Here is a 127039-nt window from a genome sequence, read left to right as displayed (position 1 = left end):
TTAACTGTAGTGCAGGGGATGCATAAGTGGGTGTTCTAACACTGAACCCTGCTCCTAGCCCAACAAAGTCTTAGCACAGTGGTCTATCCCACAGCACTCATCAGCTGCTCCTTCTTTACTCCCATTTCAGAGGCCAGTGTTTCCTATGGAACTTTGACTCTCTGCGTTCCTACGACAAGCATGTCACCCAGAAACTGACCAACACTATTTCTTTCTGCTGAGGAACATCTGCAGTGCAGTTCCTGGGCAGCCAGTCAGGCCACCCCCACCCACAGTTTAGGATGCCTCGGTTCATGTCCCATGGTCAAAATGTGAGCCTTCAATCTCAGCGCTACAGGCATTCAAGACCAGAATATCTGGGTTGCAGGGAGCTGCCCTATGTGCGGTGGGATCCTGAATGATGTCCTTAGCTCTGTCTGTCATGAGCTCACTACATGGAGCAAACTGCTCTTGAACTCACTCATTGGGTCTTAATTTGCATTTCTCATGATCAAAGATTTTGATCATGCTTTCTGGTGCTTTCTCATCCATCTATCTTCTTTTCAGCCTGACCCGTGATGCATTTAAAATATTGAATTGTCTTATAATTGGCTTAGAGAGCTGTTTATATATTCTAGAAGCACATCCTTTGTCATCATATATGTGATTGCTGGCTCACCTTTTTATACTCTTGACAGTGTTTTCCAGAGAATATACTTGTTACTTTTGGAACAATTGAACTATCTTTTTTCTTTTATGAATCATATTTTGTCGTTAAATCTTTAAAATCCATTTTTTTCTTCTGTAAATTTTATAGACTTTACTTTTCCATTTGGGTATACCATCCTGTTTTACTTAAAAAGTTTGAACTGAAGTTCTATTGCTTAGCATGTACAGTGCCCTGAAATAGCACAAGTTCTAGTTGGTCTTAATAATAAAAATTCAGAGTCTGATATGGGGGTAAATGCTGGAGATCAGAGAAGCAAAGTGGCCAGTCACTAGAGAATTCTTCTATGTCTACCAATGCTCAGACCGAAGTGGTGATCCTGTCCTCAGATTGCATCTCCAGACTCCGTCTGTCTCCACCAAACCTCAGACTGTCGCTTGATGTTGGATTTCCCTCTATATGCTATGATTATGTTTTATTACCATTGGTTAATAAGGAAACAGCTTTGGCCTATGGCAGGGAGAAAGAAGGCAGAGTCAAGCAGATGCCATACAGCCACCCAGGAAGAAAGATGTGAGGTTCAAAACCACAAGTCTCGTGGTAAAATATAAAATAATAGAAATGGGTTAATTTAAGATGTAAGAGCTAGCGAGGAATACACCTGAGCCATTGGCTAAACACTGCTGTAGTTAATAGAGTTTTTGTGTGATTAGTTGGGTCTGGGTGGCTGGGAAATGGAAGTGCAGTCTCCTTTACAGCCACTGTCTCCAACAAACCTCAGACTGCACCGAACTCTTGTCTCCTTCTGCTTTATATTCCTCTCCCCACCCAGTCATAGCACTCTTGTCTCCATTGCTGAACACACAGCTTGCCATTTTGTCTTGTCTGGCTAGTCAGCTTGGTCTGGGAATGCTGTCTTTGTATCCTGCACGTTGGGATTACAGGTAGATCACCATACTCACCCAGCTAGACATCTCCCAACTAGAAGTCCTGATCTCAGGTCTCCATCTTTGGAGGGCCCGGCCCTATACCCGCCAAACCTTGGCCCCTTCCCGGAGGAGCGATGTCAAGGCAGCACCAAAACCTTGAGCACTCCCCCAGTCTATTTAAACTCCCTCCCCCAGAAAGTGTCGTGTTGTTAAAACCTGGATAGCCTTTAATTTGGCTTGTTGTGATTTGGCTTGATTGGGACTTTTGCGTTGGCAGAGAGCTTGTGTTAGGAATATTCCTAACACCAACTTTCCTATGTTACTTAACTTAGTTACTTTTCTATTGCCATATAAGACACCATGACCAAGACAACTTATCAAAGGAAACATTTAATTTGAGAATTCATGTTTCAAATGGGTAGTCTATGATCACCATGATTGGGAGCATGGCAGCAGGCAGGAAGACATGGGGCTGGAGCAGTAGGTGAGAGCTTTTATCTTGAGATAACAACAGAGAAGGGGGCGACAAGCAGAGTTAACTGGGAATGGAATGGGCTTTTGAAATCTCAAAGCCCATCCCCAGTGCCACTTCCTCCAACAAGGCCATATCTCCTAATCTTCCCCAAACCATTCCATCAACTGGAGACCAAGCATTCAAACATATGAGCCTATTCACATGCCTATTTCTGAAATATCCTTGAGAAATTTAACAGCAAGTATTTATGTGCAAAGGCTACTAAAATATGGGGAACCATTTCCCAGTTGACATACGGGGATAATTTGGAATACATGAAGGAATATGTTAATATTACTACCTATTTTAGATAGGGTTTCACTATGTAGCCCGATCTGGCCTAGGACTTACTATATAGATCAGGGTTGCCTTGAACTTAGAGTTTTGTCTGCTTCTGCCTCCTGAATGCTGAGGTTAAAGATGTATGCCATCGCATCTGTCCATGAGACGGTTATAGAACACTGGGGTATGGTATTAATAATCATGAACTTCTAAATTAAGCAATTGAACTTGCCTGGTATAAGTGACTCATGTCTGTCATTCCAGCATTCAAGAGGTAGAAGTAGGAGAATCAGAAGTTCAAAGTTCAAGTTTGTCCTCAGCTACAAAGTAAGTTCAAGGTCAGCCTTGATTACTAAAGACTCTTTGTCAACACCTTGCCTCAATTAAGAAAAAAATAATGATTCTTTCTGTGTTTTTTTTTCTTTAAATACAGGGTCTGCTAAGTATATTCATTGGAACCTACAGAGAGACTGCTTTAAAATGCAAGAAGGGGATACTTTCCCCTCTTTAGTATTTGTTTTCTTTAAACATCAACCAACAGTCCATGATCTAATAATGCAGGTCAACATTGTTGCAAAATATTTGTTTACACTGTGTGGGTCTTTGTGGTGGTACCTTCTGATTGGTTCAATAAAGAGTTGACTGGCCAATATCTAGACAGGAAGAGGTGAGGTAGGACTCTAGAGACAGAGAAGACTCTGCCAGGCACAGAGAGGAAATGGGAGGTGTAAGATGGAAGAGCGGAAACTATGGCAGAATATAGATTTAAAAATATGGGTTAATAAGTTATAAGAGCTAGTTGAGACAAGCCTAAGCTATAGGCCAAGCTTCTATAATTAATAAGTCTCCATGTCATTATTTGGAGCTGACTGGAGGGACAGAGAAAGACTTGTTACACAACCTGCCTGACACTGAGGTTTTCATGAATTTGGTATTATGCTAGCCCCAGATAGCCTCTCCAAAAGACGCCCCCCCCCATGTCTTTTTGATAGAGGAGGGCACTGAGTTGATCGTAGGGTGTTCTGTGCTGTGTGGGTCAGTTGAAGAAAGATGTCACTCCAAGATGCACTTTTAGGACAGTGTGGCAGCAGAGAGGTGCAGCCTCTGGTAGACTGACTCTAGACTGAATAAACAGCCGTACAAAGGCATATTTATTGATTGTTACACAACGTTGTCTTTTGGGCAAACAAGTTCCTCATGCCAAAGCCCCTGATCTAATCTGTATGTTTTTCTGAAGGAGAGTATCTCGTCCCTGCTACCTTAGTCCTCACAGTACCCAGTGATTCAAGAGCTTCGTTCAAGTGTGCCAGAAGCATCTGGTGACCAAAGCCATGCAAAGGCTGCAAAGCCAGAAAAACAAGTACTGTTTCCACCACGATTCCTTCAAGGTTAAAGTACTTCTGGAAAACAACTCTTCTGTTGTGTTTACCCTGGACAGAGTGACTTGCTAGATCCCCACAGCCGTTTCCAGACGTGAGGAGGGCTGGAAACGGCAGAGGCATTCACATACAAGATTGGAAACGGCAGAGGCATTCACACCTAGGTTTAAGAGACCACTATCATGTTCTATCTCCTTTGCCCTCACTGCCACACAGGTTATATTGGACTCTGTAATCTTGGGAGCATTGATAGGTTTGCCTGTGTAAAAATCCAGTCTAGGTTTCCAGAAGAGAAACGGTTTGTCATCTATATTGAGGTTAAATACTCTCTAGAAAGTCATTTAGACAAGGTAGGTTTATCAGAGACTGACACGGTTTTGGACATGAAAAGCCCAATAGCTCAGTTCAAAGGTTCCCAGAGGCTCTATAACTCGTTACCACGTTCATTTCCTAAAGCCCAAGAATGGTCTATTGCCACTACCAACATACACAGAGATAAAAAAAAAACCACTTACTACCTCCTAGTCACATAAAGTATGTTCGTATGTTGTCTTATTAAATATGCAGGCCTGTTGCCACGACTATCTGCCAGTATAGACAGGGCTGAGCTAGGGAAAGTAGTAACTGTGAAGATATTTGTAGCTTAGCACAAAAATGTTTATTCCTTGCTCACACACAATTTCTCGTGGGTGGATATGACTCCAAGGGCTGAGTCCTCCCCTGCGGTGACTCACAGACACCGACTGCCCCTGGGTTTAGGCAGCTCCATTCAACACAAGACTCCTGACCCCAATCGCTGTGACAGAACAGAAGAGAGACTCGATAATCACAAATCACACTTGACCGCCTCAGCCTACGGATGCCTCGTCATTTCTGCTAACATTTCATTAGTCACCACAGTCACAGGGCCCTGCTTACTTGAAAGGGCAGCTGAGAGATACTGCTTTCTGTGTGCCTAGAAGAAGAGAAGGAGACGCTGTCAACATCAGTAACATCTGCATAACAAAGCATGGCCTACATCTTTCATATAGGCACAAGAGAAGCCACTGAGAAATACAGAACTGCTGTCCCAGGATGGGGCATCAGGAGCCATAGGGATTCTCTTCTCTGCAGGCTTTCTCTTCTCTCTTCCTTCAGGAAAAGCCACATAAGTGCATGGGGATGCGATGTGAGGGGCAGGAGGAAGGCAAGGAAAACACAGGGACTCCATCTTACCCACCACTTTGCTCGTATCTGAAAATCTTATTCCGTCTTTTTTTTTCCTTCCTACACAGGACCCTTCCTGCTTTTTAACAAATGGCCAAGAGTATTCAAATCTTTTTTTTTTTTCCGAGACAGGGTTTCTCTGTGGTTTTGGAGCCTGTCCCGGGACTAGCTCTAGTAGACCAGGCTGGTCTCGAACTCACAGAGATCCACCTGCCTCTGCCTCCCGAGTGCTGGGATTAAAGGCGTGCGCCACCACCGCCCGGCGAGTATTCAAATCTTGAGAATTCTTCTGCATACAGGTGAAGAGATAAAAGGAAATAAGTTTTAGTGCTGTTTTAGACCTCCCAGTTGAGAACTATCAGGAACAAAATGTGCTGTGTCTAAGCTGCTCAGTATAGGGCCTTCTGTCACAGCAGCCCCAGCGAACCAGGACAGCTCCTCTCAGGAACTCTGTGCTCTTTGACCTGTTTGGGCCCAATTCCAGACAAATCGCTGAACTTTTGAAAAAACTTTCAACAGGAAACTATTATGACATAACATTTTTATTTGATGACTCTAATATCCTGCCTATCCCACACGCTCTTCTTACCAGTGACTGAGGGCTGCCTGTTAAAATGTAGTGTGCTTTTGTGGCTGCGTCCACAAATCTGCTCCAGTGGACGCGGATGCCACGTAGATTCTGAGATAGGTTACAAAAACGAATGCAGCCTTTGCCGTGTCCTCTCGCTATTACTCTCTTGGGATGCTCGCTTGAAGAACTGAGCTGCCTGTGAGGGAGGTGAGCAGCCACACGAGGAGAATTCAGGGGACAGTTGCAGCTGAGTTCTAAGTGACAGCCCACATATCTCCTGCCAGCTCCCAAGGGCCTCCATATTCCAGACTCGGCGGCTGACTGAGCTACTGGCGAGATACATTGTTTAAGCCACTCAATCTGTGAATTTGCAGTGCGGTACTCGGAGAGTATAAGGCAGCGTATTTAAGTAATATCCAAGCTCCTCTACCACATATAAATCTCACCCTTGACTCGTCACTGTAGTCAGTGGGAAATTCACCTAAGACGTAACTGTAAAGTTGATACCGCCTTGTCCTTGGTTCAATATTTTCATAAGGCAAGCAATCCTCAAATTTGGAAATCAAGGTGACCTCAGCTGATTGTGTGTGTGTGTGTGAAAGGTCTCACATAATTTACAATACAGCAAATTCCTGATCCCCCTGCCTCCACCTGCAATGCTCTGGGATTACAGGCATGCACTACCATTGCCCGACTCATTTTTCCATTTTTTTCCTCCCTCGATCCCTCCAGCATATCTTTCCTTTCCCCCCCACTTCACTCTTCCTACTTTACTCTTTGTTCTTGTTTGCCTCCTTTATCCCAACTCCCCAGCGCTTTTGCATCAGTCTGCAGGAAGCCGCCTGCAACTCTTCATTGTTGGATCCATTAGCAGTGCCCATTGCAGAGGCGAAGCTCAAGAACAGGGCCGAGGGAACCATCAGTGGGTTCCCCTATTCCACCTTTCTTCCCAGGTTTCGGCTTGACTGAGGGCCCAGAGGCTGGGCTCCAAGCCCAGGTGGCAGTGGCAAGTGACTAAGAAGAGCCGGGCAGGCATCTCCTCTGATGCCGCTGGGGGCAGTAACCACAGCCGTGAACGCAGTGCAGCTGGGAGCGCGTTCTCCAGAAGCCAGACACTGAAACTGCGCGCCTCCCACGCTCCCCACGACGAAGTCACGCTCCACCGGGGCAAAATGGCGCCGTCCCTTTAGCAGCGTGAGGGGGCGGGTCGCGAGTCACGTGACCTCGCTTGCCCACGGCGCGGCCCCGACTGCCCCGGGCACGCGCCGGGAGTCTAGCGGCCGAGCGAGCGAGCAAGCGGCATCCGCTACCCCGCGTCCTCGCTGGTCTCGGCTAGGTCACGACAATCTGTCCCACCCACGAACCGACCCGGGGCGTGAGGCCAAGGGTGGGGGCGGCGTGCGGAGGCAAAGGGGCTGCAGAGCTGGTTCTCGGGGTCCAGGTTGCCTTGGGGAGGCGGGGAGATCGCAGCCCCGCAACCCAGGCTGACCGTCCCGGTGTCCTGGCGCCCGGCCGAGAGTGCGGGGCCCCGCTGTGGACCCTCAGGGCCTCCAACCCAAGTCTTGACTGCCCACGGGGTCTAGCCCTCACCCTCCCAGCTACGGTCACTAGGCTGGGGGCATTTCTTGGGGTTCTCACCGCCCTAGCCTCGAAGCCAGTAGCCTTGAGGTATAGCATCAGCCAGGTGCTCCCATCTCTGTAGGGAGAGGGGACCAGAGCGTGCGTGGGTCCTCCGCAGCCACCGATGTCTCTGCAGGGTGGGCTTGGCCGCGGTCCCCTCCCACCCTCGGGAGGAGGGCCCAGCGATGCGCTGTGACCGTGCCGCCTCCATGTGGCTGCTGACGGGCCCGGGGGGGGGGGGGGAGCAGGCATGGGGCGCGGCCGCGCCTCCCTCCCACCCCTCCTCGCGGACGGACTGCTGGCTAGGCTATGAGCAGACGTGAGGGGCCAGCCGCCCGCCCGGCTCTGCAGGACGCTGCTTGGCTCCCGCGCGTCGGTTCCACAGCGCCCAGAGCAGGAGCGGCTGTGCGCGGGGCTCCGAGGCCGGGCGGGCGAGCGCAAGCCCCTAGCTTCGCTATGGGGCACAACAACAGCTGGGTGTCGCTTAACACCAGCCACCCGCGCAACACGTCGGGCGTTGAGGCTGGCGCCAACCGCAGCGCCCTCGGGGAGCTGAGCGAAGCGCATCTGTACCGCCAGTTCACAATCACCGTGCAGGTCATCATCTTCATCGGTTCGCTGCTCGGTAAGCCACCCCGTGGGGACACCAGCCAGGCCGGTCTTCCCCGAGGGCACAAGAGCCGCCGTGGGATACGGGGTGCTTGGCCTTGTGTGGGGCGTTGAAGGAGGTTGAAGAATGCCCCGGTGACTGCCCTGAAGTTAGTGAGGACGGTCGCCTCCAGCACGGAGACTGGGAGCAGAAGAGTTGGGACAGGGCTTCTCTTGGCTGGAGGATGGTAGGGGATTCTGGCAGAAGACCTGTCCACATAGCTAGCCTTAGTCCAATGCTTCGGGCTCCGCGCATCACTACCTACCTCCTGGTGCCCCAGCATCGCTGCCTCTAGCCCTTGTTTACAAATAGGAGCTAAGATTCCGTGGGAATTTGTTGCTGATGAAGGAATGTTACTCTCTCAATGAAAGATGATGTGTTTTTGCGTTACCATCTGTTTCCTATGTATGATAATTATTTTTGAAAGAGTTCTATTTTGCGTGTCAGTTTTGGCTTTATTCTTAGGATCACAGACCGGGTAAAAGAGCCGGTGAAGTTAAACTTTATATTGCATTCAGGTAATTCCCGAGAACGATATCCATTCTACTTCTCTACCTGTGTTTTAAGTGCAGGAGAGAGAGAGAGAGAGAGAGAGAGAGAGAGAGAGAGAGAGAGAGAGAGAGAGAGAGAGAGAGAGAGAGAGAGAGAGAGAGAGAGAGAGAGAGATCTCAAACCACACGCAATAGTTTTTTCTCCCTTATTCAGAGGGGATTAAAAATTGAACAAAATGCCCCCCCCAATTACAGAGCACTGAATCAGTTTTCAAAAAGAGCTGGAGGACCTAAGAAGGACATTACTGTCTGTGTGATTTCTTTGTAAAATGTGTGAGGGTTAGCGTGAGAATCACCTGTTCTTCGATCCCCTCTTAAATGGTACTTGTTCTTTAGGGTTACTCTTTAAACAATCAACAGTACAGTCAACACAGCTTTCCACTGAGGTTTGGCAAACTTAGTTGATACTAGCAAGCGTGTATAAATTCTCTGTTGTGGCATTTATAAGAACGTGAAAAGATTACAATTTATGTGTGGATGCTGTGAAGATGAGAAGTCAAAGTTTCAAAGTCAGAATAGATTTTATTTCCTAGACACTTGAAAATTTCCATGGAAACCAAGATAGCTGAGATATTAAAAGACCATATTTGGAAAAAAACTAATTTTTGGAATTTCCCTTCATGCTTTCTCAAATTGTCATCGTTCTAGTCTACTCTGTTGTAATAGTAACCATCCACTCTATGTCGTGAGGGCATTTTCAGGTCTAGACGTCTGTGTGACTTTGTCTAGATGTGTGTTTTCAAGTGTTAAATACTCATTTAGAAAATAAAACCCTATGCTACAAATATTTCCGAGATTCATTTAACAATCACTCTCTAAGCATTTACTATGCAAGATACTGTACAAAGGGTTAAATTCCGATATCACTTCACTTAAAATGTATGTTTAAAAAAGGCAGGAAAACGTACTGGCTTTGTGGGAGCCTAGGCAGTTTGGATGCTCACCTTACTAGACCTGGATGGAGGTGGGTGGTCCTTGGACTTCCCACAGGGCAGGGAACCCTGATTGTTCTTCCGGCTGACGAGGGAGGGAGATTTGATTGGGGGAGGGAAATGGGAGGCGGTGGCGGGGAGGAGGCAGAAATCTTTAATAAATAAATAAATTTAAAAAAATAAATAAATAAATTAAAAAGGCAGGAGAAATGACTGGGTTTTCCAAATGTATTCTCCCTCCTAATCTACAGAGGAACATATGAATGTGTTTCCCCCATGCGACTTTGGTGTTGAGAGAAATAGTATTGAGAGAAATATTTTTCACGGACTGAATCTAAAAAGTTAAGTACTAATGGAATAGAAGATAGCAGTCTCTGAAAGTCACAAACAGTGGGCATTTAAATGTTATTTCTGCTATTTGTGTTTTTCTCATTTCTGTCTTTGCTTTGGATTCAGGAATTCCTAGGTAACCTGCTTTTATTTCCGTTATTTTCCCCATAGTACTTGTGAGCAAAATGCAAGACTGCCTTCATGGATAGCTCTTAAGAAAGAGATTCATTTTCCCCAGATCTTTGGTTATGCCTGACTGGACCTACTGATAATTCCATTTGCTCTATTCTATTTTCAGAAAAATATAAATATAGTTAACATTTTGTGTTTCCTTGAAAACATAGCTGAACCATAATACTGTCCTGTGAGCTTATTCCTTATGGGTGTTCTTGATTCATTGCTCTAGAAGGTTCTGATCCATTCAAACATATTAGTGTATGTGCAGGTTTTTCTGGAAATGAAATTTGAGGCTTAACACTTAAGCTCCAAAGCTATGTCCAGTTATATGCAAGGCAAGTCCACTTGGGAATATAGTTCCAAAGTTCACAAATAGAGGAGAGTCATAGTAGGGAAGTAGGAGGAAGGTGAAATCGTGGGAGGATGGTGTATGTCTAATGAAAGATTAACCGTGATTTACTGCACTTTCTTCCTATCCCTAAACACAGGCAAATGAGTTGTTCTTCACTCTTTCTCTTTAAACAAATACAAACACTCCTTCTTCACCCTCCAAATCGATGTCTCTTTCCTAGGCTTTCAGAGACCCAGTAGTATGTGGGAATACATTCCTGGCACTGCTATCCTGCAGAACTTTAAACACTTTTTCAGTGCTCTGTAACTGGAAAAATGTCCCAACACCTCGGAATAACTATAGTATTTTACTCATAGGGAACATTATTTATTGTGCTGAGAATAGCTCAAGAATTATATATATATATTGTTAAATAAATATGCCTCTTGGGGATCTGAGTAAATGAGTCTTTCTCAGCCTTCATTATGCAACAGCTTTGGACACCTCCAGTTACGTAGGTGTCCTGGAAGAGAGTCAGATAATTATGTCCTTTAATAGGTGACTCACACCCCTGCTAGAAGTCAACAATGGGAAGTCAAAGACTTGGATCTGGAGTCACCATTTCCAATAAGGCTGAACTCTGCCGGTTCCGGCATGGTCGCTCATGCCTTTAATCCCAGCACTCAGAAGACAGAGGCAGGCAGGTCTGTAGGTTTGAGGCTAGCCTGGTCTACAGAGGGAGTTCCAGGACGGCCAGGACTACTCAGAGAAACCCTGCCTTGAAAAACAAACAAACAATCAAACAAACAACTAAACTCCACAGGACTGATCTTTCTTTTTCCTAATCTCCTTGGATTCACAATGAAAATACCCGCAGAGCTACTTTTCTGTTTGTTGCTTTGACTTAGAAAGGTGAGTAGCTGTGACCGACTTTTACCTCTAAGCCCCTCCTACACTTACCACCTGTACCTGTCATCCTTGGAGGCACGGAAGACATTTTTATAAATGAACTTCCCATTAAAGAAAGTCACCAATGTGAACATTAGCCAACATGTAAGTATTCTACACTAAAATTTATCTTAAAATATTTTAAAACATGGAGATCAGCCTCTTCCTCTTGCCAAGCCAATACGTATAAAGCATTCTAATTTTTTACGTTGACCTCCTTTTCCAGCTGTTATGCACTGAATATTGCTGGATGCAGCCTCCTGCTTTCCTGTGTTGCAGATCTAACCCCGTGTGATGGTCTTTAGGAAGTGGACCTTTTGGAGGAAGTGTAGATGAGGTCAAGGTTAGCGCCAAGGAGCTCACAGACTGTCTCTCCATCTTGTGAAGATGCAGCAGGAAGGTAGTTGTCTGCAAGTTAGAAAGAGGCCCTTCCTCAGAACCTGCCCACACTGGCATCTCATCTGGGACTTCCTAGCTTCCAGAGCTGTAGAAATAAATGTTGTTCAAGCCACCCAGTATGTGGGTTTTTTGTTTGTTTGTTTGTTTGTTTTGAGACATGGTTTCTTTATGTAGCCCTGACTGTCCCCAAACTCACTATGTAGACCAGCCTGCCTCAAATCTAGAGATCTTCCTCCTGTCTCTGCCTCCCAAGTGCTGGGACTAAAGGTGTGTACTACCATGCTTGACTGTGTGTTCGTTTTTTTGATAACAGCCTTTATAGGCCACTATACTTACAGTGGTATATAGTGAGTCACTGTGAAACTGATGACCACCAGGAAAAGGTTCTCCATCACTTTTTGTCTTATTCTTTCAAAGCAGGTTTCTCACTGAACCTGCAGCTAGGCTATTGGCTGGGAAACCCTAGCTATCTTCCCATCACTGCCCCCCACCCCCGCGCCGCATCACTAGGATTACACCTTGGCCTTTTGCACAAGTACTGGGATCTGAACTCAGGTCCTCATGCTTGCAGAGTAAACACTCATACCCACTGAGCCATCTCTATAACCCTAAAATATGGAGAGAAGGCAGATGCTGCTCAGTTAGCTAGCATGCTTACTTAGCATGTAAGAGACCATTGACTTGCTTCGAAGAAATGGGGATGGGACAAGGGGTGGAAGGGAAGAAGGGAATGGGCTTGTTAACAGATAGATGAAATCTATATATAAATATATAAACACCATTTTGCCTCAAAAAATCACATGGCATACCAACAATGTTCATGATACTTTAAAGAGACATGTATTTGTGCCTTTGATACTAGCTAGATAATTATTAAGAGTTTCCTAGCTAAATGTTGACAGGTGATATATTACGCTAGCTTGTGTTCATAATTTGTAATTATACAGAATAATTTTTAGTTAACCATAATTATAGACATTAGTAATATAATACCAGCTACCGTACATCTATATGCTGTTTTTGTTTTGGCATGTCTAGAAACCTGGAGAGATGACATAAAAAGATAAGGTATCATAGTCAGCTGTGGTGTTACACACTTGTAATCCCAGCATTTGGGTGGTAGAAGCAGGAAGATCAGGAGTTCAAGGTCAGCCTTAGCTAAGGTAGTGAGTTCAAGGCCAGACTGAGCTATACAAGATCCTGTCTTAACACATACAACACACACACACACACACACACACACACACACACACACACACACACACACAGAGAGAGAGAGAGAGAGAGAGACAGAGACAGAGACAGAGACAGAGAGAGACAGAGAGAGACAGAGAATAAGGTTTATCCTAAGCTGCCCTAAAGGGTCAGGCCATAGCAGGGTCAATAATTAGCCTGGGTAGATAAACTCAATGTACTGAATCTAGTTGCCCCATCTTTGATTTTCATAGGAGAGAAGCATACTCCACCCTTTCTCCCCCCTCCATTTTATGCTTGCATGTGTATATACAGGTGTGGGTGCCTGTGAAGGCCAGAGGACAACCTTGGTGGTCACCTTCAGGTATTTCCACTACCTCCTTTTGAGACAGGATCTGTCACTGGCCTGTCGCTCACTAATTGGTCTATACTGGCCTCTGAGCCCCAGCGATCTCCTTGTCTCTGCATCGTGAGCTCTGGAGTTACAAGTATCCACCACCATGCCTGACATGTTTTTATGCGGATACTGAGAATTGAACTCTGGTCCTAGTGTTTGTAAGCATTTTTCTGACAGAGATATTCCCGCTCTCTCAACCCTCATTTTTTCTTTCTTTAATTTTCTAGAGTTAGAATACCAAGCAGTTGGTTCTGTTATAGCATGTCAGACACGGGGAATTGACCTGACCTCCATCTGAATGAAATGCCGGAACCCCTTGCTGCTCTATTTTTGACTTACTTATGTATAATACATCTTTCCATTTTCCAATTTTTCTTAGGAACTCAATTTTCTGTTGAAAACCATAAAAGACCCAGTATTTAAGGTAAAATTTGTATGCCACAGAATTCATCCACAGAGCATAACTCAGTGGTTTTTAGTATATCCCAGAGTTCGGGAATCATCATTATTTAATTTGGGAACATTTTTAACATTCTACAAAGAAAATATGTGCCCATTAGCAATTAATCCAATTTCCCTCAATGCCCTGAGTTGTAAGTAATCATCAATCTGTTTATGTCTTTGTGTATTGTCTGTTGTAGACATTTCACGTGTCTGAAATCAAATGCATTATATTTTAGGATGACTGGCTTCTTTCATTTGTAATATTTTATTGTATATTTAGATTTCATTCATATTGTAGGGTGCATCAGAACTTCATTCCCTTTGTTTACTCTACCCTTGTGGTGTTGGGAATTGAACCTAGGGCCTTCTGAATGCTAGGCAAACACTCTACCACCGAGCTCTATTTCTTCTCAACTCTCAATTGTATGAAAAAGCTGATGAATTGGGGTCAACAAGATAGGTCAGCAGGACACTTGCCACCAAGCCTGAGGATGACCTGGGTGGCAGAAAGAAAGAACATGTTGTTGCAAGTTTTCCTTTAACTTCTACACATGTGCCGTGGCATGCCCATACCTGCATTTACAGATACATACTCATGCAATAAAACATAAGTAAATGTAAAAATTGGTAAATAACGCCTCATTGTGTGGACTCAATGCATTTTGGGTATCTATTCATCTTTTGGTAGACAGTTAATTTTGTCTCCCTTTGACTACTATGAATAATGCTGCTAGTTATAAATATTCGTGTGTAAGTTTTTGTGTGGACATGTTTTCAGTTCTTTGGACACATATCTTAGAGAATCTTAGAATGGGTCATAGGAGAACTCTGTGGTTATCCTTTTAGGAATTGCCAAATTGTTTTCCTATGTGTCTGCATAGTTTTTCATTCTCACTGGAGTTGTATTTGAGGGTTCTATCTTCTTTACATTGTCAATATGTGTTCTTGTCATATTTTAGTGGGTAGGAAGTGGTAGCTCATTATGACTCTGGTGCACATTTCTCTAGTGACTAATGACATTGACATCCTTTTGTGTACTCATTACCCACTTGGGCATCTTCTTTTTAGTAGCATCTATTCACATCGTTTGTCTTTTTTGTTGAGTTGTGAGTTTTGTAAGTAGCCGGGACACAAAACCCTTACATAATTTGCAAATATTTCTCCCATTTTGTGTGCTGTCTGTGCTTCACTTTCTTTTTGCCAGAGTCAGAAGTTGAAGAATGAGTAAAGCACATTAAAAGCAAAAAGTGGAATGATTGTTGTACTTGATGCGAAGCACCTTTAACCATACTTAAATGGCTGGAAAGTGGCTTGGTGAGATTTCTTTAGAATAAAAATGCTTTGTGAGATTATGGGAAATTGGCAGTGGAATGGGGGAAAAGCACAATAGTGGGAAATCTAACCTGAAAAAATTATATTTAATTTTAATGATATGAATGCATATATATATTTATATATATTATATAATTATATATTATTTGTTTATTTTTGTGTATATGCATTTGCCCACATTATGTGTGTTCCTGGTGTCTATGGAGGCCAGAAGAGGGTACAAGATCTCCAGAACAGGAGTTACTGGCAGTTGTGAGCTGTCAGGTGGGAACTGAACCTGGTCAGTGCCCTTAACTGCAGAGCCATCTCTCCATCCCTTTATATTTCCAACACTCTATCATGTTTGACATTTAAGCACTGTAATTTTACATGTGTACTAATTACTTTTGTGTTTCTGTGATCATAATCCATGGCAGAAACAAGTCAAGGTGGGTGTGGGAGGAGAAGCTTTAAGTTGGCTCGTGGTTTGGAGGGTTCCAGTCTATCACATCAGGGAAAGCACCGTGGCAGGAGCGTGCAGTGCAGACTTTTCATAGCATGGCAGACTAGGAGAGAGCATGACAAGAACCAGAGGTTGTCCCTTTCTGCCAGCTAGACTCTGCCTCCCAAAGTTTTGAAAACCTTGTAGAAGAGTTCTACCAGCTAGGAAACAATCGCTCCAAATACAAGTCTATGTGTCACATTTCAGATTTAAATGGAGGCAGTCCATGCCTGGCCTCCAGAGGCTCAGGGTCATCTCACAATGAGAAATGCATCTAGTCTGACTTCCAGAGTCCCCAACGTCTTCATAGTTTCAGTACTACGAAGACACACATGTCTAAAGTCTCTACTGAAATTCAAGACATCTCTTAGAGTGAACCCCTACAACATTAAAAAGAGAGTCATATCTTTCCAACAAACAGTGATACAGAATAGGCATTACTATTCCAAAAGAGAGGAATGAAGGCATAGATGAGACCAAAGAAAGATACAGACATCAGGGCAGAAGTTAATTCCTCTACTCCATGTCAGATGTCAAGAGCATATGGTGTCAGGCTTGGGTGGCACCTCCTCTATAGCCACGCCACTTGCAGCCCACATGGCTTCTTGAGTCACCTCCACTCGCTGTACACAACTTGCCTTGGCAGATGCCCCATGTCTTGGCATATCTGACATCCTGAAGTCTCCATTCCAACTCCGGCTTTGTCTTCACAGCTTCATGCGTGGTTCTCAGGAGAATTTGATCTTGCTACTTATTGCCTGACCTTACTGGTTTTCCTCTGGAATGTTTGTGGAAGCTTTCATGGCTCTGTAGCTCTTGTATTATGCCCACAAAACCAGCAACACATGGGAGATATCAGCTTCCGTTGCCACTTTTAGCTGTAGCCTGGTCCTCTTGGGCCATCGCGGCAGTGCCCTTTGAGTACTAGTGACTAAACTGCGGAAGACGCTTCCCTAGTGTGCGGCTGATTTTGTGTCAACCCGACACAGGCTATAGTGATCTGAGAGGAAGGAACCTCTACTGAGAAGATGTCTCCACAAAATCTGGCTGTAGACAAGCATATGTAACACTTTCTTAATTAGTGATTGACGGGGGAGGGCCCAGCCTATGGTGGATGGTGACATACCTGAGCTGGTGGTCCTGAGTTCTATAAGAAAGCAGGCTGATCAAGCCATGAGGATCAATTCAGTGAGCAGCGCCCCTCCATGGCCTCTGCATCAGCTCCTGCCTCCAGTTTCCTGTCTGTTTGAGTTCCTGCCCTGACTTCCTTCAGTGATGAACAATGCTGTGGAAGTATAAGTACAACCAAATACACCCTTTCTGCTCAAAATTATTTCTGGTTATGGTATGGCACCATGGAAATAGTAAATCTAACTAGGACACCTAGTGAGCTTGCTGTAACAGTACAGCCCCCTTGAGAGCTCTATTTTTTTATTGTGTTATGTTTAAGCTTGTGTTTATTTTTATTTATGTGTATAGTGAGTGCCCACTTGTCTGTATGCACACCATGTGTACAGGAGCCTGTGGATACCAGGTGACGGTGTTGGAACCCTGAGAACTGGGGTTTCAGTTGTGAGCCACCCCGAATGGGTCCTGGGAACTGACACCGAAACCCACGTCCTTTGCAAGAACAGCAAGTACTTTTAACTGCTGAGCCATCTCTTCAGTTCCTGCACTTCCCTTGAGAAAGAAACTCTTTCAAATGAGTGCAGTTTTATACCTGGAACCTCTGACAAATAGGGTCTGGCCCATTCCTGAAATGCCCACAGGACATCTTTCCTGTGGTATAGCTCAGTGCTTTGGCTTCTTGTAGCTCTTGGGTCAGATGGAGAGCCCACAACCTGAGTGAGGCCAACTGACTTCTCAAGGGAGGAATGTAGCAAGCCTGAGATCGGGGTGGGAGATTTTCAGCCAAAAACCTTAAAACCCCAGTTTTAGCCTTTGCACTTGGATTAGTGACAGTTATATAGCTGACTGTTTCCAGGACTCCCTCCCGTTTGAACTTAGATCCATCAGTAATTGTTGGACTTAATTGTACAATTATGATTTGTGTAAGTTTGGTTCTCTAAACATTCCAGTATATTACTAGAGTATTACTAAGGACTAAAAGGAAAATAATTATGAATAAAGCTTTCTCAATGCACTCTAAGGTGTGGTTAAAATCAAGTGGGAGTCCGAGGCCCTCCCCTTTATTACTGGATCAGTTAAAATTACAGAACAGTAACTCCTCCCCCAGCACACACAAACTTCCTGATAGCCTTACACTGTAAACTAGAGTGATTGTCTTCAGGAAATTTGTTCTCTGTCTCTGATGGTTTAGGCTAGTGGTGCTCAACCTGGGGGTTGCAGACCCCTTTAGGGGGCGAATGACTCTTTCACAGGAGTTGCATATCAGATACCCTGCATCTTAGATATTTACATTACGATTCATAACAGTAACAAAATTACAGTTGGCAACAAAAATAATCTTATGGTTGGGGGTCGCCACAACATGAGGAACTGTATTAAAGGGCCACAGCCTTGGGAAGGTTGAGAACCATTAGTTTAGGCATTTTTGACTTATCTACCAACATGGTAACTATCAAGCAAGAAAACTATAATGCCTCACTTCCACACAGGACGTTTTAGTTCGTAACACAACCCATGTTGCTTCATTCAGGCATCATAGTAGCTGTGGGAAATGATGAAAGGGATAGTTGCTTTTTAATATTCAGACTAAGTATTTTCTCTCTAATAGTACAGACCCCAAGGTTTGGATAGCAGGTAGCTGGAGCATGCCCACTGGAGACAGCAGAGTTGGGTTAGCTTTTTCCACTGTCACAGAATGCCTGAGATCGTCAGTCTCATTTCGGGGAAAGGTTGGTTTTGGCTCTCCGTTTCAGTTCACAGCTGTTTGGTTCCGTGGCTTTGGGCCTGTGGTCAGGCTGATCAGCACGGCACAGTGTGCGGTGAGGCAAAGCTGCTCTTCTCCCAGCGTCCAGGAGCCAAGAGAAGGAGAGGTCCCAGTAGCTCCTTCTAGGTATACCCCGAGGGCCTACCTTCTGTTCTCTAGATTCTGTTCCCTCCTGACTGTGCTGTAGGATGGGTATTAAACCTTCAGTTCCCGGGCCTCCAGAGCACATTCTAGATCCAAACAGCATCAAGATCTTGTTGTCCAGAGAAGAGTCATACAGTAGAGACAGATGCTCCCTTGAGAAGATGAATTGTGAGAACACTCAGGCTCTCCAGAAGGGAGCTCAGCCTTGGCAGCAGGCAGAAAACAGCCTCAGGATTGCGGCTCTCTATACGCTGCCTTCTGTGATAGCCCCTTAGCAGTGTTCTCGTGTAGCCAGCGGGAAGCTGTCTACTTAGGTAATAGGCTAGAGGGAGAAACAGATGTAAGGATGGGAAGTGGGGAGAGAAAGACCTGGGTGCAAAAAGCAGCAAGGGAAAGAAGCAGAATGAATGAGTTCTCATACTATTTGATTCCCTAGAGTTCCGGAGCCTAATTCTTCTATGTATTTCCAGTTACACAAACCCACAAGCCCCAAATCTCCTTTAAAAAAAATTTGACTCGTAATAAAAACAAAGGAGTCTCATTATGCCTATTCCATATTTGGGCAAAAAAATTCAGAGGGTCTAGTGACTTGTTCAATAGCACATTTTAATAGCAAGAAAGACCCTGTGCAGTGCAAACTGGGTGCCCCACAAGAGCTGTGTTTGAAACCCAGAGCTGTGAGAACCCAGAGAGCCGGAGGGCAGGAGCCAGAGAGGCCCCGGCTGCTGGAGACGCGCTCCCAGGCTCTGAGGGTTGTAAGGTCCAGCGAAAGGCAAGGTCAGGGGTGGGAGGCCATGCTCAGATTCTGAGGGTCACCAAGCCAGGACTGTGGTAATGCTGGTGACGCTGGAAGCTGTGGAACTGGCAGGAGGTTCATGGCTGTGTAGGAGCAGAAGCCCAGAAGTGATTCATTGGATCAGGAAATGTTTCAGCTGCTGTCTGGAATCAGCACACAATCTCGATGTTTTTAATCTTCATTTAAGCACCTACTTTTGCTCAGCAGCTTCTTACACATAAATTACATTGGTGGTTAATATAAAAACCCAATAACAAGGAGGGAAAGCCTAGCAGCATTAGAAAAGGGAAATTGCCATCATTAGATGCGAGCCTCAGAAGGCAGTAGGCTCAAATGCCTCTAGATGGGCTGGAAGCTGGCTTCTGCTGTCCTTAGTGTTTCCAGGCTCTGGTCAGGGGCAAGGCTGAAGGTGAGGCCTGCGACTCGTCACTCTCACCGTAGTCATTCTGGACTGTCCAGGAAGTTCTGGACAGCTGGCAGGTGTGTGGTTGGGGAACATCTGCCCTGTCTGTAGCAGGCTGTGAGGCTGAAACGAGTCTTGTCAGGCCTTGGCGTAGAGGGTGAGAGCTTCGCTAACAGGAAAGCAGGCATTGAAGCACAGAGAGGAAAGTGGGCCGGACTCTCCACAGCATTATCAGGTTCAGCAGACAGCACAAAGGCAGTGGGCACAGAGCAAGAGCCGCAGGAGAGGGGCCAAGGCAGAGATGGCACACACAGCCTGCGTCAGCTCTTGTCTTCTCTGACACATCAAGTTCATCCTGTGAAAGGCTGTGTGCCCTTCGTGACTGGTCTCTGCCATGGAACAGTCTTCTCTTATCTTCTATAGCTTGTCTTTCCGTCTCGTTTCTTCCCTTCCTCCCTCCTCTCAATACATAGCACAGGCTGGTCTTGAGTTCACGATTTACCTGCTTTGCCTCACCTACCATCATGAGCATGTATTGACCATGTATCTTTTTTAAAATGGCAACTCAAACGTCAAGGGACCTTTCCTGCGCACTTATCTTAAGAACTCCCCCTACGTCTATCCTATCACCATTTGTAGAAGTTGTAACCCCCAGAACGGATTGTGCTTGTGTAATGTTTTAGCATGTTCTGTGTGAGGATAGCGACTTTGTTGCAAGCACTGCTGTGTCTCTGATGTCTAGAATCATGGCTAGCACATATTTGCTATTCAATAAAGAGCAATTTTAAATGCTTGAGGACAAACTGTTAATTGACCACTTTCCTGGTCGACAGGAGACACAGAAACCTGTGGGAATGATAATGAAGTTTGCACAATCAAGATTCAGACAGATGTAGCCATGTCCAGTGGGTTGGAGCAATGCCTTCTAAAGCTGGGTATCAGAAAGGATGGCAGCTCTCTTGATAGAAAGCTGCAAGGGGTTGGGCGGTGGTGGCACACGCCTTTAATCCCAGCACTTGGGAGGCAGAGGCAGGCAGATCTCTGTGAGTTCTAGGCCAGCCTGGTCCACAAGAGCTAGTTCCAGGACAGGCTCCAAAGCTACAGAGAAACCTTTCTCGAAAAAAAAAAGCCTCACAGAAAGAATGTATGGCTTTGTTTAAGCTAGAGTGAATCTCTTGAATAACGCAGTATGTGGAGACATCACTATAGATTCCGAAGCCGCTGGGGTCTTAGGCAAGTCTGGAAGTATTGCTAGAAGTAGTCTGAGGTTTTTGACTTTTCCTAGGGGAGAGGGACTGAGAAGAAGATGGCGGCAGGAATCGCCTGGCATTTGGCTGCCTCTGCTGGCACCCTTGTCTCCTGGGAACAGAGCGGGTCCTTTGTGCTTCTGTCAAGTGTTAGGAAACACCCTCCACCTGCTTCCCAAGGAAGCTTAGAAGTGGGGAGGGGAGTCAAATAAAGGACTGAAATAGTAGAACATCTTGATTCTAGTCAAGGTAGCCAGTCAATAGTAGAGCTAAAGCCGGACTTTCCCCCAAATGAATACAGTCGATTTTATAAGTGAGTTGGGTGAAACATCGCCTGTTGGCTGGATGTGCGTCTGATGAGGACTGTTTGTCGTTTGTTTCATCCACTAGCTCATACATAGTGCTTAGCCTGTTTTAAAAAAATAAACTGTTTTTACTTGGCTATAATTATAGATTCATATGCAGCGGTAAGAAATAATGTAGACAGTTGGACATGGTGATGCAGCCTTGTAGCCACAGGAGTACTGAGATTTGAATCCAGCATGGGCTACATAATAAGACATTGTCCCCCCTAAATCTCAGACCAAACCAAGCCCCCACAAATAACAACAATAAGATAATGTGTAGGGGGGATGTACCCTTTATCCAGTGTCCTAATGACAACATCTTGCAGTGCACAATACATGCATGTGGGGGTTTGTGTGTGAGGTTGGGTCCAGTTTCAGCACCATTTCTGCCACTGCAAGGGTTGTTCTTTTTGCGTGGTTATAGCCACACCCACTTCTCTCCTGCCCCACCACCATCCTTGTTATTGACCACCAGTTTGTTCTCCATTTAGGTAATTTTGCCATTTCAATAACATTATATAAATGAATGACACCTTATATAATTTTTTTGAAATTGACTTTTTTTACTCAGTCTAGTTTTAGAAAACTATTCAAATTAGGGCATGTATCAATAATTTATTCCCCCTTTTTTGATTCCACGTATATACCCTCTTTTTGCATGAAAGTATGGCCAACCCTCCATACTTTCTGGTCATTCCTAAGACACACACTTTCTTTGGTGCACACTGTCTGCTGCCAGATGAAAGAATCAAAGCACCAACTACCATTGAAAATGCAAAGCTCTCCCCTTCGTGAAATCCCTAGTCCAGGCCTGATGCCCAGGAGAAGGCTGAGGCTGGACAAAGAAATTTTGTCTGCTTCCTTCCTCACCTTAAACCTGTGGCCAGGTTTTCTTGGCTCTCCAATCTGGATGGACGGGGGTTTGTGACAAGGGCACTTGTGTCTGTGGGAGGGAAACTTCTGTCACTGGTACGGTGTAAGTAGTCCCTGTCCTTGGTCACAATGCTTCCACTATGCTCCCAGCCTGTGGGTGCCATTGACTCTGTTTCTCCCTACTGGGGTCTATTGGCCCTAAGTGCTGATAGGACATCACACCTTGGCTCAGACCACAGGAACAGGAACACGGAGACCTCTTTGCCGGTGATGAATTCTGGGGATTGTAGGCTGCCCACTACAGCCTCTTTTTTGTCAGCTATGAACCCCAGCCTCAACTGCAGGGGGCACAAATCAAGCTGCCAGGATGGCCTGGTTGAAAGCTCCTTGCTAAGGCAGAAAGGAGATGGGCACCTCTTCCTTCTTGCCTGGAAAGGCCTCAGGGTGCATCCATAGTTCTCTAGGCTAAGGAAGGTTCTGGTCTCAACACATTTACTGTAATTTAGAGAAACCCGTGTCGTGTATGTGCGTGTGTTATGCATGTACATGTAGAGGTCAGAGGTCAGACATCTGGGCTCCTCCCCTATCCTGATTTTATTCCCTTGAGCCAGGGTCTCATTAAACCCAGAGCTCACTGTTTTTTGTCTAGACTGTCTGGCCGTAGCCTCGGATCCTCCTAACCCCACCAGTCTTCCCCATCTCCACTGTGGTCAGAGATGTGCATGGTGTTTCACATGGGTCTGGGGATCTGAGTGCAGCCCTTGATGTTTCTGCAGCAAGTGTTCTTAACCACTGTGTCACCTCTTCAGCCTGAAATCTGCAGATTTCTCCAAAGGTTTATGTATTATCAAATAATTATTGTTAATTGTGTGAACGCATGTGCGCCTCTGTGTGTGGGTATGTGCAGGTGTGTGAGTGTCTGGGTGCCTGCAAAAGCCAGAAAAGGGCATCAGATCTGGAGCTGGAGTTAGAGCCGGTTGTGAGCTACCTAACATGGGTTCTGGGTACTGAACACTGGTCCTCTATAGGAGTAGCACTATTAAGCGCTAAGCCACCTCTCCAGCACAAACTCTGACATCTTCCTTTACAATGCCCTATAGCATCTGCTGCCTTGGTCAAATTTTCTCTTTCCAGTCACAAAGCGCTATGTTAATGTAGAAAAAGGCCATATGCCTACTTAAAACATTTGAAGCAGTTTTGTTGAAGCCTCTGTATTCTTGTTTGATATCAGCATCTGGTTTTATTGGGAGAATTCTGAGGAATTCATAGCCCATATCCCATAGAAGCTGCTAGGACTTATTGCCATTGCTTCAAGTTCTGGAGATGAGACACTAACCGCCGAGTGTTTTACTGCAACCCGGGGTCAACTAATCTGCTCCCTTTGCACCTTCCCCCCCCAGTCTCCCCATTCACACACTCCATGATACAACCAGACACACTTTTCAGAGCGCCTTCCAGAGTTTGCAGTCTCTAACTTACATCTTCAGGAATGATGGATGGCGGTGTTGCCCTTTTTCCTCATCCTCCTAGATGACCTCTAGTGGACCTAATAGATCATCAACACATATTTCCAGATCGTCGCGCCTTCGCCAAAGTTCAGATAATTCATCACTTGTTCCAAATAAAGCGATTGGAGAGCGCCTTGTTTCAAGAATGACTTTGGATTTTGTAAGCCAGGATGTTTGAGGACACCTCTGCCTTGTGTGCCTTAAAGGCTAAGTGCTATTGACTCCCTGGTTTTCCCGGCATCCCTGTGCGTACTCATTTGCACCTTTAATTACAGCTACTTTTTGTTGGGACCTACTGTGCAGTGTCTTAGGGCAAGAAACACTTTTCGAGGCTGCTAAGTGGAAAGGAAAGAATAACTCTCCAAAGTCTACGTGTGAATTTAATTTCCAGGAACATGGAGTTCAATAGAGACTCATGCAGAGACAAAATAATCAGATTTCAGCTCCTAACCCCTCTCATCGATCGACAAGAATAGCATCTTTTATGTCTGTCCTCTTGTTTCTGTCACTTGCTCCCAGACTGCAGATCGTTAGCAGCAATGAGTCTACCCATGATCAGAGTCCAGAAATGAAGCCTCTGCCCCTGCTGTATGATAGGGGGCTGAGGGCCTGGAGGGCTAACTGCTGGTTTCTCCATGGGATGCTGCCCTTGTTAAGATCGGATGGGACTTTGCTCTTATGAGCACCCCATCATTTTCCTTGTTAGTAACAAATCGATGGGCTCTAGCTGGGGAGGAGCACGCTAGGTGAGAGAAGGCTGAAGTCTGGCCTGGCCCTGTTACTGAGCCAGATGGAGGCCTGGTAAAGCTGTCTCTTTGTGGTTGCGACCACAAGGCTGAGAGTCTTGGTCCTGGGAAGCCCTGGGTTCTATCCCTAGCCCCAAATAAAGTGTACCTATAATACCAGAAATTAGGAGGTGGAGGCTGAAGGGTCGGAAGTTCAAAGTCATCCTGTATACACTGAGAGTCTGAGGCCAGTCTGGGATTATGAGACAGTGTCTCGAAAAAGAAAATAAAAACCAGTCAGTTAATTGTTTGTTAAAAATGCAGGTTTCTGTTCTAATAGGAATTCCATTTTCCTGAGTTATTTTGACCTACTAGCGTCTGTTATATTGCTGGACATACTAGGTGATTTTTATATGGGTGCTTCACATTGACTGGGGGACGCCTGACCAATTTCTGAGAGTCTTTTGAGATGGCAGGTAGGTATCAGGCTCACACCACTAGATGTAGCCCTGGGAGTCAAACCATGAGGACAAATGTCCAGAAACTAGAAGAGAGGAAGTTGATTATTTAATGTAAGTACTGAGGTTATTAGTAGGCCTTTGTCTTCTTCAGGGAGTGGCGTTGTCTGTGGCCAGCTTTTCCTGGCAAAGGGAAGATTGAGAAGGGGAGGAATGAGAATATGCAGTTTGGAGTAATTGGTACCAGTTTTACTGTTGCTTTATTTTTATTGTTTGTGTGCATGCGCACAGAGGTCAATCTTGGTGGTATTCCTCAGAGACCATCTACCTGATAGTCGTTCACTGGTACCTGGGTTAGGCTGGTTGGCCAAGGAACTTCTGCGTTCTGCATGTCTCTATTTCCCCAGTGCTGGAACAACTTCACTGACGGTCTCCATTTCCTCTACCCATAATGAACGACAGTACTTAAATGCTGAGGATGATAAAAGAAAAGCAGAGAGAGAGTCTCATATGACTGGGTAGGATCCCTTCAAAGCCTTATGAATGAGATCACTGAATTTCTAAGCCCTGTTCCTGCCAAGTGTCTCGGTGATAATCCACATCTTGTAAATAGTCATTAAATTACTTATTCAAAAGGCAGGAGGGGAGACCTGACTTGCGCTTTCACGGTGAATCATTTTATAACCGTTGTGTCGGTGATGTGACTATCTTTCTATTACTTTGGGTACCCGTGAAGCCTCGAGTCTCAGCATGGATGACCAGCTGGGCTATTGTGTTGTCGGAACATGGCGGGAGCTATCTGAGGCAGCTCTACTAATTCTAACACACATACAAGGAACCCTGAGTCCTTCTTTACTTTCTCTTGGTAGAGTTTTTTAAGTGTTCATTGATGCAGAAATCCCAACTTCAGACCACGTCCACCACCTCATGGGGTTTGGTCATGTGTGTTCTGTATTCTTCTCCCTTTAAACCATTCCAATCAAATTTATTTCTACCTTCTGGGACTGTGGTCAAAGATATTTTCAGCTGGGCCTTAGAAAGGGTGTGTGGGTGATCGGAAAGCGCAATTAAGGGCTATTTGGCTTTGGGGAGACTTGTGACATATTTAGCCTCCAAATCTGTTGTTGGAACACAGGCCACCAGGGAGCAGGTGGGCAGTTTTGAAAGGACATTTCTCTGGGGCTTTCCTTGTTCATTAGGCCTCTTTATTATTGGTATCAGGCGTCTTTGATTTCATCTCTAGGACCTTTGTGTATCACCTCAGGACCAGGAGTGTGAAGGCGCTTACTGCACTCCTGATGAGATGCTAATGCTAACTTGTTGACTGTTTAGTGAGTCTTTATTTTCTGTGCTGTTGCTCTGCTTCTCTTTCCCTGGCCTTGTCTTTATCAAGCTTAGGAGGTCAGATTAGCACGTTAATAATTTTTTAATCTAAATTTAATTCCAAACTTTTATTTTAACAACTTCTTAGTTTTAGCCGGAAGGGGGATCTGATTATGCCATATAACAGTATCGCTCTCAGCAAGCCTTCCTGTGTCTTTTTTTTAAAAATATTTATTTATTTATTATATATACAATATTCTGTCTGTATGTATGTCTGCAGGCCAGAAGAGGACACCAGACCTCATTACAGATGGGTGTGAGCCACCATGTGGTTGCTGGGAATTGAACTCAGGACCTTTGGAAGAGCAGGCAATACTCTTAACCGCTGAGCCATCTCTCCAGCCCCTTCCTGTGTCTTTTATGTGTTCACTTAAACGACTGGTTAAAGAGTTTCGTGGTCAGGGAGCAAGGTTGCCTCTCCAGGTTGGTTTTAATTCATCAGTCACAATCTTTTTGAAACAATCGTGAAGCTAATTATGAATACACAGAGTAGAACTATCATCCAAACCCACGCTGGTTTATCTTGTTTACAAAAGTGTTCTGTCGTATGTTGTGAGAGATGTCGTTGAATTCTAGCTACGCTGTGTCTGATAGATGTCTTAGAATTGCTGGTGTAAGAAGGTGAGATGGGTGTGATATAGCTTAGCCTGGGTGTAGCCACACTCATTCCTAATGATCATGCGTGCCTTTCTGCCAAACAACTGATAGGAATGTCGGGCTGCCCAGTAGGAATTTTGTTCTATTTTGCTTCTTCTTTTCTCTGTCTTTAGCCTTTTGGTTCCATTTATGCGTCCCATAATTCCTTGAAGTTCTCCAGAGTTGGTGTGCAATAGTTCTCCCATTTCAATGTGTAAAGGAATCTCTTAAGTGAAGATTGTAATTCAGGAGGCCTGGGGTGCTGCACTTCCAGCCAAGTTTTAGGTGATGTTGACAGGGATGGTGCGCAGACTCTGGCCTCGGAGACTTCAGAAGCTAGAGGACTTGGTGTTTCAGAGTCTAACTTCGGGTGTCTCTCTAGAACGTCTCTCTCTCTCTCTCTGTCTCTCTCTCTGTCTCTCTCTCTGTCTCTCTCTCTCTCTCTCTCTCTCTCTCTGTCTCTCTCTCTCTCTCTGTCTCTCTCTCTTTGTCTCTCTCTGTCTCTGTCTCTCTGTCTCTCTCCGTCTCTGTCTCTCTCTCTGTCTCTCTCTCTGTGTGTGTATGTGTTTGCATGTGTTCAGGTGCACCTGGAGGTCAGAGGTTGATAACAGATGTCTCCTTCAACCACTCCCCACTTTATTTAAGTGGGGTCTCTTGCTGACTCTGGAGCTCACGCATTTGACTAGTCTAGCTAAGCCAGCTTGCACTGGGGATCCCGTCTCCACCTCCACCCACCATGCCTGCCCAGCTTTGTGTGGTTGCTGAGGATCTGAAGACTGGTCCTCACCTGTGTGCGATGAATGCTCTATCCAGGGATCAGTCTCCCCAGCTCCAGTGCTCTTCAGTGTCTGTAAATGAAGCAGCATCCTTGGCTTTTACCTGGTACCTCCCTCATTCACTCATGGGCTGGAGGTTGCTTGCTCCCCTGGTTGCTCTGCCCCTGGCCCCTGCCTCCCCAATGCCTCTCTTCTTTGTCCCATTCACACTCTCTTGGCAGAGCCGCCCTGCTGTTCAAGCTCGCTTCCTCGTTTTACCCCTTTCTGGTTCCTCTTCAGTGCCCGAGTCCGATCCTGTCTCTCTTCTCTTTCAAAGCCTCTTTGGCTCCCCACCCTCCCTAGCTCTTTATAATGACATTCCTAAGGGCTCCCGCTTCCCTCTCTAGCCTGCTCCTACACTGCAGGAGTTTTCCCCTCTCTTTATTCTTGGAGCACACCAATCTGGTCACTTTCCTTGCCAGCGTGCCTTAGTATCTCTTGTTCCCTGTCCGTAATAACCCCCCTTTTTCTGCCGTAATCACTGGACTAACTCCTCTCAATCTTTTTATATTCCTGTCTCCTTTCATTCCTACAGCTGAGAGTTTGCCTCTAGTCTCAAAAGAGACTTTGAACAGTAAGTAGGCTTTGGAAGAGTTTTAGGACTGTTAGGACTATGGGAGACTGATAAAGTTGGAATAAATGCTTTTTTTTTGCATTGTGAGATGCCCATGAGCCCTTGAGGGTGGGGTAGACTATTACAGTTCAGATCTGAAGTGTTCCCCACAGGCTCTCATCTGAAACACTTGGTCCCTGCCTTGTAGTACTAGCAATGCAAGTTTCTATCTCTGCATGTAATTATTACTTGTATAGTTCAAGAACAATTGAAAGGGGTTCTTGTGAGTTCCCTTTCTGGGTTGCAGCGGTAACAGTAGGGTTATGATGGAAGAGGTGTTGTCTTAGTTAGGATTTTTGTTGCTGTGAAGAGTCGCCATGGCGTGGCAACTCTTATAAAGGAAAACATTTAATTGTAGTGGCTCACTTAGGGTTCGGAGGTTCAGTCTATTATCATCATAGTGGGACATGGTGGCATGCAGGCAGACATCGTGCTGGAGAAGTAGCTGAGAGCCCTACATCCTGTAGGCAGCAGGAAGTCTACTGACTCACTGGGAGATAATCTTCAGTATAAGAAATCTCGAGACCCGCCCCCACAGTGACACACTTCCTTCAACAAGGCCACACCTCCTAATTGTGTCACTCCCTATGAGTTTATGGGGCTCAGCTATATTCAAACCAACACAGGTGTTTTCTCAGCTTCTTACTGAAGGGCTAAGGGTACTGAGTTCCTCTGCAAAATTATCATGCATCTTACTTTAAATAAAGCAGGGCTTAGTCATCGCTCTGTAAATGCAGAGCAAGAGGAACAGTTTAAAACTGGTGTATCATCGTATGGATTACTCTAGCTTAACGACACAGTATTCATTACATTCATGGGAATGGATTAATAAGATTTCATCAGATGTGAATATACTCATTAGGTTTGTAGAAATAGTGATTAGTGGTAGGCTTGGAACCTTGGTATCATATAGCGCTGGCTGCTCCTAATAGCCTTGTTGACTTTCAGAATGGTCACAGGCTTCAGCAAATTAATTTGGTTTTCTCAATAGAATTGGAGATTAGAGGCAGAGCGCTGCCTGAAAGGGTGCAGATGTTCAGACTGGGTGAGTGATTAGATGGCCGTTCATGTTGCAGCATAGAGGCATAGGAACCTGAGATAAATGAAGACTCCAAGAAACTAGGCTGTGGTCAAAGGAATTTTTTTCTTTTTTTTTATAAAATTTGAAAATATTTTCCATAGCTGTGGTCATGATTCCCGAGGCAACAAACGCCATTTGCTGTCAGATGGGTTGCCATGGTACTTGCTGATCAGAGGAGGGGCAGTGAGAGGAGAGCCTGACGGGCTAGCAGACTTCAGACTTGATGTGCAGAGTGGCCTTTTCTGTAAGCTCTACCCATAGGTCTTAGTCCCCGGAACACAATAAACATTTACTAAGTTTATGTAGAATGAGATATTTACAATTACATGAAGGAAACACTATGTCTTATAACGAGGTTTTGGGCCTCTACGTCTCATAGTGACCCAGGTGCCTGTGACGCTGAGACAGCCCTGTAGAACACAATTGCCAGCTTCATTAGGATGCCACAGGTATTGATATAAGATCCTTCCTCCCAGGGACCTGGAGCTGAATTATGTTCTGAAATGCCTGAAGTGGGACCTCAGGCCTCTTTTCTCGTGACAGATTCCCTGGCCAGCCTGTTTCTGGTCTGTGCTGCCCCTCAGCGTAAGGCCTTTGTTTAAACAGAACACAGCCTCGGGTTAGTCGCATCAGAAAGCCAAAGAAGCACAGCCAGGGCTGGGGGCGATGTTTAAGCTGGGAAAGTTCCTAGTCACAGTGGTTTGTTTTGTGGAAGAACACTCGCCACGGCAGAGCAATTCTTCTTTGGAGAATAATGGGATAAAAATAGGACTTTTGCGTAAGACCGTTGTGGGTAGTGGCTGAAGGGCCCTGGAGGCTGAAAGCATTAGGGCCAAGTTCTGGCTCTGCCACGTGATGATGGTTTTATCCTTGGGTCAGCTTTTATTCTTTTTAAAATACGGTTTTTCATTGTAGTAAGTCAAGGGTTGGTAGATTGCTTAGTGTGCAAGACTGCTTGCCATGCAAGTAAAAGGACCTGAATTTGACTCTTCATCACCCACGTAAAAGCCATGCATGGCCTGTGTGCCTGTCCCTCAGTGTTTGGGGACAGAGATGGGTGGCTACCAGAAGCGTGTTGGCTAGTCAGCTATTCTGACCGAAACAGTGAACTTTGGGATCAGTGAGGGACCCTGTCACCAAGAGTAAGGTGGGGGAGCCGAACATGGTGGTGCATGCTCAGGAGGCGAGCCTCCTGTTCAAGGCCAGCCTGGTCTACATAGTGAGTTCAGGCCAGCCAGGAATACATGGTGAGACCATGTCTCAATAAATAAACAGATAAATAAAGTAGGCATTGATAGACAACTGACCATCCTCCTTTTGTCCCTGCATGCACCATGTGCATATCACACACGCACATTTAATAGGTAATACTTAATAAATAAGAAAATAATGAAATTTCTCACCATACTTTTCCCATTTCCAACATTCTACTGTGTGTAGCAGGACCACATTCATTTTCTAGAATCATAGGTACCAAATTGTCCCAAGCCAAATGGTCTAAAACATCAGAAATTTGTTCTCTCCGGCTTGGGCACTAGAGCTCTAAAGTCAGGGTGTGAGCAGGGCTGGCTCCTTCTGGGAGCCCTGAGGGAGTCTACCTGCCTTGTAGCTTTGTCATGGCTTATGATGGCTCCTGTCACCCTCAGCCCTCCTGGACTTACAGCTGCGTTGTTCCATTCGCTATGTCTGTGGTCACATGACCTTCCTGAGGGCTTTCCTGCCAGTGTTCGTTCCTTCTTATAAGAACACCACACATGTACATTCACCACACACACACACACACACACACACACACACACACACACCGAACCATATTTATTTAATAAATAAATTAGGAAATAATAGGAACAGCCCCTACCCCATTCTACTGTGACCTCACCTTAATTTAATGACATATCTCTAACGACTTTACTTTTAAATAAGATTATGTTTAGAGCTGAGGTGGTAGGGATGGGTAGAGAAGAGTTAGGGCTTAAACATAAACTTTTTGAGGGATACAGAGGAACTCTGCAATGGCAAACTCACTAAATTCACATAGAAACTCATGGTCTCATCCTCTCCCCTTCCTTCCCCTCCCTTCCTCTCCTCTCCCTCTCTTTCTGGGATGGGGGGATGTCGCATGTACTCCAAGATGACCCAAAGCTTGCATTGTTGTGGAGGATGACCTTGAACTCCTGATCCTCCTGCCTCCACTCCCCAAGGCTGGCATCACAGGTGTGTACGCCTGGCTTCTTCTATTGTCTTTAACTGCCAATTATCAAGTCATTGACTTAATCTTGGAATCCCATTGCCTACTGTATTTAGTGTAACTTTTTCTGCTTTGCATTACCCGTAGGTGAATTTTTAAATGCATTATATCTATTGAGCACTGAAATCTGTACATATTTGTAGGATGCCATTTGATGTTTTGATATTCATATATACAATGTTCAAATCAGGAAAGGACTTCTTGTCGTCAGAAACTCTTCCCTGACCTTGGCTCCTTTCTGTCTGTGTGCACTCACCTCACCTCTGTGTGGTAGTCTTCTCTCTTACCAAAGCTAACCTTCCTTTTCCTAAGGATGGGGATTCTCCTATAGTGCCTGCCCCATTGCTAATCATTTAGGTACTCAATAAATATTCTTATTAATTTTCTGGTAAAGAAGAAACATACAAATTACAGATTAGAACAAACTAAATTATAGTTTATTTTCTTGATTTTTCTAATTTAATTTGCTTGGGAAGTGATCTATGCTGACAGATTTAGTTATTCAATAGACCATTGTTTCTGCATTTCTCCTATCCAAATACTAACCAGGCCTGACCCTGCTTAACATCCAAGATCAGACAAGATTGGACACTTTCAGGATGGTACCATGTAGACTTGCTTTATATTTTTATCAAGAGTATCAGCACTGTATTTTAGTCTCATTTGGATGCTGCTAGCCTAGATTGGTTCTTTTTCTTTTTCTTTCTTTCCTTGGTTTTTCTGTGTATCCCTGACTGTTCTGCTACTCAAGCTGGCCTTGAATGTAGAGATTTGCCCACTTCTGCTTTCTAAATGCTGGGTTTAAAGGGGTGTGCCTTCATGCCTGGTTCTATGTTTGTTCTTCAATATGGCATATCAGTTACTAACTTAAGTGTATGAAAAATAATTTGATATAACATCTAAAAGCATAAATGCAACCAACCTGGAAGTTAGAAAAATGTTCAAGTTTTCTTTGTTCCCTTTTGTTGTTGTTGTTGGGAGTTGGGGAGGATTGGTGATTATCCTCTGAGCTTTGTGCACACTGAACAGGTGTTTTTTGTGGAATATTCCTTTACACCGTGAGAAGCTGTGTCATTGTGCTTAGCTTAATAAACAGTTAAATGTCCAATAGCTAGGCAGGAGGTATAGGTGGGACTTCTGAACAGAAAGAGCTCTGGGAAGAGAAAAGGAGGGGCCCCCAGCCGAGCACAGAGAAAGCAGGGTGGGCAGTGCATAGTAACCGAGTCACGTAAAAGAGTGAAGACTAAAAGATATGGGTTAAGCTAGGAACAAGCCTAACCCGAGGCTGAGCTTTTATAATTAATCATAAGTCCCCATGTCTTTATTTGTGAGTTGGCGGCCCAAAGAAAATCTGCCTATAGGTGCTGTTGTCCCGAACGACACTCCCTGGAGTATTTTCCTAATCTAGTCTTCTATCTCTTCAAAGAGGGCAAGGCCAAAGGCAGTGGTGGCTGCTGAAACTTGACAAGACACACACCAGTGCCAAGCCGGGCCTGTGTCCCTTTGGATGTCTGGTGGAGCCCAGCTCCAGTTCATCTTTCCTCCAGACCTAGAGTGAAGAAGTGGGTGGGGGTAAATGCATCCACACTTCTGGGATTGCGGCATGAGGGTAGGTAGGGATTGCCACGTTATACTGAACGGTTCTGTCAGTGTTTGTAAGGAGTGAGTATTTGATAAGCAAAACATCCAATGCCATGCACATAGTAAATGGTATAAGTATGATTGAAAATAAATGCAAAGAATAAATAATTATATTATGTATTCTATAAGCACATTTTATTTATATTAGTATAAATAAAATGCAATTAATATAATACATAAAAATAAACTATCTATAAATATATGAATTATAGTAAATTGCCAGAGCAGATGAGTGCGTACTGTTCAGGTTACACAGACCACTTAGCTTCTCCACAGGCTCCCAGAAGGCTGAACACAAGGCTGGCCTGCTTGGTCTTCATTTCCTGCTGTGCTCAGGACTCTGTCTTTGGTGACTTGATGGAATTAGCTGTAGCGTCAGTGAAAACTCTACAGAGAGCTGCAGAATACCAAGATCAGAAAATTGTGTGATTGTTTCTCTGTGGTTTTGGAGCCTGTCCTGGAACTAGCTCTTGTAGACCAGGCTGGTCTCGAACTCACAGAGATCTGCCTGCCTCTGCCTCCCAAGTGCTGGGATTAAAGGTGTGCACCACCACCGCCCGGCTACACAATCACCGTTTATGGGTAGCGTTAGCACAGTAGCAATTCAGCTTCAGCATGAATTTTGAAGGAGACATTCAAGCCTTCAACATGGGCGATACTCCAAGAAATCAGTCAGTCTCAAAAAGGTAGCTTTAGTGTTCTTCCTTCTAGAACATCTTTAACAAAGAACAATATAGTTCTAGAGAGATTAAAAGACTGAGAGTCTTTCAGCCTACAGAATGGGAAAAGATCTTCACCAACCCCACATTGGACAGAGGGTTGATCTCCAAAATATACAAAGAACTCAAGAAATTGGTCATCAAAAGAACAAATAATCCAATAAAAAATGGGGTACAGACCTAAGCAGAGAACTCTCAAAAGATAAATATAAAATGGCTGAAAGACACTTAAGGAAATGCTCAACATCCTTAGCCATCAGAGTAATGCAAATCCAAACAGCTCTGAGATTCCATCTTACACCTGTAAGAATGGCCAAGATCAAAAATACTGATGACAACTTATGCTGGAGAGGATGTGGGGTAAAGGGAACACTCCTGCATTGTTGGTGGGAGTGCAAACTGGTACAACCCCTTAGGATATCAGTTTGGCAATTTCTCAGAAAATTAGGAAACAATCTACCTAAAGACCCAGCAATACCACTTATGGGTATATACCCAAAGGATGCTCAATCATACCACAAGGACATGTGCTCAACTATGTTCATAGCAGCATTGTTTGTCATAGCCAGAACCTGGAAACAATCTAAATGCCCCTCGACTGAAGAATGGATAAGGAAAATGTGGCCCATTTACACAATGGAGTACTACACAGAAGAAAAAAAACCCACATCTTGAAATTTGGGGGCAAATGTATGGATCTAGAAAATATCATATTGAGTGGTTATCCAGATCCAGGAAGACAAATATCATATGTACTTACTCATAAGTGGCTTTTAGACACAAAGCAAAGAAAACCAACCTACAATTCACAATCCCAGAGAACCTAGACAACAATGAGGGCCCTAAGAAAGACATACATGGATCTAATCTACATTAGAAGTAGAAAAAGACATGATCTCCTGAGTAAATTGGGAGCATGGGGACCATGGGAGAGGGTAGAAGGGGAGGGGAAAATAAGAGAGAGGAGCAGAGAAAAATATATAGCTCAATAAAAACACTAAAAAAAAAAAAAGAAGAAGAGAGCCTTGGATTTTTAGGGACACTAAAGTTTGGGAAGGCAGATCTAGTCCTGTGTACTTAACATTGAGTTATAATCTGAAAAGTGTTAAAAGTTTTTGTGATTGAGTGAACACCACCCAGATGATAGAACCTACTTACTGCACACCTAGATGCAAAATAAAGTTATAGCCTGTTGCACATACTCATACAGCATATTATTGCACTGAATACAACAGGCAGTTATAGTACAATACGTGTTGATACAATTAAATGTATCTAGAAGTAGGGAGGATACAGAGATATTAATAGGTGTGTTGGCTACTTTTCAATGAGGCATAGCACTAATAGGAGGTGTGGCCTTCTTTGAGTAGGTGTGGTCTTCTTGGAGGAAATGTGTCACTGTGGAGGCAGGCTTTGAGGTTTCATATATGCTCAAGATACTGCCCAGTGCCTCAGACCACTTCCTGTTGCCTGCAAGTCAAGATGTAGGGCTCTCAGCTCCTTCTCCAGCACCATGTCTGCCTGCACACCACCGTGTCCCACAATGATGATAATGAACTAGACCTCTGGAAATGTAAGCCACCCCAATGAAATGTTTTTCATGTATATAAGAGTTGCTATGGTCATGGTGTCTCTTCACAGCAGTAGAAACCCTAACAAAGATACATGTATACTAAAAATAAAATACAGGCATATCCACTCCCATTTCCCCTCCAGCTCCCCTATATCCTCCCTAATAAGTCCTCCCTAACTTAACGTCTTCTTTTTGTATGAGAACACATTTAGTCCAATTACTGTTATCTATGAGCATGGTTGTGGGGCCACCCTCTGGAGCATGAGGAACTTACCAATGGCCACACCTCAAGGAAGACTGTTCTCCAAGCAACTATTAACTGCCAGTAGCTCCTCAGTAAAGAATGAAGCCTGGAGAGCAACTCCTCATCTATGGCAGAATGTTGGCTGGCTTGGTTGTATGCAGGTGAGCACAGCTGCTGTGGATTTCTGAGTGCGACAGAGAAGCCGTGTCCAGAAGACAGCTTTCACAGCACTCCTTCCCATCCTCTGGCCTCTTCCTCTGAGATCTTCTCTAAGCCTTGTGGGTGGGAGTTAGTTATTTTTTTCTATTGCTATGGCAAACTCTTGAGAAAACTAACAGTGAGGAATTATTGATTTTGGCTCATGGTTTCTGTAGCAAGCTCTCTTGGTGGACTATCTTTGGATCATCAGCCAGCCAGTAATGACCTGGAGACTTATTATTAATTATAAAAGTGTGGCCTTGGCTTAGGCTTTTCCCCAAGTAGCTCTTATAACTTAATTAACCCATATTTTTAATCTACATTCTGACACACATCTCTTCTTAGTGCAGCACTTCCGACTTGCTCCGAGTCTACTGGGGAAATCACACACCTAGATTCCTCCTCCCAGTCTCTCTCTCTCTCTGCTCAGAAGTCCCACTTATTCTAGCTATTGGCTATTCAGCTCTTTATTAAACCAATCATAGTGATACATTTTCACACAGTGTAAACAAATTCGACAACAGGTTTTAGTGGTTTTTCAACCCATAGTTCTTGGCTCCATTGCTTTTGGGCTCCTGGTGAGGCAGAATGTCATGGCATTGGGGGTATGTGACAGAGACCATTCACCTTGTGGTGGGCAGAAGGCAGAACCAAATAGACCCCCAGGACAATATGTGGCGAACTTCTCGGCCTGCGAGAAAGAACAACCACCACATCAGGATTCTACTCAGAACATGCTTTACTGGAGTGTCCTTGATTGATGGGGAGCAGGAAGCGAGAGGGGCAGGAAGGGAAGGGCAGGGAGCAAAGGGGAGAGAGAGCATGAAGCGAAGGGGCGAAGGGCACTGAGGCAGCTGCTTAAATAGGGAATTGGTACACGGGTCACTCTGTGATTGGCTGCCACCAACAGCTGACACCAGACCACATCGGGATAGGCTCAAGGATCCTCATCCACCGTGCATGCGGGAAGCGGGGGACACGCAGCTCTCAAAGGCATAGCCAAATATGGAGTTGTTTATTTCCAACAAGACAGGATGTCAGCGCCATCTTGTAATGGCAATCCTGTCCGGCTCACTACAACAATATACAGACCCCAGGGTCATGTCCCCAGTGTCCTCCTTCATCTATACCCAACCTCTTAAAGTTCCCAGAATTCCCTAAAATAGGACTACTAGTTGAAGACCAAACCTTTAATGCATGTGTATTTCTGAGGGACACTTCATATTTAAGCCATTACACTAGCTAATAGGACTTTTTCAGCTCTGTTTTATCTCATGGGACCATTGTTCTCTGTGTGACCCACCAGAGAATGATGCTATTTGATACATGGCTGCATTTGGGAAATGCACTGAACATAAAAGCTGGGGAGTAAAGTTTGTTATGTGAATTCCTTTGGTGCCCTTTCCAGTCTGAACAGGGTCTAAAGTCACCCACGGCAGTCAAATCAACCTCTGGATGGGAAGGAAACCATTGTTATACAGATTTAAATCCTTATTTCAGGCAGATGAAGAGAGGAGAGCTTTTTTTGCATCATTTCTTCTACTGTCTTCAGGTTGAAATAATTGTTATGTAGCAGTAGCCTGTTTTGGGGTGCACATTCTTTGAACATACTCCCTTGTTGTAATATGATTGAAGATGACTGTGCCAAGTTTACTAACAGCTGGTGTGATTTGAGGTGAGGAAGGTGTGTTTTCCGGAAATTCAAGAGCTGTAGATAAGCAAGTGCAGGAAGGAAGGGGCATAGTGTTTTAGGGGCTGGTGAGGTGGCTCAGCAGGCAAAGGTGCTTGCTGCCAAGCTTGACAGCCGGAGTTCAGTCTCTCGAAGCCATGTGGTGGGAGGTGAGAGCCGATTCCGCAGGTCGTCCTCTGGCCTTCGCATGTGTGACGTGGCATGCTCCCACACCCACACATAATAAAATAAACAAACATAGAAGAACAAACAAGGAGAAATCAGCTGCCGGGTGCTTCGTGGGCTTGGTCTGGGTTGCAGGACTTGTTGGAGCCATTACCTGGGCTGGTTTTCTCTCAAATGAGTCGTCCATCTGCTCACAATATCTAATGCTGCTGTGGCCTCAGGGCCATTGTCTCACACAGCTGGCCCATGGAGCAGCTACCTCCCTGTGTGTGAGACCCACTGATCCTTCATGGCTAGGCCACCTTGATCTTTGCTAGGAGAACAGACCCATCTACCCAGAAGACTGGTTTGGAATTTAAATTGTAGCTGTTCTGTGCTTAAACAAATGAAAAAGATGAAGCCCCTTTCTGGTACAAAGACCCTTTCTAGTTACTCAGAAGTGACCTGTGCGTCCCTCTGCTTATTTAGTATGGATGACTTGTATCCATGGTTACCTAGGAAGCTATTGGAATCTCCAAGCTTCTGGAGTGGAGTTTAAAAATATGCATCTCTACCAAGTGTCACAGATGATCCTGGTTTGTGAGACAGGGTTTCTCGGTGTAGCCCTGACTATCCTGGTACTCACTCTGTAGACCAGGCTGGCCTTGAACTCAAAGAGATCCTCCTGCTTCTGATCCCTGAGTTCTGGGATCAAAGGTGTGTGCCACTACCGCCCGGCTTGGTTTAGACTCTTTAGAGTTCCCCAGCAAGGAGAATTACTGTAGCCCAACTTTTCTACCGAAATGAGCATGCCCGTGCAATCGTGGGGCAGCGAGGATAAAACCCTTCCCCAAACATCTCTGTGATGTGACGCTTAGCAGACGGCAGCCTTGGTCTGTTAGTCATTATGTATGAAAGTAAGAGATAATCATTTTGTCTGTACTGTTAAAGTGTAATTCTCCTAGTATTATTCAAGAGACTCAGGCGTTTGCATAAGAATTGACAAGAATAATCAGGATAGGCAAACATTTTCTGTACCTGTGAACTCTCTTGTGTGCCAAATGTGGTTCTTCCGTCCGTGCTCGGTGCACCCGTGAGGAGAAACAGCACAGATACCCTGATTCGGGTGCAGTATTGTCATTTTGCAGATGTGAAAATCACGATGGGGGTAGGAGAAGGCATGTCAGGCTGGAGGAAGTTCCCTGCTCCCTCTTCTAAGTGAGAAACTGCCCTTCCAATAGAAGGGCAAAATCCACATTCTCTGCTAAGCCCCGCAGGTCTTGGCATTCCCCTTTCTACAGACATGCATAGGTTGTGTTCTTCTGGGGACGCAGGGGAGTTGCAAAGAACTGTCACGCAAAATGTCTTTCTGTCTTTCTCTTGTTCTACAACAGTGAACCATCTCGTATTAAAAGAGAGGGCCCCTGTGTGGCTGAACTAATCTAAGCCGGGGGACTGCCCTCAGCGCCTGTGAGGGCAGGTGTGCTATAATTATCAAGTCCTGTGATAAATGTGCCACAGTTAATTAATTGGAAGATCTGTCTCTAATTTTTTTTTGGAGGCACACAAATGATTCAATTAATTAATGTGTGGAAGTATCTGCCCAGGCACGTGGAGGTGGGGGTGGGTTTGTATACATTTTAAATTCCAATTCTGTCCCCCTTATTCGCTTTTTACCTGACATGCTTTGGAAACCATCATGGCTTTTGAAATAGAGAACAGACACAAAACTTCCTGTGGAATTAGCAGAAGAAGCATAGTTCTTGGGTGCCAGAGAGGATGCTGTTGGGAATCTCAGTGACTTCTGCTGAAGTGGCATTTTCAGATTGGTTAATCCAGGTAGGGGAACAGAGGTGATTTGAGTCATTGGTAAAGAATAGGTTGATAGCGGTGATAGTTAATGTTGTTGACAGGATCTGGAATCACCTTAAATATAAGCCTCTGGGCATGCCTGGAAGGGGTTGTGTAGATTAGATTAATGAGGTGGGAAGATCCACCTTACCATGGGCTGCAACCCATGAGTTTGGGTCCTGGACTTTTTATAAAGCAGAAACCAAGCTGAGCATAAGCACGGATCACTCCTTCCCCCTCCCTGTGGCCGGCGGCGACTCCTTTTGCCATGGATGGATTCTACCCTTGAACTCTGAGCCAAAGCAAACACTTTCTCAAGCTGCCCTTGTCAGGGGCTTTCATCATAGCAACAGGAAAGAGTGGTAAAGGACGGGGGAGCGTGCAGCAATTTTCCAGAAGAAAAACAATCACTGACGTGAGCAGACAGTCTGAGGTTTGGATCAGTGGTGTTTTGGTTCGTGGAACTTAAGGAATTTTTGGTTACTATGAGGTGTCCATCTTCTTATTTCCTCCTTAAGAGGTCCTGCGTCTGTTTTCATCCTGGGCTCCTCTGAAGATGGGGGTGGCCGTATCCCCTGTGCTTTGAGCAGTGCACCATAAATGCAGGTGACACCGAGTAAAATTCTGAATACTGTAAGGTGAAAGGGGGCAGACTAAGCTGAGGTTGGCCCTTTCTCTTTGACTTTCCTGCCTGGTAATGGGTCCTAAGGTTGGACAGTCTGTCTTGCAGTCACGAGGAGAGCAGTCTTATGTCATGAAGTTATAAGTCTGGGCCCTTCCTTGATGATGTCTCTGGGAAACTTTCTCCGTCTCTTCTGGAGTTTGGTTTATATGGACAGAATAACTTTCATTACTTGGATCCATTGGATTTCTGATAGAAGTCAAATGTACCCTTTACACCCTAGTAGGTGGACTATTCCATATATGTGCACACACACACATGTGTTACTAGGCTGTGTGATTATAGTGAATGACAGTGGAGAGTCAGCTGATGGAGTCAGACTGTCTTGAAACGCAGAGCTTCCCTGCATCCGCTGGGCTTACTTTATTGGAAGTCCAGGACGCTGACATAAGCACGTGCCAGTGTGGCTGCTCCAGGCGTGTTTAGCCAGCCAGGCCATCATCTGTGCTGTTTACTGCTCTCCGTGAGGGAAGATCACACCCCGAGTGGTCAAGGCAGGAGCCAACAAGTTGGTGGGACTCCTTTGTCTGAAGGGTGTGGGCTCAGAGGGATTTGTGTACAGCTAGCAGGAGGCTCTGTGGGCGTGACCTGGTGACTGCCTCTTGTTTTTCTCTTCTCGGCCAGAGACGTTGGCCTGGGATCATGTCCAGCTATAGATCTGTTGTCTTATTGGAGTCAGTTCCATTGAAAAGGTTTTCCCAAAAGAGAAAAAAAAGAAGGAAAAAAAAAAAAGAAAAGATTTTCTTTAACTAGATCCAGTAAGCAGCAAAAAAAAAAAAAAAAATCACAATTTGAGCAAAGGCTTATTATAGGAGTTTTATAGGCATCACCTACTCCCTTTCCTTTGACCACTTTTTAATATGTCTTCAGATCTTGCTGTTACAGATAACTATAGATTTATTAGTTTCCTCTTCTTGTGACAAGAAAGGAAAAGTATTTAATAGGGAATGTTTTAGAACTTTGTGCTCAGAAGACACAAATCTCCCAAAGATCATATAGAATTTTCTAGATTGTCTATTTCTATGCCTTGATGCTTCTCAGATGTTTTGCAACCATACACCATAATTGAGGTAAACTTTAAAATATAATGGCTATTTAGAAATTTTTAATTATAATTTTGTTTATCATGTTTTTCCGTATTTTGTGTGTGTGTGTGTGTGTGTGTGTGTGTGTGTGTGTGTGTGTGTATGTGTTGGTTTGTCTGTGTACTGGTATCACAATGGGCATGTGAAGATCAGAAGGCAACTTGTGGACGTTGGTTCTTTCCTTCACTTTTGGGTCCTGGGGATAGGACTCAGCTCATCAGGATCTGTGGCAAAAGCCTTTGCCTGCTGAGCCATCTTGCTGGCTGGAGCTAAACTTGTAAAAGTGAAAAATTTTAGAGATAAAAAGCATGCTTGATAGATCTTAATGGAGAGATGCTTGTTTGGTCTTGGTCTCCATCTCCAGCAACACACACACACACACACACACACACACACACACACACACACGACCCCCACAAAACCTCAGAGAAGCATGGATGGTAAGAGATGGAAGGAAACTGAGAAAAAACTTTTTCTTTTAAAAATGAAGTGTGCTTGAAATACTAATAGTAGATAACTGAGAGCTATTAATTGTAAATTCTTTGTTTTTTTTGGGTTTTTTTTTTTTTTTTGGTTTTTCGAGACAGGGTTTCTCTGTAGCTTTGGAGCCTGTCCTGGAACTCCCTTGGTAGACCAGGCTGGCCTCGAACTCACAGAGATCCGCCTGTCTCTGCCTCCCAAGTGCTGGGATTACAGGAGTGCGCCACCTCCGCCCGGCTAATTGTAAATTCTAAATAGAACATTTACCTCCACATCCACTGAGTTTTTCTTTCTTATTTTTATCAACATAGAAAAATACCACTGGGTGATAATGGCACATACCTTTAATCCCAGCACTTGGGAGGCAGAGACAGGCAGATCTCTGTGAGTTCAAGGCCAGCCTGGTCTATAAGAGCGCATTCCAGGACAGGCTTCCAAGGCTACAGAGAAACCTTGTCTCAGGAAAAAAGAAGAAGAGGAAGAAGAAGAAGAAGAAGAAGAAGAAGAAGAAGAGGAAGAGGAAGAGGAAGAGGAAGAGGAAGAGGAAGAGGAAGAAAGAAAGAAAAAAAGAAAGAAATTAAGAAAGAACAAAAATACCTATTCCTAGTAGGTATTACTAGGATAAATATGTGGTAACTCCAACAATGTGAGAAGTTTGGATAATTCATATTGAACTTGTGTTAGGAATATGGGAAGAGTTCCACCTGTGTGAAGTCTACGCATCCACAGCATATCTCCCTAAGCTTACTGATTGATCTTTGCAAAGATTTTTGTGCTTGCTCTTAATATTTAATATAAGCATGCCTTAGGCCTGGAAGAGGTTGAGGAGGTTCAGGAATATCAAAATGCTGACTAGACTCCAACATTTTGTCCTGGAAACGCTGCCTCTGCCCCTTCCTGACATGATCCAAAGGGAACAGCAACCCTTTGGTCTCAACTCCTCATTAAGGTTTTTTTTTTAAGACAAGATTTCTCAGTAGCTTTGGAGCCTGTCCTGGAACTATCTCTTGTATACCAGGCTGGTCTCGAACTCACAGAGATCCGCCTGCCTCTGTCTCTCGAGTGCTAGGATTAAAGGTGTGCGCCACTGCTGCCCAGCCTCATTTAGAACTTTTGTGACTATGGGGTGCATGACTAAGGGGAAAATACTCTATGTAGCAGTTGCTAAGTCATGCCATGTCTGATCCCTGACCAGGCCTGTGGAGCAGGAGGAACAAGGAGCCTGGACGATTGTACAAACATCCTTGACAGTCATCTGGGGACACAGTCACTCTAATGCCCTCTGTCTCTTTGTAGTCCATGCAGAGAAGATACAGTGGCTATGGTTTTCTCATTTACCCCTAAAACTCTTTCCTACAACTCCGCATTAAAAAAAGTAGAAGCCATATTATTGTGTTTTGTGTATTTCAGTGAATAAAGCATCGTATGTTTCAGGACCAAGGCAAAACTTCCTCCAGTTGTCTACACATCCTCACGGTTGACTGCCAGCGTAGCTGGTTATTCTGTCGACACTGATAAACACTCCATTTCCAGTTCTTACTATTGCTTGCAAAAGGATGCTAAATAAATGGAAGTTTTCTTCTACAACTTAGCTTGTTGGTGTTAGAGCCAAGAGTCCTTGAGCACTTCTCTCTCAAACATGTTCTATTTTAATGTTGATTGATACGCACACTCTACAGGCCTTGGCTTTCACCCACATGAAAAGCGGAATACATGTGCCTGTAAGTACGAGGTTTCCCATGTTGTGTGCCATTTACACGTGTTACCCACAGGGCCAGCGGGTATGTTGCCAGTACGGGCACTCTCCCACAGGCGGGTCTTCCTCGGAGGACAGTGTCCTTCACTACATTGCTAGCTCCATTAATTTCCTGGAAGTAATTTTTGTTTGCCTTGTGTGAGGAATGTGGCCTTGAGTAGGGCTTGTGTAGCTTTTTGTGTTTCTCTTTTTCTTTTTCTTTACCTTTTGATGCAAAATGAGTCAACTCCATCCTGAAAGGTCTTATTTTATACTTGTTTTTAAAAAATTCAGAAAGTTAATAGGGATAATTTTTGTGTGTTGTACCATCTTTGGAATACAATTTAAAACTGATGTGAAGCTTTTGACTGCTTCAAGCTGTTTTGTTGATAAGGGCTTCTAACATAAGCCTTGCCACATGCAATAATTGTCTAATATAATCTTGTCCCTTGTGCTCCTTGGCCACTGACTGGGCTTGAGGTCACTGGTGTGAAATCATTTTATTCCCATTTTCTTCCTGTGCTAGGCTGAGACATTGCTGCTTAATATAGTTCTGCGAGGTCTGATATCTTTATTACTGTTTTTTAATCAGCATTCTTGCATCAAAATGAGGAATTTATACCATCTGTTCATTTGTGTGAACTAGAAACAAGATGCATGAGCAACAGTAAGAAATGCGTAGTTTTACTAGCAAACAGTAGCACATAAAGATTGCTAAAATACATTAACAGAGACTAGCTGTCCCAAGTATGCCTTTAAGAGCATGGTAAATATGGAGATTGCTAAAAACATTAGCAGGATTGCTATACAAATCCTAATCAATTTTGTTTTTTAAAACTAGTATGTCTAGAATAAAAATACTTGTCCCCACCTGCCTAATCACCTCTAGGTCATTTGACTGAGTGGTAGCCGGAGAATTTCTCCCTCTTAGAGCCTTTAAAAATGCTGTAGTAGGGCTGGAGAGATGGCTCAGGCTTCAGAGCACTGGTTGCTCTTGCAGGGGACCTGGGTTCAATCCCCAGCATCTGCTGTTGTACATCTTTGTTGCTCACAACTGTTACTCCAGTTCCAGGGGATCTGATATTCTCTTTGGGCACTGCACACATGTGGTACACAGACCTTTGTACAGGTAAAACACCCAGGCCCATAAAATAAAAATAAGTACATGTAAAAAAAAAGGTGACATAGTAGGGTAGAAAACCATGCTTTTTAGAAGGAAGTTTCTGAGTTTGTTAATTACTATTAATTGAGTGTTATGTATGTGCTCTACAAATAAGATACCCATACGTGTCTTATCTTATGTTTTACTGGAGCAGACAGAAATACAGATCAATAGCTAAGTCAACACAGGAGACACTCATGAGAGCACAGTGGGGTCCATGCAAATTATTAGCAGTTCCGAGAGGGTGGCGCATAATGACAAGGTTGAGAGTGACAAAGGGTGAGGCTGGAGCTGTGGCCAGAAGCCAGTGCCCCCAGGGCTCAGCATGGCTGCTTAGGAAGAGGAGTGTATCATCTGGGCTCAGGGATACCTGGGGTGGTTTAAACCGGGCAGGGGCAGGGCAGCTTTCTGGCACTGTAAGATCATTCTCTTTGGGGCTGTGTGAAGGGTCGATTGGATGAAGTAAAGCTTAGACACAGGTAGACCTTGTAGGAGGCCACTATCAAAATTCCAAGCTAGTTGTAATGAGACAGACAAAAGTACAGTCATGGGAACACAGAGTAGTGACAAATTCACGAAGTATAGAAGATGAAACCGTGAGGATTTGCTGAGTGATGCAGTATGGGGGTGAGAGCCAGGTTCTCTAGGATCGAGTTCTTGCGGTGGTGCCATCAGTATGGAGACAGATGGTGTCTGAGAGAGACAGGTGGATAAATCGGGGTATAAGGAAATCGATTATTGAATTTAGGGTACTTTTGGAATGCTGAGTTTGACCCAATCATCTGAAACTTGGTATAAATCTGAAAATCATCAGAACAAGCGTCAGCACAGCTCACATCCAAACATCACATTGCAGTCTTTAAATACACAGTCTGAAGATGTGGATCAGCAGGGCAGCAAATGCCGGTGCTGGAGAGGCTGGCTGTCCCGTTGTTCCCATTCATATCAGGGCATTTATGGCTGCATTTATGACAGAAAGAGCATGGGGTTGGAGGCCAGGAGGCCTAGGCTTGCTGCACCCAGCAAAAGGTAGGAGAAAGGGTGGGAAAATACTGAGAGGAGTCCATGCTTACACTCAGGGAAGCACAGTTGTTTGCTTACACTTGAGTTGGGGTAGGTAGACTGGCTGCATGCATCTAGGGATGTTCACTCGGACATAACTGTGGGGGAGGGGAGGTTAAATCTCTATGCGCTTAGCTGCTGTTCTCCATCTTGTTTTTATGTTTCCTGGCAACAGTAATTGTAATAAAAGAGAGCTTTCTAAGCAGAATAGGACATTAAACTGAAGAATGAAAGAAGGGGGAAAAATAAACGGCAGTCGGGACCAACATGAATTTCCACCAGGTCTTCTCAGGGTGGCTAGACTCCATAACTGGGCTTTGCCATGGGACTTCTAATTGTATTATTAACAAAAATAGAATGAGATAATGAAGCCTACCTGGGCAGCTGAGGAAGATGTCTCTGTAAGTGGAAGAAGTAACCTGCCCTACCTACTGATTCCTGCGGTTACCTCCAAGGGGCAGAAGAGATGCTGATTCCCAGTCTTACCTGGCCCCTGCTAAAATTTCCCACTAGAATATGAATCAAGAAGGCTGGTTCTCACTTAGCCCTGGGATGGTTGCAAGTCTCATTTAGTCACTTTCAGATGGGCTGTTCCTCCTCAGTTAAACCAGTCTGTGAACATCCCCATAGAACAGTGTGTTCTAAATCTTGACAAGCTGACAAGATTAACCATGCAACTAGTAGTTTTCCTATTTCACTTAGCAACTGTGACAACCAGCCTAGTGTTCAAGATGAAAGAGGTGTGTGCAAATACCATTTTATTGAGCCTGAATTCCTATTGCACAAGAAGGTAACACACCAGTGGGGTTTGTCTTTCTCTACCCCCTCCCTCCCTCCCTCCCTCCCTCCCTCCCTCCCTCCCTCCCCCCTCCCTTTCCCTCTTTATCTTCCCTCTTCCTTCTTTGGGACTGAAAGGAATTTATGAAATTCCTTTTAATGGTATTTGGCATCTGCTATTTGTTTTCCATGGTTGATGTTAATTTTAAATGGATGTCCGTAGGATCATGAAGAGGGTCGTTGCTATGAAGGCAAAGGAAGTTATTTTTATCCCACTGTCTAGTTGTCTTCTGCATTAAAACAAACCACACAGTGTCTTTTTAAGATGTCAGATGGCCTGGTGGTTTACACTTGCAGGTCCTGGTACTCAAAAGGCTTATGTAGGAGGATCCTCAACCCATGAGTGGAGCCCAACTTGAGTAGCACTGCAACCCTTGTTCCCTGCTTCAAGAAAAAGGAAAAGAGAAGTGCCAGACTGGAAGAGTTTAGAATAGACTCAAATATCTGAAAAAAATTTAATTGGTGATGGTTGATGGTAATTATGTTTGTAAGAAACTTCTTTGATTTAATCAAAATAATAGGACCTTTTAATTTCTGTCATAGTTAATAATTTCTAAACATTTTCATGGTATCTTGGTTTTTTTTAAAGAACCATAAAATACAGAGTGTTGCATTGTGATTCTGTTTTATAGATGACTAAAATGAGCGAGCAAGCCAATTCTGATTGCTACCAACAGGTGGCGGTATTGGTTATCTACTAGCTTCTATTTTCTGTTACTCTGTGACAGACTCCTTTGTTGGGCTTGGTCTTAGTCTCTCTTCTCTTTTTCTTTCCCGCTCTCTCTCTTTCTCTTAATTTAACTTAAATTTTGAGACAAGATCTCATAAAGTATCTGAGGTTGTATAGGTAGCCAAAGCTGGCTTTGAACTTTTGATTCTCCTGTGTCCATTGCTGGAGGTCTTAGAATATAGGTGTGTGTCACTGGCTTCATCGGGTGATATCTATGAAAGTAATAATAAGAAGAAACATTCAATTATTCCTTACTGGCCTTTAAGAATACGGATGCGAGGGCTGGTGAGATGGCTCAGTGGTTAAGAGCACTGACTGCTCCTCCAGAGGACCTGGGTTCAATTCCCAGCACCCACATGGCAGTTCGCAGCTGTCTGTAACTCCAGTTCCAGAGAATCTGACATCATTCTACCAATGCACATGAAATAAAGTTAAAAAAAGAATATTCTAAAAAAAAAAAGAATACAGATGCGACAAAGGGGGAGAACCATCATACGTTCTGCATGTGTGTAAGGGATGAGTCACTTGACACCAGGATTCTCCCGAAGGAAAAGCGTAAATCACGTGACACATATGAATTGCTGTCCTATTGTGGTAATAAGGCACAGCAAGCAAGGAGGGAAGTCAGGGCCCGCCTGTCGTGTTGTCCCACACTTAGAAGGTGGAGGCAGAAGCTTTAGCAGTTCAAGGTCATCTTCAGCTGTGTAGTGAGCTCGAGGGAGCATGGCATACAGAAAAGCCCCGTTTCAAACAGAAAATCAGACAAGAAAGAGAAAAATGATTGAAAAAAAGTGGACAAATGTTGGATATTGTTACTTCAGAAAACCCAGTCCATATAACAAGCAGATGCCAACTCACCCAATAGCAGTTCAAATATCTAAATATTCATTACCATGTGTGCATGTGACAAGAATATGCATGCATGTATACATAGTGCATGTGTGATTGTGGGTGTGAGTATGGACATTCGTGTGCCGTGGCATTCATGTGGAGCTCAGAGGACAGAGTTCTGCAGTTGGTTCTCTCCTACCGCCATGGGATGTCAGATGACCAGGCCTACATAGCAAGTGCTTTTCCCTTCTGGGCATTTTACAGCGATTTAAGCGGGGCAAGGAGTCCTGGTCTGGTGACTGGGTGGCTCAGGAGCGTTAGAACCATTCTCATCAACAGATCTTTCACAGGAGGACTCACCAGCGAAGGCCTTACATGACTTCTGAGGGCTGGGTGACAGTGGGGGCTTCATTGAGGACAGGACTGGTTACTTAGCAACACACATTCTGGAAAAGGATGCCCAGTAAGTAAGATGCGTGGAAAGAAGAGGAAGATGATTGGCACCGGAGTTTTGAAGTGTCACCTGTGTACTGGAAGCCTAGACACTCCCATTTGGGACACAGAAGCAGTCCCCTTGAGGCCGCGTCTTTCTATAGTAAACATCTTGCCCTTCATGCTGGGGGATTTTAGGAAATGCATGGCTCGTTGATTTCACAGATTTTATTTTACTCAGTAATTTGACCATCTGCCCTGGGAAAACTTTAATCAAAATCATCTAGCTTTGTGTTTTTCCTCTTGGTGATAAAAGTGTGGTTGTTGATTTGCTCGAAACGAGGACCAAGAGGGGAATAGGATGAAAAGTAAAGGATGCGGGCGGCACCCAGGACGGAAGGCTGGTGGGGGCGGTGTCGGAGCACAGTGTCAGGGTGCCACCACAGTGGGCCTTCTAGGTGACTATCTCGCCTCCCATTGAAGATCCATTAGGAGGACTTTAGTCCCTGACTTGTTGGCAGCTCCGGGAATGAAGAGCTAACAGCCACCAGACTCACACACTCAGCAGTAGCCTGGCATTTCCTGTGGCCAGTGGGGGTATCCTCAGTCCTCCGTCATCTCAGATTATGACATCCTCACTTAGAGATACCTGGCCGGGAAAACTTTCTGACAGCTTTGATATTTTTCTCTTCTGCACCTCCAAATCAAATCTGTCCCCAACACAGTCTTTACTAAAATCATTTGTCAACAATTCTATCCATGAAATGGCTTTCCAACTCTACTATTGCTGCTGTGCTGTGGTCCCTCTCTGGTGTCCCCAAGCCTGGGGCTCAGAAGCAGGAGCTGAGTCGTAGAGCTGGTGGTGTTACCCACACGCCTTGTCACCGTGAGCTAGATGCTCCCCCCCGAAGGCCGGCTTTTCTCAGGCAGAAAATGACGTTAGCCATAACACCTATTTTTGTAAGGTCTCGAATACGAAGCGAGATAATGCAGAGGTTACCGTGTAGTGGCCAATAACCTGCGCCGTCAGCACCTGCGCTACTCTAATGGGGTCCTAACTGCTCATTTCTCCAGGCTTTCGCTCCCACAGCCATTTTCCTGTGCCTGTCATACTGCTTTCAGAAAGCGCTGTTTGAATTCTGTTGGTTTCAGGATGGAGCCCAGACAGCAGTAGCAGCCTCCGCCTCCGCTGCCCTTCCTTGGCGCCTCAGTTCCTGTAGGGATAGCTTTCGTCTATTATGACCTTTTACAGTTGGGTCCCTTCAGATGTCTACTCAGAAAGAGCCCAGTTGTCAGCACCCCCCTATCTTCCTGCACACGTCGGGAACATTGAACAGTCCACCTTTGCCCTTCATTCTCCTTCAGTCTGGAAGGAGGGCCCCACCTTCCCTCAGCTACTCACTTCTCAGGGCCCCCCAGATCACATCTTATTTTTCCCACCATGCCTTGAGCATTTACTAGTTGTTCTCATGCTTCTGCCACCATCCCGTGCTAACCTTGGGAATCTTTGTTCTCCACGGTGCCCAACTCAGTGGGGTGCAGATTTGCAAGTGCTCGGGAAATAAACGCTGAACTGGATGAACTAATTATAGCTTCATTAGCCTTTGCCATTTAACAGCGGCCTCGTTTGCTAATTCAGGGCTTGTTCCTAAATGTCTTTCCATTTTAGCTTTTGGGTCACTCAGCAGGGATCAGCATGGAGCAGGTTTTGGCATGAGATGAATTCCAGTGTTTTGAATTTAGTGTCTGATTGGTTAGATCCTTAGGCAGGTGGATTTTTTTGGTTGCTAGGAGATCATGTCAGAAAGATCAAGCATTGGTCATCTGAACGGGTGGAAAAGAGCCCGTTGCTCCTGAGATGAGGGAGGTCAACTTGGAACTCCCATGATACCTGGGAAAGGGTTCTAAGGCATTTTTAAACTGACTGGTGAAGAACTGCTGTAGACTGTTGGGGAGGCATGAGATCCAGGCGAAGGCTGAGGAGACAGGCACTGCCAGCTGTATATGAGCATTCCAGGCATGAGACCCGCTCTAAGGGCGGGAGTCTGTATTCTGGTTCTCTCTCAAAATTGCTTTGCAATGAAACATACGCCGTCCAGCGTGTTCTATGTAAGATGCAAGGATACCTACAGCAAACGGTTTCCGAGTCTCACTTTATGTTTATAGAGTTTCTGTACCCTTTCATATCATGCCAGATGGGGACCTCAAAAGAATCTTCTCAAGAGCTTAATTCCTAATGGCTTCATTAGACTCCTGATTTAGCGTTCCTCACTTGGTGTAGGCTGTTAGCTGTTGAGTAACTGATGTGAGCTCACTCCTTAACTAGATGTGTATGTTTATGGGAGCTCTAAAATTTTCATGTAGTTTCATGTCCGTCACTGACTTTCCGAAGATGATTCACTCAAATCTTTGCTCTTGTTCTATCTATGTCGAGTACAATAGTTTCCTCCCTGTTTAAGCGATGACTGGAAACATAACGGTGCAAACAAGACAAGGGTATAGTCTTAGTTTCTAGGACTATGGGCCAGCTCAGGGTCTTATCCAGCCTAAATCACGGTGTGAGTTAGAGCTGTGATTCCATCTGGAGTCCTCTTCTGTGCTCAGTGGGGTCGTGGGCAGAGTCAGCTTCCTTGCAGGTCTAGAAACGAGGGTCTCATTTTCTCACTCACTGTTGCCTCTCCACTCGTAGGGATGCACCCCTAGGTCCTAGTGACGTAGCTGAATAATGGTCCCCAGATATCCTGGTCCTGATTCTTAGATAGAACCTTACATGGCGAAAAGGGCTTTGTGAGATTAAGATTTTTGAGATGGGGAGATTTTCCTGGATCCACTGAGATCCGGGAAATAACAAATGTAAGAGCGAGAGAGGACTCTGACTGCAGAAGGAGGAAGGGATGAGCCAAAGAATTCAGGAACCTCGAGAAGCTGGGAAGACAAGGAAATGGGTTTTCCCTGGGAGCTTTTGAAGGAACTAATTCTGATGGCCCAATGGCCTCTGGCCCCCAAAACTGTAAGAGAGCAAATTTGGGGCATGTCAAGGCACTGGTATGTTATAGACGCCCCCAAAGGGAAATGGACTTCTAGAAATAGCTATGTGCAGAGTGTAAGTCTGCTACACACAGCACTGACACCAGCCAGCTGGGACTAATCATCCCCATAGCTGTGGCTACTGTTTTTTTAAAAACAATATTCTCAAATGATTTGGGGCTAAAATGAGAAGTAGAAGTAGGTTGGAGTAGAGGAGTCACAGGGGGACTTTGAACAGTAGGGAAAAAATCACAGATGCTAAGAGCGGGATTCCAATGGGGGATAACAAGAATAGAGAACTCTAGACGCAGCACGAAAGAGCGGGAAGACGGGACCTGAGCAGTATGGTTCCACTGTGCAAATGTGCTCTGTAAACAGCACGTGACTAGTGGCTTAGGCTGGACCTCTGGGAGCCAAGAAACCTGCGAGAGGTCAGCGTCGTGACAGAACTGCTGGCCCCCACAGCCCTGAAGGGAGGTCACGTGAGCAGCTTGCCATAGCTTCTCTGAGCTCTGTCTTCTGGGACTCCAGATCTGAGAATCTCCACTTTTTCCTTAAAACCATTCTCATGGGAGAAAGATAGAATATACTTTTATTTTCTCAGCCTTAAGTACTTTCCAAAGTAGTTGGGGTACAGTCCTTTCTAACATAAAACAGTAGACCTTCAAACTGAAAAACGTTAAACTTACCAAGATGCCCTGTTTTAAAGCAACAAAACCAAACATGTATGTCTAACAAAGGGCAGGATTGCTGCTTGAACCAGAGCGGGGTGTGCGCTTTGTTTATGGAAGCTTGGCTGCCAGGAGCATCCTATAGGGCTAATACGTTCCTTTGGGGCTCCTTTGGGGACACTTCAGAGGCAAAGTCAGTCTCTATTTTTGGTGACCTCAGACCTTTTTGTGAAGCTGAAACTATTACTTTCAGGGACAGAACCTGTCCTGCTTTTGCTCCTTTCCGTGGTTACGAACATGACTCAGGCAACTTGAGGACTAGCCAGCTCATGGAACACTGAAATGTTGGTTAATCTCCATATTTAATTATCACTACTAGGTTAATAGGCTAATGTTAATACTAATTAAAAATGTCTTAAAGCCATTTTCATATAAGTTTATAAAAGTCTAATTAAAACAATTAGAACAGGCCTTTTGGAGAAGTGGGTTTTTAAAAAAAATGCCTATACATAAAGCCTCAGCTATCTCGAGTGGCCTCCTTAACTGCCCTAGATAGGATGCTCAGCAGTGTACCAGTTCTGGTGACAGCGTGATGGTTGTTTTTCCTGCTTTGCATCTCTGTGTGTCTTACTGAAATCTCCTGACCACCTGGTCCATACTGTTTTATCTGGAAGCTTCCCATGCCCACAGTTGGTCTCCGGGGTCTTCTTGTTCCTGAGCTGGGTTAGGGTCTTTATTTAATGATCACCCTGCTGTGGGACAATGGTCTGTACCCTGTCACTTGTATTTTAAATAAACACTGATTGGCCAGTAGCCAGGCAGGAAGTATAGGCGAGGCAACCAGGCAGGAAGTAGAGGTGGGGCAATGAGAATTCTGGGAAGAGGGAAGTTTCAGTCTGCAGTCATCACCTAGACAGAGAGGAACCCAGATACAGAGCAAATAGGATGTGACTGCCTCACCGAAAAAGATACCAAGCCATGTGGCTAACACAGACAAAAATTATGGGATAATATAAGTTATAAGAATTAATTAATAATAAGCCTGAGCTACTAGGCCAATCAGTTTATAATTAATGTAGACCTCTGTGTGATTTCTTTGGGACTGAATGACTGCGGGAACCAGGAGGGATAGAAACCTCTGTCAACAGCACCCCCCCCCCCCGCCGCCATACACACACAGTGACAGAGACTTGGAGAATAGGAAAAACCAGTTAGTGAGTGACTGTTTATGATCCAAGACTTTACGTTCTGGTTTCTTCTCGTCTTGCCTTCTTGAGCCTGTATAAACTCTGTGTGTTAGCTTCCAGTGTCCTCCTCACACATGCTATTACGTCAATGGAGGTTCTCACCCCCCAGCTCATTTCTCTAGGGAGGTGTCCTTTCACAACAGAGAGGGTGGCCTCACAACCTACATTTTGGTTGGGTAATAGAGTACAGTTAATAATGAAGCTGGAGAAAATTGTGAAGCTACACACCATCTTCCCCTGCCCCCTGGAACACAGACTGCCTCCTATTCCAGAGATACTCCAGCAAAGACACCATAGCTCATGGCAGGTGGTCCTCTGGGTGAAGCCTAGATGTTGGTGGAGGCATTGCAGGTTCCCCCTCTGCTCCGGGCTGGCTTTCGGTCCTCTCAAGACTCTTCCCGCCTCAGTTCAGCCTAATGCTGCGCGGCTAGGATCTTTCTCTCTCCACTGCTTATTCTTGCCTCGTGGAGCGATGCTAATGAGGTTTCTGTCTCTCTAGTTTCTTTCCCCTGCAGTCACGTGAAAAATCCATAGCTATGATTTCATATAGCTTCTTAAAGTCCCTAGTGGGGCTAGAGAAATGGAACAGTGGTTAAGAACACTTGCTGTTCTTCTAGAGGACCTGGGTTCGGTTCCCAGCACCCACATGGTGGCTCACAACTCCCTGTAACTCCAGTTTCAGGGGATCTAATGCCCTCTTCTGACCTCATTAAGTTTCTGCATGCATGTGATAGACATACATACACATATATACATATTAAGTAAGTAGGTAAATGGACTACAAAAATGTCTCCAGCTGCCTTGAGTAGCCTCCATGGTCAAGTTCAGACCCATGGCCTGTGAGATTTCTCATAGCTGGTCCTGTGTTTGCCTCCCCTCTGACCAGCCATGACTGGGGGCAGTTTTCTGAGCAGCCATGCATGTCTGTGCATGTGTTACGGAGCTTGCAATCTGATCCTTCTCTGTATAATTCACTCTCAAATTTGGAACCTGAACCCAGTAGCCCTTGGCTGCAGCTCCAATGTGCCCGAATTTTAGCAGAACCCTTAAGCCACACACAGCATGCTGGTGGGGCCTTGGCCTCCAAATAGATGTCTAACATGTGTTATGGGACTGGATTGGGGTCAGCCGGGATTACACATGCAAATTAGATCTGGGCTTTGTATCGTCACCTCACTGAAATGTCTTATCTATTTTCGTGGTTTATGGATCTATTGCTGGACAGTTTGTTCTTCGGGTCCCCTCTTGGTGTGCATTCACTTTGAAATCCTTCATATGTCACACTGCCATGGGTAACTTCTTGCACGGTTTCCTGGGTGAAAGGTTGCTTCCTGGATGGACTCACAGAAGTAGGAATCCTACGTCAGGGGAGGGATGCTTGTGCCACTTTGGTCAATGCTGCCTGGTCCATTTGTGAATCCCTTAGAGCCGCGGTTCTTACCCTTCCAAATGCCGTACTGACCTCCAACCATAACATTATTTTTATTGCTGGTTCATAACTGTAATTTCGTTACTGCTATTAATTGTAATACAAATATCTGATATGCAGGATATCTGATATATGACCCCTGTGAAAGGGTGGTTCGACCCCCCCAAAAGGGGTCGTGACCCACAGGTTGAGAAACACTGCCTTCCAGGGGTGTAAAGAAAGCACTTTGATTCTCACCAGCAATGTGTAGAGTTGTTGCGGCTCCATAGCCTCGCCAACATGACAAGTTGTCAATATGATAGATGAAAACTCACATCTGATTGCAGTTTGAATTCCCTATTCTGAAATCTGACATTTCTTCTCATCTTTTTAAAGGGTTTACCTTTTCCTTTGAACTGCCTCCCTGCTATTTTTGGATGCATTTTTGTTATTGAGTGGCCTTTTCTTTCCCAGTTTTTAAGAGCTTTTTATATATTAGGAAGATTAGTCATCTGTGAATAAATTGCAGGTATTTGCCTCTCAATATGTGATTTGAATTTTGACTTTCCTGATAGCTCTTCTTTTTACTTTAGAGATATTTAATACTTCTCCCCCCTTGCCTTCCCATCCCCCGACCACCACCTCCTTCTCTCCCATTCCTGACCAAATCTAGGCTCTCGTGAATTCTGAGCTTGCATTCCACTACCAAGTTACATCCTAGCCCCAGAGTTTTCAATACTTCTCTTTAATTCCTTCTAGACATTTAGCCATAATTAGAAAAGTATTTCTAAAGAACCCACCATCTTTTCTTTTTAATACCTGCCTCCTCCCCAACCCTTAACTCTCTGGTCTGTTTAGAATTGAAGAAGTTTCTTTGTGTGCACTGGAGGCTTTCTCAGCCTTTGGTAAGCTTAACTCACGGAACTAGAGTGCCCGATAACCAGTGGTCCCTTAAGCCTTTGTGTGCTTTCTTTCTCCGCACAGTCACAGAGGAGATCATGTGTTACTCCTCTGGAAAGGGAAGTGGCCACACATTGTGGTCGTCTTCGTCCACTCCCTCTCCCAACTGGTTTTGTAGCTGTTGTCCCCGTTACTCCACTTTCCTGGTCTCAGGCAGTGTGACTAGTTTACAGTCTGTTGGGGTGGGGGTGGAGGGGTGGGGGTGGAGGGGTGGGAGTGGGGTCGGTCTTGTCCTTACTGCCTGTAGAGAGCTAACTCCTGTCTCGGAACTATGTGTGAACCAGGGAACCGAGATAATCTTTTCTGGATGTTATCTAATGTTATTAAGAACTTCTAGACCAGGCCAGACCAGGCCGGATGGCTCAGTGGGTAGAAGCGCTTGCTGTGCTAATCTGCTAGTCCTTAGACCCCCATGTCGATAGGAGAGAACTGACCGACAGTTGCCCTCTGACCTCCGTGTGCTTCTTATGACTGTGCGCCCCCCTCACCCCCCCATCACACAATAACATAAAAGAATTTCAATAACAACAAAATCTGAGGGGCCACTAGAGAGGGAGGAAAGGGTTTGTTTGTTGAGGCAGGGTTCACCGTGTAACCCAGGCTGGCCTCGAACTTAGAGATCTGCCTGCCTCTGCCTCCCAGGTGCTGGGACTACAGGTGCATGCCACCACAGAGGAGGACATCTTAAGGAAGGAAGCTGAGGTCGCACTGGGAAGAGACAGTGATGGAATACAGGTGACATGAAGACAGGAGAAGCAGGCCACTGTTTGGGAGGAGGAAGGGACCAGCAAGCAGGGCCAGGGCATGGGGGAGGGGTGTGAATTAGAACAAAGCATACTGACACACATGTTTGAGAATGCCATAATGAAACCCATTCCTTTGTAGGCTAAGTTGAAAAATTAATTTTCGGAAGCCTCCTTTTCCTGAATAGTTAGTCGAGGTGATGTTTTCAGTCCATCCTTGCTCCTTAGTTATGCTTGGTCTACGTTTTCGGCTTTCCGGTCTGCTTCATTGCTTCATTCATACATTATGTTCAGAACCACTGCTTTGGTAAAGAAAATTTATGGGGTACCGAGTCACCCTCACCCCCTTAGCCCCATCTCCCATGATGCTCTAGTTTTTCAAGATTTTCCTAGTTATCCTCAGTGGTTCACGTTTTCATATGAAATTTAAAATTGGGGAGTAAAATAACTTGTTGGTTTGTTATCAGATTCAGCATATGTATATGCATAATGTATGATATTTCACTGCGCAACCATGTAGTCCGGTCTGGCTCCAGTTTGCAGTGATCCCTTGGCCTCTGTCTCTGTTGCCATGCAACAGTGGCCTATAACAAGACCAAGGTAGGGATTTCTTATTCCTAGTTTTCTCTGTTGCCTGCACTCTGTTGAGCACAGGGCCTCCTGAATTCCAGGTGAGCACTCTACCTCTGAACTATATCCTGAGCAACTAAAATCCTGCGTTGATTTGGGCGCCGTGCTGTCTGTATGATGTTGAATTGTCTTTGTTAAGAGTGATCCGTGACTCTTCCTTTGCTCGAGTGTTTCCTCCCCCTCAAAATCTCAAAGACCTTTGAAAATTTAAAGAAATGATTTTAACATTTTTCAACTGCGTACAAATAGATTTTGGCAGTTGAGATTGTTGGTGTTTGTGGCCGCTGAAGAGTAGATGGAAATGGCAGAAGCCCAGGCTGGAAAGATGGCTCACCAGGTAGAACCCTGTCGCACATGTGGAAGACCAGAATTTGATTCCCAGCACCCACAGCAGGGCGCTCATGACCGCTTGTAATTCCAGCTTCAGGGCCATCTGCACTCACCTGTACATAGCCATATGTAGGCACGCACAGAGATATAAACACACACACAATAAAAATAATAAAGCTTAAAAAATGAATACCATAAATCTTATAAAAATATGGGAAAATTGTCATTTCTCTGATGTATGTTTACAAAATGATTCCAGTGCTTCAATTTGTAGTGGATAAATATGACCAGATGCCCTTTTTACTTCACAGTGCCTACCTCTACTGTGGAAATGGCCGGGGTATCTATGGAATTGCTCTGAATTGGGACTGTGTGTCACTATAGTGGCCCACTGGCTGCTGGAAAGGATTCTTGGGTCCTTGTGATTTCCACCATGAGATTTTGTTTTTCCATCACAGCTCACATGCAGTCAGGTCATCCCCAGTGCTCCCGCTTTTCCTCAAGGGGAGAGCTTGCTATACACTTCCCTAGTAAGGGTGTCGTGTTTCAGAGTCCTTACCTTGTGTACGCACAGGAAAAGCTTTTCATGTGTTCTACAAAATAATTGCTAAAACATGATATTTGGCCGATTTCTGCCATTTTTTAGCTGTGTTTTTAGATGGTGTCAGTAAAAATGTAAGTTTAGTTTAAGGTATTGTTCTCCTCCATCTCTGCCCTCCTACCTCTCCCTGCCCCCTTTCTTGTGTGTTTAGATGGGAGGCCAGCTGCTCTGTTTCTGAGGTCCAGGTGGGGTTACCCAATGAGCTGGGAGCAGTATAGGTCTCACAAAAAAAAAAGACAAGGACAATCCAATGCCATGAATAGAACCAGAGAATAAATTACCACTCCAGTTCAGAGAACAGATTATGAACAGTTACATAGAATAAAAGAAGGAAAGGTCTGACAAATATTTAAGTATGTCTGTTAAAGGAACAGGGTTTATTTTTCCAGAGAAAGTGGATATTTATTTAGTGAGTTTTGGAGGGGAAAGGGAAAGTGGGAAGGGGAGAAGGGGGAAGAGCAGAGAGAAAGAAGGAGAGATGGAAAGGCAAGGAGCAGGGTTTGTACTGATGGTTCCAGCCTTAGTTCTCATGCTCCGGTGTCATCTCGTTAAGGCCCGATATGCAAATTCAGCTTCTTTCGTAAAACACATCTTTAACATGTTTTAAGTGAGATATTTTCCGAATTGAAATGTTGGCAATGCTGGCCCAGAGCCTACTGATAATCACTGGTGCTAGATTTACATCTAGCTCATTCATAAAGGGTGCAGAATATTAAATAAGAATTTCTTTGCAAAGCTTTGGTTTTTGGCCATACTAGAACAGAGTTTCAAACTAAATGATTTCAGCCATTCTCCACCTCCTAGCTCCTGATAGTTCAACCTGTTTTCCTTCATAGTTGACGAACTGTTTACGGGGACGTTGGACTTCTTAGGACATTTAAGTTAGTTGGGCCAGGGTGAACAGATGGTCATAGTCAGACCTGTCTCAACACCCTCATAAAGAGTCTGTCCCCATCAGGGTTATAGGAGCGCCATTCTACCCCATATTTATTTTCCAAATGGTGCCTGGTGCTGGGTACTCCAAGGCGTCCAGCCCCAGCACAGTTATCTGGAACTTTTGTTTCTCAGGCCTGGCATCAGCACTGGGAAAGTTGTAAAACAGTAGAATGCAGACCAACGCAGTCATTCAAAGGCTTCATGACTCCATCCTCTATCCGCAAGCTAAGCCAGCTTCTCCTACCTACAGCTGGAGCCTGCGTCATGAGCTCTCAGGTCTCTTTTTATGCTGTATTGGGGATCAAACCCAGGACCTTGACCATGATAGTAGATGAGTGCCCTACCTCTGAGCTGCTCTACCACTGAGCTAACCCCCAAACCAGTAGCTAACTATTGTCAATGTCTGGAAGATGACCACAAACCAGGCGTCTTCTCAACACGTAATCTAAAATGAAGGCTGATAGAGGGTGCAGGATCTGGAAGGCATAGCACAAAACTGGGAGCATTTTCCTTCACCTGGAGTTTGACACAGCAGGAGGCTTTGCTCCTGGTATCTCCATTTCCTCCCCAGGACCTGGAATCAGTTGCTCTTGTTTTTGCCTTCTTTTTCTGCCTTCTGGAGAGTGCAGAGAGGAAAGGCTCTTCAAGTAACAGATTGTAACTTTCATATCCACATGTTCAACTAAAAGGCTCCCAGCAGGCAGGGTCTGCAGGGGCTTTGTGCCTCCTACGTTGTATCTGCCGTTCTTTGATGAGTTCTAAGCACATCTTATCCTGGACCATAGTGACCGAGGTCTTACACTGGCAGTTGTAACACGATTAATAAAAACCTGAAGACAGAAATTGGGGTTCAATCTGAAGGTAGGAAAAGCAAAACAGCTAGTCACTGGCTCTTAACTTCTACCTCAGTCCGAAATGGCGATCCTGCCTCCAGGAATCTCAGAATGAGATAGCCTGAGAGCTGTCTCCTCCCATCTTCTATTCCTCTGTAGGGCTGGGATTAAAGGCGTGCACTGCTACTGCCTGGTTTCTAGGCAAACTAGTGTGGCTACTGGGATTAAAGGTGTGTGTCACCACTGCCTGGTCTGTAAGGCTGACCAGTACAGCTGTTTTACTCTCTGAACTTCAGGCCAGCTTCATTTATTAAACTACAAATGAAACATCACTACAACATCATCAGTTATGAGCAACACTGCAATAAACACAGGCATGGTGACTTCCTCAGTTCTTTTGGATACGTCCTCAGAAGTGGGTTTGCTATATCACATACAAACTCTATTTTTAGTTGTTCTAGAAACTTCCACACTGTTTTCTGTAGCAGCCTGTTTCATCTTACATTCTTATCCGTACTGAGCAAGAGACCCAACTTCTCTATGTCTTCTTGAAAATGTGAGTTTTTTCCAGTTTTTAATTGGCATATAATATATATGTTTGTGTATGGAGCACACTATACAGCTTGATACTATATAATATGTAGAAATTAAGCAAGACGATTAACATTCAGTTTCCTCAAAAACATATTATTTCTATTCATTGGGAACCCATGTTCTGCTTTTTAAAAAAAATCATGCTATGTTATGGATTCAGAAGAACAGGTACTTTTGAAAGCCTGCTGTCTAGTGGGTATTGTTAGAAACGCTGTAGATATAGTGGTAAAGGAAGGCCCTTATTCCAATATATGTCGCCTGTTGCCTTTCAAGTGTTCATGACTGTTTTGAGCTGACACTTATCTACATTTTTCAAAGTATACACATTTTAAAAAATTGATCCTTAAAGAACCCTGTCACAGTATATAATGAGCTTACCCCCAAACTGGAGAAATAACTTGATCCTTGAGAGAGGTCACCTAGGGTTAGGGCAGATCTTCCTAGCCCTAGAAGCAATCCAGACTGATGGAGAGGTCAAAGGAACTCTACATGGGGTGACAGAGAATAAAGTACGCCATGGGGAGTAGCATGGTGTGCAGCTGGGAGAGCATCTGAATCTTTGTGTCTGGCATCTTCCACTGAGGGTAAAAGATGTATTCTGTCCAGAGTGAACTGAGCCTCAGATACAACACAACGCTTGGCTTTGTTTTGGGGCCACCAGCATACACATGTGTACTGGTGGGAACTGCTGCAAGAAAGAAAATTACATGCTGGAGCTGGGTGGTCTTGGAAGCAGGGTTTATGTGCAACATCATTTGTGGGAACTTGGTCATTTTTTCAGTCCTGTCAGCTCATGGAGTCTTGTAGCCATGTGTGACCCGAGTCAGGCTATGTTCTGTAGACATAGATAATGACTTATCTGATTTTACAGTTGTGGGTTTACCAGCCCTGCCATTTGGGGCCATGAAGAAGCAATTTGACCATATTTTATTGATGTTGGTTTCATCTTTTGGTTTTGTGGTGAAGCTGTTGGGGATTGGTTGTTATTTAACAAAGGACCAACAAGCCCTGAGCTGTTTTGCTTTAAGCCAGGCAGTGGGGGCAGTGGCAGGCAGTGACAGGCAGTGGGGGCAGTGACAGGCAGTGACAGGCAGTGACAGGCAGTGACAGGCAGTGGGGCAGTGACAGGCAGTGACAGGCAGTGACAGGCAGTGACAGGCAGTGACAGGCAGTGACAGGCAGTGGGGCAGTGACAGGCAGTGACAGGCAGTGACAGGCAGTGACAGGCAGTGGGGGCAGTGACAGGCAGTGACAGGCAGTGACAGGCAGTGGGGGCAGTGACAGGCAGTGACAGGCAGTGGGGCAGTGACAGGCAGTGGGGGCAGTGACAGGCAGTGACAGGCAGTGGGGCAGTGACAGGCAGTGACAGGCAGTGGGGCAGTGACAGGCAGTGACAGGCAGTGACAGGCAGTGACAGGCAGTGGGGGCAGTGACAGGCAGTGACAGGCAGTGACAGGCAGTGACAGGCAGTGGGGCAGTGACAGGCAGTGACAGGCAGTGGAGGCAGTGACAGGCAGTGGGGGCAGTGACAGGCAGTGGCGCAGTGGAGGCAGTGGGGCAGTGACAGGCAGTGACAGGCAGTGGGGGCAGTGGCAGACACTTTGAGGATTTCTTGCTAAAGGGTCAACATTTGAAGTTTCAGGTTTCTCAGTTGGAAGTCTGCCTCCTCTCCAGACTCCCCGACTCCTTGCCTACCCCAACAGTAGCTGTACTGTGGCTGTTGGAGTGGGTGGCAGGGAAGAAGCTAACGGCTTCTTTCATGATGTTGACGGTGTAAGCATTGTGGTTTTGTTTTGTTGTTTTGTTTTGAGACACGGTTTCTCAATAGCTTCAGGCTCTCCTGACTCACTCTGTAGACCAGGCTGGCCTTGAACTCATAGAGATCCACCTGTCTCTGTCTTGTGAGTGCTGGGATTAAAGGCGTGTGCTACCAATGCCTGGCAAATGTCGTGTTTTAACTGCCCGAGTTGATAGATGTGGACCCACTCACTCTGTAATCTTGCTTCCACAAGTTACTTCTGATAATGGCATTTTATCACAATGACAGAAAAGTGACACGGGTGAGAGTAGACATGTTTACATGCTTCTCAGTCACTACAGGTGACAGTAGACATGTTTACATGCTCTCTCTGTGACTACACAGGGTGACAATAGATATGTTTTGCTTTCTAATGGCTCTCTCAGGCCATTTGGAAATTTTTTGAACAAGAACAATTCTGACTTCTCATACTGCAGTCGTTGGGTGACCATCTTCAAAATACAACTTTCACCTTAATGGGATGAGAAATAATTTATTCTGGAGTCAGATATGAATGAGCATGGTTCAGGTTACTTCAAATTCGATGTTCCAATGTGGTAACACTTTCGTGGATTTTTTTTTTTATGGTAACAGGACAAAGAAAGCCTTAAATCAAGATACATTTCAGATAGATTGATGGGTGTATCTGGCGGCTTAAAATATAGCAAAGACATCTCTACAGGAGCCTTGGATGCTCTGTGGCAACATTCTTAGTTCCTGGGTTGATGGGAGCTGGAGTTGTTCTTACCTTTTACAGAGACTCACCTAATAGTCACAAGAGCATTAGGCCATATACAGAGATGGACAATAAGCAACTATTCAGAGAGGGCCAAGCCAGCCTGAGATAACGTGTAATCAGGCTCTGAGCCTGCGACATTCCAACCTCTCCACGACCACTGAAATTCTAATCAGCCAATCAGCCTTGCAGGTGGGTCCTTTCAGGTAATTAATTCCCATGAGCAATTCATCTTCCATAGTCCCTCCCTCCCTCCCTCCCTCCCTCCCTCCCTCCCTCCCTCCCTCCCTCTTTGCCAGTGGGAAGCCCTACATCACCAGCGTGACCACAGCACAATGATAAAAGATGCTGTCCTTCCTTTCTTGATCTATCTGATGGGCTGGGTCTGCCACAATATCAAAAGGAGAGTCTTCAGGAGCAGAGAGCAGCCAAGGGAGCAATTACAATCAAAAGTTGAATTCAGAGACAAAAGCTGGGAGCCTTTTTTTGTCCCAGCCTTCAGTTAGCCGAAACAGAATCTGAGACAAAGGCGGTGATTCGAAATGACAGCAGATCCATCGTTTGCTAAAATACACACTTCAGAAAAGTGCCGGTCCCAGTTTGTGTTCTGAGGAAAAGCATGTTGGTGTGTGAAATTGCAGTTGCTATGACAACCAGAGGCTGTGGCCTACTGACTCAACATTCATAAGGAAAACAAGAACTGATGTTAACAGGTAAAAAGCCACCGTTGGCTTCAGAATGAGCCTGTGCTGGGATGTATTCATCTGAGTTCCAGGCCGTGTCTTAGATGAAATAATTCCCTTCTCCATTGCCCCCACTTCACCTGCCTTTTGGTGGGCAGCATTCAGTTATCATTAAATGGACAAGGCATCTTCGTTGTTACCTGGAAGAAAACTCAGCGAGAATGGCAGATTGAGTGGGAAATACATTTTAAATGGAGTATTTCTTTACAAACTCAGATTGGAAACCTTGTTTTTATAAACGAGAAAAATGGAATAAAGGTTACTGATTCAGCAGTTTGGGTTTTTTAAAACCCATTTTCGTTACTGATTTGTCTCAAAACTCCATGGCCTGGTCGAGCCTTGGAAGTTCTTCATGTGCAGGGGAAGTTTCAGGTGCTTCAGAAGAGGGTGAGCTAGTCCAACAATGGTCTCCCATCTCCAGTTTCTCTGGAACAGAATTGTTGCTTGATTGATTCCACTGTTTGTCTAGTTGTTTAAATGAGGCCCCGAGCCACAGCCATCTATAGACACTCTTGATTCTGCCTCAACTGTGTATACCCACTTGTCTCTGTTTCTGTTCCCACCATGTCAACCCAAACAGCCTTCTCTTCCCTGAATGATTTCACATTCTAGTGGCTTCTCTTTTCTTCATTACTGTTTTTCCATTCATTTTCCTGCACCATTGATGTCTTATCATTCTTCTTCAGTGAGATAAGTGCCTAAGAATACATCCCATGTACTTCTGCTTTCTCGGGTGATGGTATCTTGCATGACTATAGCACAGAGCTACAGATAGGAGATGAATCCGGATCCATCCAGATGTGGAGTATTGTCATGGCCTCAGGAATCCCTTGGGTGCCCTCCTCCCATGTGAGTCTCTGGCAGCTAAGCTGCTCCTCTGTTCTCTAGCTCTGTGGTTCTTTTCCAGGATGTGTGGATGGCATCATGCCACACGTCTGTCTAGGATTCTAACACCGATTTGAAAGGGAGTGGCAATGATGGCTGTATTAGTGGGCTCCTCAGGGAAACAGAGATTCAGCGAAATTTACAGTAACAGTAACACTCTTTCCGATGCTTTCTTCTGATAACTTCTTTCTATAGACAGTAGTGGACAGAGAGCGGACTTTAGTGATAAGCGACAGATTAGTGGCTTCATAGAAATTTAACCCCACCTTCGTAGCCTCCACTATGAAAGGAGGAAAAATTTAGCGAAGAAAGCCAAAGTCACACAGACAGAGGCTGCACTTGCTGCCCTGTGTTCTGAAGCTGGACTGAATTCCCAGGAGATTTCAAAGACATTTTTTTGTTGAGATCAGCTTCTATTCCACGTTAGCTGTGCCAGCTGCAACCAACCCAACAATTCAAAAGTAATATTTATTCTTGAGCATTATTGTTGCTTTGTAAATCCCAGTGACACTTTAGCTGGGAGTTTGACTTTCCTCTTGAGGAACTGTGCTTATGTAAGAATCTTTTACATTAGCAGACAGTGTTATCGATCTGTCAATCAATGGGTATGTTCAAACTCCAGCTGTGAGAATAACTTGCAAATTGTGAATCCTGGAGCTCATGGAGACACTGTAGCTGGGGCTGTTGGGTCAGTTTCCTGCTGCTATAACGAACTACCCAAGAAACGATCAGTCTATAAACAGGAAGGGTTATTTTGGCTCACAGTTTTGAGGGCTCCAGTTCATGTTTGGCAAGTCCTATTGCTTTGAACCTGTGACCACACAGCAGATATTGCTAGAAGTGTGTAGGAAAGCAAAACTCCTCCCCTTAACATGAGCCAGGGGCAAAAGAGAAGAAGGAAGGGACACGAGCCCGCAGTCTACTCTAGTGATATGCCCTCCAGTGTCCCAAGACCCTCTCACGAGGCTGGACCCTGTAAAGGCTCCATTACTCCTTTTTATAATGGGAGGACATGAATACAGTCCCCTACTGCCACAAATTGTGCAGTCAAGTTCCCTGTGTTTGGGGAAATTGCAAGAGGAGTCCTTTACTCCTCACTGCCACCCTAGGGACCACACCTTTTACACACAATCCTTTGGAGAACACTAAAGGTCTAAGCTGTATCAGGGACTGATCTGGGCTCTTTTGAAGACCCTGTTTCATTCGGCAGTGACTTTCCCAGGTTGAGTACTAACAGGCTTAAAGGTAGGTTTGTTTATTAATAGTTGACATTATATAGTATCCTTAGATTAGTCTAACAAGAGCCCAAACTGTGGGCATTAAAAAACATCTAAGGTTGGGCTGTAACTCGGTGGGGGAACTGTTGTCTAGAATGCATAAGGCTCTGAGATTGGCCCACAGCACAGGGGAAGAGAAAGCTCACAAGTTCACTCCTTTTTTTTTTTTAAAAGTCTTTTTTGTTATTTTGTATACTAATCCCAATTCCTGCTCTCTCCCCTCCTCCTGCAGAAGTTCACTTCTTAATTATAAATTATTTTTGAAATACATCTCCTTAAGCCCATCTTTTTAAATTTATTTATTTATTAAAGATTTCTGTCTCTTCCCCGCCACTGCCTCCCATTTCCCTCCCCCTCCCCCAAGCCCATTTTTTTTAATGTTGACTTTTGTGAAGTACTTGTAGGACACCTGATGTCTCTCCCTCTCTGTCTCTGTCTCTGTTCCATCTTCTATCCCTGGAGGTTTCCTGGTAGCCTGGTCCTCTAGGCTAGCTGGGTCTGCCCATACCAGCTGGGATTCAGTGAGGGCAGCAGGAGCTCACGGGATGGGACTCCCAGTCACGTGTGGACAGTCTCAGGTGTGTAGTAGGCTGAGGCACTTATGGGAAGGAAGGGATTTTTTAGTTTTTACTCATTTGCTTGTTGGCTCTTTTCTGTAGTTTTATTTGTGAGTCACTGGTCCTGCACTTATCTGTAGAGACCCAGAATAATCTTGAGTACGAGACTGAACACTAAAGCTTACTGGAAGTGCAGAGAGGGAGAGGTATTTAGATGTCTCTGGGTATATGAAGTTTGAGAAAGCTATTTTCCTGAAAATTTCACAGCTATTGTAAAAGAAGGGAGTTCCTGGAGAGTCTGCCCTGAGCAGAGGAGATGACAGCAGAAATGACGGTGCTCCTCAGCATCCTTCCCACCTCTGTCCAGACAATGGAAACCCTGAGTTTTCAAGGGGCGCCTTACTACCCAACTTAATAAAGATAGGTTCCTTATTAACTCGTGTAGTCATGTGACTGATGCATGTGACTATTACATGGTGGTTCCTGGACTTTTCTTTAAGGGTAGTTAATGCAAGCTGTGCCCTTTCCAGCTTCTTCATCCCTTCTTCCACCTGTACCTGCCATACTGATATGTTTATAGGAGCTCAGATTCTGCCTTGGGCTTACAGGGTGGGCCAGGTATCCAAGGGTAACGTGGAGCTGTGGGTTTACAGCGTAGGTCATATGTACATGGATAACAGTGAGATGTGAGCTTACAGGGTAAGTCATATGTACACAGATAACAGTGATCGGTGGCTTACAGCATAGGTCATATGTACACAGATAATGGAGTTGTGGGCTTCCAGAGTAGGTCAGGTGTGCACAGATAACAGTGATCTAGAAAGGTGCTAAATATTTTCTTAGGAACAAAGCCTCTTTTATAGTGGTTTGAATGACAATGGCCTCCATAGGCTCATGCTTTGGAATGCTTGGTGCCCAGTTGGTGAACTGTTTGGAAAGGATTAGGAAATGTGGCATTGTTGGAGGAGCCACTGGGGGTGGGCTTTGAGGTTTCAAATCTCATGCCATTCCCAGTTAGCTCTCTCTCTGCCTCATGCTTATGGATTAGACGTAAGATCTCAGCTACTGCCCTAGTGCCATGCCTGCCTGTTTGCTGCCATGCTCCCTGCTCTGAAACTGTAAGCCTCCAATGAACTCTTGCTTCTATAAGGTGCCTTGCTTGTGGCTTTTATTCACAGCAATAGAAAAGCAATTAAGACACCCTGTTGCCAACTCTGGGTTGTCTGTGTCCTACATTTGATATAAGATCAAAAACACATATTTGTTTTACATAAGATAGTGTTTTGTGGGCTGGAGAGATGGCCCAGAGGTTAAGAGCACTGACTGTTCTTCTTGAGGTCCTAAGTTCAATTCCCAGCGACCACATGGTGGCTCACAACCATCTGTAATGAGATCTGGTTCCCTCTTCTGGCCTGCAGGCACACAGGCAGGCAGAACAGTGTACATAATAAATAATAATAATAAAATAGTATTTGTATTTAGCTAGTTGTGGTAAGTCACATCCTTTAGGAAGGGAATTTAAACTTTTATTTTATTTGCATATGCTTGTGCCTGAGAATTTGCATATGTCCACAGAAGTCAGAAGAGCTGAAGTTACAGGTGTTGTGAGCCACCATGTGGGTGCTGGGTACAGAGCCCGGGTCCTCTGGAAGAGCAATAAGTGTTCTTAACCACTGAGCCATCTCTCCAGCCCCCAGGAAGGAGGATCTTATAACTTTCCTTAGAAGCTTATTGCAGGGTTTATTCATCCTTAAGGATTTTTAATTTTTTAAAAAGTATCTTTGAGGTATAATATAAACTGAGAAAATTATATATATGTATATATACACACATTATATATATAATTTGTGTATGTGTGTGTGTGCACATAACAACAATTAAAGAAAAATAGGTCATGAATTTGAGAGAGAGAGATCAAGTGGAAGGGGTTTGAGGGAGGAAGGTGAAAAGGAAAATGATGTAATTTTAAAATTATTATTAAAAGGTATCTTTGGGCCTGGGGAGATGCTCTATAGGTAAGAACACTTGCATTGCACACATGAGGACTTGAATTTGAATCCCCAGCATCCATATAGAAATCCAGGCATGGCTGTAGATATGCCTACAATCTGAGTATTGGGAGCCAAGACAGATAGGTTCCAAGAGCTCTCTGTTTGGCCAGATGTGAACTTTGGCTTTTGTGAGCGACTCTGCCTCAAGACAGTTAAGATGGAGTGATACAGGAAGACACCTTGTGCCCTGCTCTGGCCTCTGCAGGGGTGCCAACGGGTGTGCCACCTGTACACTCATGTGCACACCCCCCCACAGATAAATAAATATGCAGCTACATCTTTGATCAGCCTGTTTCTATTTTCTCTTGTCTGAATATTTGAAAATGGAAAACAGTTGGTTAGAATCTTCTTCATGGTAAATCCTTGTTCCTTGTGGAATATAAGTATAGTGCAAATTCTAATTGGTCTTAGTAATAAGTGCCTGGAGTCAGGAATTAGGGGTGAAAGCTGAAAGATCAGAGAAGCAGAGCAGCCAGCCACTGGAGTTCTTACCTGTACTGTATCCACAGACCAAAGGGGCTGAGCTCCTGTCTCCTCTCACCTATATTCCTCTCTCCGCCCAACCATATCACTCCCTGTCTCCACCTCCCTAATGCTGAGATTAAAGGCGTGAGCTCTGTTCCTCTTTTGGACTGGTTAAATCTCACTGGTTAAAATCTATACTGGTTAAAGCCCAGTATAGCCTTGAACTCCTGATCTTCCTGCTTCCACCTCCAAAGTGCTGGGATTATACGTTTGTGCCACCACTGCCTAGTCTTTATGATTAACTAGTAGCTAGCTCTGCCTTCTTATCTTCAGACAAGCTTTATTTGCTAGAGCATAAACAAAATATTACCACATATAAGACTGTTGGTTTGCTTTAATTCTCTCCCTCCCTCCTACTCTTTCATGTGTGTGTGTGTGTGTGTGTGTGTGTGTGTGTGTGTGTGTGTGTGTGTCTGTGAAGTGCTGGAGATTGAGGCCTGGCTCTTATCCATGTTAGGCAAAGACCCTGCCACTGAGACACATCCTAGACTCTTGCTTTAATTTTATAGTTGTCAATCAGTGGATTTAGAATTTTAAAAGTTATTTTATAAAAAATATTTTTAGTAAGGCTTTAAATAAGAGAATTGGCTATGTTAGGCCTAAGGCTGTTCGTGTACTTCGGATTGGTTATTGGTGGCTTACAGCAAGCTTGCTTTTAGCAAAATGAATAAGTTGTTTGCTGACCTGTGAAAGACATGGAGAGAATGCCCTGTGTCTAGGGGAAATGTCTAGGGCTTTTTCACTCACATAGAGAGAGGGAAGAAGGAGGGAGGAGAAAGGGAGAGGCGGGGTGGGGGAGGTGATTTGAGAGAAAACACTCGGTATGTTTAATTCTTTCTGAGTTCATGGCTTCCTGGGGAGCAACAGGCACATCCCAGGAGGGGACAATGTCCGCTTCCTCTGGAGCATGAAATTGACTGGTGTCTGAGAGGCCAGACACATGGCTCTGCCAGCTGTCTTCATATTCTGACTTATTTAGAACATTTCAGTTCTTGCTAGTCATTTACAAACAACCTTTAAGAGAGCTGTGATTGAATAAACATTGAGGCTCCCCTCATTTCTATGTCTCACACATCAGGATGTGAAATCTCCTGATGGACTTATTTTTTTTAAAAAAAAAAAGCTTTATTGAAAGACAACAAAAGGAGATCAAGGGGATACAAATCAGAAAAGAAGAAGTCAAACTCTCACTGTTTGCTGATGATATGATAGTTTACATAAGCAATCCCAAAAATTCAATGCAATGCCCATCAAAATCCCCGCAAAGTTTTTCACAGACCTTGAAAGAACGGTGCTCAACTGCATATGGGAAAGCAGAAAACCCAGGATAGCCAAAACAATCCTGTACAATAAAGGAACTTCTGGAGGCATCACAGTCCCTGACTTCAAACTCTACTACAGAGCTACAGTACTGAAAACAGCCTGGTATTGGCATAAAAACAGACAGGAGGACCACTGGAACCAAGTCAAAGACCCAGATATCAATCCACACATCACCAAACACCTGATTTTTGACAAAGAAGCAAAACATATAAAATGGAAAAAAGAAAGCATATTCCACAAGTGGTGCTGGCATAACTGGATATCAACATGTAGAAGAATGAAACTAGATCCATATCTATCACCATGCACAAAACTCAAGTCCAAATTGATCAAAGACTTCAACATAAAGCCAGCCACATACTCATTGGCACAGGAGACCACTTCCTAAATATAACCCCAGTAGCACAGACACTGAAAGAATTAATAAATTAGACCTCCTGAAACTGAAAAGCTTCTGTAAAGCAAAGGACACGGTCAACAAGACAAAAAGACAGCCTACAGAATGGGAAAAGAACTTCACCAACCCCACACCGGACAGAGGACTAATCTCCAAAATATACAAAGAACTCAAGAAATTGGTCATCAAAAAAACAAATAATCCAATAAAAAAATGGAGTACAGACCAGCAGAGAACTCTCGACAGACAAATCTAAAATGGCTGAAAGACACTTAAGGAAATGCTCAACATCTCTAGCCATTAGAGAAATGCAAATCAAAATAAAATTCTGGGATTCCATCTTACACCTGTAAGAATGGCCAAGATCAAAAACACTGATGACAACTTATGCTGGAGAGGATGTGGGGTAAAGGGAACACTCTTCCATTGTTGGTGGGAGTACAAACTGGTACAGCCCCTTTGGATGTCAGTATGGCAATTTCTCAGAAAATTAGGAAACAACCTATTTCAAGACACAGCAATACCACTTTTGGATAAATACTCAAAGGATGCTCAATCATACCACAAGGATGTGTGTTCAACTATGTTCATAGCAGCATTGTCATAGCCAGAACCTGGAAACAATCTAAATGCCCCTTGGCAGTTCTGAGAGTCAAATTCGAGCCACTCTGGCAAGCACTGGACCACTGAGCTAGGAGTCGTCCCCACTCCTATTCCCACCCCCAATGTTTTAAATTCTTTTTTTTTTTAAAGATGCTTGTGAGATACCAGGTGGAAGAGTCCTGAGGGAGATGGGTGTGTGAGCATTAAGGAGAGGTATCTGGGATGGACAGAAAAACATGGAATCAGCTACATGTATCTTTACCTGAAACTCTAGTGAGAAAGAGTTAGGGTTAGAAATGTTGTCAGGCGAGATGGCACACACCTTTAGTCCCAGCCCTCTGAAGCCAGAGGCAAGAGGATCTCTGTGAGTTCGAGGCCACCCTAGTCTACATAATCAAGTTCCTGGACAGAGGTACATAGAAAGACTCAAAAAAAAAAAAAAAAGCAAAACAAGCAAAAAGAAATGTCTTCCAAGGAAGTAGGTGCGGAAGAGGAAGCTGTTTACTGGGGACGCAGGTGCAGGGCAAGGATCTTTATCCTATGGTTTAACTGAACCCTAAGCAGCTCCCAGTTTCCGCCCAGAAAGAACTACTTCAGCTTGGAATGACTCTATAGTCAGCCTCAAAAGTCTCACAGACAATGCTCTTTGGTCTGGAGATATTTTACCCATGAGGCATAGCAGAGGCTTTTACTTCCGCCGAGAGTGAAGGAGGCTCGCAGAGATCTGTGTGCACGCCCCCCCCCCCCCCCCATGAGATGTTCTAGTCGATGCCATTGCTTGGTGTGTCTTCTTAGTCCTTCCACCTCTGACATGTCTGAAACTGGGTCCTGGAGTCTAATCTAAGTGTTGTTGAAGCGAGCCGAGTGACTACAATTGAGAAAGCTGCCTGTGCGTTCAGTCTGCGGACCTTTCTGCCCCTCCGTGCTCCCGGGGCGCCAGCTCTCTCCATTTAACTGAGCAGTGGAGTCGCCTTTTTGCCGGCACCTTTTCTGCTGCAGCCTGGTTGTATTTCCCGGAAGCCACCCTGCCCTCTGGTGCTGCCAAGCTCCTTGCTCTTGCTGCACCCATCCTGTGCGACTTTCCTGCTTGGCGGCAGAGCTCCCACTCCCAATCCTGCTCCACTCCGCTCTGCAGAAACCTCCACCTAAAACTCTGCTCAGCTGTGCCTTCTGGTACCTCCACATCCCCTTCTCCTTAGTGCATCCCCCTTTCTCTCTCTATCCCAAGTAACAGGATGCTCCCCCTCCCCAATCATGTGTTCAGTTACTGCTTGTACTCCTATGTTCCGGTCATTTGTCTTATTCATTTTGAAAAACCAGATATTTAGCTCAGAGCCCTTCGGTCTAATAATTCCATGAAAGCTTGTTGAGTTATTTGAATTTTTCTTTACTATTACCTGACACAGTTCCTTGGTCGTTTAATAGCAAATAATTTAAAATCAAATCTCTCTCTCTCACAAACCTGCAGGCTCAATCGAGCCCCTTGCCTGCTGAGTACTGGGAGTTCAGGTGTGTATCACCCAACCCATCAAAAACTTCTGAAGAGTCAGAGAAATGACCTAATAATGACAGCATCTCTCAGCCATATTTGGCCACCTCTTTATGGCAGTTGCCTCGTGATGCCAAATACACCGTGACTGGAATTCTTGTTGCTGCTGAAGCTAACAACAATAGCAAGGTTTTATTTGATCAATTACAATTATGATGACACATGGTCAGACAGGACCATGTGTCATCATAATTACAGGCATCTAGTCAGAATATACAAAGTTGCCAGTAGTGGTGGTGCATGCCTTTAATCCAGCATTTGGGAGGCAGAGACAGGCAGATCCGAGTTCAACGTCAGCCAGGTCTACGTGGAGGGAAGTTCTAGGGCAGCCAGGGATACATAGTGAAAGCCTGTCCCCCAAAACAAGCAAAACACAAAGTTGACTTCTAACTTTGCTGCAGCTCTGTGGTATAACAACTCAGGAAACACCCGTCAAGAAGCTCACACGCTCCTGAATCAGGGGCTAGGCTGTCCCGTTTGGGCCTGACTTCCATGTCTTCTCTGCTCAAGATGGCCCAGATGGGGCCACTTACAGTCTTCACATTGCAGTTGTAAAGCCAGGTTGCCAGTTTTCGGGTGGTGTGGGGACAGCGCTAATTAGCCCCAAAGCAATAAGGGTGAGTGTTTTACAACAGAGGAAGTAGTGAAAAACCAGACTGGCACCAACAGAGCTCTCCTGAGAGGCTCCTTCTATTTTGTTTCCTCCAGTCCACAAAGCCACTATGCCCGCAGGTTCTTTGTGCACCTTGCAGGCCTACCCTCTGCTCCCAGGATGGCTCCATGTCCCACAGGTCCCAGCAGCACTCACTGTCCAGGGCTACCCTGGATTCCACAGCCCACAGATGTTCCTTACATCTCTCCCTTGAAGACTTTGCTATTCTGTCTGCTCTCATGGCTGCTCCCTTGCATCTAGTTAGATACAGATACATCCCACCCCAGTCCAGATGGTTCTCAGGGACACATCTTGGCCCTTGTTCTCAGCATCAGCGGTGACATGGGGTGGGGTGTGTGGGGGTCCCTTTTTTAAAGAGGTACTGTGGTGCCATAGTTTCATCCCAGTCTCTGAATTCTAGTTCCCCAGTTTCTTACTTCTGACTGTGGGTAAACCACTAATGTCTCAGTGTACTAGCAAAGACCACATGATAAAATCTAGTTGTAAGTAAGATCTAGTTGGCAGATGCTTCTAGGTGTTGGTTGTTGGCACGAGTCCTTCTAACGCCTGGGCCAGACAGGACAGCGTGCAAGGTTGGGGGATGGGAATTTAGCTGTATTCTGTTCCAGCCTGAAGAATCTGTACTCTCAGGTTCAAGTCCTAGTGGAAGCAGGGGGAGTTCATTATCATTGCTGTATCCTCAGAGCATGCTAGTGTCTTCTAAAGTGCTCTTTGTGTGTGTGTGTGTGTGTGTGCATGCCCACACGGACATATGTGTGTGCTTGTGGAGGCCAGAGGTTGACTTCCTCAATCATCCTTTTGACATCTGTCTGTCTGCCTCTCCGCCTGGCCCCATGTCCCCTTTACTAAACTGAACCTCTGTGGTTCTATGGATCGTAGCTTGGTTGTCATTGACTTAACAACTAATACCCACATATAAGTGAATATACACCGTATTTGTCTTTCTGGGTCTGAGATAGCTTATTCAGGATGATTTTTTTCAATCCTATCTATTTACCTGTGGATTTCATGGTTTTGTTTAATGGTTGAGTAATACTCCATTGTGTAAACTACCACATTATCTAGTCTTCTGTTGAGGGACATCTAGGTTGTTTGCAGTTTCTGGGTATTGTGAATAGAGCAGCGATGGACATGGCTGAGCAGGTGTCTCTGTGGTAGGATGAAGTGTTCTTTGGGGATATGCCCGTTAGTTGTCCAGCTTCCCAGTGAGTCACAGGAAACTGTCAAGTATCTTCAACTCTGTTGGGCTGCCGACTCTCTCAGCTGAGATTGAACTTTCCACGCTTTCATGGTCACCGTTGACTGCACTTCCTGCTGGGAGATTCCTAACTCAAGGCTTGTGCAAATCCCCAAGGACCAGAGAGGACCCCCTGCAGTCCTCAGGGTACTGGACAAAGACAAGCAGCAGGGAAGGTGGTGTCCCTGTTGCAGCCTTCACACTTGGTGTTGCTCTCTGTCTTGAGTTTCCTCTCCAGATGAGATGTTAAGAGTCAGCGAGGTGAGAGGACTGTCGTGCAGAACAGCACACCAGCTGGGGGCAGGCTGTGTGTTCAGAGGAGCAGTATGGAATATGGGGACCTGCCAGCGTCTTTCTTCCTACCTTCCCACACTGAGACCTCAGACTGTCTGTCAGTCTTCTGTCACAGCTGGAAAGCAATAAAAACAGTGTCTCTAGATGTTGAGGGCACCAGAAACTCTAAGGATTTGTGTATTTTAACAGCAGATTTACATAAATTAGCTCCCATTGAGCATATCATCATACACATTAGAGGACAGCCTTTTTCCGTAGTGGTTCCAGACCAGCATGAACTAGCTTCAGCGCCTAGTGACATTTTCAACATTGTTTTAGACTGCCTGGAAGAAGGTTCTCTCTCTCTCTTTCTCTCTCTCTCTCTCGTGTGTGTGCGCGCACGCATGGGTGTGTATACAAGCATATTTCCCTTTCTCATATTTAGTGAACAAATAAGTTATATCACACCCTCACTGTGCCATCTCTAGTAGCGCTAGGTTTGGGATCATCAGTGTTGGCAGCCCGGTATATAGTCTTCCTCATGACTACCTACTCACAGGGACATGCCACTGTGTAGCCTTTATTACATTTGAACATGCAACCTTGTGCACTGATTTTATTTATAGGACTGCCTTTCAAAAGTAAAACTGTCTAGAACTGAGGAATGGCTCCTTTGATGACGTGCTTACTGCAGAAGCGTGGGGACCAGTGTTCGAATCCTAGAGCCCATATAAAAGCTGGGCAGGTGTGATTGGCTCGCTTTTAATTTCAATAGTCAGGAAGTGGAGATAGGGGCTCCCCAGGGCAAGCTGGCTAGTTAGACTAGCTGGGATTGATGAACTATGGGTTCTGTAAGAGACCCTGGCTCAATAATACACAGTAGAGAGAGGTCAAGGAAGACATGTCAACTTCAGGCCTCTATATGCATGTTCACACATGTACAGATACACCTGTGCCTGTACCATGCATCCACACCCATGTAAACACACACACACTCACGGCACACACATACACACAGCCGCAGTTAAGGTCCATGCATCTTGTAGGTACTGCCAGCTTTCTTCCTGTTGTCTGTAACAGCTTGTCAGCCCCAAACATATAACCCTCTCTCCATACTGCTTAGTAGTAGATGTTGTCAGCTTTATTTTGGTTTCTCTTTTTGATTTTAGTTTGCATTTCTCTGTTCTCTGAGGAGTCGGATTCTTTTGGATCTTGTTGGTAAACACTGGCACGGCTTTCCTGCCAAGCCTCCACCGACTTCTGTTCCTCCAGGCAGGAACTGAAGCAGCAGCTTCAGCGAGCATGACGGATTTTAGTCCTAGTTGCTTTTGTGTGTTGTGTTGATTTAAACCCATCAAAAAGATGGATTTCAAGCAAATGCCATTTGAAAAGGTTACGGATGAGAAGGAAAGAATGGCGACGCATGTGTGGGCTTGCCAGGGCTGTCTGATTTCCCCAGCTTTCCGCAGCGCTCACCCTGTGGGTCCGTGACCTTGCTGTACCCTATGCTCTGCAAGTGTAGAGCCTGTGGTGGCCCTGTGCAGCGAGGAAGAACTCACGTGTTTTCTTAGGGAGGGGCATGTGGAGAGAGGAACTGGGTGGCATGCTGTGTTAGAGAGAGGCTCATGGGAGGAACTGGGGGGGCATGTATATTAGAGAGAGGCTCACATGAGACAGGCCTCTCTAGCATCCAGCAGCACCATGACCTTTCTCCTGCCAGCTGCTAACCTAAGGTGAGCGTCACCGGGTGGCAGTGCCTCCTTTTTTGAGGATTTTTTTCTAGAGAAGCCCTAGGGTCCTATCTTGACTCCACCTGGAACTTGATGCTGCTTTTCTGAACAACATGGGTTAGAAAAAAAAACCCATCCAGAAACTAAAACTATGGTCATAGTGAAAGAGCAGAAAGTTCGAGAGGGAAGAAATACAGAGGGGAGCTTTGAGGCTTTGGGAACTCCCAGGAAGGCCCCATAGGGCCCGTCACAGCCCTTAGTCCAGGGCCCCATGCCATCCAAAGCTACAGGGCTTGTGTCTGTTCTAATGGACAGGGCAGTCAAGGAGCAGGTTTTATCTTCCTTACTGACTTCTCGGGACAAGCAGATCGACTTTTGGAGCATATCCAAAGGCTGGGAAACAATGGGGGCTTCCAGTAGTGAAGTTCCGGATTGATTTTATAATGGTGTGAGCACAGCAGGAGCCAGTGGGTGGGAGGTGGAGAGTGGGGAGGGGGCTGAGCGGAGAGGCTGGCCAGGCCAGGCAGGAGCAGGCGCATTACAAACACATTTTGTGGGGAGAGGTGACAGAATCAAGCACTGGGCGGCATGTGTGCTTGAGCGGAAAGAAGGCATCGAGCATAAACTGGAATTGCTAGGGAATTAAACCAAAAGACCCTCCCCTGTCCTGGAGATTCCGCAGCGCCGAATGACCTATTAAACTGCGTAGTAGCAGGGAGTGAGAATGTTGCTGATCCAGAGGCTGATTGTCTTGGGCTGTCTTTGGGCATCCCTGTGTTTTGACCTAATATCTTTTTTACTATGGAGGTAAAACATTTGAAAGGTATTCTTAGCAGAGCCTTCCACAAACCCAAAAGTTATGCATGTCATCAGAGAGCGTCTGAAACCTCACAGCAGAGATTTCCTGCTTTGCTGTGTGGTCCCTGCCAAGGTAGTTGTAAAATAATCGATTTATGACTTTTCTTTTGTTCAGTGACTAATAAAAGCCATGGAACTTCTGCAGGGGCCCACTGGTACCAGAAACTTTGAGGAACCCTACACTGGCACCATATTTCCCTGAGAAATTAGGGTTCTTTTCTGAGATCTTCAACCTTGTTACTAAAAGAGTTTTAAATCAGAAACTCAAGGACAGTTTTGTTTGAGAGAAAAATAACAGGGCAGGCGAGCTTCGAATCCGAACAGCTGTGGGGAGGAGGGATCCGGAGGGCGGGGTGGGGAGGGGCAGTAGAGCATGGTGGGAAGAGTCCGCCTTTGGAATTAGGCCAGCTTGTTCAGCAATGAAGGTCAGCAAACAAGGGACGACATGGCAAAGGGGAGTTGTAGCTTCAGAGAGAAGGTGAGAACACCCAAGGTTCCAGAGAAAACATGTTTAGACTCTGGCCAGTGTCTGAGAGAAAGGGATAGAAGAGACGAAAAAGAACAAATTGAATAGAGTTGAGAGTTGAGTGGCTGCAGCTCCAGGAACAACTGCACTGAGGGTTTCTGGGAAGGAAAAGAACATTATCTCATTAAGAGAATAACTCCTATCTAAGCTTGGCTTCAGGGGAATCAGCCTTCCTGAGGGGTGGTCTCTTGGTCAGGTGACTGACAGGCCCAGCGGGATGAACTCCTAAGGGAGGAGACAATAATATGAAATGCTCTTGTCTTTGGAACAGATCATGTCGCCACACAAGGCTAAAGGAAAATTCCACTGGGGAGAGCGGGCCATCCTCGGTGGCCTTCAAGGCTTCAAGGCATCTATTATAACATGTTATTGCAGGCAGCCTGGTTCTGTGTTCCCAACTCATGGTCACTCGTATTTACTCAAGAGCTCTCTTATCCCTTTGTAATGAAAGATGACTTTGCATCAAGACAAGGGGTTCTTTCCAGATCTATAACATGAGGTTCCTGGGGATGCCGTGACCTGGATGATAATAGAGAAGAGATGAGGTTCCTGGGGATGCCGTGTCCCAAGTGATAATACAGAGCAGATGGGGTTCCTGGGGATGCCGTGTCCTGGGATGATAATACAGAAGAGATGAGATTCCTGGGGATGCCGTGACCTGGATGATAATACAGAAGGAGAGGAAGAGGCTTCGGAAGGATTCGGGGTTAGTGTGGGCATCGTGAGTTGCTTCTGCTGCTTCTGAGGGTACAAAGTGGATGTGTTGGTACAGGTTGTTAATACCCAGACAAACCTGGCCCCACCCATTGAGGACCTGACAGAGTGCATCACACCCTGTGTCATGCCTGCACACAGGACAGGCAGTATCCTGTCTCTTTAGAAAGCAAAACTCCACCGACTTCTCTCTCTCTCTCTCTTTCTCTCTCTCTCTCTCTCTCTCTCTCTCTCTCTCTCTCTCTCTCTCTCTCTCCTTTTCTCTCTCTTTCTTTCTCTGCCCCTGTCTCTCTCTTCTCTTCCACCACTCCTGTCCCCAGAGGCCAATCTCTTCCCTCCCCTTTCTCCTTCTCTCAATAAACTTTTTACCTAAGTTCTGTCTGCATTGCGTGTTTGTCTGTCCCTCACCTGCTGTGGGCTCTTACCCACCGCCAAGGTCCCTCTCACGCAGAATCATTACAGGTTTGTTTTGTCTTAGTCATTGTTCTATTGCTGTGAAGAGACACCATGACCAAGGCAACTCTAAGAAAGCATTTATTTGGGACCTAGCTTTCCGTTTCAGAAGGGTTAATCCATTATCATGGCAGGGAGCATGGCAGCAGGCGTGGAGCTGGAGCAGTGGCTGAGAGTTACATCCAGGTCCAAAGGCAGAAAGAGGCACTGGACCTGGTGTGGGTCTTTTGGAACTTCTAATCCACCCTCAGAGACACACCTCCTCCAATAAGGCCATCCCTCCTCGTCCTTTTCAAATAGTGCCGCTTCCTGGGGACTAAGCATTCACATATATGAGCCTGTGGGGCCGTTCTCATTCAGAGCAGCACAGGTTTGCATGGGGATATTGGGTCTGTGGCACAGAGAAGAGGCGAGGTAGGCAGAGGGCACAGGAGCCATTCCTGTTTCCTGGCAATGTTCTAGTGGGTGGGGCTGGAAGGAAGATAGCAGGCGCCTGGATAAGAGAAGAGGGTCCAGTAATAGAACCTGAAGTAGGAGCAGGAAGTCCAGAAATGCGTCAGCTGGGTGAAAGTGTTACTGGTAGGGTCCTCGGATCCAGTTGTGAACAGTAAGGTACTAAATGATCTGGTTAGGGTCAGTGCATAAGGAAAAGTCCTTCACTGCTACCGCAAGGCCCTCATCGCCACCTCACAGACCCTAGCTGTCACCTCACAGACCCTCGCTATGACCACACAGACCCCCGCTGTCACCTCACAGACCCTCGCTGTCACCTCACAGGTCCTCACTGTCACCTCACAGACCCTCGCTGTCACCTCACAGACCCTCACTGTCACCTCACAGACCCTCACTGTCACCTCACAGGATCTCACTGTCACCTCACAGACCCTCACTGTCACCTCACAGACCCTCGCTGTCACCTCACAGGATCTCACTGTCACCTCACAGGATCTCACTGTCACCTCACAGGATCTCACTGTCACCTCACAGACCCTCACTGTCACCTCACAGACCCTCACTGTCACCTCACAGGATCTCACTGTCACCTCACAGACCCTCACTGTCACCTCACAGACCCTCACTGTCACCTCACAGACCCTCACTGTCACCTCACAGACCCTCACTGTCACCTCACAGGTCCTCACTGTCACCTCACAGACCCTCGCTGTCACCTCACAGACCCTCACTGTCACCTCACAGACCCTCACTGTCACCTCACAGACCCTCACTGTCACCTCACAGACCCTCACTGTCACCTCACAGACCCTCACTGTCACCTCACAGGATCTCACTGTCACCTCACAGACCCTCAGTGTCACCTCACAGACCCTCGCTGTCACCTCACAGACCCTCACTGTCACCTCACAGACCCTCACTGTCACCTCACAGACCCTCACTGTCACCTCACAGGATCTCACTGTCACCTCACAGGTCCTCACTGTCACCTCACAGACCCTCGCTGTCACCTCACAGACCCTCACTGTCACCTCACAGACCCTCACTGTCACCTCACAGACCCTCACTGTCACCTCACAGACCCTCACTGTCACCTCACAGACCCTCACTGTCACCTCACAGGATCTCACTGTCACCTCACAGGTCCTCACTGTCACCTCACAGACCCTCGCTGTCACCTCACAGACCCTCACTGTCACCTCACAGGATCTCACTGTCACCTCACAGGTCCTCACTGTCACCTCACAGACCCTCACTGTCACCTCACAGACCCTCACTGTCACCTCACAGGATCTCACTGTCACCTCACAGACCCTCACTGTCACCTCACAGACCCTCGCTGTCACCTCACAGACCCTCACTGTCACCTCACAGGATCTCACTGTCACCTCACAGACCCTCGCTGTCACCTCACAGGATCTCACTGTCACCTCACAGACCCTCACTGTCACCTCACAGACCCTCACTGTCACCTCACAGACCCTCACTGTCACCTCACAGACCCTCACTGTCACCTCACAGGATCTCACTGTCACCTCACAGACCCTCACTGTCACCTCACAGACCCTCGCTGTCACCTCACAGACCCTCACTGTCACCTCACAGACCCTCACTGTCACCTCACAGACCCTCACTGTCACCTCACAGACCCTCACTGTCACCTCACAGACCCTCACTGTCACCACACAGACCCTCACTGTCACCTCACAGGATCTCACTGTCACCTCACAGGATCTCACTGTCACCTCACAGACCCTCACTGTCACCTCACAGACCCTCACTGTCACCTCACAGACCCTCACTGTCACCTCACAGACCCTCACTGTCACCTCACAGGTCCTCACTGTCACCTCACAGACCCTCGCTGTCACCTCACAGGTCCTCACTGTCACCTCACAGACCCTCGCTGTCACCTCACAGGTCCTCACGGTCACCTCACAGACCCTCGCTGTCACCTCACAGGATCTCACTGTCACCTCACAGGTCCTCACTGTCACCTCACAGGTCCTCACTGTCACCTCACAGACCCTCGCTGTCACCTCACAGACCCTCGCTGTCACCTCACAGACCCTCACTGTCACCTCACAGACCCTCACTGTCACCTCACAGGTCCTCACTGTCACCTCACAGACCCTCACTGTCACCTCACAGGTCCTCACTGTCACCTCACAGGTCCTCACTGTCACCTCACAGACCCTCAGTGTCACCTCACAGACCCTCACTGTCACCTCACAGACCCTCACTGTCACCTCACAGGATCTCACTGTCACCTCACAGACCCTCACTGTCACCTCACAGGATCTCACTGTCACCTCACAGACCCTCACTGTCACCTCACAGGATCTCACTGTCACCTCACAGACCCTCACTGTCACCTCACAGGATCTCACTGTCACCTCACAGGTCCTCACTGTCACCTCACAGGTCCTCACTGTCACCTCACAGGTCCTCACTGTCACCTCACAGACCCTCGCTGTCACCTCACAGACCCTCACTGTCACCTCACAGGATCTCACTGTCACCTCACAGACCCTCGCTGTCACCTCACAGGATCTCACTGTCACCTCACAGGATCTCACTGTCACCTCACAGACCCTCACTGTCACCTCACAGGATCTCACTGTCACCTCACAGACCCTCACTGTCACCTCACAGGATCTCACTGTCACCTCACAGACCCTCACTGTCACCTCACAGACCCTCACTGTCACCTCACAGGATCTCACTGTCACCTCACAGACCCTCACTGTCACCTCACAGACCCTCACTGTCACCTCACAGGTCCTCACTGTCACCTCACAGACCCTCACTGTCACCTCACAGACCCTCACTGTCACCTCACAGGATCTCACTGTCACCTCACAGACCCTCACTGTCACCTCACAGGATCTCACTGTCACCTCACAGACCCTCACTGTCACCTCACAGGATCTCACTGTCACCTCACAGACCCTCGCTGTCACCTCACAGGTCCTCACTGTCACCTCACAGACCCTCGCTGTCACCTCACAGACCCTCACTGTCACCTCACAGACCCTCGCTGTCACCTCACAGGATCTCACTGTCACCTCGCAGGATCTCACTGTCACCTCACAGACCCTCACTGTCACCTCACAGACCCTCGCTGTCACCTCACAGGATCTCACTGTCACCTCACAGGATCTCACTGTCACCTCACAGGTCCTCACTGTCACCTCACAGACCCTCACTGTCACCTCACAGACCCTCACTGTCACCTCACAGACCCTCGCTGTCACCTCACAGACCCTCACTGTCACCTCACAGGATCTCACTGTCACCTCACAGACCCTCACTGTCACCTCACAGGATCTCACTGTCACCTCACAGACCCTCACTGTCACCTCACAGACCCTCACTGTCACCTCACAGACCCTGGCTGTCACCTCACAGACCCTCACTGTCACCTCACAGGATCTCACTGTCACCTCACAGGATCTCACTGTCACCTCACAGGTCCTCACTGTCACCTCACAGGTCCTCACTCTCACCTCACAGACCCTCGCTGTCACCTCACAGACCCTCACTGTCACCTCACAGGATCTCACTGTCACCTCACAGACCCTCACTGTCACCTCACAGGTCCTCGCTGTCACCTCACAGGTCCTCACTGTCACCTCACAGACCCTCACTGTCACCTCACAGACCCTCACTGTCACCTCACAGGATCTCACTGTCACCTCACAGGTCCTCACTGTCACCTCACAGACCCTCACTGTCACCTCACAGACCCTCACTGTCACCTCATAGACCCTCACTGTCACCTCACAGACCCTCACTGTCACCTCACAGACCCTCACTGTCACCTCACAGGATCTCACTGTCACCTCACAGACCCTCACTGTCACCTCACAGACCCTCACTGTCACCTCACAGGATCTCACTGTCACCTCACAGACCCTCACTGTCACCTCACAGGTCCTCGCTGTCACCTCACAGGTCCTCACTGTCACCTCACAGACCCTCACTGTCACCTCACAGGATCTCACTGTCACCTCACAGGATCTCACTGTCAACTCACAGGATCTCACTGTCAACTCACAGGATCTCACTGTCACCTCACAGACCCTCACTGTCACCTCACAGACCCTCACTGTCACCTCACAGACCCTCGCTGTCACCTCACAGGATCTCACTGTCACCTCACAGACCCTCACTGTCACCTCACAGACCCTCGCTGTCACCTCACAGACCCTCACTGTCACCTCACAGGATCTCACTGTCACCTCACAGGTCCTCACTGTCACCTCACAGGTCCTCACTGTCACCTCACAGACCCTCACTGTCACCTCACAGACCCTCACTGTCACCTCACAGGATCTCACTGTCACCTCACAGACCCTCACTGTCACCTCACAGACCCTCACTGTCACCTCACAGGATCTCACTGTCACCTCACAGACCCTCACTGTCACCTCACAGACCCTCACTGTCACCTCACAGGATCTCACTGTCACCTCACAGACCCTCACTGTCACCTCACAGACCCTCACTGTCACCTCACAGACCCTCGCTGTCACCTCACAGACCCTCACTGTCACCTCACAGGATCTCACTGTCACCTCACAGACCCTCACTGTCACCTCACAGACCCTCGCTGTCACCTCACAGACCCTCACTGTCACCTCACAGGATCTCACTGTCACCTCACAGACCCTCACTCTCACCTCACAGGATCTCACTGTCACCTCACAGACCCTCACTGTCACCTCACAGACCCTCGCTGTCACCTCACAGACCCTCACTGTCACCTCACAGGATCTCACTGTCACCTCACAGACCCTCACTCTCACCTCACAGGATCTCACTGTCACCTCACAGACCCTCACTGTCACCTCACAGGTCCTCACTGTCACCTCACAGACCCTCACTGTCACCTCACAGACCCTCACTGTCACCTCACAGACCCTCACTGTCACCTCACAGGATCTCACTGTCACCTCACAGACCCTCACTGTCACCTCACAGACCCTCACTGTCACCTCACAGGATCTCACTGTCACCTCACAGACCCTCGCTGTCACCTCACAGGATCTCACTGTCACCTCACAGGATCTCACTGTCACCTCACAGACCCTCACTGTCACCTCACAGGATCTCACTGTCACCTCACAGACCCTCACTGTCACCTCACAGACCCTCGCTATCACCTCACAGACCCTCACTGTCACCTCACAGGATCTCACTGTCACCTCACAGGTCCTCACTGTCACCTCACAGACCCTCACTGTCACCTCACAGGATCTCACTGTCACCTCACAGACCCTCGCTGTCACCTCACAGGCTCTCACTGTCACCTCACAGGTCCTCACTGTCACCTCACAGACCCTCACTGTCACCTCACAGACCCTCACTGTCACCTCACAGGATCTCACTGTCACCTCACAGACCCTCACTGTCTCCTCACAGGATCTCACTGTCACCTCACAGACCCTCACTGTCACCTCACAGACCCTCACTGTCACCTCACAGACCCTCACTGTCACCTCACAGACCCTCACTGTCACCTCACAGACCCTCACTGTCACCTCACAGGTCCTCACTGTCACCTCACAGGATCTCACTGTCACCTCACAGGATCTCACTGTCACCTCACAGACCCTCACTGTCACCTCACAGGATCTCACTGTCACCTCACAGACCCTCACTGTCACCTCACAGGTCCTCACTGTCACCTCACAGGATCTCACTGTCACCTCACAGGATCTCACTGTCACCTCACAGGATCTCACTGTCACCTCACAGACCCTCGCTGTCACCTCACAGGATCTCACTGTCACCTCACAGGATCTCACTGTCACCTCACAGGTCCTCACTGTCACCTCACAGGTCTTCACTGTCACCTCACAGACCCTTGCTGTCACCTCACAGGATCTCACTGTCACCTCACAGGTCCTCACTGTCACCTCACAGGTCTTCACTGTCACCCCACAGACCCTCACTGTCACCTCACAGGATCTCACTGTCACCTCACAGGTCCTCACTGTCACCTCACAGGTCTTCACTGTCACCTCACAGACCCTCACTGTCACCTCACAGGTCCTCACTGTCACCTCACAGGATCTCACTGTCACCTCACAGACCCTCACTGTCACCTCACAGACCCTCACTGTCACCTCACAGGTCCTCACTGTCACCTCACAGACCCTCACTGTCACCTCACAGGTCCTCACTGTCACCTCACAGACCCTCACTGTCACCTCACAGGTCCTCACTGTCACCTCACAGGTCCTCACTGTCACCTCACAGACCCTCACTGTCACCTCACAGGATCTCACTGTCACCTCACAGACCCTCACTGTCACCTCACAGGATCTCACTGTCACCTCACAGACCCTCACTGTCACCTCACAGGTCCTCACTGTCACCTCACAGACCCTCGCTGTCACCTCACAGGTCCTCACTGTCACCTCACAGACCCTCACTGTCACCTCACAGGATCTCACTGTCACCTCACAGGATCTCACTGTCACCTCACAGGATCTCACTGTCACCTCACAGGATCTCACTGTCACCTCACAGACCCTCACTGTCACCTCACAGGATCTCACTGTCACCTCACAGGATCTCACTGTCACCTCACAGGATCTCACTGTCACCTCACAGGATCTCGCTGTCACCTCACAGGATCTCGCTGTCACCTCACAGACCCTCACTGTCACCTCACAGGATCTCACTGTCACCTCACAGGATCTCACTGTCACCTCACAGACCCTCACTGTCACCTCACAGACCCTCACTGTGACCTCACAGACCCTCACTGTCACCTCACAGACCCTCACTGTCACCTCACAGACCCTCACTGTCACCTCACAGACCCTCACTGTCACCTCACAGACCCTCACTGTCACCTCACAGACCCTCGCTGTCACCTCACAGGATCTCACTGTCACCTCACAGGATCTCACTGTCACCTCACAGACCCTCACTGTCACCTCACAGGATCTCACTGTCACCTCACAGACCCTCACTGTCACCTCACAGGATCTCACTGTCACCTCACAGGATCTCACTGTCACCTCACAGGATCTCACTGTCACCTCACAGACCCTCGCTGTCACCTCACAGACGATCACTGTCACCTCACAGGATCTCACTGTCACCTCACAGGATCTCACTGTCACCTCACAGGTCCTCACTGTCACCTCACAGGATCTCACTGTCACCTCACAGACCCTCACTGTCACCTCACAGACCCTCACTGTCACCTCACAGACCCTCACTGTCACCTCACAGACCCTCACTGTCACCTCACAGGTCCTCACTGTCACCTCACAGACCCTCACTGTCACCTCACAGACGATCACTGTCACCTCACAGGATCTCACTGTCACCTCACAGGATCTCACTGTCACCTCACAGGATCTCACTGTCACCTCACAGGATCTCACTGTCACCTCACAGGATCTCACTGTCACCTCACAGACCCTCACTGTCACCTCACAGGATCTCACTGTCACCTCACAGACCCTCACTGTCACCTCACAGGATCTCACTGTCACCTCACAGGATCTCACTGTCATCTCACAGGATCTCACTGTCACCTCACAGGATCTCACTGTCACCTCACAGGATCTCACTGTCACCTCACAGGTCCTCACTGTCACCTCACAGGATCTCACTGTCACCTCACAGACCCTCACTGTCACCTCACAGGATCTCACTGTCACCTCACAGACCCTCACTGTCACCTCACAGGATCTCACTGTCACCTCACAGGATCTCACTGTCACCTCACAGGATCTCGCTGTCACCTCACAGACCCTCACTGTCACCTCACAGACCCTCACTGTCACCTCACAGACCCTCACTGTCACCTCACAGGTCCTCACTGTCACCTCACAGACCCTCACTGTCACCTCACAGACCCTCACTGTCACCTCACAGGATCTCACTGTCACCTCACAGACCCTCACTGTCACCTCACAGGATCTCACTGTCACCTCACAGACCCTCACTGTCACCTCACAGACCCTCACTGTCACCTCACAGGATCTCACTGTCACCTCACAGGATCTCACTGTCACCTCACAGGATCTCACTGTCACCTCACAGGTCCTCACTGTCACCTCACAGGTCCTCACTGTCACCTCACAGGATCTCACTGTCACCTCACAGGATCTCACTGTCACCTCACAGACCCTCACTGTCACCTCACAGACCCTCACTGTCACCTCACAGACCCTCACTGTCACCGCGCAGGTCCTCACTGTCACCTCAGAGACCCTCACTGTCACCTCACAGACCCTCACTGTCACCTCACAGGATCTCACTGTCATCTCACAGGTTCTCACTGTCACCTCACAGGATCTCACTGTCACCTCACAGACCCTCACTGTCACCTCACAGACCCTCACTGTCACCTCACAGGATCTCACTGTCACCTCAGAGACCCTCACTGTCACCTCACAGACCCTCACTGTCACCTCACAGGATCTCACTGTCACCTCACAGACCCTCACTGTCACCTCACAGACCCTCACTGTCACCTCACAGACCCTCGCTGTCACCTCACAGGATCTCACTGTCACCTCACAGGTCCTCACTGTCACCTCACAGACCCTCACTGTCACCTCACAGACCCTCACTGTCACCTCACAGGATCTCACTGTCACCTCACAGACCCTCACTGTCACCTCACAGACCCTCGCTGTCACCTCACAGACCCTCACTGTCACCTCACAGACCCTCACTGTCACCTCACAGACCCTCACTGTCACCTCACAGGATCTCACTGTCACCTCACAGACCCTCACTGTCACCTCACAGACCCTCGCTGTCACCTCACAGACCCTCACTGTCACCTCACAGACCCTCACTGTCACCTCACAGACCCTCACTGACACCTCACAGACCCTCACTGTCACCTCACAGGATCTCACTGTCACCTCACAGGATCTCACTGTCACCTCACAGACCCTCACTGTCACCACACAGACCCTCACTGTCACCTCACAGGATCTCACTGTCACCTCACAGGATCTCACTGTCACCTCACAGGTCCTCACTGTCACCTCACAGACCCTCGCTGTCACCTCACAGGTCCTCACTGTCACCTCACAGACCCTCTCTGTCACCTCACAGGTCCTCACGGTCACCTCACAGACCCTCGCTGTCACCTCACAGGTCCTCACTGTCACCTCACAGGTCCTCACTGTCACCTCACAGACCCTCGCTGTCACCTCACAGACCCTCGCTGTCACCTCACAGACCCTCACTGTCACCTCACAGACCCTCACTGTCACCTCACAGGTCCTCACTGTCACCTCACAGACCCTCACTGTCACCTCACAGGTCCTCACTGTCACCTCACAGGTCCTCACTGTCACCTCACAGACCCTCAGTGTCACCTCACAGACCCTCACTGTCACCTCACAGACCCTCACTGTCACCTCACAGGATCTCACTGTCACCTCACAGACCCTCACTGTCACCTCACAGGATCTCACTGTCACCTCACAGACCCTCACTGTCACCTCACAGGATCTCACTGTCACCTCACAGACCCTCACTGTCACCTCACAGGATCTCACTGTCACCTCACAGGTCCTCACTGTCACCTCACAGGTCCTCACTGTCACCTCACAGGTCCTCACTGTCACCTCACAGACCCTCGCTGTCACCTCACAGACCCTCACTGTCACCTCACAGGATCTCACTGTCACCTCACAGACCCTCACTGTCACCTCACAGACCCTCACTGTCACCTCACAGACCCTCGCTGTCACCTCACAGACCCTCACTGTCACCTCACAGACCCTCGCTGTCACCTCACAGGATCTCACTGTCACCTCACAGACCCTCACTGTCACCTCACAGGATCTCACTGTCACCTCACAGACCCTCACTGTCACCTCACAGGATCTCACTGTCACCTCACAGACCCTCACTGTCACCTCACAGACCCTCACTGTCACCTCACAGGATCTCACTGTCACCTCACACACCCTCACTGTCACCTCACAGACCCTCACTGTCACCTCACAGGATCTCACTGTCACCTCACAGACCCTCACTGTCACCTCACAGACCCTCACTGTCACCTCACAGGATCTCACTGTCACCTCACAGACCCTCACTGTCACCTCACAGGATCTCACTGTCACCTCACAGACCCTCACTGTCACCTCACAGACCCTCACTCTCACCTCACAGGATCTCACTGTCACCTCACAGACCCTCACTGTCACCTCACAGGATCTCACTGTCACCTCACAGACCCTCACTGTCACCTCACAGGATCTCACTGTCACCTCACAGACCCTCGCTGTCACCTCACAGGTCCTCACTGTCACCTCACAGAACCTCGCTGTCACCTCACAGACCCTCACTGTCACCTCACAGACCCTCGCTGTCACCTCACAGGATCTCACTGTCACCTCACAGGATCTCACTGTCACCTCACAGACCCTCACTGTCACCTCACAGACCCTCGCTGTCACCTCACAGGATCTCACTGTCACCTCGCAGGATCTCACTGTCACCTCACAGACCCTCACTGTCACCTCACAGGATCTCACTGTCACCTCACAGACCCTCACTGTCACCTCACAGACCCTCACTGTCACCTCACAGACCCTGGCTGTCACCTCACAGACCCTCACTGTCACCTCACAGGATCTCACTGTCACCTCACAGGATCTCACTGTCACCTCACAGGATCTCACTGTCACCTCACAGGATCTCACTGTCAACTCACAGGATCTCACTGTCACCTCACAGGATCTCACTGTCACCTCACAGACCCTCACTGTCACCTCACAGACCCTCACTGTCACCTCACAGACCCTCGCTGTCACCTCACAGGATCTCACGGTCACCTCACAGACCCTCACTGTCACCTCACAGACCCTCGCTGTCACCTCACAGACCCTCACTGTCACCTCACAGGATCTCACTGTCACCTCACAGGTCCTCACTGTCACCTCACAGACCCTCACTGTCACCTCACAGACCCTCACTGTCACCTCACAGGATCTCACTGTCACCTCACAGACCCTCGCTATCACCTCACAGACCCTCACTGTCACCTCACAGACCCTCACTGTCACCTCACAGACCCTCGCTGTCACCTCACAGGATCTCACTGTCACCTCACAGACCCTCACTGTCACCTCACAGACCCTCGCTGTCACCTCACAGACCCTCACTGTCACCTCACAGACCCTCACTGTCACCTCACAGGATCTCACTGTCACCTCACAGACCCTCACTCTCACCTCACAGGATCTCACTGTCACCTCACAGACCCTCGCTGTCACCTCACAGACCCTCACTGTCACCTCACAGACCTTCACTGTCACCTCACAGACCCTCACTGTCACCTCACAGACCCTCACTGTCACCTCACAGGATCTCACTGTCACCTCACAGACCCTCACTGTCACCTCACAGACCCTCACTGTCACCTCACAGGATCTCACTGTCACCTCACAGACCCTCACTGTCACCTCACAGACCCTCACTGTCACCTCACAGGATCTCACTGTCACCTCACAGACCCTCACTGTCACCTCACAGACCCTCGCTGTCACCTCACAGACCCTCACTGTCACCTCACAGACCCTCACTGTCACCTCACAGGATCTCACTGTCACCTCACAGACCCTCACTGTCACCTCACAGACCCTCACTGTCACCTCACAGACCCTCACTGTCACCTCACAGGATCTCACTGTCACCTCACAGACCCTCGCTGTCACCTCACAGGCTCTCACTGTCACCTCACAGGTCCTCACTGTCACCTCACAGGTCCTCACTGTCACCTCACAGACCCTCACTGTCACCTCACAGACCCTCACTGTCACCTCACAGGATCTCACTGTCACCTCACAGACCCTCACTGTCACCTCACAGACCCTCACTGTCACCTCACAGACCCTCACTGTCACCTCACAGACCCTCACTGTCACCTCACAGGATCTCACTGTCACCTCACAGACCCTCACTGTCACCTCACAGACCCTCACTGTCACCTCACAGACCCTCACTGTCACCTCACAGACCCTCACTGTCACCTCACAGACCCTCACTGTCACCTCACAGGTCCTCACTGTCACCTCACAGGATCTCACTGTCACCTCACAGGATCTCACTGTCACCTCACAGGATCTCACTGTCACCTCACAGACCCTCGCTGTCACCTCACAGGATCTCACTGTCACCTCACAGGATCTCACTGTCACCTCACAGGTCCTCACTGTCACCTCACAGGTCTTCACTGTCACCTCACAGACCCTTGCTGTCACCTCACAGGATCTCACTGTCACCTCACAGGTCCTCACTGTCACCTCACAGGTCTTCACTGTCACCCCACAGACCCTCACTGTCACCTCAAAGGATCTCACTGTCACCTCACAGGATCTCACTGTCACCTCACAGGTCCTCACTGTCACCTCACAGGTCTTCACTGTCACCTCACAGACCCTTGCTGTCACCTCACAGGATCTCACTGTCACCTCACAGGTCCTCACTGTCACCTCACAGGTCTTCACTGTCACCTCACAGACCCTTGCTGTCACCTCACAGGATCTCACTGTCACCTCACAGGTCCTCACTGTCACCTCACAGGTCCTCACTGTCACCTCACAGGTCTTCACTGTCACCCCACAGACCCTCACTGTCACCTCACAGGATCTCACTGTCACCTCACAGGATCTCACTGTCACCTCACAGACCCTTCTGTCACCTCACAGACCCTCGCTGTCACCCCACAGACCCTCGCTGTCACCTCACAGGATCTCACTGTCACCTCACAGACCCTCGCTGTCACCTCACAGGATCTCACTGTCACCTCACAGACCCTCACTGTCACCTCACAGGATCTCACTGTCACCTCACAGACCCTCACTGTCACCTCACAGACCCTCACTGTCACCTCACAGACCCTCACTGTCACCTCACAGACCCTCACTGTCACCTCACAGGTCCTCACTGTCACCTCACAGGATCTCACTGTCACCTCACAGGATCTCACTGTCACCTCACAGGATCTCACTGTCACCTCACAGACCCTCGCTGTCACCTCACAGGATCTCACTGTCACCTCACAGGATCTCACTGTCACCTCACAGGTCCTCACTGTCACCTCACAGGTCTTCACTGTCACCTCACAGACCCTTGCTGTCACCTCACAGGATCTCACTGTCACCTCACAGGTCCTCACTGTCACCTCACAGGTCTTCACTGTCACCCCACAGACCCTCACTGTCACCTCAAAGGATCTCACTGTCACCTCACAGGATCTCACTGTCACCTCACAGGTCCTCACTGTCACCTCACAGGTCTTCACTGTCACCTCACAGACCCTTGCTGTCACCTCACAGGATCTCACTGTCACCTCACAGGTCCTCACTGTCACCTCACAGGTCTTCACTGTCACCCCACAGGTCCTCGCTGTCACCTCACAGACCCTCACTGTCACCTCACAGACCCTCACTGTCACCTCACAGACCCTCGCTGTCACCTCACAGACCCTCACTGTCACCTCACAGACCCTCACTGTCACCTCACAGGATCTCACTGTCACCTCACAGACCCTCGCTGTCACCTCACAGACCCTGACTGTCACCTCACAGACCCTCACTGTCACCTCACAGACCCTCACTGTCACCTCACAGACCCTCACTGTCACCTCACAGGATCTCACTGTCACTCACAGACCCTCACTGTCACCTCACAGACCCTCACTGTCACCTCACAGACCCTCACTGTCACCTCACAGACCCTCACTGTCACCTCACAGACCCTCACTGTCACCTCACAGACGATCACTGTCACCTCACAGGATCTCACTGTCACCTCACAGGATCTCACTGTCACCTCACAGGATCTCACTGTCACCTCACAGGATCTCACTGTCACCTCACAGGTCCTCACTGTCACCTCACAGGATCTCACTGTCACCTCACAGACCCTCACTCTCACCTCACAGACCCTCGCTGTCACCTCACAGACCCTCACTGTCACCTCACAGACCCTCACTGTCACCTCACAGACCCTCACTGTCACCTCACAGGATCTCACTGTCACCTCACAGACCCTCACTCTCACCTCACAGACCCTCGCTGTCACCTCACAGACCCTCACTGTCACCTCACAGACCCTCACTGTCACCTCACAGACCCTCACTGTCACCTCACAGGATCTCACTGTCACCTCACAGACCCTCACTGTCACCTCACAGACCCTCGCTGTCACCTCACAGACCCTCACTGTCACCTCACAGACCCTCACTGTCACCTCACAGACCCTCGCTGTCACCTCACAGGTCCTCACTGTCACCTCACAGGATCTCACTGTCACCTCACAGACCCTCACTGTCACCTCACAGGATCTCACTGTCACCTCACAGACCCTCACTGTCACCTCACAGGATCTCACTGTCACCTCACAGACCCTCACTGTCACCTCACAGACCCTCGCTGTCACCTCACAGGATCTCACTGTCACCTCACAGGATCTCACTGTCACCTCACAGGATCTCACTGTCACCTCACAGACCCTCGCTGTCACCTCACAGGATCTCACTGTCACCTCACAGGATCTCACTGTCACCTCACAGGATCTCACTGTCACCTCACAGGATCTCACTGTCACCTCACAGGATCTCACTGTCATCTCACAGGATCTCACTGTCACCTCACAGGATCTCACTGTCACCTCACAGGATCTCACTGTCACCTCACAGGATCTCACTGTCACCTCACAGACCCTCACTGTCACCTCACAGGATCTCACTGTCACCTCACAGGATCTCACTGTTACCTCACAGACCCTCACTGTCACCTCACAGACCCTCACTGTCACCTCACAGACCCTCACTGTCACCTCACAGACCCTCACTGTCACCTCACAGACCCTCACTGTCACCTCACAGACCCTCGCTGTCACCTCACAGACCCTCACTGTCACCTCACAGACCCTCACTGTCACCTCACAGGATCTCACTGTCACCTCACAGACCCTCGCTGTCACCTCACAGACCCTGACTGTCACCTCACACACCCTCACTGTCACCTCACAGACCCTCACTGTCACCTCACAGACCCTCACTGTCACCTCACAGGATCTCACTGTCACTCACAGACCCTCACTGTCACCTCACAGACCCTCACTGTCACCTCACAGACCCTCACTGTCACCTCACAGGATCTCACTGTCACCTCACAGGTCCTCACTGTCACCTCACAGGATCTCACTGTCACCTCACAGGATCTCACTGTCACCTCACAGACCCTCACTGTCACCTCACAGGTCCTCAATGTCACCTCACAGACCCTCGCTGTCACCTCACAGGTCCTCACTGTCACCTCACAGACCCTCACTGTCACCTCACAGGATCTCACTGTCACCTCACAGACCCTCACTGTCACCTCACAGACCCTCACTGTCACCTCACAGACCCTCACTGTCACCTCACAGACCCTCACTGTCACCTCACAGGATCTCACTGTCACCTCACACACCCTCACTGTCACCTCACAGACCCTCACTGTCACCTCATAGACCCTCACTGTCACCTCACAGGTCCTCACTGTCACCTCACAGGTCCTCACTGTCACCTCACAGACCCTCACTGTCACCTCACAGACCCTCGCTGTCACCTCACAGACCCTCACTGTCACCTCATAGACCCTCACTGTCTCCTCGCAGTCCTTCAGTATCACCTCACAGGTCCTCACTGTCACCTCACAGGATCTCACTGTCACCTCACAGGATCTCACTGTTACCTCACAGGTCCTCACTGTCACCTCACAGGATCTCACTGTCACCTCACAGACCCTCACTGTCACCTCACAGGATCTCACTGTCACCTCACAGGATCTCACTGTCACCTCACAGACCCTCACTGTCACCTCACAGACCCTCACTGTCACCTCACAGACCCTCACTCTCACCTCACAGACCCTCGCTGTCACCTCACAGACCCTCACTGTCACCTCACAGACCCTCACTGTCACCTCACAGACCCTCACTGTCACCTCACAGGATCTCACTGTCACCTCACAGACCCTCACTGTCACCTCACAGACCCTCGCTGTCACCTCACAGACCCTCACTGTCACCTCACAGACCCTCACTGTCACCTCACAGACCCTCGCTGTCACCTCACAGGTCCTCACTGTCACCTCACAGGATCTCACTGTCACCTCACAGACCCTCACTGTCACCTCACAGGATCTCACTGTCACCTCACAGACCCTCACTGTCACCTCACAGGATCTCACTGTCACCTCACAGACCCTCACTGTCACCTCACAGACCCTCGCTGTCACCTCACAGGATCTCACTGTCACCTCACAGGATCTCACTGTCACCTCACAGGATCTCACTGTCACCTCACAGGATCTCACTGTCACCTCACAGGATCTCACTGTCACCTCACAGACCCTCGCTGTCACCTCACAGACCCTCACTGTCACCTCACAGACCCTCACTGTCACCTCACAGGATCTCACTGTCACCTCACAGACCCTCACTGTCACCTCACAGGTCCTCACTGTCACCTCACAGGATCTCACTGTCACCTCACAGGATCTCACTGTCACCTCACAGGATCTCACTGTCACCTCACAGGATCTCACTGTCACCTCACAGACCCTCACTGTCACCTCACAGACCCTCGCTGTCACCTCACAGACCCTCGCTGTCACCTCACAGACCCTCACTGTCACCTCATAGACCCTCACTGTCACCTCGCAGGCCTTCAGTATCACCTCACAGGTGATCTCACCAGTTGAACTGGATGAGAAGTCAAACTGATAAACTTGTTTTAAGGACTCTAAATTGTCAGGGTTTGGGGTGTCATGTGCAGCCCTTAGAAAGTCAGGACGCCCCACTGGAGGTTCACTCTCAAGAGTTGTCTGGGCTGCATGGAGGAGGAAAGTTCCAAGCATTTCTTTTCACCCTCCGTGGAGGACGAATAATTCAGTGTACCACTCAGAAGAAGCAATTATTTTGTGGCCTCACAGTGAACGCTGTGATGTCTTCCTGGCGTCTGGGAATCAGTCTCACTAATTCATAGTTAGGCCGTGATGGCGGAAAGGCACCTGACACCACAGCCATTTAACACTCACTGGGAGTGAGGCAGAGCTTGGCACTTTTCATAGATCATTTCACTGGCTACCTGGTCCTTCAAGGTCAGCATGAGCACGCTCTGTCTGTGCACTGTTGTTGAAGGAGCGGACCTCACCACATAGCTACTCTAAGGAGCAAGCGCCTGTCACCTCTCACAGCTGCGGAAGGTCAGGGATTTGGCTGCAGCTTGGCTGGGTGCTCCTGACTCAAGCCCTCTCATAAAATTATAATTTAGATGCTGGCCAGAGATGCAGGCACAGCAAGGCTTGAGCAAGGATGGAAGGTCCCCTTGGGCTCTTTCGCATGACTTAATTGCCTCACTGTGAGGACCTCTTCACCAGGTTGCTGGGTTCCTAGAAGCTTATCAGCTAGCTGGCTTTTCCCAGGGCAAGGGACCCAAAAGAGAGGAAAGGAGCGCACTTGTGTCCCCTGCGACCAAGCCTTGGAAGTCTCGCTGTCATGTCTGCCGTGTCCTATTTCTGCTAGTTGACCCTGTTGTGAGAGAAGCCCACACAAGAACATGAATACCAGAGGGGGAGAGATCATTGACTATCTTTTAAGTTACTTATTAATTAATCTAGTAATACTTAATTACTTATTATAATGCAAATGTTAGTTTATTTTTTAGGTTATAAAAATAGATGTCATAATTACAACCTAGTCTTTATAAGAATGGTTCTAGCCACTTAAAAGTTATACAGAGTTGGCCAGGCGATGAAGGTTCACGCCTTTGATCCCAGCACTTGGGAGGCAGAGGGAGGCAGATTTTTGAGTTCAAGGCCAGCCTGGTCTACAGAGCAAGTTCCAGAACATCCAGGGCTACACAGAGAAACCCTGTCTCAAAAAACAAAGCAAAACAAAACTGCAATGCAGAGCATGGAGAAAGCCATTCTGAGTGGTTCAATTGTGTGCTGTCAATTATTGCAACTTTTGAGGTTGCTTATAATTTGGACATTTTGGTTGTTGCTGCAGAAACTATAATTTAAAAAATTAAAAATAGAAATAAGCTCATTTTAAGTAGAATTTAGTGTACAAGTTTTGATCAATACTAAAAGAAAATATGGCTTAAATGTCAGTTCCACTCCCTTCTATTATTACTATTATTATTATTTTGTTTATTTGTTTTTTCAAGACAGGGTTTCTCTTTGTAACAACCCTGGCTGTCCTGGAACTAGCTCTGTAGACCAGGCTGGCCTCAAACTCACAGAGATCTGCCTGCCTCTGCCTCCCCAGGCATGCGCCACCACTGCCCAGCCTAAATTTTAATAGTATATTGGAAATAGTGTGTATAGTTTTGGTCAAGAACAAATTATTAGTTTTAAAATGAAGTGATGTGAAACATGACTTTGGGGCACTAAAGGAACAAAAGAGGTATAGTTAGTTGGCTTTAAAATGCTTAAATTACCAAGATTTTAAAGTTTAACCAAAAGCTTCCTCTTGAGAATTTAAGACATAAAGTGAATGAGTTTGTTCTTTTGAATTCTATTATGAAGGTCTTTTCTCTGTCTCCTATTTAAAACCACAATGAGTGAGTCATGTAACAGAAACATGTTTCAGAACTTGCCCAAGGCCACATAAAACAAATCACAAAAGTAAATACTTTATCTTCAAATAATAAACACAGTTGATGGCACAAAATTCAAGAGGGGGAATTATTCATTTGGTGGGGACAGGTAGTATTCAGGGGTTTGGGGGTCAAAATTTTGCCCATTTGATCAGATTGCCTCAGTTTTAGCTTTGCCTCGGGAGTTTTTCATTTCTCCTTCTGTGTGTGGTTCAGGGGTGGGGGGTGGTGCATGTGGGAGCTGGAGGACAACCTCAGCTGGCGTCCCTCTTTGGAGATGGTTTCTCACTGGCCTGAACCTTGTGAAGTCGTCTAGGCTGGCTGGCCAGTGAGCCCCATTGATCCACCCTTATCTTCCCCAGTACACAAGTGGGCATCCCTGCACCTGGCTTCTGTGGATGGATCCTGGGGATCAAACTCAGGTCTTCTCCACAGGCCTGGGTTTCTACACTTATGACTCTCAACTTCCCATTAGATCTTTTATTTCTACTACCTCACTAACTAAATCTGAGGACATTTCCCATCTCTCTTGTTGGTTAACGCATTTTTCTAAGAAAATATGTCAATATAAGAAAACAATATGGAAAAAGACTCCAGAATGTGTTTGCAATTCATGGATGTCAGGGTAGTTATGCAAACCTAAACTGAACTGATTTCAAAGAGCTATCCTAAGGGATTGGAGCGATGGCTCAGCAGTTAAGAGCACTGGCTGCCCTTCCAGAGATAAACTGGTTTGATTCCCAGCATCCACATGGCAGTTCACATCTGTCTGTGACTCCAGTTCCAGAGGATCTGAAGTCCCCTTTTGGCCTCTGTGGGCACATACATGCAGGTAAAACACTCATACACACAATCAAAGAAGTTTAAAAACCTATCTTAGAATTTAAAAACACATTGCTATTGTCAACTGAATATAAATATGTGATTCACCACAAAATTAACCCAATAGCCAAAGGCTCCACTTCCTTCCATAGAGCTTGTATAGCATCCCAGAGGTAGCGCCCCAACAGGCCGGCTCTGTGAGGAGTTTTGTTAGTCCTGAGGCACATGTCTAATGTTGCTTTGAGACTGTCATTAGCGGGGCATGTAAAAGAGTTGTTAAGGGCAACAGTCCAAGCTGGCAGCAGCCTGGAAAAGGTGTTTCTAGGAATAAAAAGAATTTATTTTAAGGACATTGAGCTCCAGCACAGACCACCTTCCAGTGGATTTATAATGAAGTGCACTCATTCACATAAACTTCTTTTGCTGGAACTAATGGGCTGTGGGATGGCCCATCACTCAAACTACTAGCCAGTCCTGAAAAATGGAATCTGGCGTTTGCCGTCTTCCACATGATGGTGTTAGGAGTGGACATAGCAGCTGGAGCTCGGATGAAGTCATGTTTCCCCCAGTCCTTACAGTTCCATTGGTTACAAGAGATAACCACTGTAGACGGGGGTCACTTGGCCATGGACTGGTTGGCAATTTTACACATTGACCTGGAACTCACTAGAAGTCAGCATCTCAAAAAACAGCCAAACAGCAAAGCAGCAGCAGCAACAACAACATGAAACAGAGATCTCAGCCCTGTGGTATCATTTCCACTCCAGAGTAAAGTGGCCTTTTCAGATGAAGCCTGCTAAGGGCTTGTCTTTTTGTCTAAGTAAATGTTGCTTAATTTTCCAGTAGCTATTCATGTCCAATCCTACTCAAGTTTAAAAAAAAAAACCACAGACCTGGTCATTGGGAGTTCAAAATAGTCTTTCCCAGCAGTGCACAATGTCATGACACCTCTGACTCCTTTGAGAGAAAGGGGATAGGGAGGAGGAAGAGAGAAAGGAGGAGGACAGGAAGAGGCAGGGGTATCTCTTTGAGTTAGAGGCCAGCCTGGTCTACATAGGGAGAGACCCTGTCTCAAAACACAAAACAGCGTAGAGCAGAGCCCAAGGCACCACAACCAAAGCAATTACAAAAGCCAACAAATAAAACTTGCTTTTGTCATCCAGACTCTTGAAGGTGCCCTGGTTTTCCTGTCGCCGGCCATAGTAAAGGCGAATGGCTGTGCTGTGGCCTTGGCATGCTTCTCTTCCCGGTCGTCTTCCCAATTAGCAAACACCTTTCTCTCTCTAAGGCTTTCTGGTCACCTCTGGAAACAAGGGCGCTATAGTAATGGCTCGTCCAGATTTCTTCTGTCCATATCCTAAAATCTGTCCAGTGTGACACATCTCTTGCTCCTGTGAAGGAGCTTCAGAAAGTTCTTCATGGGTCTATAGCGAGTCTATAAATTGTAGTGTGTCACAGTCTTTGCATGAAAGGTGACCTTCATTTCCTTACTTGGCTGGCTATAAAAATCATGAATGATAGCCGGGCGGTGGTGGCGCACGCCTTTAATCCCAGCACTCGGGAGGCAGAGGCAGGCGGATCTCTGTGAGTTCGAGGCCAGCCTGGTCTACAAGAGCTAGTTCCAGGACAGGAACCAAAAGCTACAGAGAAACCCTGTCTCGAAAAATCAAAAAAAAAAATCATGAATGAGTCCGTGCTCTATGCTTAGCCATGCGATCTGCATACATAACCTTTATAAACAGCATGTCAAGAGTAGACTATCGGGGTGTGTGGCTTAGTGAAGTAGCTCTTGTAGATCTTAGTGACTTTATCCATATTACTTGGTGACATTGCTTGTCCTGTGAAAGCCAGTCTTTCATGAACCCTTAAGGTAGGCAATCACTCTCTCACAGGACAGAAAACATTTCTGTCTGTCTTTTGTTTTGGAATGGGAAAAATAACAGGTCATATCTTCTCATTTATGTTTCCAACAGGCTAATAGTGTAGCATGCTGACTTTATTTTGAACTTGCAGGAAAATTACATGACAAATAACCGTGATATTCAAATCAACTAGTGTGAGAAGGGAAACATGGCAGCCGGAAGCCAATTTATTCATGAAATGCTAAAACATTAGCTAAGTTCTCCTGGGTTTATCTGCATCTCTCCGCCTGCCATCATCATGAATCTTGGATTCTTAGAAAATGATACAAAGAAAGGGAACCTTTTGTTCAGTCTTCAGCAAGGAAGATTCAGGCACAGAGAGCCCGGGTTGCCGTAAATAGCCCCCAGGAAAGGCACATGCACAATGGTGCTCAATGTGGGGAGATGGGTAGAGCAGGACCGAGTTTCCTGATTGGTCTGCTCTCAGTGCTTTGCTGTCCTTTCTCTCTGTCTTAGCCCTCACGTAGCATCCTCTGTTACAGCTTGACAAATAGCTCTGCGAGTGTGTGTGTGTGTGTGTGTGTGTGAGGGCGTGTGCATGGGCACATGACTTGGGTGAGGACACTTGTGCCACAGCGAACCTCAGGAGGTCAGAGGTCAACTTTATGGAGTCAGTTCTGTCCTTCCACCTTTATGTGGGCTCTGGGGCTTGAACTCGGGTTGCCCGGTTTTCACAGCAAGATCTGCTGCTGCTGAGCTGTCTCACAGCCACAGCTTGCCTTTGAAATAGTATTGTGTCTGTCCACTGTACGCCCTTTGTTACAGGCAGGTATTTTCCGAGGGCCTTAGTTCTCCGGCTCTTTGTATGTTAGCCGTGCGCTGATCCGTTCCATCGTGTACTTTATGCTGCTCTCTCCTCCCAGGACATTTTTGACTCCTGGCATTCTGAGCGTCTATTCCCTGTTCATATTTTGAGTATCCTCGTGGGGCTGTGTGCTGTACATTATTCTTTCAGGGATGCTTGTGTTCCAGTCTTGACCTTGCTCTCAACTTCAGATCCAGAGCCTTCCACGCCCTGACCATCTGGCCCTGGCCTGGATCTGGCCCCCGTTAGCTCTCACCCCATCTGCTGCACTGGTTCTCCCAGCTCCTCCCTCCAGGACCATCCTTCTCCGTGGGTCTTGTCCTTCCTTTGGGGACAGGAGGAAGTGGTAAAGGACTTGGAGGAGGTGTACTGGGGAAATGACCTTCACAATCGAGGAAGAATGGCCTCAGATCTGTTAGAATTCCAACACTTTCCCGAACTCTTCGCCCTCCAGTCTTTGTTCTTCTTCCTGCCTCCCCTCCCACACTCAGCCATGAAAAGTAATGGAATTTGAACTTTTAAGTATGTCATTGTCAGATTAGATCCAGATCACAGGGAGCAAAGCTCGGATTTCCAAGCCTCGCTTCCCTAACTCCCCAGCTGTGTTGGTCCCAGTGGAATGAAGCGGAATGCGTTCATTTCTTTTCTTAGTCCTCAAACTATCTTACCCTCGAGGCCCTCGGAAATATTCCCAACATAATTTTCCTTTCCAGCAACATAATTATAGTTACTGGAAGAGAGGGGGTGGAGAGTGGGGTGTGTGCGCATCGCATGTGCACTAATTACAGTCCAGCACCGTGTGTCATCGTTGACTGTGTCTCTTCAGCCTGCGCTGACAGTGTGGTGACAATGGGGGGGGGTAGTAAACATTCAGCTTGTTGACCGGAGTTCATCGTCATCAGTAAGTGTACCTACAAAACCAAGTATGCAGAGAAAAAAATCTGGTGAGTCGAATAAAATCATAGGAAGCTTCGAGTTTTCATTTAATTATTTATTTATGTCTTTATTTATAAAGCAACTCTCCGTTGTAAAAAAGGTACTTGGTTCTAGTTGAGTGTGGTGCTTTAATTCCAGCACTTGGAAGGCAGAGGTAGGCAGATCTCTGTGAGTTCAAGGCCAGCCTGGTCTACAAAGCAAGTTCCAGGTCAGCCAGGTCTATGCAGCTACACAGAGAAACCCTGTCTCTCTCTTACACACACGTATACACACACACATACATAACCACACACACACACATACATACATACACACACACACACACAGAGAAGAACAAAAAACAAAAGGTGAACAGAATTATAAGTTATGACTCTTAATGTTTATTTATCTAGTGGGTGCGAATGTATGTATATATGTATGTGGGTGTGTAAGTATCCATGCATGTGTGCACCTTGCATGTGGAGGCCAGCAGAAGCTGCTGGGTGTCTTCTATCACTCTCTGCTGTATTCCTTTAAGGAAGGGGCTCTCCCTGAATCTGGATCTTGTGCCTTCCCCTATTCCTTTGTTCTGGAGTATAAGGGATATGCAAGTCCCTGACCCCACTTCTTATATGGGTGCTGGGATCCAAACTCTGGTTTCTAGGCATAGCTTATATTAGTTGTGACAATGTCTGGTCCTCTGAAGGAACCCTTTTGTGTCTGCAAAGACCCCTTACTGAGGTGGCCTGTGCCGTAGATCCCTAGGACGGTGAGCTAGTTCACCTCTTTGCAGTCAGCTTGGCTCTTCGCGTGCCTGATGGTGGAGAGCACCAGACTACTTGGTTCCTTTTCACAAGAAACATTCTCCCCCCATCCATGCTTTAATAGATTTTCTGTTGCTATAGGAAGGTTGTTTAGTTCACAGTTATGGTGGTTGGAAGTCTAAGAGCACAGCGCTCACAGCAGTTTAGCTTCTGGTGAGGGTTTCAGGAGGCTTCAGCTCAGGGGGAAAGGCCAAGCTTGTCTGTGTGTGAGAGAGGAAAGGAGCCAGGCTCAATCCATGACGACACACTGGCATACCAATCTAGTTCTGTGAGAGTGAGCATTCACTCCGCAGGAGAAAAGCCTTTCCACCTCTTAAGGAAACACTCAGCTCTTAAAGGTTCTGCTGCCTCTCAATGCTGTTACATTGCTGAGTAACCGTCAACACGATTTCTATTTCATTTACAGCGCCTAATGAAAGGCAAGTGGAAAGCGAGGTCACTAGTCATTGCTCTCACGGGTGGGGCAGGTGATCCTGAGGGTCTTGCCATAGCGTCTCAAGGAACAACACTCTTTCCAGGGAGACCACGGCCAGCCTGAACGACCGGAGAGTAAGGGATTTGGGAACCATGAAAACTTTATAGTTTAGACTGGAGTCTTGACTCTCTTCTTACCTTGTGCGTTTGTGTATTGAGAGACCCACAGGACCACTTGGGGACCTCTGACAGAGAAAGTCGAGACAGCGGCCATTTGGATCTTGGTGTATAAAGTTTGCCTCTGTGGTTGTTGCAGTCTTACCTGAAGCTCTTTGTGTGGCCTCATGGGAGAAGACCAGACAAGGCTATCATGGGAGTCCCTTTTCGTATTCTTCAGTGTTCCAACAATGGCTCCAGTGAATACCTGAATTATTCATTGGGAATGAGTACTCCAAGGAGAAGCTATCCAAGGTTAAATTGGAAAGATGTATTTCATAAGATGCTTTTCATTCGAGGTGATGGCTTAAAATTCACCATGAATTTTAATATACTCACTGTGTAGCTCTCTTCTGCTAATTCAATTCCTCCTTAATTTGAACTCCCGGAATCTTTCTTAAATGGAAGAGTGCCTGAATCAAATTAATTGTAGCTGAAATATCATAATTTTCTCATGATAACAGCTATCAGCTTAGGCAGTATGGGGCAGCTACCAGGGAGTTTAATCACAAGGTATGGCAAATTAACACTTCACGAGTGAGGGAAGGGTCCAGATTTCAAGTGAGGGCTGTCGAGTGAATGGCCTTGAGAACCACCAGGCCCGACGGTCTGGCTAGAAGCAGTTCACTGTCATGTTCTTGTTGGTGGTCATGATTCTGTCAATACCAACAGCAAAAGACCCATGTTTCACCCAGCCATTGTTGGCATTCTGGGTTGCTAGGGGATGATCTGAATAGTTAAAGAGGGAAAGACTGTTTTAAAGACCAGAACAAGATGGCATCTTTTAAGCATTCCTCTGGAGACGTGAACTTTGAATGGTAGCTGTTGCTCCAGCTCCTCTCCGCTGCCCCGAGGTTCACCCAGCTCTGCGGTGTCTTCAGAATTTCTCCAGGGGTCATTCACTTCTCTACACTAAGGAAGTTCTTTCCTCTGGTCTTTTCTTTCCCTCACTCTCCCTTTTTGCTCAGCCTCTCTTTCTGAGGAGAGAGAATTCCATTTGAGAGTTTAAGTTGAGCAGTTCATGTAAGGATTCAAAGAAAAACATGCATTTGAATCTTAATTTTGCTCTAATTTCAATGTGTCCTCTTTAAAATGTTGGTGCTTACAGCCTAGCATTTGACATGATAAGTATTAAGATTGGGCTTCAAAAGAAGATTCAGCCATGAGGGCTGCTCGCCTGCCTTAACAGGATCATGGCTCTTATAAAAGAGATCACACCATGATTGTGCTCGCCTTCCTGAACCGGATCATGGCTCTTATAAAGGGCTCCCACTGTGATTGGCTCACTTGCCCCCCTTCTCCCACCACACCCATCTCCTCTAGAGGATGCAGCAAAGGGAGGCCTTCATGGAAACAGAGAGCAGTCCTGGTTAGACAATTGAACTGATTCGTGCCTTGATCCTGGATTTCCATACTCCACAATAAGAAATGTTTTTTACTTACTTTTTTTTAGTGTGTGTGTGTGTGTGTGTGTGTGTGTGTGTACATGCCATAGTGGATGCGTGGAACTCGGAGGACAACTTTCAGGAGTCAGTTCTCTCCTTCCACCATGGGATCCCAGGATCAAAGTCAGATAATCAGGCCTGAGTAGCAAGTTCTTTTCCAATGAGCTATTTCAAGCCCAAATTACAGCTTTTTTGGCTACTTATTTCTTTTATAAATAGCCCGGTCTGTGGTGTTGTCACTACCAAACTGCTGCTGCACTCCTTAGAGCGTCGGGGACCTCTATTTAGGTGCACCAGTATACTTAACCTTCACATGAAGAAAGAAGAATGTCAGGAGCGCTCAGAGAGAGGGAAAGTCAGTGAGTTTATTGATTAAACAAAGACATTCAAGACGCATGTGCAGAGTGGAGTGTGAGCTTTAGGAGAGAAAGGCTCCCAAGGGCTCAGAAGTAGCTGTGTGATCTGGAGGCTTTAAAACGCCGGTGGGAGACGCTAGGGAGAGAGTGTGCTGTTCTGCTTGGCCGCAGAATTCTGTTCTGACGCGGAGACCTTCTTTTAGGTACTTTGTGGCAAGCTTGCGGGTAAGAAGGCAGCACCATTAAAGACGGAAGCATTGAACAATTAGATCCTTGCTCTTGAGGAGGGTGGGATTAAGAGAGTGCACAGTCTCCTTTGTAATGATTCTCAGAGAAGACAGCACAGTTCAACTGCAGGTTCTGGCTGCACTGATGTTCCTGGGCGTCAGGCAGTGGGAGACTGAACTCAAAACCAGAGAGTGGCCGCGGCAGTGTGTGTGGTGTTCTTTTCTCACCTTCTCTTTCTTTCCCAAGTAGCTGTCTCGCCTCAGTGTTTGGCTACAGCAGTCGAAGGGACGAGGACAGACCTTAGGATGATTTTATTTCACTAGGATGCTACAAATCTGGGCAATAAGCATGGAGGCAGCCAGGGATGACATCTGAAATAAAAGATATCATGCAACATTGAAAAGTTTGGGGGTTTGTTTGTTTATCATCAGTGGCAAATGGATCAGTGTCATCCCTTTTGTATCCTCTGGCAATATGTATTTGCTTATTTATGCATTTATTTGTAAGTAACCCCAACTTGAAAAAAATAAGTGTTTCAAAGAATGCACATAGAATCATACCTTAAAAGGGGGGATGCTTTGGCTTCCTGGTAATAAGGTTAAAAAATGAATAGTGTTCCTTTTTTCCATTTTTTTAAATTAAAATTCTTGATTTTTATTTTGTGAAAAAATGAACAAGAGGACTTCCTGCCACTTGTGGGAAGATGATGGATAAAGGTGTTTTTAAAGATTTTTTTAAAAAATAAATAACTAGATATCCTTATAATTGTATTATTATTTGTAACATATCCTTGACCAGATGCCATTTTAGCCCCTCCCTGCCCTAGGAGCTGTTGAGATGATCGCTCTCTTCTAGTGGGCAATTCCATTCATAGATCACGACCAGACTTTTAAATCCTGTCTGTAAAACCATGTAAGGAAGGATGCTTTGGCCAGACTCTAATTTGTGTGTCAGCGAGGAAAGGCCAAGAACGAACTTCCACATCAGCAGGCCCCTCATATGTCATTATTGTTCAGTTTATCACCTTGATGACAGGTGGCGTCACTATAAGCAATTCTTATCCTGAATAAATGGGAGTGTGTGTGTGTGTGTGTGTGTGTGTAAACACCGCTCATGTTTTCTTACTGAGTCACCGTGCTGATACAGAGTTCTGTAGAGAATTCCTGGAAGCAGCTGGACTCTGTACCTAGATACATCAATTGGCTTTTCTACATTGTCTGCAAGATAATAGGCGTCATAGAACATTGTGTTTGAGAACTTGGCAGTAAGTTCTGTCCGGATTCAGAGACCAATGCAACTCCTTGGAGTGACCCTTTCTGGAGCTCTGGATCTGCTGTGCCCTCCGTAGCATCGTGTCCTTCCCATGGTGCGTGGCTCTGCTGTCAAATGGCTCATCAGCAGGCATCCTCTGGACAGGTCGTGTCCTTAGGGGGCCAGTCAAGTTTCTCAGCAGGCACAAGAATGTGCTGTGTGATACACCTGAAGATGGGCTCTGGGCGGCTTGGTGGGCTGCGGGCTCCAGGTCTAGGAGTCTGAGAGTTGAGTTGGAGCCCACTGCGCTGGGGCATCTTTGCAGTTGAGGGTCCTCAGTCAAAAACAGGCCTGGATTCAGTATGCCATTCTAATTCAGAGTTCCGTTTAGAAGCCGATGATGACACACCCCCGAAAGGATGGTTTCACTACAAGGAGTTTTGATTGCTGTCTGTCCATGGTTTTTTTTTGCTTTTGTTTTTGTTTTTTCGAGACAGGGTCTCTCTGTAGCTTTGGAGCCTGTCCTAGAACTAGCTCTTGTAGACCAGGCTGGTCTCGAACTCACAGAGATCTACCTGCCTCTGCCTCCCGAGTGCTGGGATTAAAGGCGTGCACCACCACCGCCCAGCTGTCCATGTATTTTTTTTTTTTTTTTTTTGGTTTTTCGAGACAGGGTTTCTCTGTGGTTTTAGAGCCTGTCCCGGAACTAGCTCTTGTAGACCAGGCTGGTCTCGAACTCACAGAGATCCGCCTGCCTCTGCCTCCCGAGTGCTGGGATTAAAGGCTTGCGCCACCACCGCCCAGCTGTCCATGTATTTTTATAAATTCATTTATTTAACAATTATTTATATGGTGCCTACTCTTCCTAATATTGAGCTGTGTGTAGACTTGTAGCTGAACAAGAGTGACATGTTTTTTCCCCTGATTAAAAAAAAGAAACAAATGGCTAATAATTAATAACTTACTATAGACGAACAGTAGGGTATTCTAATGAAGTAAAATGGAGGCAGGAACATAAGTGTTTACAACAGAGAGACAGTTAGGGAAGGCCATGTGGAGTTGATGTGGGAGTGTCATATATCAATCTGTTGATTTCATTGGTTAAGCAATAAAGAAACTGCTTGGTCCTCATAGGTTAAAACATAGGTGGGAGGAGTAAACAGAACAGAATACTAGGAGGAAGAGGAAGTGAGGTCAGACTCGACAGCTCTGCTCTGGAGTAGAGACGCAATGCTCCCCTCTCCAGGACACGCGATGAGGCTCCGACCCAGGATGGACGTAGGCTAGAATCTTCCCGGTAAGCGCACCTTGGGATGCTACACACCTTATTAGAAATGGGCTAGTCCAGGTGCGAGAATTAGCCTAGAAGAGGCTAGATAGAAATGGGCCAAGCAGTGTTTAAAAGAATACAGTGACCGTGTAATTATTTTGGAGTATAAGCTAGCCAGGCGGCCGGGATGCTGGGGACGCAGCCCCGCCGCTCATATTACAACATGGAGGAGACAGTATTTAAACTAAAGCCTGGATTAAAAGGAACCATGAGGAAGAGGTCAGACAATCCAGGAATGCTGTGTACCAACACCCCGGGGTTGGGGCGAACCTTGGTGCAGTTCAGGTGCAGCCAGAGAGCTGGTTCTGCAAACCAGAGATGGAAGGGTATGGGGTCTACAGGCAGACACCAGATTATATACACAGGCCCTGGAGGCTGACGCACTGAGAAAGAGCTACACTGTCAGGCTCAATTGGAATGAGGAGTCTGGGGTTGAGAGGAAAAGGCTTCTTTGGAACATGAATCTGGGGACCATCAGCATTGTTATGGAAAACCATGGAAACAGGTAGTCTAACCAGGAAGAGATTGTAGAGGCACCAGAGTCCCTGAAAAAGACCAATCAGAGACTTATGGAAGGTGTTGTGGGATATTTGTACACTGTATGAAGATATATTGCTGTGATTGGTATAATAAAAAGCTGAATAGCCAATAGCTAGGCAGGAGGTTATAGGTGGGATTTCCTGGAGAGAAAGGAAGAGGGAGACACCAGGAGACGTGGAGAGGAAACAGGAGGTACAAGATAAATGAGAGGTCATGGTAGAACATAGGTTAATATAAATGGGTTAATTTAAGTTACAAGAGCTAATGAGACAAACCTAAGCTATAGGTCAAGCTTTCCTAATAGACTTTAATAAGAAGTCTTGCTGTCATTATTTGGAAGCTGGCTGGCAGGACAGAAGAAGATTCATTACAGGAAGAGTGGGAGACAGACCAGAAGCAGGTTGGCCTGTGGAAGCCAGGGAGGAGAACTGGTGAAGAGAGATGGTTGATGAGGTCATTGTTGCTGAAAAATCTAGAATTTCACTGGCTAGAGTGTGGGTCACTAGTTACATGTGCTGCTTAGTTAGTTAGTTAGTTTGTTTGTTTTTGTCAGCTTGACCCAAATAAGGGTCAGCTGGGAAAAGAGAGCCTTAACTGAGAAAATACCTCCGTCAGATTGGCCTGCTGCAAGTCTGTGGGACATTTTCTTGATTAGCAATTGATGAGAGCCTGCCCACTCACTGTGGGTGGTGTCACCGCTTAGCAGGTGGGGCTGGGAACATGAAAGATTTAACTTGAGCCTAGAGAGCAAGCCAGTAAGCAGCTTTCCTCCATAGTGTCTGTCTCAGATCCCTGATGTCGGTCATATTCCTGCTTTAACCTCTTGCCCTAGTTCCCTTATGAGATACTGTGATATGGGAATGTAAGTCAAATGAGCTATTTCCTTCCTAAGTTGGTTTTTTTTTTTGGAGGGGTGCAGTTCAAGACAGGGTTTCTTTATGTAATAGCTCTGGCTGTCCTGGAACTCACTTTGTAGACCAGGCTGGCCTCGAACTCACAGAGATCTGCCTGCCTCTGCCTCCAAGTGATGGTATTGAGGTGTGCGCCACCACTGCCCTGCTCCCAAGTTGTTTTTGATCATGGTGTTTATCACAACCATAGAAAGCAATCTAATTCACTGCTTGTGGCCTCTAAGTACTTGAAATGTGACCACTTCAAACAGAGAGGCCCTGGAAATGTAAAATAAAATACACATTGGATTTTGAAGACAGCACAAAAGCAAAGATGGAAAACTATCGATAATTTATTAGTAATGTTATGTTGTAATCACAATGCTGGGATTAATTGGGTTAAATAAATATATCATTAAAATTCACTTGCTTCCTTTTACTCTGTGAAATACTAGCTGTAAATTCCGTGTGTGGCTTGAACTGTGCCTCTGTTGGTTGCTCTACAACCTGGAAGTCCTTAGCAAACTTAAGAAGAGCAGACTGGTGCTCAGGGATTCAGGTGTGGATGCAGAAAGCCCTGGGTTTCTTCGCCAGCACTGGAACTGGGCATGGTGAATATAAGTTCATCCATGACTCTAGAATGCCTGAGATAAATACCTAGCTGATTGTTTATACCGCCAATAAGACTGAGCCATCATTGCAGGATATCTTTTGCCTGGAATTAAAAAATCAAAGTAGTACTAAAATTTAATGTAGAATTTTTGGTATGGATGTGCTCTAGCAGTTTTACATAAATTGACAGTGTAATATCCTTGAAATAAATGCTTAACATATCAAAATATTTAACCCGTGTTTCTCTCTTTCCTTCTTTCTTGTTGTTTTCCCTCATGTTTTAAACCCCCAATTCACTTTCATTTCTTTCTTTCTTTTTTTTTACATATCTGGCCAGGAAACTTCATGGTGTTATGGTCAACATGCCGCACAACCGTGTTCAAATCTGTCACCAACAGGTTCATTAAAAACCTGGCCTGCTCTGGGATTTGTGCTAGCCTGGTCTGCGTGCCCTTCGACATCATCCTAAGCGCCAGCCCTCAGTGCTGCTGGTGGATCTACACTATGTTCTTCTGCAAGGTTGTCAAATTCCTGCACAAAGTCTTCTGCTCTGTGACCATCCTCAGTTTCCCTGCCATTGCCCTGGACAGGTAGTTTCATTTTTTAACTTTTATTTGTGTGTGTTGTGTGTGTGTGCCTGCAGTTGCCTCTGGAGGTCTGAAGAGGACGGTAGATTTTTATCCCCTGGAGCTGGAGTTACAGGCATTTGTGAGGTGCTCATTGTGGGCAGAGGGAACCAAACTTGGGTCCCCAACATGTGCAGCATCCTCTGAAACACTTAGCCATTTCTCCAGCCCTGAGTTCCTGTTTGTTTGTTTGTTTGTTTTTAATGCACTGAAAGATGCGCATCATGGAGTAATTTTATACACTGGTTTCTTTTTTAGTTTTTCTTGTGGCCATAAGAAAGAGAATGCATATCCAAAACGGTCTCTTACAAAAGGATTAGCTGAACATCTGTGGAACAAACATCTTCACAAAAGACTCAGGGGTTGGATTTTTATCACCAGGGTGCTACTGGCTCATGGTGCTGTTCTGTCCTGGTTAGAATTGATATTCTCATCGCAATCTGAAGTAGCTTGCCCATCTGATTAACTCTGCAATTAGGGCTCTTTGATGCAGGATGTGAGCATTTCTGGGAGGAAAGGGGAGTGATTCAGTGGTTACCTAACGAAGGTTACACAGCTCTGATGACACCAGAATTCCTCTGGAGGAATCTGTTCTGGGGCTTCATGCCGTCCTGTTGGTTATTTTCTTGTTCATCCTCTTATTTAATGGGTGTTTGGGAATGAATCAAACTCCTTGGTTCCTGCCATCATCCTGACTTGGACGGCAGAGCACTTGCCTCAGTTTGCCTTCTGATGGGGGTACTAACGCTTTCATTTGCTCTTGGGCCATCTGTGGCACACAGGTATCTTCTTGTAATCCCATTTTGCTCTGGTGTAGTCTTTTTTTTTTCTTTTCTTTTTTTAAGGTGGTATCTCTTTGTGTTGTCTAGCTAGCTTCCAATTCCTGGGCTCAAAAGATCCTCCTGCTTCAACTGTTTTTATTAGCTGGGCTGACAGGTGCCCACCATCACCCCTGGCCTTAGTGAAGTCTTAAGTCTTCACTTTGACATTATGGACTCTTTTTCCTAAAAGGTGTGGGTTTTTTTTTTTGTTGTTGTTTGTTTGTTTTTTGTTTTAGCTTTGAGGTATAGTTTACATGTTATAGAAAAGGATCACCTATTTTAGGGGTTCAAGTCAGTGAGGTTTAGTATATTTTTGTATTGTGTCTGGACTACAGTGCCAGATTTTCCCTAGCCTTCCCAAGAAAAGAAGCCTCCTGCTGATGGATACTCATGCTGTTTCCGCCATTATACCCCAAGCAGCCCCTAATCTGCTACCTGGCGCTGGGTTTGCCTTTGTGAGGCAGTCTGTGTGAGTGGAATCACACAGCATGTGTTCTTTTGTTTTTAGCTTCTTTCTTTCACTTAGCATGTCAGAGCGTGTGCCAGCATCCCACTAGATTTTTATGGCCACATGAAAGTCGATGGTGGGGTCTACCATAGTTTGGTTGTTCATTTACCAATCGGTGGTTATTTGGGTTGTCTCTGCCTTTTGATTTTATGTGTATGCGTGTTTCGTCTGCATGTATGTATGTATGTGTTTGTATGTGGGTGTCTGGTGCCCCCAGAGGCCAGGAGAGGACATTAGATCCCCTGGAACAGGAATTGCAGTCACTTGTGACTGTATGGTTGCTGGGAACTGAACTCGAGTCCTCTGGAAGAGTAGTCAATGTTTATAACCTCTGAACCATCTTCCCAGATTAACGTGGAAAGTTTTTAAAGTATAAGATTCAATGAGAGTGGAAAATATTGTTAATACATCTTATTGTTGTTATACCACAAATCAGCACAAAAGTTCCTATTTGTTATGTGTAAGTTCTTGTTCTTAGACAAGGAAATATGCAAATAATAAAAAATCCTGCTTTTCCCTTTCAGCTGATAAACCATTGCATTTTTAAGCCATCACTCATACAAAAAAAAAGTAAACAAATGCTTTAGCAGAAAAACCAGGCTGATAAATTCCTATTTCATTATTCAGAGGTACGAATTACTCGCAGGCATCATCGAGGTGCACTTGAAATAGGGAAGTGGATCTTTTCGCTTCCTTGAATCCATTTGTTTTATGACACTAAGTCGGCAAGTTAATTAAGAGGCCGCCCACTCTTCCTGCATCCTCTTCCTAGTGATGGACACACTAAGGACATTATTTATAATGAACTGTGTGCATATCTTATAGTTCATTTCCCAACGTGTAATGGGATGGAAAACTGATAGATACCTGATTATGTTTCATGGCAGCCAGAGCCAGGGCACTCCTAGGCATGTTTTTACGTGTGAGAGTGGTACCATCAGATGTCTATAGAGTTGTGATTAGAAAAAATTATCTGTATTCAGAGCCAAAGCATTTTTGAGAGCATGCATGTTTCATGCACAATCTTTTCTTTCCTTCCCTGGGGGAGAAATAAATAGGACCTACTTACAGTGCCCCACCGCTTCTGTGATCATCCATGGTCCACGTGGTACTTGTATCATGCCTCTCTCTGCCTCAGAACAGTCCCTCCCTCTCCACCGTCAGACTCCACAACAGTTTCCTAGGTAATCCTAGGAGCTCTACGCCAAGTACCTACTCTGGTAGAGCCATCGCCCTCCAGATGTAATTGTTCATGTATTCTCATAGAGTGCAGCAATGTTCCTGCATATCTGCTCATGTTTGTGACCCAGTCTGGCACAGGGGTGCTCACAGCATCCATTGTCGTTCATTCTCACCTGTCCCCATGAGTGAGGGACGGCCATCAGGGTAGGGAGACCAGCTCTAGTGATGGCTGACAGCAGAGTTGTGGGCCAAGCTAATATGAAGAATCTCGACATCCCTCTGATGGCTGATGGCAGCCCCTTGGGTATGGTTGTGGGGTCTGAGCAACTTCAATTCTCCCAGGCCACAGATTGTTGTAGGAGGACGATTGTTCATTTCCTGACCACCCTGACTTGAAATAATCACTCAGAAACTATATTATTTAAATCATTGCTTGGCTAATCACTTAAGAATATTGCTAGCTAGCTCTTATGTCTTTGGTTCACCCATTTCTATTATTTTATATTTTACCATGAGGTTTGTGGCCTACCAGTAAGGTTTCAGCTAGCAGCTTGCATCTTTCTCCTCTGGAGCTACATGGTGTCTCCTGACTCTGCCTTCTTTCTCCCAGCATTCAGTTTAGTTTTCTCTGCCTAGCTCCACTCTGCCCTATCACAAGCCAATGCAGATTTTTTAATTCATTAACCAATAAAAACAACGTATATACAGAAGGACTTCCTACATCATCTCCCCTTTTCTGTCTAAATAAGAAGGAAGGTTTTAACTTCAACATAATAAGATTACATATAACAAAACAGATATCAAGCAAGAATCACAGTTACAATATTTTTATCTACTTTGTCTTTCATCATAACTAAGGAAAACTATAACTATCTATTTTTCAGCTCTATCAAAGATTCCAGAAGGATATAATATTACCTAAGTAAACAGGAAGTGCATTGTAAGCAACTTCCAAAATTCTAGAACTGACAGAGACGTCTCGCTGCCTGGACAGTTACCCAAAGTTTTTCTGTACTATTGGGGCATCCATCTTCAGCCAACAGGCCCATAATATCTAGCAGACTTTTCCATGAAGCAAGAAATTTCAAAGACAGTTCTGTCTATATTGGTAGTTTGTCAGTCACTTTCTTCTGTGTCTTATAGAATGTCTCACAGACTCTTTAATGAAGCAGGAACCCCAAAGGTTCCTTTAGCGGTCATTTTTCTGTGGTTCTGCAAGTTTAGTCAAGCAGTTCAGGCAAGAGCAGTTTCTTGCCCAAATGGCTAACAAACTCCATGAGGAGCCTCTTTGATGCCATCATCTTCTTGAAGTAATTGGTGTTGCCAGGAGCTGATGTGTCTCATTGTCATGAAAAGTCCTAAGTTATTAAAGCATTTTAAATGCCATATTCTGAAGGTATCTGAAAGATTTGAAGAATACCTCACTAACTGAAATATATGTCTACATATCTAGACTAACATGACTAACTAACATGACTACAAGCTTGACTATTATAGGTGATTATCGATTAACCTATATTTATTAATTATACATTACATTTTTAAATGAGCTGCACAAACACAATACTTTAATTAAGAGCAGAAACATACATATAACAAAATTGACCTAAAATTTGTATCAATAGACAAAGATCCATACCAATGCAAATTATTCATATCTATATCATATCCCCCTTTAAATGTAAACAAACATTTATAAACAATCATTTAGGGAATCTTGGTATAGTTCTCTCTAAACTGCTTCCTGCTTTTTGTTGGGTGAAGTAATTTTTTGGAGGGTGTTCATGGTGACTTTTTGGGGAGTCTTGGCCCATAAAACCACATTAGTCTGGAATTAATCCACAGGTTCTCATCTGTGGAAACAAAAGCAGAACCTCTTTTCCAAAGCAACAAATCCTTAGGCCCAAATTTTGAAGTCAAGATATCTTTAAAACATATATGCTGGTTTAGCTTACCAGCCTACAAAATGAAATGTCTCTCTGTACTTAGCTCCTTCACAGTCAAATAATTTAAAGAAAACACAATAATATACCCAACCAGATTATCTGTATATACTACATCTTTATGGGGCTTTTCCTTTAATTCTTTTAATCTACGACTGTCTGTACCCTCTCTTTAAAGACTTTGTTTTTATTTTTTAAAATGATTTACCTCTTTTTATAACTCTTTATACTCTTTTTCTTTTTCTTCCAAGCCTATGCGCATTTATCCAACACTGTGGCCCATTTGGAGGTCTTTTATATCTGAATCTGTCTTTATTGTGTATCTGTAATTATTTTCTGAGCAGAAGAGCCTTTTTATCTTTTATGCTAAGCAGGTGTGGCTAAGGTCAACACGGCCCTGCCTGCTTGCTCTGCTGCCTTGAGGGCCATGCACATTGCCCTATTTTTAGGCACAAAGAGGGTCTGTGTTGCCATTAAGCCAGTTGTAGCACTCTCTTCACAAACCCCATTTAAATGCTCGGCCTCCTGAAAGAGCCAGAGTTTGTGCTGGCAGCATGGCCCAGGAAGCTGCAGTTTTGAAACTGTGTTTTTCTTCTTCTTTTTTTGTTGTTGTTGTTTTGCTACTGCTGAATCAGGAAGACCTCTTAAGGGAGCTGTAGCATGCCACCAGTAGCCAGCATTTTGCTGGCTACCAAGAAGCCATGCTTAACTCTGTTCTTTTGTGACTAGAATTACTTTTTAAGCTTTCTCAGGTTTTAAGTGGATTTAGTTGGCCACATGGGGTGCCGAAGCAACTCATATACAGAAGGACTTCCTACATTACTAATGATGTGAAGGCAAGGTGCATCTGGATTTGTTCTATGGTAGTTACAGAATGAGGAAAGTGTAACTTGGAAGGGTGGAAATCCTCATCTGAATTTTGACAACAAATTAACTTGAGACCTGCTGGCTGCTCTTAGAGTTATGATAACTGACTACTGGGCAGACGCAATGTGACTGGTTGGATTTGATTGAGCTCTGTCATTCACTTGGGTGTCTTCTGCCATGAGCAGCCTTAGAAGCCAATCATCTACAGTATGTGGGCTGGGGTGTAAGTCTGCTTTCCACACGTATGTAGACAAATTTGTCATTAGCTTTAAAGATTTCTCAGAGGCTTCTCAGAGTAAACTATGTACAAGTCGCCCCTTCTCATTACATTAGAACGCAGCCATCCTCACACAGGAACCTGAGGGATCTGTGGCCCTTATGTTGAAGGCACTCAAGATCTTAGTCCTGATGGCAGTAATTCTTAGGGTAGTTATGCACTGAATGTATTTGCTTGTTTTCCCGATAGAGTCTGAAGAATGTTCTCTGTGTCTTCAGAAAGTTCTTGTTTTGCTTTTCTGGATTATTGGTCTCTCCCATTGTACTCTAGAGTCCTCATGACTTAAGGTCTGGCTTCCTGGATTCTTCAAATGATTCTACCTGTCTCAGTTATTGTCCCCTCTACCTACTTTTGGTAGTTTAGGTCACTCTAATTTCAAGAGAATTTTTTCCTGTGACATGAACTGTGCTTTTATGTCATGCAGGTACTACTCAGTCCTCTATCCTCTGGAGAGAAAAATATCTGATGCCAGGTCTCGGGAACTGGTGATGTACATCTGGGCGCATGCAGTGGTGGCCAGTGTCCCTGTGTTTGCTGTGACCAATGTAGCCGACATCTATGCTATGTCCACCTGCACGGAAGTCTGGAGCAACTCCTTGGGCCACCTGGTGTATGTTCTGCTCTACAATGTCACCACGGTCATTGTGCCTGTGGCTGTGGTATTCCTCTTCCTAATCCTGATCCGGAGGGCCCTGAGTGCCAGCCAGAAGAAGAAAGTCATCATTGCTGCCCTGCGGACCCCACAGAACACCATCTCCATCCCCTATGCGTCCCAACGGGAGGCTGAGCTACACGCCACCCTGCTCTCCATGGTGACGGTCTTCATCCTCTGCAGCGTACCCTACGCCACCCTGGTTGTCTACCAGACTGTGCTCAATGTCCCTAACACTTCCGTCTTCTTGCTCCTCACTGCCATTTGGCTGCCCAAAGTCTCCCTGCTGGCCAACCCTGTGCTCTTCCTAACGGTGAACAAATCAGTCCGGAAGTGCTTGGTTGGGACCCTGGTGCAGCTGCACCACCGGTACAGTCGCCGCAATGTGGTTAGCACTGGGGGTGGGGTGGCTGAGGCCAGCCTGGAGCCGAGCATGCGCTCTGGCAGCCAGCTCTTGGAGATGTTCCATATTGGGCAACAGCAGATCTTTAAGCCCTCCGAGGACGAGGAAGAGAGTGAGGCCAAGTATCTTGGCTCAGCGGATTTCCAGGCCAAGGAGGGACTCGCCTCCTGTTCTGAGGGAGAGCAGGAGCCACAGCCCGCAGCCTCTGTAACGCCTCCAGGCACGGTGGACTCTGTATCTCAGGAGGCCCCAGTAGCCCCTGTGGAACATGGGGTATTCCCTGATAAATATTCTCTGCAGTTTGGCTTCGGGCCTTTCGAGTTGCCCCCTCAGTGGCTCTCTGAGACCCGACATAGCAAGAAGAGGCTGCTCCCCCCCCTGGGCAACACCCCAGAGGAGCTGATCCAGACAAAGGTGCCCAAAGTAGGCAGGGTGGAGCGGAAGATGAGCAGAAACAATAAAGTTAGCATTTTTCCAAAGGTAGACTCCTAGCAAGGATTGTAAGTGCCTGGGAACCACGGGGAGCTCGTAAGTCCCTGCCCTCCCTTCACTCCGGCTGCAAGCCACTGTGGGGGTGATTCCTCCTGTATGGGGCAAAAGGGAAGTTTACATAAAATCCAGTGTCCTCTTTGGTGAGGGAGTATATATCTACCCATCTATCTTAGTGATCTGTGTCCTTAGTCAAACCCCATTGTAAGCTGGGCAATATGGAACAGGTCTGAGGGTTCTTCATCCATATTTTCCGGGGGACTCCTCCTTTCCCTGTGCATAGCAGAGAACTCAAGAGAAGCAGGTACTCCTAGAAGGCCTAGATAATTATGGGCTGCAATAGCCACAAAGGTGAAGTTGATTTTTTTAATTTTGTTTTATTTTTTTTTATTTTGAGACTGGGCTTCTCTATGTATCACGAGCTGGCCTGGAACTCACTATATAGACCAGGCTGGCCTCGAACTCAGAGATCCCCCTGCTTCTGCCTCCTGAGTGCTGGGATTAAAAGTCTGTGCCACCATGTCCAGTGAAGAAGCCTGTCTGGGTAACTAAATAGGAATAACAAATAGGAAAGGCTTCTGTCCTGCGAGGCCATAGCCACGGTGCCCAGGGGTGTTCCTGAGTCAGTCATCCGACTCCTGTGTCCCTGGAGCTTTCATCCGGGTTTCTGGGTCATAAAGTGTGTGTGTGGGGGGGGGGTGTCTGGTTCCACCTTATGACAGACATGGCAATGTCTGAGAGAGGCTGTTTGTCCTTGATTATCTTTGCACCCTGTGGGCATCACCAAGGTCTCCAACAGTTGTACCCTGCTTCCAGCAGTCACCAGCAGCGCTGGCTAGAAAACACTGCCAACCCTTCGCTGTGGCTTTTGCTTTAGACTGTATTGGATCAACAACCTGGAGGGAAGACTGGCGCTGGGGAAGACAGGCTGAGAAATGCCCACGAGGCACGGTCTTCTTTTCTTCCACACCATCTAGTACAAAAGACCAGAGTCGTATAGTGGGATATCTGGCTGGCTGCTAGGGCGAAGTAACGTAGGCAGATGTTTGGAATTAAAAGGTGCTGAAGAAGTCCAGGTGACATGTACTGGGTTCTCTGGTGCCATTAAGGTAAAAATACTCGATTAGGACTCGCTAGTCTGACACAGAACAGGCCAACCCTCCAGTCTTGTTATCAGTGTGTTGTATGACTCTGGTCTCCACAGAAGATAAACAGAGTAGGGAGAAATAATAATTGCGAAATGCTAAAGCCATGCCCACCCTGGAGCACCGCCTGCCGCCCAGTGGTTTCGTATGAACTGCGGTGGGAAGGAAAGAGCGTTTTTCTCAGCAGCTCTGTGACCTGGTTCTTGTGTGTAATCCACCATGAGACTGATCTCCTGGGCTGAATTCAGACCCAACCCTTCCCCCTGACATCCAGTGGATGTCTCTGCCTTCTTCTAGGATGCTTTGCTCTTGTTCATGGTACTTGGTGGAGTCAGTAGGGTGCCTTGAATATCCACTCACTGGCAGACTTCCGCATCTCAAAGACGGTGGTCCTAGCCATGTCTGTTTTAGCCATGCTGGCCCTTGTCCCCTAGGAGGAAGTTCAGTCCGTGTGTAGGGAGTCTCCTTTTCTTCTCTGTGATGTCCTGTGCTTCCCGAGTGTGAACCCAAATCCCTTCTCCTTGGAGAGGGAAGGCCTTCCCCATCTCCTCATCTGTGTCGCCCCACAGACTTGTTTGCTCACAGCAGAGACAGGGGACTGGTACCCCTCTTGAGGCTCTGCTGCCCCCTGGGCCCTGTGTGCATGCCACCTGTCACTCTCGGCCCTGATACGTGTTAATACTGTGGCCCTTCAAGCTCATACTTCGAAGCCTTCTTAATTGTTTCAGCTTTTCTGAAGGGGAAAAAGAATCTGCCAGAAAATTCTCTGTACCCGAGAAGAAGCTGTCAAATGTACGCATCACGTTGATGTCACCCTGACAATGCGTGTGTACGACTTAATCCGCTCGCAGCAGCCGAGTTTGGTTAGCTGTTTCTTGTGTGTGTTTGTAAGGGAAGGCTGATGTCTACGAGGTTGTCACCAAGTGTATTTCTATACTCTGTGAAGAATAACATTTTAATAAAAATTGAAAAGCTTTTTTTTTTCTGAGCTCTAATGATTGTTTGAGCTGTTTTCCCCTCCCTGAATGTCTCTTTAAACACAGTCTCAGATGAAAGAGACCAGCTTGTCTCCCAGGAATACCAGCATGGCACCGGAGAAGCATTTCCTATGTTGTTATTGAATGAATGGAAATTCATTCCCCAGGAGGAACCATGACATTTGAGTGAATGTCACGAAGATGGATTCCGAGCCGAGCCCATGTGGGCTCCGCAGATTGCCCATAGAGCTCAGCCGTTGTAGGTAAAGTCTCATCAGCTCTCCTGCCAGTCTTTGCTAGGCGAGGAAACTGCCATGTGCCTCAGTTTCCTTTCTCTGACGTGGGATGAAAGTGTGACATAAGCTTACTGTTCTGACACATACCTTTCATCTCCGCTCAGATTTTAACTGTGTCTGCAGTCAGCCTTGCCGGCTGCATCCACTCTCTGCCCTCCATGTAGCAAAAGCTCACTTTCTCTGCTTTTCTACACTGGGAAAAGTTATTCCTTCTGGGGGTAATATTTACCTTAGGGACATGAAAACCAGTTTTTTAAAAAAATGCCCTTTCTCCCTGCCCTTGTGCTTGATAATTTCAGAAGATAAAAATGCCCCGTTCTTAGAAGGTTAAATAGAATTGAATGCCTACTGTCAGTCCGGCGCTTAATGCATCCTGAAATTGGCTCTTACTCCTTTTTATCTTGATTTTTTTCCTGCCTCATTTATGCTCTGAAGGATCACTCCTAAATTTTACCTGTACAAAGCATTGCCTCAGTGTGTTCGGGAAAACCCTAGGTATACTAGCGAAAGTTCGTCAGTATGCATGAGGGTTAGATGGTGCGACTTGGCACAGTGTGGCCCAGAGTAGAGCTATGTCAGTGTTGGGCCCTGGGCAATGTGTTTTTAAGAAAAGATCAGGGAATTTATTTAGAATGTTATTCAGAGAGTCCCATTAGCAGGTGCTTTCCCAAGTTACTCTAACAATAATAATCACAATGCTGATACTTCGGGCATTTCATACGCAAAGGACTATTTCAATCCCCAGGGAAAGAAACCTAAGCCAGAGTGTTTCTGTTTCTTTTTCTTTTTTTTAAAGATTTCATTTATTTATTATGTATACAACATTCTGCCTCCATGTATGCCCGCATGCCAGAAGAGGGCGCCAGATCTCATTATAGATTGTTGTGAGCCACCATGTGGTTGCTGGGAATTGAACTCAGGACCTCTGGAAGAGCAGCCAGTGCTCTTAACCATTGAACCATCTCTCCAGCCTGCCAGAGTGTTTCTTTAGACCATCCAGAAGTCACCTCTGAAAACAAAGGCATATAACCTAGTATCACAGTGACACAGAAGGGGAACAGAACATGCAGAGTCACAGACTCACCCAGGTGGCCTAGCTACAGAAAGGGGACGCACGTCCTGCCGCACTGGAGAGAAGTCCCCTCATTGCCCTGGCTCTGTGATGCTCAGCTGCGGTACACCCGTGCCTGGAGCTTGGGGGTTTGACATGCATTGTAGACCTGATATGTTCTGAGGGGAAAGGGTTGATTTTATGAAGGCTTTCATGAAGGATAGGATCATATTTTTAACTGCATCTTAAACGTTTTGAAATTTTCGTACATATATATAGTTTGCTGTGATCATATTCACCCTGTGCCCCTTGACTCCTGCTAACTGCTTCCTCCCAACTAGGCCCCTCCTATTTTCATGTCTTTTTATCTATTTATTTTTTGACCCACCGAGTTTAATTAGGGTTGTCTGCATGAGCGTGGGCGGGGGGATCATATACTGGGGCACATGCACCTTACCAGCCGTTACACCGCTGGAGAAAAGGGCATCTTCCTCCCCGATAGCCACTGACTGATTCTTTCAGATTGACGTCTACTGACATACTGACCAGTGTGTAGTTCACACTGTGATGGAGTGGTTCACCTCCCTCAAATAGGTGCAAAATTTTCACAGGCAGATGCCACAACTGACGTGCTTTGTTAGAGTTCTGCGTCCAAAGAGCAGTGCATCACGGTAAGAGGGGGAACGTGTGACTAAGTCAGGAATTGAGGTCAGTGCTGGCTCCCAGGGCAGCTTCAAAAGCCTCCGCGTGGGAAGCTTTTAGAGTAAATGGAAATGAGACAATTCTCCAGGAACAATGCTTGGGGAGCTGCGATGTTCTGCTTTAGGTTCCCACAGGGTTGTCCCTCATCTGTGCCGAGGGCATCCGTTAGTTAAGTAGGAGAGGAAAGTCCCGGGGCCTTTCATAAATATGAATCTGTGATCTCCAACACGACTTATGAAAACCTCCATAGTTATTCATGTTCTGAGCCCTAAGGAGCCTTTGCTGTCAAATTTAAATGAATTAATGATAGACGAACGAATAAATAAATAAGAAATAAGAAATAACAGCCCACGGGGGCAGTGGTGAAGCCTTCCTGGTGGAAGATCGGCTGGTTAGGAGCGGAGCGTAGAATTTAGATCTGCGGTGGTATGTAAGGGCCAGCGGGCACAGCTCAGGTGACAGCAAGCCCTCATCTCGGGAACTCTTCGTTTGATTTGTTCTAAAGCTTTCTAGTTGCAATGAAAATCCATCTACATGTATTTCATAAAAATGAAAACTATTGTTCAAGAACGTCTGGATTTTGGAGTGCACTGTTTGACTGAACCAAGGAAGACCCTGATGTCTCATTAAAGGAAACCGAAGACACGAGATTCTGGCTGCCGGGGCAGAGTTACCAAGAGCTTTTGTGGGTGTCCATTGGTGCAGACGATGCCTTTCATTTTGCTGTATGAAAAAGGCAATTCCCGCCTTGTATCTTCTGGATGACCAGGCAAAAAAAAAATTCTTTTTTTTTGGGGGGGTCCCAGTCTTTTAGGACAACTGCTACTTTGTTAAAGTAAGCTTAACTTTAAATAATGCTAATGGGCTTCAGAAATCAGTTTATATAATATTTCATAATAATTTACAATATTCTGGAAAAAAATGCAAATAGACTGTAACGAGCCAAAGCACCCTAGTGCTCATTTCTTTATTAGGAATTTATGTTATTTTCTTACAGCACCTGAAGTGAATGCAATATAGGTGCATTAGCATCAACCGCTCCAAGCCATTAGAATAGTATTTGGAAGTCCTTAATTAATTTTAATTTATGACCCCTGCCCTGAAGCGTGTTCCCTCAGTAGTATTCCGCTTATTATCGCCTGCTTTGTATTTATATATGACGTCTCACCGGAGAGCAGTAAAGCAAGCCCGCAGACTTTCCGTAGGCAGCGATACAATCTCTGTTTCGCGGATGGGAACGGGAGGCACAGATGGCTGTGATTAGCCCTGAGAGACGAAGCAAGTTCGAGGCAGCTAAAAACGGTAGGCAGGCATTAGCGCCCATTCTTCCGCTGGCACCCTCCAAAGCACTGGTGATAATCATCGTCTATCCTTATCATGACTATTTTTTGAATACCTAATTGGCACATTTTATTAAACGCTACTCGGGACTAGATTAAAATCCTTAATGCCTGGCAGCTGTTTCTCGCGGTGTCATTTTCTGAACTTCCGCCAGCCTCCTGATGCTGAGGCGGAGGCGTTTGATTTAGAGTCGGTATCTTCAAGTGGCCGTCTGGCTCTGCTGAGATCCCTCGGAGGCATTGTCTCATGTCTCTGGGCCTCGTTGCTAACTCTGCATCCAATTTAGACTTAAGTTGAATTTAAGGGCCCCTGCCATCAAATCACTCACCGTCACCCACATTTCTGAGGGACATGTAATGCTCTTTGTTGCAAATATATAAAATATTGTCAAGAGTTAGTCATTTATGACAGTAAATTTAATAATAGCATAATTTAGGGCAAAGTGTTTGGGTTACGGTCCTTGCTCTCTAGATGTATCAGGGGAGAAAGCGGCCATGAGAGGGGTCGGTAAATGATCATGCGCTGGCGATAACCCCAGGAGGAAAGTGAAAATTAGATTTCATGGAGAAAAATTTTGATTGATGGGTGATAGCAAGGTTATTTTAAAAATCCAGCAAAATTCTTTCTCCATAAAATGACCATTTACTGCATATAGTCACAGCACTTAAAATTCAGAGGACCTGAGCCTAGCCATCCACCAGCCCTGTGATTTCACAGGAAGAAGACATCACCATAAGAGTACCTATAACTCTTATCCATCACCATAACTTCGCTCAAGACCGTGGATCAGAATTTATGACCCTTCTGAAAATACATAATCTGTGCGAAAGATGTGCGGAGTGGGAACCAATGCTGTTAAGTGTTTTATCATCCTGAAGTTTAACTCACTCAGGCGATAGTAGATACAACAGATAATAAACCTTTTCCTAATGTGCGTTTTATTTTCTCCTTGCTAGTTACTGGGGGACCAGTAAATGGGTACCCTACAGTTTATAACCAGAAGAGCCCTGACTCCTGCCGCTTTTTACCTAAAATGAAAGAGGGAAGCAGATGGAAAGGATTTGTGCAATCATTTAACTGCTCTTTCCTTGGAATCTCGGCATGATTAGAGAGCGACATGTAAGGTTCAACTTGCACGGAAATAGCTTGCAAGGACTGACCTCAAAACACGTGACCAGAGAACAAGAGACACGTAATGTAGGAGTGTGAGTGGGCTGCCCGTGCATAAAATTCCCAGAAACTCGGGGCAGTCTCATGACATCTAGATTCATTAGGAACACTCCGGCAATTTTCAAAAGTTCCATCATCATAGCTGGATATGTAAGATAACTGAGCTTTTGGTGTTCAATGTTTGAAACTTACCCCTGGTACAATTTGCCTCAACAGCAATTCTAACGGCATATTGAACGTCAACATGGGCATCTCCCTGGCAAGTGAGATGGCTCAGCAGAGAAGGGTACGTGCAACCAAGCCAGGTACCCTGAATTCGATCCCTAGAACCCACATGGTGGAAGGAGAGAGCTGACTTCCATCACAAGATGGCTTCTGACTTCCCCATGTGCACTAAATAAATAAATACCTTTAAAAACCATCTTTTACTTTCTCAATCTCTACAGAACAAAGAAGCATTCTAGGCATTATCATCCCTTGATTTGAAAAAGGAGCCAGAAGCGAGAAGAGGCTTGCTCTTCCAGAATCAGTAATAAAGGTGGATCACAGATACAGGCTCATAAACACAAGGCAGTTTTTAATCTAGTCTGTTAACTCGCACTCCACAAATACCCTTATGGCTTTGTTTTGCTTAATTCCTTTTTAGATGATTGCAGGAGACAAGAATGACGGATGGCTCTTACCACTACCTCGCTCTTTCTTCTTGCCTGTCTTGCTGAACAGGTACTTCTTATGTTGGTGTTAATGTCTTTTCATTTTGCGGCTATTTCTAAAAAAGCGGAGAATCACAGTGTCTCCAGGCTGAAGTAATGGAAGAAACATCTCTATCTGCTGCGTTCAGCATGACTCCTGGTACAAAGCCTGACAGGAGCGACAAGAGAATGAACAACAAACACACAGACACACAGAGAAGCTGGCATTGTGTGACCTGGCAATGTCTCTGCTGGAGGAACCAGAGTACCCCAGAAGCTCGGCATGTTTCTTATAAACAGCTGAACAGAGGTGAGGGTTTACTGCCCACAACTGAACAAGGATGTGGGGTTATCACCTACAGATAAACAAGGAGGCAGGGTTAGCTAATCTCCATAGGAGCATTCTCTGTAGAGGAGCAGTCTTCAGGTAGTAACCATCCAGGAGGGAGAAAACTCTGGTGGCCATTTCTGCACACAGATCAGAGGAAAGCTTTGCCAGCCCTCTGCGTCCTCCCAGGAGACGGGGGATGGGGCTGGAGGTGGGGGGGGGGAGGCTTTGCCATTCTCGTGGCTCTGAGGCTTTGGGGTCCTTGACATGGCTGTGCCTGTGTCAAACAATACATATTCACGTAGGACTTCCCACACTCGGGCTTCCTCCATTCTCCGGCGTAGCCTCCTCTATTGTATCATCGGAACAAACATTGCCATTGCACAAGGTTGAGAGCCTGGCCTCTGGCCACGCAGCTC

General features: G+C 46.4%; 1 protein-coding gene across 1 annotated transcript; it reads left to right on the top strand.

Moving 5' to 3' along the window:
- Positions 1–7241: 7241 nt before the first annotated feature.
- Gpr176 (G protein-coupled receptor 176) lies at positions 7242–121040 on the top strand. The gene is made up of 3 exons (XM_075961766.1): positions 7242–7772; positions 111488–111740; positions 117799–121040. Exons 1-3 carry the CDS (start codon positions 7457–7459, stop codon positions 118919–118921), a joined length of 1692 nt encoding a protein of 563 aa, XP_075817881.1. The 5' UTR covers positions 7242–7456; the 3' UTR covers positions 118922–121040.
- Positions 121041–127039: the final 5999 nt, after the last annotated feature.

The sequence above is a fragment of the Microtus pennsylvanicus genome, chromosome 2 (genome assembly GCF_037038515.1).
Source record: "Microtus pennsylvanicus isolate mMicPen1 chromosome 2, mMicPen1.hap1, whole genome shotgun sequence".
Taxonomy (NCBI): Eukaryota; Metazoa; Chordata; class Mammalia; order Rodentia; family Cricetidae; genus Microtus; species Microtus pennsylvanicus.
The sequence above is the reverse complement of the archived record's forward strand: the minus strand, read 5'-3'. Positions and strand labels throughout refer to the sequence as shown.

What these genes read in the sequence shown, in the direction of transcription:
- Gpr176 (XM_075961766.1), top strand. Translation starts at nt 7,457, where the DNA reads ATGAGCAGACGTGAGGGGCCAGCCGCCCGCCCGGCTCTGCAGGACGCT. An exon ending in CTTCATCGGTTCGCTGCTCG is followed by an intron (nt 7,773 to 111,487) that starts GTAAGCCACCCC and finishes ATATCTGGCCAG; the next exon opens with GAAACTTCATGGTGTTATGG. An exon ending in CCTGCCATTGCCCTGGACAG is followed by an intron (nt 111,741 to 117,798) that starts GTAGTTTCATTT and finishes TATGTCATGCAG; the next exon opens with GTACTACTCAGTCCTCTATC.